The 101,688-nt window shown below is 42.1% G+C and overlaps 12 protein-coding genes across 20 annotated transcripts in view; 8 read left to right on the top strand and 4 right to left on the bottom strand.

The window, feature by feature from the left end:
- lck (LCK proto-oncogene, Src family tyrosine kinase) overlaps positions 1–2,527 on the top strand; it is a 17,598-nt gene extending 15,071 nt beyond the window's left edge. Inside the window, exons 12-13 of the mRNA XM_019878300.1 lie at positions 1,935–2,066; positions 2,157–2,527. Of these exons, the coding sequence (XP_019733859.1) occupies positions 1,935–2,066; positions 2,157–2,353 (329 nt within the window). The 3' untranslated portion in view covers positions 2,354–2,527. The remainder of the gene's footprint in view (positions 1–1,934; positions 2,067–2,156) is intronic.
- A 1,109-nt stretch (positions 2,528–3,636) lies between these two features.
- Positions 3,637–11,315, top strand: LOC109520795 (probable histone deacetylase 1-B). 2 transcript variants are annotated; one of them, XM_019878289.1, is made up of 14 exons: positions 3,637–3,792; positions 5,084–5,196; positions 5,686–5,803; positions 5,892–5,966; positions 6,054–6,192; positions 6,798–6,939; positions 7,014–7,106; positions 7,176–7,284; positions 7,352–7,492; positions 7,740–7,848; positions 8,333–8,463; positions 8,590–8,760; positions 10,679–10,730; positions 10,803–11,315. In XM_019878289.1, exons 1-14 carry the CDS (start codon positions 3,744–3,746, stop codon positions 10,828–10,830), a joined length of 1,470 nt encoding a protein of 489 aa, XP_019733848.1. In that variant the 5' UTR covers positions 3,637–3,743; the 3' UTR covers positions 10,831–11,315. The 2 variants fall into 2 exon arrangements, with proteins under 2 accessions (XP_019733848.1, XP_019733850.1); XM_019878291.1 differs by having other exon boundaries at positions 8,590–8,742.
- A 299-nt stretch (positions 11,316–11,614) lies between these two features.
- Positions 11,615–17,337, bottom strand: tmem54a (transmembrane protein 54a). The gene is made up of 6 exons (XM_019878292.1): positions 17,160–17,337; positions 14,900–15,096; positions 13,418–13,477; positions 12,724–12,918; positions 12,513–12,650; positions 11,615–11,918 (listed from the first exon to the last, which is right to left on the bottom strand). The coding sequence occupies exons 1-6, from the start codon at positions 17,170–17,172 to the stop codon at positions 11,784–11,786; spliced, it is 738 nt and encodes a 245-aa protein (XP_019733851.1). The 5' UTR covers positions 17,173–17,337; the 3' UTR covers positions 11,615–11,783.
- A 1,681-nt stretch (positions 17,338–19,018) lies between these two features.
- On the top strand, positions 19,019–22,010 carry LOC109520786 (tubulin beta-4B chain-like). The gene is made up of 5 exons (XM_019878270.1): positions 19,019–19,184; positions 19,896–20,004; positions 20,092–20,202; positions 20,773–21,017; positions 21,089–22,010. Exons 1-5 carry the CDS (start codon positions 19,128–19,130, stop codon positions 21,896–21,898), a joined length of 1,332 nt encoding a protein of 443 aa, XP_019733829.1. The 5' UTR covers positions 19,019–19,127; the 3' UTR covers positions 21,899–22,010.
- A 986-nt stretch (positions 22,011–22,996) lies between these two features.
- zpcx (zona pellucida protein C) lies at positions 22,997–27,918 on the top strand. The gene is made up of 9 exons (XM_019878271.1): positions 22,997–23,444; positions 23,517–23,626; positions 24,405–24,478; positions 24,550–24,721; positions 24,804–24,903; positions 24,986–25,071; positions 26,930–27,015; positions 27,079–27,691; positions 27,855–27,918. Exons 1-9 carry the CDS (start codon positions 23,073–23,075, stop codon positions 27,874–27,876), a joined length of 1,635 nt encoding a protein of 544 aa, XP_019733830.1. The 5' UTR covers positions 22,997–23,072; the 3' UTR covers positions 27,877–27,918.
- A 1,365-nt stretch (positions 27,919–29,283) lies between these two features.
- Positions 29,284–41,108, top strand: pabpc4 (poly(A) binding protein, cytoplasmic 4 (inducible form)). 4 transcript variants are annotated; one of them, XR_002169238.1, is made up of 16 exons: positions 29,285–29,837; positions 33,749–33,942; positions 34,876–34,991; positions 35,841–35,980; positions 37,238–37,332; positions 37,408–37,545; positions 37,635–37,730; positions 37,804–38,073; positions 39,066–39,153; positions 39,256–39,351; positions 39,939–40,069; positions 40,167–40,257; positions 40,345–40,475; positions 40,563–40,680; positions 40,771–40,812; positions 40,849–41,108. XR_002169238.1 is itself a non-coding variant. In XM_019878309.1 (15 exons), the coding sequence occupies exons 1-14, from the start codon at positions 29,645–29,647 to the stop codon at positions 40,662–40,664; spliced, it is 1,881 nt and encodes a 626-aa protein (XP_019733868.1). In that variant the 5' UTR covers positions 29,284–29,644; the 3' UTR covers positions 40,665–40,680; positions 40,776–41,108. The 4 variants fall into 4 exon arrangements, 2 of the variants coding, with proteins under 2 accessions (XP_019733868.1, XP_019733867.1); XM_019878309.1 differs by having other exon boundaries at positions 29,284–29,837; positions 40,776–41,108; XM_019878308.1 differs by having other exon boundaries at positions 40,771–41,105.
- A 1,420-nt stretch (positions 41,109–42,528) lies between these two features.
- ppie (peptidylprolyl isomerase E (cyclophilin E)) lies at positions 42,529–48,302 on the top strand. The gene is made up of 10 exons (XM_019878314.1): positions 42,529–42,635; positions 42,944–43,042; positions 43,144–43,187; positions 43,410–43,436; positions 43,536–43,617; positions 43,704–43,804; positions 43,877–44,000; positions 46,126–46,311; positions 46,432–46,574; positions 48,100–48,302. The coding sequence occupies exons 1-10, from the start codon at positions 42,605–42,607 to the stop codon at positions 48,166–48,168; spliced, it is 906 nt and encodes a 301-aa protein (XP_019733873.1). The 5' UTR covers positions 42,529–42,604; the 3' UTR covers positions 48,169–48,302.
- A 631-nt stretch (positions 48,303–48,933) lies between these two features.
- gjb10 (gap junction protein beta 10) lies at positions 48,934–51,814 on the top strand. Of its 2 annotated transcripts, none has more exons than XM_019878304.1 (2): positions 48,934–49,139; positions 49,653–51,814. In XM_019878304.1, the coding sequence occupies exon 2, from the start codon at positions 49,685–49,687 to the stop codon at positions 50,468–50,470; it is 786 nt and encodes a 261-aa protein (XP_019733863.1). In that variant the 5' UTR covers positions 48,934–49,139; positions 49,653–49,684; the 3' UTR covers positions 50,471–51,814. The 2 variants fall into 2 exon arrangements, with proteins under 2 accessions (XP_019733863.1, XP_019733864.1); XM_019878305.1 differs by having other exon boundaries at positions 49,656–51,814.
- Positions 51,815–55,160: 3,346 nt separating this feature from the next.
- gjb3 (gap junction protein beta 3) lies at positions 55,161–58,370 on the top strand. 3 transcript variants are annotated; one of them, XM_019878311.1, is made up of 2 exons: positions 55,161–55,416; positions 56,598–58,370. In XM_019878311.1, exon 2 carries the CDS (start codon positions 56,679–56,681, stop codon positions 57,540–57,542), a length of 864 nt encoding a protein of 287 aa, XP_019733870.1. In that variant the 5' UTR covers positions 55,161–55,416; positions 56,598–56,678; the 3' UTR covers positions 57,543–58,370. The 3 variants fall into 3 exon arrangements, with proteins under 3 accessions (XP_019733870.1, XP_019733871.1, XP_019733869.1); XM_019878312.1 differs by having other exon boundaries at positions 56,623–58,370; XM_019878310.1 differs by having other exon boundaries at positions 55,168–55,416; positions 56,619–58,370.
- Positions 58,371–59,122: 752 nt separating this feature from the next.
- Positions 59,123–65,814, bottom strand: hmgcl (3-hydroxy-3-methylglutaryl-CoA lyase). The gene is made up of 10 exons (XM_019878307.1): positions 65,603–65,814; positions 65,128–65,298; positions 63,747–63,830; positions 63,543–63,650; positions 63,314–63,409; positions 63,079–63,227; positions 62,949–63,012; positions 62,634–62,822; positions 60,382–60,507; positions 59,123–59,751 (listed from the first exon to the last, which is right to left on the bottom strand). Exons 2-10 carry the CDS (start codon positions 65,215–65,217, stop codon positions 59,650–59,652), a joined length of 1,008 nt encoding a protein of 335 aa, XP_019733866.1. The 5' UTR covers positions 65,218–65,298; positions 65,603–65,814; the 3' UTR covers positions 59,123–59,649.
- A 1,665-nt stretch (positions 65,815–67,479) lies between these two features.
- Positions 67,480–72,064, bottom strand: zbtb8a (zinc finger and BTB domain containing 8A). Its single transcript, XM_019878294.1, has 4 exons — positions 71,614–72,064; positions 69,196–70,106; positions 68,939–69,108; positions 67,480–68,084 (listed from the first exon to the last, which is right to left on the bottom strand). Exons 1-4 carry the CDS (start codon positions 71,676–71,678, stop codon positions 67,770–67,772), a joined length of 1,461 nt encoding a protein of 486 aa, XP_019733853.1. The 5' UTR covers positions 71,679–72,064; the 3' UTR covers positions 67,480–67,769.
- Positions 72,065–72,167: 103 nt separating this feature from the next.
- Positions 72,168–78,067, bottom strand: gale (UDP-galactose-4-epimerase). Of its 2 annotated transcripts, none has more exons than XM_019878295.1 (11): positions 77,979–78,067; positions 76,364–76,487; positions 76,169–76,284; positions 75,745–75,858; positions 75,389–75,565; positions 75,187–75,300; positions 75,039–75,105; positions 73,625–73,710; positions 72,924–73,001; positions 72,721–72,835; positions 72,168–72,630 (listed from the first exon to the last, which is right to left on the bottom strand). In XM_019878295.1, the coding sequence occupies exons 1-11, from the start codon at positions 77,994–77,996 to the stop codon at positions 72,569–72,571; spliced, it is 1,071 nt and encodes a 356-aa protein (XP_019733854.1). In that variant the 5' UTR covers positions 77,997–78,067; the 3' UTR covers positions 72,168–72,568. The 2 variants fall into 2 exon arrangements, with proteins under 2 accessions (XP_019733854.1, XP_019733855.1); XM_019878296.1 differs by lacking the exon at positions 77,979–78,067 and adding an exon at positions 77,538–77,662.
- Between the last annotated feature and the right edge of the window lie 23,621 nt (positions 78,068–101,688).

A 101,688-nucleotide genomic window follows, 5' to 3' on the forward strand; every position in this document is an offset into this window, starting at 1 on the left:
TTGAGGACTGGGTGGGGATGGTTAGTCACGCCCCTATGGTGAAGAGGCTCATTGATTTCTAAATTCCCTTTCGTTGGGTCTTGATTAGGCCTATTGTTTGGGCTAAGGCTGAATAGCTACTTTCAGTTAGCCTGATCAGCATGTCTATGTCCCTTACTGGTCAACAAGTTATTGTAAATAGGAGACAGGTTAAATCTGATACCTCCTTCACGGTTCAGAGAGGGTGAAAATTTTTTAACAAAAATGGGGGTAAAAGAAGCGATTTTTGTTAAAAAATTTTCACCCTCTCTGAACCGTGAAGGAGGTATCAGATTTAACCTGTCTCCTATTTACAATAACTTGTTGACCAGTAAGGGACATAGACATGCTGATCAGGCTAACTGAAAGTAGCTATTCAGCCTTAGCCCAAACAATAGGCCTAATCAAGACCCAATGATAGGGAGTTTAGAAACCAATGGGCCTCTTCACCATAGGGGCGTGACTAACCATCCCCACCCAGTCCTCAAACAGGCCACGCTCAGCTTTTTAGCGCAGAGCAACTTCCCGGAGTCTTCACGGAGACTTCAGGGTTGTCTACCGCTGACGAAGCTTCTGTGAGAGAAGCGAAACGTCCTTTTTTGCTTTTTTTTGTTTTTTTTTGTTTTTTACCCACAGGTACAGATGACGACTGACAGAACCCTTTCTACGATGGAACTTTCCTGTACGACTGAGAGCCTCCACAAGCATCTTGTAGATAAGTAAGCATTCTAAAAGGCCTCGTTGGGTTAACATATTTCATTATATTCACCCTCATATGCACCTTGTAACCTGATAACATGATAAGCTGTCCACTGTAGTAACCGCTGTCCCTGAAAGAGTTAATGTTGTGAAACTTGAAGAAAATTTAACATGCAATACAATTCTAGTGCATACATGTAAGGCATACCAGTAGATCTTTCATACACCGTAGATACAGTAGTCAATACATTTTGCCGGTAGCTCATTCATCATTTGCCAGTGGCCAGGCCACCCATCCGTCATCATCAGTCCGTCATTATTTAAAGCCGGACCAAGATTGTCAACATCAGTCACAAAACAGAACTTTTTTTTTATCTGCACATGTAAGTCAATTCCCCGTGGAATTATGGGAAAAATACAGAACGGAAATCATGCACTGCAGACATCTTTTAAAATAAATTAAAATTGCTAATAAACAATGTTTACTTAATTTTCCAACTTATTGGTATAATTTAAGGCTCAAGGCTAAAAACATTGCATGTTTTTTTTTTTGTTTTTTTTTTTACTTGCGCATGCGCAAGTCAGTACCCCGCAGCATTATGGGAAAACATGTTTTTAGTATTTAGCCTAGTTTTATCAATTATTTGCAACGTAAAAAAGGGGCAGGCTTAGAGAATGGGAACTAAGAATTAGCAGCCAACACAACCATAGTTCACCAAATTGACAGGCGATGTTCAAAGTTTGTTTTCTGTCGGAGGACAGGGAGCCACTCCTTTGCTCCGTTCAAAGCAATCCTGGTGTAGTAGCCCCCTGCAAACGAATACATGCAAAATGCGCGGCACGTGTTTCCGTCACTCGTCAGCGAAAAGGGAGCTCCTCAGTTAAGGTGCTGATCGGGTAGTGACGATTCCAGTGACGGACGAAAATACACTTCCATTGGCGCTTAATCCAGCAACTTTTTTGAAATTTTTGTCATTCACCAGAAAAACGTGAGTCCATCAGTCCTGATGGAATGCCACACTCTAGTATGTTATGTTATCATTCAGCGTTATAGAGATATATGTCATGGTCGATATTAATTTTCCCAACAATTGTACATACTGCAGCATAATTAGACTTTTTACTTATATTACTATTTGACTTTACACCAACATGAAGCATCACAACCTTCCTACCGTGGCAGCAGCTCAAATGGTCTTTTCCATTTGTGTTCACAGGAGCAAAGTTTCCCATCAAGTGGACTGCCCCAGAAGCTATAAACTTTGGAACATTTTCCATCAAGTCTGATGTATGGTCCTTTGGGATCCTCCTAACAGAAGTAATCACATATGGCCGCATACCATACCCCGGTAACCATTTATTTGCATTTTCTTTACAATATTTACACAAATTCCTTCACAATAACCACACGGGTAATTGACTGTTCTATCAATGTTCAGGTATGTCCAACCCTGAAGTGATCCAGAACCTGGAGCAGGGCTACAGGATGCCAAAGCCAGAAAAGTGTTCAGATGGACTTTATAATATTATGTGTCTCTGCTGGAGAGAGAACCCGGAAACTAGACCCACCTTCGAGTACCTGAGGAGTGTTTTGGAGGACTTCTTTATTGCCACAGAACGTCAGTATCAGGAGTAGCCTTAACTGCACCAAGTCACATTCCGACTGTAAAGGCCTGGTTGATGTCTGCCTGATGCAATGCTTCAGCTCTATTTTTCATCACAGTTGTCAAGGGGACATTTTACCGTTGTTGTCCTCATAAATGTGTTACTTTTATTGTCTTTATTGTATAATAAAAGAATCGTTGAATGATTTGACTTTTTTAATGAGCAGCAGGTTTACAGACACACACATCTCAGTCCCTATTTTCGTGCACAGAGCAATTTTAGCTAGCGCAAAGTTCAGTCAAAGTTTTCATATGTGGATCAAATCCACCAAAACCACGTTACACCACCTGCACCACAACTTAGACCTGGTTTTACCTGGTCTAAAGTCTAATCTACTTTCTGTCACCAAAATGTCATGTGCACCAGGTCTGTGCAATGGAAATTAGAAGTTCCCAGCCTTGGTGAACTAAACATACCTGGGCACGAAAATACACAACTTTTTACAGAGCAGACGTCCGCCTGTCCTGATTATAAAAATAGGGTCCTCCTTTATATGCAATTCATTAAACTGTTAAACTGAAAGCTATCACTTACTTTAAACATGAACTGACAAGATTTTAATTTGTAAATCATGTTAAGAGCCCCAATCAGAATAAACATAAACGTCAACTTAAATTCTATTTATGTTCCTATAGCTGTCACAGTTCCAATCTCATCACAGGTTACGTTTGAAAACATTACCGTTACATATACATCCCGAAAACAAACAATTCTTCGAGTACAAAGCTAGAGTTGTTTTGGAAAAGATATTGGCTGCTGCTGCAACAAAACATTGCGCAGGACCATTTTTTTAATGAATCTTTATTCGAACAAGTCATAGTACAATTCTCAATAAACAGAAAACAAAATGAACATGTTATTAATACATACACATTGCGCAGGACCATGATCCTGAAGAGGCAGCCAGTATGACGCTAATTTAAGACACAGCAGAGCCGCGGCTTACGCACTGTGCACCGTATGTGTTGATATAACTACCTTTCAGAAAACTACCTACAGAAAAAAATAAATAATAAATCTTGTACTGCTGGTGTCATGTAAATTAATCTATCTTTGAAATCTTAAACACCTATCTTGGTTTTAGCGGGTTTGAAATGTAAAGTTGAAGAATGTCAAACATCTTGATATTTTTTGTATTTATTTTGTTTAGACACACTGGCATGCAAAATTTCGGGCGACTTTCTGGATGCAAAAAGCAAAGAATAAGAAGAATGGAGACTCTGAAGGAAATTGTCGGCCCCTTTTGGAGGCAAGGAGCATTTACATGCCATCCGTTTGACCGCTTAACAAGTCGTCCGTCCTCCTCTTGTCGCCGTAGTCTCCCGCGGGTGAGCAGTTAAAGCAAACCAAAAAGGACTAAAATGGCGCTTAGTCAAGGAACAAAGAAAAAAGTTTGCTACTATTACGACGGTAAGTTCCATCGTGTCCGAGTGCTTGGAATCGAGTGCCGAGAGATTCACGCAATGGGCAGTTTATCGCCATCAAATGTTTGTTTAAATTTCCTCACTTGCTCATCGCGCACGCTAACTACATAGCTAGCTTAAAGCTGTAGAGCTGCTTTCATTGTCATACTGAGGCACACGAGACAACGCTTGACCCAGTCGTGTTAATTTAGTGTTCGTAAACGCCATGCCATAAAATGCGTTATTGGCGTATTTTGAGCACATTTTAGCCATTCTGCATGTGCTCATTTGTTGCTTGAGCTAACAATGGCGATATGAGCGCTTCATTGTCAACATAACGCGTAGCTAGCATCAGCGGAGCTCGTTTCGCGGAAAGGGAACACATTTCAATCAAATGTTACATGCACACGAATGTTACTCTCCGCGTCGGTTCCGAAACCCATATGTTTCTTTCAGTCAAAGCTATTGTTTTCACCTGTAAGCGTGTGCAAAATCAGACCGCCGTGCGTACATTTCGGGGCAGTTTTAAAATGCTAAAAAAAAAAAAAGCGTCACTTGGGGTTATTGTCAGAAAACTACGAGCAATCGTTCTTAAAATTCACATGCTCATATGTTCTTACGCCCACTCCAACCTCTGGAAATATCAAAACAATCGCCTCAGTGTTTTGGAATTTATGAGCATTAAGCTTTTTCCTCCTCATATGCGTTCACTGTAGAGAAAAACCTTAACGAGGCTTAATGTTAGAAAACTACTACCAATCGCCACCAAAATTCACGTTGACATCTCTGCCTATGCTCACATCGATATCAGAAAACATAAAAACAAACGCACTTGATTTGAGATTTTATGGACTGTTTTCCTCTCCATTGGCGCACACTCAAACCTTAATGATAATAAAATCCAAAATATGGAGGTGATTGTTTTGATATTTTCATGGATTGGTGTGGGCATAGATAGAAATGTGCACATGGCTGTAGTTTTCTAACATTAAGCCTCGTCAAGCTTTTTCTCAGTTGTGAATGTATTTGGGTAATGAAAAAGCTTAAAGCCCGTAAATCCCAAATACTTTGGCGATTGGTTTGATATTTTCAGAGGTTGAAGTGGTCTTAGGTAGAGATGTACATTTAAATTATGGTGGCGATTGGCTGTGGTTTAAAAAAAATACACTCAGTAACCATTTTAGATTGTCCCTGGAGTTCATCCTCATTCACTAAAGCTTTGCACAGGAATGTCCTGTGATGCGGTTTAGGTGTACGCTTCCTTTGAATGATTTTCACAGTACTTGCTCTCATTTCAGGTGATGTTGGAAATTATTACTATGGACAGGGTCATCCCATGAAGCCCCACCGCATCCGCATGACACACAACTTGCTGCTCAACTATGGCCTCTACAGAAAGATGGAGATATATGTAGGTTTTAGGGCTGAACGATTTGGAAAAATTGCCTAATTACAATTAGAGCTGTGAACTGACTAAACACTTTGACTTGCAGGCTTTTAAGCGTTCACTACAACGTCACAAAATTCTTCCAAATGTGACATAAAAAGTCATAAATCATCTTAAAACAATGTGAACAAATTTGTGGCTTTATCTCTAACTTTTCATGTTTGATGAAATCATTGTGAAAAGGTGGATTGCACTTAAGCACTAAACTTATCTACACCCTGTGTATATGCAGTCTATTAAAAAAAAAACAAGTCTACTGAACAACCAAAAGGAAGCTTTTACCCCCCTCCAAATTGCAGCCTTTGCGATTTGACATCATGCTGCATGGCGATGTCATCTTGAATTCGATTAATGGTTCAGCCCTAGTAGGTGTTAAATACAGAACAGTAATTGTGCTGATTAATTATGGGGGCTTCAGAGTCTTGTTTTATGTTTCTCTTATGTTGCTTGCAGCGTCCACACAAAGCCAGCGGCGAGGAGATGACCAAGTATCACAGTGATGATTACATCAAATTCTTGCGCTCCATCCGTCCAGACAACATGTCAGAGTACAGCAAACAGATGCAGCGGTGTAAGTTGAAGCACTCAGTCTTTGCAGCATTCCTTTAGGCTCACATGCAGAATATTTCTCACTGTTTGCCTTTCTGTTACCCCTCCAGTCAATGTAGGAGAAGATTGTCCAGTATTTGATGGCTTGTTTGAGTTTTGCCAGCTCTCAGGAGGCGGCTCTGTTGGTAAGATTGTGCCGGACTTCTGTCATTACAACTTGTTAACTTTGATTAAATCAGGGTGCTAATTCGTACATCCGCTCTCCGCTTCAGCCGGTGCTGTCAAGTTGAACAAACAGCAGACAGACATAGCGATCAACTGGGCAGGCGGTCTGCATCACGCCAAGAAGTCTGAGGCCTCTGGGTTTTGCTACGTCAATGATATTGTCCTGGCTATACTGGAGTTACTCAAGTAAGCACACAAACTTGGCACCAAGCCGTAAGTGACTAAATATTAGCTTTCTAAATCAATAGGTAAAATGAAAATAAGACTGAGATTACACTACCTTTTTTTGGATAGCCAATTAGATTGTTAATCATACAATGAGGACCACTTGCATTTTGCATTCAATACAATGGCTCAATCTAATGTTCTCTCTTTTAAAAGGTAATAATGTTCAGTGTGAGTGACGCTGACTTTGCTTTTTAAAAAAAGAGTATTTTTTTTTTTTATTATTGTGGTTTTAGTTTGGCAGTAGTTTCGCACTGTATTGCCATACGAGAGCTATGTATTTTAGTTAATTCAATTAGTTACATGACTCAGAAATATTAGAAACATCTCTGTGTGATACCGTACATTTCTACACTACTGCAAACTACAGCTATAGTTTTAAGCATCTTGTTAAATGCTTACCTCTCTGTCAGTGAATCATACTGTGCAAGTGTTCATCATGTGTCTGGTGTCCAGCAGATGTCGGGAGTGAACACAGTCCTGTTAAAATGATCTTTTTCTGATCTTAAAAACAGTGTCACAGAATCTGAGGAACAGTAATCTACAACACTGCTTTTGTGTTTTAGGTACCACCAGAGAGTTCTCTACATAGACATCGACATCCATCATGGAGATGGTGTGGAGGAGGCATTCTACACCACAGACCGTGTCATGACTGTGTCATTCCACAAGTATGGAGAGTACTTCCCTGGCACTGGTGACCTGAGAGTATGTATTTGACAAGCAACACTCTCTGTCAAAATAACTAAATATTGAAGTGACGCTCAATTGGTCCTCTGCAGGACATTGGTGCTGGGAAGGGCAAATATTATGCTGTGAATTACCCTCTGAGAGATGGGATTGATGACGAGTCTTATGAAGCCATATTCAAGCCTGTGAGTAGATGAAACAGCCATGTCTGATTGAAAGAAGCATTTTGAAGTGGATGTTCTTGTCTTGTGTAGATCATGGCCAAGGTAATGGAGATGTACCAGCCCAGTGCTGTGGTTCTGCAGTGTGGCGCAGATTCTCTGTCAGGCGATAGACTCGGCTGCTTTAACCTCACCATTAAAGGTAGCGAGACATGGCCTACTTGGCTGCAAGCACAAATTTCTCTAACAGCCTTATGATGTTCCCACAGGACATGCCAAGTGTGTGGAGTACATGAAAAGCTTCAACCTGCCTCTCCTCATGCTGGGAGGAGGCGGCTACACCATCCGAAATGTCGCACGCTGTTGGACTTATGAAACCGCTGTCGCTCTCGATACGTCAATCCCGAATGGTACGTACTCATTCAAGAGGTGTTGTCATACCGTATACCATCCAGTGCAAATCAAACACCGGGCTGTTGATTATCATTCAAGAATGAATTAATTTTAACTTGTGCTGCTGTTGATTTAAATACTGCCTCACTTTCTATCTACTGGTGTGCTACTATTAGCATCCGGTAGATGAAAATAATTTGTTGTGATTTTTTTCTCCTCCCGTTTTCATTTCACCTTGCTTTTTTTCCATTCGAACCCTCTCAGAACTCCCATACAATGACTACTTTGAGTACTTTGGGCCAGACTTCAAGCTGCACATCAGCCCCTCCAACATGACTAACCAGAACACCAATGATTACCTGGAGAAGATAAAGTAAGTCTACTGAAGCAGTGCTTCCCAAACAGTGTGCCACAATTGTGCCTAACTAACCAATTTTGCTAAATTTGTCCCCAAATTTATCTCCCCACAAATGTATCCTTTTAAATCTATATGTTGTGTGCCAGTAGTGTTTTTTGACAAGCAAAACAATTAATGTTCTTCTACTGGATAGCAGACGATTGTATCCATTTTTTTTTTCTTTTGGTGACCTTTTTATGGAAGAGGTTAGGGGTGACCTGTGAGATTTGTTTGGGGGTTTTATCCGGGTACTCCTGTTTTCTCTCACACTCCAAAAACATGCATGAGAGCTTAACTCATTCACTCCCAAAGACGTACGTATTTAGATGTCTTTTCAGACGCCACACATTTAATCCCACACATTTATTTGTTTGATCCCACACATTTATTTGTTTGAACCTGAAGGCGAGAGGTTAGTGAATTTTATTTATAAAGCTGTGACATGGGTTGTGTCCTCCAGGCAGCGTTTATTTGAGAACCTACGCATGCTGCCCCACGCTCCAGGGGTACAGATGCAGGCCATCCCTGAAGACGCCGTACAGGAGGATAGTGGAGACGAGGAAGAGGAGGATCCCAACAAACGCATCTCCAGTATGAATCTGTTGGCATTTACTGATCAAAAACATGAGATCAACGGATCAATCAATCAAATCTGAACATGAAAATCCATTCAAGAGCCAGAGCTTTAATGTAACCCCCCGTCCTTTGTGTATTCAGTCCGTGCTCATGACAAGAGGATAGCGTGTGAGGAAGAGTTCTCTGACTCGGAGGATGAAGGTGAAGGAGGTCGCAGAAACACAGCCAACTTCAAGAAGGCCAAGCGAGCCAAGACCGAAGGAGAGAAAGAGAGTGAAGAAAAGGAGAAGAAAGGTGAGGAGGAAACAAAAGGTATTTACTCATTTTTTTGTTTCCATTCTCATCTCACCCAGCGTACCAGTGCTGTGTATCACTTGACGCTTCAGTTTGTTAGCCATCTGTCCGAATCTTCATTGGGATGCCTCTTCCGAAAACTGACTGCCACTAAAACGAATGAAATTAAACTTTTTAAGGACTCCCTTGGCAGCCGTGTTCTTCTGTTTGCTGAGATGTTCACTCTTTTAATGTGTCATTGTCAGACGTGCAATATTGTAATTGAACTAGTACTCATGAGCGGTATGTTGTGCATTCAAATTGCCGAATTTACCAAGTGAGACAGTGATTTTGCATTGCAGTAATAATGTACAGTGGAACTTCAAGTTTTGAACTTAATTGTTTCCTTGAGCCGTTTTTTAACTTTAAACGTTCATACATAATTCCATTGAAATAAATGGAAATTCAATTAATCCGTCCCAGCCAATAAAATGAAGTTACATTTACTTAAAAAAAAAAAAAATTAACCAGTGTTTGGATAAAAATAAATATAATGAAATATAAATTAGTGAAAACACATTATTAAAAAATAAGTATTTATTGCTCTTTACCAGTGGATGGGGGGGGGGGAAAGGGGGAGAGGACTTTGCTACTCCATTGAAAAAGACTCTTCTTTCATAACATGGAGTAAATCTGATTCAAGTGTTTCTCATGTGCGTTTTTTCTAAATCATTGATTGATTTTTGCCATACCAGCTTGGAGAAATTTGTCTTATTCTGTAAAGTGAGGTGTCACGTTGTCATGTAATAGATTAATTCACTATACATTTTCTTTTGATTCTTTTTATATTTTTTTTGTTTAATTTGCTTCGCTCATGCTATCGCGAGCGAGTGTTTTCTCATTTGTCTGTCTAAGAAAAACTAAAACGACCACCACAGATACATAGTCTAGTTACAAAAGGCGAGAGAATCTTTCTGCTCATGCATGGCAAGCGCTTCCAATTACAGTCCCCCTAGTAGTTCCCCTTTTCTGAGGAGTCATCTGATTGTTTTGCGTTTTGTTTACATGTTTGGCAACGGTTCAGCGTGTCTGTCCACACGGGACCAGCTTCCGCATTTATTCAACACGGCACTCTCTGGCGTCTGTGTTTCGGGGAATGTGTCATACGTAGGAAGAACCTTTGCCTCGCGACAGCACGCAGGGTCAGATATTTGATGTGATTAATTTAAGAGAAGCTATATTTCGATAAATAACACACTGTAAATAGTATATTACTATTTTTTTTTTAAATGAATGAAAGTGGAATGATTTTCAGATTTATCCCAGGCGATGTCTCATTCAACCACGATTAGATTTGTGATTGGATGATCAAGTATGCCCGCGACCCGACCTCGGATAAGCGGTAGAAAATGGATGGATGGATGATCAAGTATGCAAAGGTGGAACTTCCGCCTACGTATTCAACAACTTTCCGGTTCCGCCTTAAGCCGTGGAGGGATACAACAAGTTTACAACCATGTGTTATGCATGTTGCCAATGAATGGTTACGCAGGGCGAAGAAAAAACACAACATAGACTCATCCACTCTTCAATGCCAAGACCGTTCGTACATCGAAAATAGCACGTAAATGGAGGTCATTTCTCCACAAAACAAATTGTGTGTGTGTGTGTGTGTGTGTGTGGCTTGAATTGTACGTAAAAAGGGATGTTCATAACTTGAGGTTCCTCTGTATTTTATATTTCTTAATTAGTGGGCTACACCTGAAGGTACCAGTTTTATGTTTGAGCGTTTCCAGATGTCTACAGTTTGTATTTGAGAGTTTTAAAGTGGATTTGGCATGTTTAAAAAAAAAAAAAAAAGCTGTCAGAACCAGTCATCACTGCTGACATGTAAATGGTTGTTGGTTTTCGGGTTGCGATGGTGATTAATTATTGTTATTTTTTTTACTCCTGACAGAAGTCAAAGATGAGGAGAAGGCACCAGATGAGGAGAAAATGGACACATCAAAGTGAGAAAACACGTGTTGACACACATCCTGTCCAGGACGTCGTTCTAATCATGTCGCATGCTGCTCCTTTAGGCCAAAAGAGGAGTCGAAGACACCTTAAGGTCCTCCCCACCTAATGATGCCAGCGCTGGGAAGAAAAGATCTTAAAGCAACATTGTCTTTTTATACTTTGTGGTTGGAGGGAGGGGTGGGTTGCTTCCATGGAATAGGTTATAAACTGGGACAGGATTTTTTTTTTTTTTTTCTTGGACACTTTTCCAATATTATTGTGAGCTGAAATCAGAAAATTTGTTTTGTCAATGCATCTTCACCCAAACCTTTAATGTACCAACACTTGCATTTCCTGCGTCAGACAACTGTTTAAAAATGACTTGGTTTTATATCTCATGAATTTAACTTATTTAAATCATAGATATTTGGACTCTTTACCCCTTCCTTTTAAAAAACAACAAAAAAAAACATGTCTTTCAGTCCCAATTGTGTCCTGTGCCTTTGAGAGTATAGTTATTGCATGTTTGTATAATAGAACCTTTTCTATAATACTTCTGTCTCAGTAGTCTTCCCTGCTAAAATTTTCAGGAATTATTTGTGTACCTGTGCTTTTTTTTTCATTGCATATTTGAAAATTTCTGAAGTATTATTTAGCTGTGTACTGTAATTTGAAACACTGCAAAGATATCAGAAGTTTGGAAATGGAAAAATGGCAGATTGAGTGGTAATCCAGTGAAATCAATGCCATTTGTACTCTAAATGAGAACCTGCTTCAAATTGGCGAATCCTTTCTAATCGTTTTAATGAGATATTTGACTGATTCAAATAAAATTTATATAGAGACAATGTAGTATTTTTCTATAAAAAGTCAAATGAACAAGAAAGCTGACCACCCAGGTTTACCATTTTTAATACACAATTTGATCATAACACAAAATAACAGTATTTTATCAAGTAAAAAAAGCTTACATACGTAGGAAAAATATGAGACAAATGTCTATCACGCCAAATGTTGGTTCATCTTAGGCATCGCTTCTTCCCATTTTATTTGAATGGATGTGCTCAGAGCCAGTGGCTCTGCTCTGCTGCCGCACCGCTGCCCAGCAGCTCATCTTGCTCCACAGCCTCAGAATCAAGCTCGGTCGGCTGCTGCCTTGGAGGCGATTGGGGGACTGCGGCGGCCCTCTGGATGCGGACCTGGAACCGCACAACACTTGTAAAGCACTCGGGAGAACACTTGAAGATCATCTTGCAAGACTTGAACATGTCACCTTGGAACCCAGTGAGTGAGTGACAGTGAATTTCAGGTGACAAAACCGATGGATGTCTTAACCCAGTGAATGACTAATCTGGCTCGAGTTGGTATCATGGCATTTATGGAATATCACCATTAATATTTAATGGTGTGGTGTGGATGAATACCATATTCAAATGTGGTCAGTTTGTCCTATAAGTAATGTTAAATGTTGCTGGTTGTGTGCCTTGCTAAAGAGCAGTGCTCTCTCCCTTTGTTGCTTGTCTGAAATTGTACCACACACCCTCACCAAATAATCCTGAATGCAAATTACTAATTAATGTGGTTTTAATACGTAAGTATGTAACCAGTACAGCTCAGCCTCTTTTGTTATAAAATGTTTTAATATGAACATCTTAGCCTTAGTATGTTCCATTTAAGAAAATTATTTCTCTGACTTTATTATTAAAGTCGAGGTAAGAAGAGCTCAATCTCGATAATGTTCTAGGTGTAATCTGGAATGCCTGCATCAATCCCGAAAATTAAGAACAAATTACCCTCTTTGCGATGGTGGGCCTCCGCCTGCACGGACAGAGGTACAGGAATGACGTACAGGCAGCGAAGCAGCGGAAAGAGAACACCATTTCCACCACAGACATCAGGATAAGCGGCACCCACAATATGATTGTGGTGCTCTGATGGAGGAAAAACAAGATTGGGTAGAACTTTTCGGCGGACACTGTCTTTAACTTCTGTGTTTGTCCTCACATAGATGCGGGTGGGGTCAAAGGGGCATTCGTAGGTGACACTGGAAGATCCGACACCGTGTTTGAGGAGAATGCAGTGTGTCAGCAGGCTTCGTCCTTTGTGAACGATGGCGGTGACCACGGACGTTATCAGGCCCAAAGTGGAGGCAACAGCCAAGAGACCTGCTATGAAGCTGAATACCAGTAGGACCCACTTCTGCAGAGACATCACAGAATAACTCTCAGGTAGGCTTAAAAATAAGAGCCGCAAGTTAGGTGATATTTTTGAATTCCAAGACGCCGACATTGAGTCGTGGTGGGACCTCCAAAGCAGTAATAGTTAGCTCAACTTTGTGTCACTTTGAAGAGATTTGCCACCGAGGCACTAAATTGTCAAGTTTTACAGTGCATTGTGTCATATACCTTCATGACTGGAATGACTGCATCATCAATGGGTGACTTAGTTGAGACTTCTTTTCACTGTTTACTATGGATGCAAGTTTCAATTGATTGTGTTAATTCGCAGAAGCCTATTTGTTAAAGCAAAAAATATTTTCAGAGAGCATCCGGAATTGTTTTGGATTTGTCTTCAGCGGTCCCACTGAAGTTGTGTGTACTTCTTTGAGCGGTCTATTTGTCACCCTCACCGAACAGAGAAGACAAGTTATGATAGAAGCATGCAAAGACTGTGCAAAAGTAAAGCAAACAGTTCTCACCAAAATCTTGCTTTTCTTGTTTTTGGACAAGACAATTGCAATTATTCCACCAATAATTCCCTGAGGAGCAGAAGACATACATGAGCAACACTTAATTTGACAAATTCATCAAGTGAAACTGATTTGAAATGAAGGTTTTAAATGTTGTTCAAACGGTTTGCCTTGTGGCTCATCTATACGACAAAAATGAAGCATATCCACACTCTCCTCCAAAAGTATTGGAATGCCATTTCCTTTAGTTTTGCTGTTCATGTAAAACATTTTGGTTCAACATCAAAATAGGAATTTAACATAGGAGATAAGCTACCAAAACATTTCAGCTTTTATTTCCAGGTACTAACATCTGGATCTGATACATCTTAAAAGACATCATCGTTTGAATTCAACATTTTAGTTTTAAGGCAAGCAAAAGTATTGGAACAGGCAAAAATTGCATCAAGCCTGTGACCCGTTGACTTCACCAAATGCTGCATTCTGCTTCTGTGTGCTTTTCCAGCATTTCTGAAAAATCCACCATTTTATCCATCTCATGCGGCGGCTATTTTGCCGTGAATAATTTTCTCAAAGATGTGTAGTAACAAACCAGATGAGAACCCCAAAGGAGTTCTACGATTTGGTGATGCGAAAGGGCTGAGAGCACTGTTGTTCTGAAGAGTTGTCAGATATCATTCGATTGGGGTCAACGGAATGGACACACAGGCACAAAGTTTCTTGCTATTTATTATTTGAATAACCACTGTGACAGGACACACCTAACAAACTAAACACACCTGTCAATCACAAGTGCCAATACTTTTGTTTATGTAAAAAAAATGCATGCATTGAAACCAAAAGGGCCATATATTTTAGGCTATATATCAGACCCAGAAGTAACTACAGTCAAACCTCAGTTTTCGAAACTCTCTGTTCTCGACCAAATCGGTTTTCGACCAAAAGTTTCGAGTTTTTTATGCCTCGGATGACGTCCGAATTTCGGTTCTCGAACAAATTGAGCACACTTGAATGCGTCACTTGACTCCTCTCAACTTCCTTACACGAGGAAGCGTCACTTTCTCGGGTAGACGAGGAAGTGACACTTCCTCGTTTAGCGTTCCATGGTGAACAGACGTGTTCAATAGAGATTTTTTTTTTTTAAAGTGTGTGGTTTCGGTTTTCGAACTAATCGGTTTTCGAACAGCCTTCTGGAACGGATTATGGTCGAAAACCGAGGTATGACTGTACCTGTAAATAAAAGCTGACATTATGTCGTCTCATAATTGTCTTGTAATGCCAAACCCAAATGTTTTATGTCTACAGTGCAAATACTGCAATTGTTCCACTGATGCAACCCTCTTATGCACATCAATGAATTCAAACGATACTCACACATTCATGAATGAAAAAAAAAAAAAAAAAAAAAACACATAAATATAATTCCAAACATAAATTTGGCTGCTATACATTGGTGAGTCCTTCATGCTTGTCGAAGTGAATTAATTTTACCATTAAGCCTGCCACAATGGCAATGACATTAGTGATGGCGTACACCAAGATGCGGGCCTCGGCGTGCACGCTGATGTGCCTGAGAACCGCACCGTGCACCAGAGCGCCAAGCAGGAAATTGACATGGCCCACCAGCACCAGTGCCAAGCCCATCTTCATCAGGGTTTTGTTGTCTTTGAGGTTAGCACAGCACACCCCTACACAAGAAGAAATATGTTAACTTCCAGCACTGGTGGGAACTAATTACAAATACTGTAGGACTGTACATAAGTAGATTTTTCATGTATTTGTTCAGTACTTCAGCATTTTTGTTTCTGATTACTTTACTTTGACTCCTGTTTAAAAATATGTAAAAAAAAAAAAAAAAAGAAAAAGAAAAGAAAAAAGTGAATGTTCGACACCTTGTGTAAATAGGCTTGTTACTTTTGCATCCTCCGCGGATGACGATAACGGTAAAATCAACTGTGGTTGAATTGAGAATTTTGGGGCCTTATTAGGCCGTGGGAGAGGGGGGCAGCAAGACGAAAGAACGGGAACCATCCAGTTTCGAGCGTTACCAACCACAGCAACGGTATTCAGAGAAGCAAGACAATCTCTGTTCATTGACGTTGTCAGCTCGCTACAATTATCATTCGTAACAGATGCGTTGTGACAGCCTAAAAACCACCAGCTTCTGGTGTTCAAAAATCCTCCATGTGAGAAAAAAATATATGAAAAATAAGGGTGTGTGTGTGTGTGTGTGTGTGTGTGTGTGTGTGTGTAGATATTTTTTTATGTTCTCGTTAACCAATTTAGTTTTAGCAAAACTATGAGAACATGTTTTGATAGCATAAAAGCTGAGCTGTTCTTGCTGAGTGGTGTTGCTTCGCATTGCTCGCTTTACAACAAGACTATCCCCTTCTTATAAGCGCTCTGTAGATTAAGCTTTTTAAATCAATCGTGAAAAACAATGTTATTTTCTCTTGAGCACCCTACAGGATGGGCTCTGTAAAACCCCACTATCTCAACAAAGTTAACAAAAGGTTTGGATGGGGTGTAACATATATCTTCCCCGAGGGTTGAGTGCTGTTAGTTTCTTGCTAGACCAACTTGATGTTTTGGGTCATAATATTAGTTTGTTCACTGCCATTCACATGTACACATGAACTGATGATGAAAACATTTCAGTCTGTTTACTGTGTACAATCACTTTAAATATATACGCCTGCTCTCCGTTGAGATCCAATACAAGAGATGAATCCAACATTCCAATTCAAGTTTTGACGTTATCGAAGAGGGTTAGAACTGCTTTGAATAACACTCACCAATGCTTACCACACTTATCGGCATCACCTCTCAGCACAATGCTGCAGCAACGTTTGACCAATAACACAATAAACATTTTGTGAAATGATGTGAAATTAATGTGTCTGATAGTGTCAAGCAGTTAAGACTAAGCATGATTATCTTAATAAAGGCTGAATTATCTTTTTTATCCCCACAATGTACTGTATTTTGTACGAGAGTAACGGTTCACCTGTGCTAATGCAATAGTAATAAATAATTACTACCCGCCCAAAAAAATGTTGGTGAAAAGCTCTTCGGAACCATCAATATAAAACAACCGATTGAAATCACGAAGGATGGCGGTACGTGAGCTTGCCCCCCGTAACTTCGAGACATCAATTGCCTTCTCCTAGCTGACTTTGAGCAAGAAGCAGATCACATTGCACATATAGACAAACAACCCTTCACACACTCACGCCAATCTTCAATGAACCAAATAAACTTGTTTTTGGAATGTGGGAGGAAACCTGAGGAACTGGAGAAATCCTACAAACTCCATACAGGAGCGCCAAAGCCAACATTCAAACTCAGAACCTCGACTTCGCGGCTGCATTGCTAACCGCTACCTACTATTTTAAATGAAGTGTACAATGAGAAGTCAGTATGAACACCGATCTGAGACAAAAAAATGCACTTCTAAAGAATTATGTATTTAACATTTGTATGAAGTTTATATTTGACCGTCTGCAATTGTTGCTTATATGGGGGTCGTTTTCACATTTGAGGCCTTGCAATTCCCACAAATATTAAAATCTGGCATTTTGATAATACAACACAAAAGTAATTGAGGTAGCTGCTTGGTATACAACAATTACAACTGTTTAACTGGACCTAAACGCGCCTTCTCAACGACGAAAGAAAAGAACCACACCTTAACAGAATGCCACTGTCATCTCAAACTAAAACACGCAGGAAAAAGTCCAAGTAAACATACCACAGTTCACCATGATTGACGTCCTCTTCTCTTATAGTATGTAAGAATGAACACACGGTGTGCCGCTATCATTTCTGACAGCGTTTATTAAAAAACTCGCATTATGGTTTACGGATTGTCTTGCTCAACTGTCGCTCGCCTGCGCCTACGATTCCTTCAACTTCCTCACCTGAATTTAAGCCACGCCTCTCTGCACCACATTACTTCTCTTTTAAACATCATTATTATTGTTGCGACATCACGTTTGGCGAAAAATACGTGGTATTTACTAAGCAGATAAGATATTTTGAAAGGGCGTGTACTGTATTTTATTGGGCTCGTGCATATTAACCTTAGGCACAGGAGCGCGCTTTGAAAACTAGCACGCGCGTTGTGGATAAGGCAAAATAGTAGAGCCAATATTTTTTTTCCACAAAACGTAGTGCATCGTGGCGTAATCAGCCTACGACGTACAGCAGCACGCATAGGCCCCTAATGTATCATTAGCACTGACGTCATGTTTTTTATAATGCATCATTAGCACTGACGTCGTGTTTTTTTAACATCAACAATCATGTTTTTATTACCGTGTTGACTTCCAAGAAGCGGCAAAATATTAGAAATATTTTTAGCGTAACACCGCTACACAAACTAGCGCAGCAGTCATCAACCTTGATGTTGATTACTATTGCGGTCGTTCCAACAATTCTTAATTTGATGCCTCGGTGACTGTCAAACTGAGCATCATGAGCTTAAAGCTCAGTATATTGTGCAGATGTACCAAACATGACCATTGAGTGCTTGTCACTGTTTTCGGAATGATATTTAGTCCGTTGTTAAATTATTGAGTGGGTGAGAACATTTAATACAGCCTACAGAAAAATGCAGTCAAAGTTCAAATGGCCACTCAAACATTCATAGGTCATCCAGCAAATTGATTTTTATATTAACAACAAACAGATTGTGTTCATTAAATAAATGTGTTGTGCCGGTGCACCTAATACTGTGGTCAAAGAATGTTTTTCAGTTTTAGGAACGATATCCTCTGTTGATAATTGATGAACTGCTGAGTCAGGAATGTGTATCCACTTACACTCCTCAACTGCAAACTTAAATCAGAGATGGTTTTGTATGTCCCCAAACGTATTTTTAACAAAAGGTATTTACTTTTTTCCTAGCAAATCGGGATTTTCGGATATTTTCATTTATTTAGTTTGACCTAGTTTGCGCAATAACATATTTTACCAATCATTATCATTTGTGACGTTTCAGAAACAAAACATCTGGTCCTGAACCTAACCTACCCCTTAATTCTTGAATGCAGTATTACAAAATCTAATACTATATAACATATTGACATCATACGTATATTTTTTTATTATTATCATTATGGGCACCTTTTTGTGCTACAGAAAAAACGAGAGCAAAAAAAAAAAAAAAATCAAAACTTGCATCTGATTTAAAAATGTAGTAAAAATGTAGGTATTATAGTCAAAATGCATACTCACATATCTACATTTCATACAGCTGATCTAATTCTTTATTGTGATGAAAAAAATGTGTCATTGATTCAATACATTAGTACGTCATATGTGATGTCTGATTGATGTTGTTATAAAAACGGACGTTGTCTTACGTACGATGACTAATTGAATGCTGTAATGATTAATGTTGTCATGTGTGAGCCTCTGTATTTATTACTTGCGAGAAAAACATGGTGGAAATGCACAGCTTTAATTCGCCGAAGTGCCTTCTTACAATAGGTCGACGTGCAAGCGTCACCTGCGTGCACGCTCATACGTGCCCGCGTGCGGTGACCGTGCACCTCTGTGACAGAGTCAAGTGGGTCCGTGTGTGGCGACGGCTCTGCTCGGGGTATAGGGCAGTTCTGCCATAGTCGGGAAAAAAAACAGATACCGCAACACTAGAAGAGTTGACCATCAACGTTCCAAAGTGTCCGACGTTGTATATATTGTTTTTGTTTCAACAATGAGGGAAATCGTTCACATCCAGGCGGGCCAGTGTGGTAACCAGATTGGTGCCAAGGTAATTATTCAAAATTATGTATAACTATCAGAATGCACCTAAATATATTTTTAACGGTTTATGGATAAAAAATATTTTTTAAAATTAAAATAAAATCTAATTACTAACTTTCTTTTGTGCAAGTGCGTTTTCTTTGGACAAGATCCATATGATTTACATATTGAATTTGTTAACCTTATGTAAAGCAACAAATTATATATTCATCAAGAGTGGGTGGAAGCTTTTTTCCCACCATTTTCACTCAATCCATTTTCTTTTACACAATTTATTAGGCTCACTTTGGCTAAGTGGCAGCGTACATCCTGAATGGGTTGCCAGCCAAATCAAGGCACAAAGAATATTTGCCCACATATTTTCACTTCTTGGCAAATTAAATCTTCAATTAATTGAACATTCATGATTTTGGAATGTAGAATCATAAATCTAGTCCAAGAGTCAAACCCTGAACCTCAGAACTATTAGATAGACCTGCTTTTTCTTCTATTATTGGTAGGCTAACCACTTGGCCCCATGTCACACCATGTAGGTTTAATTACGAGATGTCCATATATAAAAGTAAGTATCGGCAAGAGTCGTGCCATGTTTAGCTCTGTAGAGCAAGAAAGTTGTTCACATGGCAAGGAGGTTCTGGTTCCAATGGTATCAATGACAAATTGTTAATCTGTGCTTTTGTTAATGGAGTAATCTTGTGATCCAACGTTGTTTCTGCAGTTCTGGGAAGTGATCAGTGACGAGCATGGTGTTGACCCGACAGGAACATACCATGGAGACAGTGACCTGCAGCTGGACAGGATAAATGTTTATTATAATGAGGCAACAGGTTCTGACATGATTGTTTAATACGTTCGGACATGAATTTTCCCACTGGCTTGACAATATCATACCATTATTATTCTTCTCCACGTAGGAGGTAAATATGTGCCACGTGCTGTTCTTGTGGACTTGGAACCAGGTACAATGGATTCTGTGAGATCCGGACCCTTTGGACAGATATTCAGACCTGACAATTTTGTGTTTGGTGAGTGATTTAAAATGAGCTCCTGTATCACTAGACAAATGGTTATGGTCACGCATCAGATCTTGATGTTCAAAAATGTCAGCGTATCATGTTATTTCAATCATGTATTCTATTTACCACTGCAAGCAAGAGTGGCCTCGGTTAGATTTGACAAAAGAATTGTGTTCCATGCATGCGATGTAAATTAGTCCTACTTAATCTGAACATGTGATTGTAGTTATTGAAGGTGTACATTGAAAAAGGTTTTCTTGAATTTGCTCAGTTTTATTTTGTCAAGTGGTTGCATGAATTAAAATCATCTGGATCCAATGAAATACAATTGAGTGAATTCAACACACCATTTTTTTTCAGTGTAGTGGGTCATTCACCTGACTACAAAGCAGGCAGCGTGATTAGTTTCCCTCTCAGTGACGATGTGAGTGAGTGAATGTAGTCAACCGTGCGCCCAAAGTCAACTGGGCCAGGCTGCTGCTCCCTGCAACACTGAACAGGATAAGCAGTAACTATAGAAAATGGATGAATGGATGATTTGGACTGTTAAATTGACAAAGGTCACTCTTTCCTCCAAAGGTCAAAGCGGTGCTGGTAACAACTGGGCAAAAGGTCACTACACTGAGGGAGCTGAGGTGGTCGACTCGGTTCTGGATGTGGTACGCAAAGAATCGGAGAACTGTGACTGCCTGCAAGGGTACCAGCTGACACATGCTCTAGGGGGTGGAACTGGATCGGGCATGGGAACCCTGCTCATCAGCAAAATTCGTGAAGAATACCCCGATAGGATCATGAACACGTTTAGTGTGGTGCCTTCCCCCAAGGTTAGCCGTCCTTGTAATATAAAGTTTATTTTGGCTAACGATGCTAAATATGTGCACTTTTTTTCCATCAGGTGTCAGACACTGTGGTCGAACCCTACAACGCCACTCTCTCCATCCACCAGCTTGTTGAGAACACAGATGAAACCTACTGCATTGACAATGAAGCTCTCTATGACATCTGCTTCCGCACACTGAAACTGACCACGCCCACTTACGGAGACCTTAACCACCTAGTGTCCTCCACCATGAGCGGAGTCACGACCTGTCTGCGCTTCCCAGGCCAGCTCAATGCTGACCTCCGTAAACTGGCTGTCAACATGGTACCGTTCCCTCGATTGCATTTCTTCATGCCAGGCTTTGCTCCGCTGACCAGCAGGGGGAGCCAACAGTATCGAGCACTCACGGTACCCGAGCTCACCCAGCAAGCGTTCGATGCCAAGAATATGATGGCGGCGTGCGACCCGCGTCAAGGCCGCTACCTAACAGTTGCCACTGTGTTCCGTGGACGAATGTCTATGAAGGAAGTGGATGAGCAGATGCTCAACGTCCAGAACAAGAACAGCAGTTACTTTGTCGAATGGATCCCCAACAACGTCAAAACCGCCGTCTGTGACATTCCTCCCCGCGGCCTCAAGATGGCCGTCACCTTCATAGGCAACACCACAGCCATCCAGGAGATGTTCAAGCGTATCTCTGAACAGTTCACAGCCATGCTGCGCCGTAAGGCCTTTCTGCACTGGTACACGGGTGAGGGTATGGATGAGATGGAGTTCACTGAAGCTGAGAGCAACATGAATGATTTGGTGTCCGAGTACCAGCAGTACCAGGACGCTACTGCTGAGGATGAAGGGGAAGGTGAGGAGGAGGCTGAAGATGACTAAAGCTTGAAGATAACAATGTCAGTGCATTCATTGGCAAATGAATAAACCAGCGTTTGCTGGTCTCCGGTGTGACCGGGGATATTTTGTAGATCTTTGAATAAAAAAAAGTTCAGCCTTGTCATGTTAAATTATGCTCAAGTCTTTATGTTCAGTCTTCTGCATAAACCACCAATGTTTTTAGTTTATATGTCGGGCTGCCTGGTGGTCGACTGCTTAGAGCAGGGGTGTCAAACTCAGGTCCTGGAGGGCCGCTGTCCTGCATGTTTTCCAAGTCTCCCTGTTGCAGCACACCTGATTCAAATGATCAGATCATCAGCAAGCTCTGCGGAAGCCTGACATTGAACCTGTTCATTTGATTCAGGTGTGTTGCAGCAGGGAGACTTGGAAAACATGCAGGGCAGCGGCCCTCCAGGACCTGATTTTGACATCTATGGCTTAGCGCGTCGGCGTCCCAGTGCAGAGGTGCAGCGTTCGATTCCTGTGTGGCGTTCCCCATGCTGTGGGTTTTCTCCGGGTACTGCAGGTTCCTCCCACATTCCAAAAACCTGCATGGCAGGCTAATGGACCACTCGAAATTTTCCCGAGGTGTGCGCGAATTGTCTATGTGCCCTGCGATTGTCTGGTTCAGGGTGTCCCCCGCCTACTTTCCGACGCAAGCTGGGATAGGCTCAAGCACGTCCAATGACCCTTGAGGGGAAGCAGATCAGAAAATGGATGGATGTCTATGTCAAGTTGCCACAATGTGTTTGGAAAAAAAGTATTCCCAATGGGATTAATTGTACCAATTATATAGGTCATTGCTTTTGGCAAAAGATTTCGGTTATTGTAGAAAGTCCTGTTGTGCACAAGTAGATGCACAGTGATGATTCAGGTGCAGAACTACTGGATATTAACATTTAAATTCAGATTTTATTAGCTTGAGAGAATAAGCAATATAGAATTAGCCATGCAGTTAACATTTGCAATGACATCTTATCCATAACAAGCATTTAATTGCAAACCTTTTCTCCAGTTACCACAAGTGTGTGGTAAGTGAACACCAATTGTCATCTTGAATGCGCCACTACAGCTTCATTAGTTTGACTGGTAGCAGCTGTCACCTCACCGCTGAGACAATAAGTGGCACGCGGCTCCACGCAATGGTTAGAGTGGTTGATCCACTTTGAGCTTAGCCATGGGTGTGCTGGAGGTACTTTGGTGTGTATTTGTTGGCCGTATCTTGCTGGTTCCTTTGACAGAAGCTGCCTTTATCCCAAGCATTCTTCCTTTTCCGTATGAAATGGCCAGTGATTTCAATGTCATCTTCAACCCCTGGGGCGCACGACTCCCTGAATTTGGCATGTTGGCTGATGTCTCTTCTGTCATGAAGGCCGTTCAGGTTTACTGTGATGAGCGTGAGCTAATTCTACTTGTCAACAAGAGACTGGCTGATGTCACCCTCCACCGAGATGAAATTCAGTTGGGTGATGGCTGTTACAGTAACAGTGAACTACCAAGCCAGCTGATGTTCACGTACAGCTACGATCAATGTGGAACGAGTCATGACGTGAGTTGACCGAAAGTCTGATTGATTGAATTATAATTTGAATGAGCTGTTGAGTGAAATATTGTGTCACAGGTGGAGAACGGCTTGGATGTGTTCTCCAACTTTCTTCATTTTAGTCCCAGGAAAGTCTTGAACACGAGGCTCACACCCTCTACTGTGCACTTTTCCTGTATTCCAGATAGGTACAGTATCCATGTAAAACTTGAGTGGACATTTGGTGTGTGTGTGTGTGTGTGAGAGAATTTGGAATTTTACCAAGTGAGTTACTACATGAGCACAGCCAATTAGTAGATGGAGTTTTCTATGTTAAAGTTCAATTTCTTACCAGATGGTGCTCAGATCATGCTAAAATCTGCTTCCAGCCTTTCAGATGCATAGTAATTGTATAAATCGGGTAGTGAAATTTCTGGCTGTGCCCCAGAGTCTGTAAGGTTAATTGACTTCAATGTGTGATTGTGACAAACTTGTTTGTTGCGTATGTGCTGTGTGATTGCCTGCCAACCAGACTGAAGTGTAACCTACAATGTGACTAAAGTCTTTTTGGATGAGCTCCAGCTTGCTGCTGTGAATTGGGAATTTCTCCATTGCGAGACTAATAAAGGATTTCTTATCCTGTCTGCGCCCCTTATGCGAGAGAAAGCTTTAGAAAATGGATGCTTGAATAGATGTTTTAATTGGATGAGATGCTGTCAAGTTGGGTTGGGCATGTTAGTACAATAGGTCAGAGAAAAAGCTTTTTTTATTTTTTTTTAGGGGCGGGTGATTAATGCAGTATGTGATTTGTTAGGTTTTCTCAATCTCACATGCTCAATTATGTGGATCTGGTCTTTTTTTTTTTCTTTTTCCTTTTACGTATGGATTCTCATCAAATGTAACCATGCTTTTGGAGAAGTGGAAAGCAGCCAGCAGCTGTATACAAAATAGTCTTCTTGCAGGCAATAAATGATAAATGTCTTCCAGGTTAAAAGAACCAATGTTGCCCGACCACACACTTGCTGATAAAAGCCGACGGTTCAGCATACAAGCAATGGATGGTGAGTGCAGTACAGATGGAAATAACAATTGTAATCGGTGTTGAATACTTCAGCACGTGTTTGTCCTGCAGCGTCATGGACAAGTGCAGCGGAGTCTAACGTCTATATGCGAGGCCAAATCATCAATGTTCAGGTGTCTGCTAAAATCGGTCCTCAACAGCAGCTCTTCATCCAGTCGTGCTTCATCTCTGCATTTCCTGAGTTTCACACCAAACCCCGGCATGCAATCATAATGAATAAAGGGTGAGCAGCCATTTAACTGTTTCGTTGCAACTTGCACATTATCATCAGGAATATTTTGAATTGATGCTAATACTCCTTGCAGCTGCACAGCCCCATTTGGTTCTCCTTACACAGTCAAGTTCCTCGAATCAGACTATTCAGAAGTGAAGTTTGCTCTAAATTCCACCTATTTGATTTCAGAGGTGAGTTGTATTAAAATATCTCAGTTTCTGTTCTTTAGTGTGTGTGTATTTAATTTTTTTCCCCTCCCTCACCCTCTTGAAGATGTACATCCACTGTAGTGTGCTCATCACAGACATTGGGATAACAAGTGGCTCTAAATCCTGCAACTATGACTTGGTCAACTCAAGGTATTGGAATTATTGTATCGCGTGGCAGTGGCCTCTGTTCTAAATGATGCATGCATTCATTAGTTGCTTTAAAAAAAATATGTATATATAAAAAACAAACAGATTACACAAGTCAGCTAAAATCAGTTGTCTGAGAGAATTTGGAATTTTACCAAGTGAGTTACTACATGAGCACAGCCAATTAGTAGATGGAGTTTTCTATGTTAAAGTTCAATTTCTTACCAGATGGTGCTCAGATCATGCTAAAATCTGCTTCCAGCCTTTCAGATGCATAGTAATTGTATAAATCGGGTAGTGAAATTTCTGGCTGTGCCCCAGAGTCTGTAAGGTTAATTGACTTCAATGTGTGATTGTGACAAACTTGTTTGTTGCGTATGTGCTGTGTGATTGCCTGCCAACCAGACTGAAGTGTAACCTACAATGTGACTAAAGTCTTTTTGGATGAGCTCCAGCTTGCTGCTGTGAATTGGGAATTTCTCCATTGCGAGACTAATAAAGGATTTCTTATCCTGTCTGCGCCCCTTATGCGAGAGAAAGCTTTAGAAAATGGATGCTTGAATAGATGTTTTAATTGGATGAGATGCTGTCAAGTTGGGTTGGGCATGTTAGTACAATAGGTCAGAGAAAAAGCTTTTTTTATTTTTTTTTAGGGGCGGGTGATTAATGCAGTATGTGATTTGTTAGGTTTTCTCAATCTCACATGCTCAATTATGTGGATCTGGTCTTTTTTTTTTTCTTTTTCCTTTTACGTATGGATTCTCATCAAATGTAACCATGCTTTTGGAGAAGTGGAAAGCAGCCAGCAGCTGTATACAAAATAGTCTTCTTGCAGGCAATAAATGATAAATGTCTTCCAGGTTAAAAGAACCAATGTTGCCCGACCACACACTTGCTGATAAAAGCCGACGGTTCAGCATACAAGCAATGGATGGTGAGTGCAGTACAGATGGAAATAACAATTGTAATCGGTGTTGAATACTTCAGCACGTGTTTGTCCTGCAGCGTCATGGACAAGTGCAGCGGAGTCTAACGTCTATATGCGAGGCCAAATCATCAATGTTCAGGTGTCTGCTAAAATCGGTCCTCAACAGCAGCTCTTCATCCAGTCGTGCTTCATCTCTGCATTTCCTGAGTTTCACACCAAACCCCGGCATGCAATCATAATGAATAAAGGGTGAGCAGCCATTTAACTGTTTCGTTGCAACTTGCACATTATCATCAGGAATATTTTGAATTGATGCTAATACTCCTTGCAGCTGCACAGCCCCATTTGGTTCTCCTTACACAGTCAAGTTCCTCGAATCAGACTATTCAGAAGTGAAGTTTGCTCTAAATTCCACCTATTTGATTTCAGAGGTGAGTTGTATTAAAATATCTCAGTTTCTGTTCTTTAGTGTGTGTGTATTTAATTTTTTTCCCCTCCCTCACCCTCTTGAAGATGTACATCCACTGTAGTGTGCTCATCACAGACATTGGGATAACAAGTGGCTCTAAATCCTGCAACTATGACTTGGTCAACTCAAGGTATTGGAATTATTGTATCGCGTGGCAGTGGCCTCTGTTCTAAATGATGCATGCATTCATTAGTTGCTTTAAAAAAAATATGTATATATAAAAAACAAACAGATTACACAAGTCAGCTAAAATCAGTTGTCTCCAACTGCACTGCATTAATGTTAAAAAGTGCAGTGCAATGTGGAAATGGCAATTCTCGGTCAGGCCTCCACACAAATAATTATTTGAAATAAATGCCTGGTACTCTGTATTTGGGTAAATAAACTCCCCTGCTACAAATTTGGGATAGGTGATACTTGCGCAACCCCTCCCCCCCTCCATGTTTTTTAATTTTTATTTTCAGATGGGAGGAGCTAAGTGGCAATGTGGAGGTGTGTCATTGCTGTAACGCGAAGTGTAAAGGCCTGTCTGTCAAGCATCTTTCTGAAGGTCTGTTTATTGAGTAAAAGAAACATGCCAAATAATCATACTAAATCAAACTTTTCTCTACAGATGCTAGGGCGCTTGTCAGCACTGGTCCATTAATCATGGTGCAAAGACCAGCACCCACTATTCCAAAACCAACCTTTAACTACATGCAGTCCGATGCTGCAGCACCAGATGACGAGAGTGTGATTGACACTTCGCTCTCAAGTGAATTCCAGTGGCCCTCTCCACCAAGCGCTGTGGTGGTTGTGAAGCAAGACCCTGTCTCCAGCCTGACACTTGTGCTACCAGCGCAGAATGAACAAAGCGACCCTGTAAATGACGAAGCATTAAATGAGCTCCAGATTCCCATCCTGAAACTAGAGACTAACCTAAACGATACCAACGGTCAAAGTGCAGACTTGGCCCCGGACAGGCCTCTGCACATCGAAGTGCGAGATGAACTGTGGGGTGACGACAAAGCTGTGGAAAGCCAAGACCGGACAAACTCTGCCCAGCCGATACGCCACTCAAAAATTCAGCTGTCCAAAAGTGCTGATGGCTCCCAAACTCTAAGTTATGAGGAAGCGGTGTTAGCACAAGACGGAGGTGCTTTTAGATCACTTGGAATAGATGCACCTGGGTGTAAACACAGGCAAGCACGCAGGGGACCACGTTCTATTTTTCTGGATTTGTTGAGGTAATTGAGCTTGTTGCAAAGGCCAGACTTGCTTACCCCATTTTCAACACTCTCATATGCAACCACCCCCCACAATACTGGATATATGTGCAGAATCTAATTAGATCTTTGTATGTTGTAGCTTGTTAATTGTGGTTTAATTTTTGTTTTCCTTCATTTCCAGGCAAATGGATAAAAAGGAGTAATTACAACTCTGCAGGCCTATTAAAATATATATTTACCATTCATTCCTTGTAGCCTTTGTTCATTTGTCCACATAATCTAATTTGTGGTTGAAGTAACCCCATCAGTATTGCTCTTGCGTTTTTCACTAACGTGATCCTATTACTTTTTCAAGGACGTAGTTTCTCTAATTACTGGATTGGTTTTTTTTTTTGATCTACTTGATAAACTGTAATATACAATAACATGAATTTGGTGGCAAGGCTCATCCCACAGCAGCATTTAAATACTTAGGTTTCTGTACACTGTAATTTGTGGCAAGTGTTCCTTTTAATATGGTGTGCCAGGTAACCTGCAAGGACCACACTTTGAGAGTCCTTTGAATCCTATAAAACGGCTCATGCAGTTTGATTTTAGTATAAGTGCAGTTTAAAGCATTTAAAATGCTCATGCGAACATTTTTAAATATTTGGAAAGACATTATGTACCACTTGTGTGGGAATTGGGAGGTTTTTTTAAAAAACTTTACAATGAGTTCAAATCAATTATTTAGACTTGAGTACTTAGGGCTTCTGTCACTCACTTGTGGTTAAAGTCCAGTAAATATGCAGGACAATCAATGTTCTAGTTGTACTGTCCCGTCAAATCCCCCTGAAAAATAAGTGGAAGTATTTAAGCTCGTTTTTTTTTTTTTTCTTGAGAAATGTATATCGGGTATGCTTTTTTTTTTTTTTTTTAATGCACTGTCTTCTGTCTGGCAGTGTGCCCCTAGTGCCTTCAGATGTCGCTGTTGGGAACTAGGCCATGTGCCTAGCTGCCTAGCATCATAAATAACCAGTGCCTTGATGCGGTGTAAGCCTGTCGGGGACTGTGTTGGGCGTCATCTTCGCTGCCTTGTTTGGTGTGAAAAAGTATAACCATCCGCGGATACTTTTATTTGCTGCTTTGGGGGAAAAAATGCGTGTTTACAGTAAAAGACAAATCTCATGGGATTAAAATTAAAGAATTAGTTTTTTTTCCCCCTCAAAGATAACAATTTGTGACTTTGCTAACTTTTGTACATAATCACCTACAACGAAGCCTGTTTGTACTCTACTATATATGTATTATTGTTGCTATTTGCTGACCTAACTATGCAGGTTTCCCAACGATGACTGAGAAAGCAGTGGAGAACAGCTGTTAGAAGGGAAGGATTACAAAACTCAGGTCACATGTACATTTAAGGCTTTGATCAATATTGCAACAGATTGCATATTTATTTAGTAACGATATAAAGGATCAATGAGGAGTCGCGTCCCACAAGTCTATGGTTGGGACGCACTTTCTGCAGACTACGCATGCGCAGAGGCGTGTTTTCCCCCTCCTACCCCAAGTTTGACCCTGCAGCCATTTCCTCCACACACTGCGCACCGTGTATAAAGTACCCACGCTACCCCCATGCAGTCTCTTTCCACGGCCACAAAACCACCGTGAGTGTCTAACTCACTGTTCTTGAAAAACTTTGAAAAATACATAAAAAATATAAAAATTATAAAAAACTTCATAAAAAGAAACGAAGTGTTTAGATTAAGAAAATAGTTAAATAGTTTTAAAAAAAATTGCAAAATTAAAAAAGTGACCTCCGGTCTTAAAAATAAAAACATTTTTTGGTCGATCTTTGAAGTTTTTTTATTTTTTTAAATTTTGTTTGGAAGCGGTTCCTTGCTAGCTGGGTGAACGCGCACATTTTGGATCACTCGCTCCTCATAGCAACGTTTTGAAAGGAAGTTCACTGAATTAGACGCTCAGGATATGAACACTGCGACGGGGAGTTATCCGATGGCTTCTCTTTACGTTGGCGACTTGCACCCCGACATCACGGAGGCGATGTTGTACGAGAAATTCAGCCCAGCCGGACCGGTGCTGTCCATTCGGGTCTGCCGAGACATGATCACCCGGCGGTCCTTGGGGTACGCTTATGTCAACTTCTCCCAGCCTGCGGACGGTAAGAAAGCCGCTATTTGCTGTTTGCATCACTCGCGTGATGACACTAACGCGTGGCTTAAATGTCAACCCGTTAAGATAAATTTCCCATTCATAGGACATTAGCCAGAAAAGCAATTTTATTCAAATTGTAAAGCTCGTTTAGAACTGACCAGTTCGTACAGACCCACAAGCGTCTCCTCATTTATATACATGGGGTCAGTTATGACCCGAAGGCGATCGCCTTTGATGCTTTAAACACTTAAACTGGGCCACCACATTGTTTGTGTGATACGCTAGTGTGCTCTGTTCATAGATGGAGACTTTCATTCACAGCGCTTTCGTAAAGATTTATGACTCCATGTGGCCAAGATGTGGTCAAGTTGACCAAGATTCGCAGAGTCATCCTTGTTCCTCATATGTGTCTTTTATTATATTGACAGTCATGATTTAAGGATTGAGCAGTAATGTCAGGTGGTTGGTTACATTGTGTGTGGGTGGGTAGTAAAGTGGGGGCAGCAGTTAAGAGTCTTTGTATCAGGCTTCATTGGAACACCTGTTCCAACATATCTGGGCTCCAGTCGGTAACCGAAAGGCGGTGGAGTGATCACAACTGGCTCACTTCCAGAAGTTTTGGTGTCTGAAACTGTAAGATGAGCCTCTGATGAGACGACACCATTTGTTGTCAGGCGTGTACTGTGTACGCGGCGGGGGTGGGAGCTGTTGGGCAATTCCACGTAGTCCCGGCACGTGTCTTGAGTGACATGTTTGCTGCTTTTATGGACAACCGGCATTTGACTTGTTGACAAAGACTGTGTCGAATGGTTTTAGTGGAAGGTGAAAGAAACCACATTGTTGAGGATGGATTCTTGAGATCAAGGCTCATGAGACCTGGTGTTCCAAACATTACAATTGAATACAAAGGCGTGCCAAAAAAGATATACTTCAAATCCTGACTACAAGTTGTCCCCTTCAAAGATTATTCCTCGCCTTTTCTTCCACTCCTTCATTCACTCCGAGAGGTGTTCTTTCAAGATCCTCTGCAACGTCATCATCACAGCCATTTTGATGTCCTCTACATCTTCAAAACGGGTCTCCTTGACAACCCCCTTGAGCTTTAAACCACATTGTGTGAGTGTGGAGGTTGCTCAGCACAGCGATGTTCTCCCCTCGTGATCAGGCATGTTGTCCTTACACAACCGTCACCTTTTCTCGCGCACTGAATGAAGCAATTACCATAAGTGCTCTTTATAGAACTGCTGGTTGATCAACTGCCCCACATCGAAGGGGACGACACGTAGTTTGTAGTTTGGGTTTAAAATATATATTTTCCCTATAACCAGTCCTGAATCTTTTCTACCACACTTTGGATGTCTCTCCCCATCAATGGTGGAGAATTCTCCACACGCACACCATGCCAGCACATACCTTTGAGGACCCCTCTCTCTAAATATAGAACATCTCTCCGAGCTGCAAAAACCTGCCGGCGCTTTAATGAGTTCTTCGAAATGACGAGACAAAATGAGAGCGAACGTATTCTTTTTACTGTGGTTATACTAAAGGATATTTTCCTGTTTAAAGCCAAGATTGAAGTGTCCAGGCCAGGCACGTTTGACAGCTATCACACACTTCTGAACATACGGTTTGTGAAGTACAATTGCGAGCCAAACTGCTGATGCCAGCAGACGCAAGGCAGCTCTGTTTTGTTTACCAGACTTTTTTTTTTTTTTTTTTTGCAGAGCAGCCTGGCCTCTGTGTGTGTTAATGTGGAGTGACGGAACAAAAGCATGTTAGGCCTATATAACCACAAGGACTTTGGAGCCCTGTCCTATGTTAAGAGACAGATTATGAATCGAATCTCAGTGTACTCCAGACAGTAGAAAGTGATTTCGGCTTGCGTAACAAAAGGTGGTGTTTAATGCAAACAGATGTCATCTTCACACCGCGGCTTGCGGCTGCTGGTGTTATCAGAGGCCCAGTGTACTGTGCCACTGTGAGGCCAACTGCACGTGTTGAGCCAGAGAAGAGGCCCATGTGTTCCCAGCTTGACCATACAGCAGTATGTCCCTGACAAGCCCCCCCCCCGACCTCCACCCAAATCCTCCTTACACACACTTTTCCCTGCTGCTCATAGATTGTGTGTCAAAATGCGTGTCCAATGCGCAATTGTAACAGCATTCTGCATCCTGGTAACTGTACAGCAATGGTCGAATTATATTATAGACACTATTTCATAACAGGCAATGTGGGAGGCTTGATCATCAAAAAAAATAAAATAAATAAAATAAAATAGTCAGTTAGTTTAAGGGATGGTGTTGACTACGTTTCCTTGATCAACAATGGACAAATTCAACAATCAGTTGATCGACTAGTCTGTATTTGTATTTATTTTTAAATATGGATGTTCCTATTGATTGTTGGAGTTGCAGAATTTCCTTTTCGACATTCTAATCTTGACAAGGATCCAGATGCGGAGCGCATCTCTCCTTGACTGCCTGTCTGTGTGCAATCTGGTTTTCTGTATGGTGTGCCACAATAACATAATGCAGTGTAAACTAAATGGTAAATTAAATGTTCAGATGAAATGACTGTTCAAGACTAACATATTATGTGTTTTAGATTTCTTGTGTTCTGACAAATTCTTTGGGTTCGGAAAACTTTACTTTTTACTCTGAATAATATTTTTCAGAGCACAAGTAATGTAAACCAATCACTTAAATAATATGTATTTGCTTAACAATAAATGCATTTGTGTCCCAACATAATGGCTCAGAAACGCAAGGAACTATCACACAGCTTAGCTTTTTTTTTTGTCTTTTTATTGTCAGCTAAATGTGTTCACATTAATACACTAATTACATAAAACAGATGCATGCACTATTATGCATATATGATTTAAGTTAAATATTTAGAATTTTTGCATTTTTACTTCAATGACATCAATCAGTTTGAACATTTATTTTCTAAATGAACCTAACTACAGGTACAGTACAGTACTGTAAAAGAAAAAATGAGTCTATATCAATGGTGACCTCTACTGTTTACTTTGAAGTAATACACTCAATTTTTGTCTCAAGTGCTTCTGATTCTGATACTCAAAACTTTGTGCACATAGTGCCACCCCAAAAAGTATTTGGCTCTCCAAATACCACACTCATGAGCAACAATAAAATACAGTTGCATAATAGGCCCAAGTGTTCATAAAAAATGAGGCAGTTTTTTATTCTTAAATAGAATATTTAACCATTTCATGCAACCTGTAACCTGATAAACATGATAAGCTGTCCACTGTAGTAACCGCCGTCCCCAAAGGGGTTAATATTATTGCAAAATGCAGCACCATCAAAATGTACTTGAATAAAGAGTCAAATAAAATTCCTGCACATTAAAGTAAAATTGTAGATCAATAAACACAACATTCTTAAAGATTAAAAGTGAATATATTGAACCTAAAACGTACATACAACGGAACTGCACTTTGGCAGTACTGTATTACCAGCAGTAGTGACAGGGTGCATACCATTACTGGTGCCATACTTTCAGAATCACTGTACATCAGTCTCGGTGTCAGAGGCAAAGTGGAAGTCAAGATGCTCTCTGCCTTTTGGCGTCACCAAATCGCGGAAAGCCTTTGTGATACTCAAATGCTTTGTGGCAACGTATCTGTGGGAGCGATTCTATTTGAGGATGGTACATCTATCAATGAAGAAAAGGGACAGATTTTGTTGCGAAATTAATACAGTATGAGGTGAAGGCTAGCATTCCAGAAGGTATCTCTGTAAATTATACCAGTAAGCCAAACACTAAAATACTAACAGTAGCACAAACCAGTGTTTCTATGTAAACAAGCACCCATATTCCGTGTGTGTGTGTGTGTGTGTGTGTGTGTGTGTGTGTGTGTGTGTGTGTGTGCGCCCCTCCCCCACAAACCAGCCGAGCGAGCCTTGGACACCATGAACTTTGATGTGGTGAAAGGAAAGCCAATCAGAATCATGTGGTCCCAAAGAGATCCCTCCCTCAGGAAGTCTGGAGTGGGCAACGTCTTTATCAAGAACCTTGACAAGTCCATCGATAACAAAGCGCTGTATGACACCTTTTCTGCCTTTGGAAACATCCTGTCCTGCAAGGTAAATTTTCCATGTGTAAAAATACAGTACATTTAGAGAGATGCAACTGCAGGTGTATGTACAGAAGGTATGCCATGACAGCAGGTTTGATATTGTCAATGTTTGTTGTAGTATACTAGAATGATGTGACTACCCGCTAAATAAAGCAAGAGAACCCCCAGAAATATCTCTTAGTATGATGCAGTGCCACAACTCCATCCATCTATCCAATTTCCGATCCACTTTATCCTCACAAGGGTCGCGGGGGGTGCTGGAGCCCATCCCAGCTGTCTTCAGGCAGTAGTAGGCGGGAGACACCCTGAACTGCTTGCCAGCCAATCGCAGGGCACACACAGACTAACAACCATCCACGCTCACACTCACACCTAGGGACTATTTAGAGTGTTCCATTAATCTGCCATGCATATTTTTGGAATGTGGGAGGGAACCGGCGTGCCCGGAGAAAACCAACGCAGGCCCAGGGAGAAGAGCCGGAATCGAACCCTGCACCTCTGCACCGTGAAGCCGCACGCGCTAACCACTCAAACACCGGGCCGCCCAGTGTCACAACTACGATTAGAAAATATTTTGACATTACATGTATGCATTCCCAGGTTAATGAAACACTCTAAATTGTCCCTAGGTGTGAATGTGGTTGTTTGTCTCTGTGTGCCCTGCGAATGACTGGTAACCAGTTCAGGGCGTACCCCACATCCTGCCCAAGACCGCTTGGATAAGCTCCAGCACGCCCCGCAACTCTTGTGAGGATAAGCGGATCAAAAAAATTGATGGATGGATGCATTTCTGCAGAAGCATACAAGTAAAGTTCTCATAAGGATGGATCAATGAAGTACTTTGTTTTGTAACTGTCAACACAAAAGTGCTAACAAAGCGGAGAAGTGTTTCTCACTTTGTCAAGCACGACACCATGTATCTCTCTTGACTGTCTTCTAGGTGGTGTGTGATGAAAATGGCTCCAAGGGCTACGCCTTTGTCCACTTTGAGACCCAGGATGCTGCTGACCGCGCCATTGAGAAAATGAACGGCATGCTTTTGAATGACCGCAAGGTGTGAGTGTCTCATCCTTTTATCGCTTATCAATTTGTATGTCATAAAAGGTTCATGTAACGTCAATGAATGTCGTGCGTCAGCCCGGTTTGTTCCGTGTGCAGTTTGCAAGCCTTAACTGTTCTGTTGTGCACCCGTGTGTGGCAAATGGACTGTTTTTTTTTCCAGTTGGTGACGAAGTGATATGACTAATAAACTCATCTCTTTGCTTCCGCCAGCGTGAAGGATAACCTGCGAATTGATCAATAACCGACTAAAATGCTGATCTTTTCTACCAGAAACAGTTTCTTGCAGCCTTCTTAGTGCACTCGCTGGTTACCCGTCTGAGTGTGTTTGTGTGTATGACCACGCTTGTGTGTTTTAGTGATGGATCGAATGCAGGAATGCAATACTGGATGGCAGAATGGGAGAGGTCAACATAGCAAGGTATATATGAGAACATTCGGTCCTCCCCAGCTTCCCTTTGTACTGTGAGACCCTGTTCCTCCAACCCTCTCCATCCACTTCTTCCTCATCATCATCATCATCCTCCTCATATTGGACCAAGGTGGTACTGAATGGGTAGTCGCTGTCAAGCATGTCAACATACCTGCCTGCCTCCCGTGGTATTAACAGTACTGCAATGTATTTTGTCATGTTTGCCCCTGCAGCGAGGATGTGATATAGCTGTGTTTTGTGAATGGTGACTATTCTGTGGTTGGTATGGTCACTTCCTGATCTTCAGCTGGTTTCGATGTATATATAAAAAAAATAAATAAATAAAAGGATGGCTATAAATTGTTTGAAATTTCCCAGATCACTCAGGGCTGTTTTAAAAGAGTGTGTATCCGTTGCTCTTTCTCCTACTTCAGGTTTGTCGGTCGCTTCAAATCTCGCAAGGAACGTGAGGCCGAGCTCGGGGCCAAAGCCAAGGAGTTCACAAATGTCTACATCAAGAACTTTGGTGACGATATGGATGATGAGCATCTGAAGGAGCTTTTTGACAAATATGGTAAGATGCGTAGAGTTGATTTCTTATCATTTGGCACTGCCCGCTTCGTACCTCCATTCATCCGTAAAAGGTCAATGGAATGCAAAGCTCCTTATGAATGAACATGGTTTTCTTTGGGCCTGTTGATCAGGGCCTTTTTATTGTGGGGGGGGAAAGAAAAAATTAAACCTTTCATCTCAGCAAAGTGGTGATTGTCAATCCCATCATTGGTGGAAAATGTAACAATTTTCAGGATCTATTTTGTACGTAAGCAATAGTAATAAATGACACCCCTGGTCCTTGCTCAAAATCTTTTTTGTTTTAAATTCAATTCAAACGTGTTTGATGGAGATGAGCTGAGGATTCTCAGTTTGTTACACACCAAACTCATCCAAGTTTTATGGACTCGTCTCCAAGCACTGGGCCACAGTCATACTGGAAACCGGACCTTCAGCAAATGGTTCCCACAAAGTTGGAAACACAACTGTCCAAAAATGTCGTACGACACTGACGCATACACATTCTGGCAGTGTCTATGGATCTAGCAGTAATATATAAAATATCTGCATATTTTGTTTAACAATAAAACTGAACTATATTTATAATTTCACAAGTACATGTGACTAGAACGCAAAGCACTGAGTCTCTGTTGCTGTTAGCAACGAGCGATTGCTCATTGCCAACAACAGCCTCTCAAAATAGCCACACGCTTTTTTATTCAGCTCTTTAATGCTTCTGTGTGGCCATTCGCTTCTTTCATGACAATCTTGCCATGTTGCTATGGTTCAATTAAAAGGAAAAACGGTATATTAATTTGTATGTGGAGTCTCAAAAATGCAACACAGAGTCTCAGTTTTTCCAATTTGTCGGTCAGTGTAAGATATTTTAATTGCTTTGTGTGCTGCAAAGATTTGCAGACAGTAATATTTTTGTGATGGTCTCCTTCAGTTGCTTTCGGTGTGCAGTGAGCCTAAGTAACTCGCAATTTCGCCGGTTATCCGCTGATATGAATGATGAATGAGTGAAGCAATTTCTGGTCAAATGCGAGGCAGTGGGAGCGTTTTAGCCACGGCCCCCAAAAAATAAGCAAAAGTGAATTGGTGAAAAACGATTTATTGAGGCAGCTGCACAATTAAGTACAACATAGGTCTCAGTACATCAGTTAACTTCAAACATGAAAAATGTATTTCAAAAAAAAAATCTTTGAATGAATTTTACAGGGTATCCCTTCATCTGGTCAGTGTACCGCTTTACACTAATTGTGCATTAATTTTGCAGGGAAAACACTCAGTGTGAAAGTGATGACAGACCCTACTGGCAAATCCAGAGGCTTTGGATTTGTTAGTTATGAGAAGCATGAGGATGCTAACAAGGTATTTTGGCCTCATGGAAATGTGTGAAATGTGTTTATTCATCATGACCTGTGATGGTGATAATTTAATCCTTAGGCTGTGGAGGACATGAATGGCACGGATCTCAACGGCAAGACCGTGTTTGTGGGGCGAGCTCAGAAGAAAATGGAGCGACAGGCAGAGCTAAAGCGCAAGTTTGAGATGCTGAAACAGGAGAGAATCAGCCGCTATCAGGTTGGCAGGACTCCGTGACACACTCAGCATGAGTAAGTTAAAGATTCTTAGAAACTACTCTGCTGATGACTGCTATTCTTGGGAATTAGGGAGTTAATCTTTACATCAAGAATCTAGATGACACCATCGATGATGAAAAACTTCGTAAGGAGTTTTCCCCTTTCGGGTCCATTACAAGTGCCAAGGTGAGATATTCCAAAGAGATGAGATGTGATTGCTCTGTAGTTGGAGTAAAGGTTAACCACACTATCTTGTCAGGTGATGCTGGAGGAGGGCCGCTCCAAGGGCTTTGGCTTTGTTTGCTTCTCTTCCCCCGAGGAGGCCACCAAAGCAGTAACTGAGATGAACGGACGCATCGTCGGCTCCAAACCGCTCTATGTGGCTCTTGCTCAGCGCAAAGAAGAGCGTAAAGCCCATCTCACCAACCAGTACATGCAACGCATCGCAGGCATGAGGGCAATGCCGGCCAACGCCATCATTAATCAGTTTCAACCCACCAGTGGCTACTTCATGCCAACCGTGCCACAGGTACGAGCATCAAAACGGAAACCAGGTCGGGGTTTAGGAGGCCGTGTTTTTCTCCACCAAAGCAGCACATGATTCAAGTTTCATCTCTAGCTTCTTAACTACCAAGTTCACCGGTCAACATGTTATTTAGAACACGTGTGTTATAGTGGTACATTACTTTTCAACCTGTGACAAACCATACCATCTCCTACTTAACTCATTCAGTCCCAGCCATTTTCACTGGAGCAACCCCCTCAATCCCAGCGTTTTACTGGATTTTGACTGATCTTGCAAGGCCCATAGAATATTTGGTTCTAATGCTATATAAAAATGGAGCTGACCAAAATAAAGTTTGGACTCTCTTCTTTCAGCAGAAAAAAATTTGTTTCTTTTTCCATTTTTCAGCAATCGGCATTACAAAATGGCTAAGTTTCATGAAAATGGTGATTCCTGGGCAAAAAAACGGAGAAAAAGAGCTTTTTGTAAAAGCATGCATTTCAAGCACATCAGCCACCACTGCCACCTACTGGTCGCTTTTTTACATGATTTACAATGCAAACGGCTTATTCTCATTCACAGATCGGATCAGACCCTCCTCCTCTCTATGACACAATAAAAAGACTTAGACGACAAGTAGTCTTTGGTAGGCGGGGCCTAATTTTAAAAAGACGTACAAGTACGTCTTGTGGAATGAAAGTTAAAATGATTTGCAACGCATTTACTACCAACAGTGTTGCAATTCATTTCAGGAAAGAAGAATGGCTTTTCTCACCAGGCTTCTTTTAAGCATCAAGCTGACACAATTAGTAACTGACTTACAGTATAAGAAAATGACAACGGCACAGGGTGCCAATGGTGTACTCGTCAGGAATATGAATGGACAACATGCTATGCTACAAAGCTGTTGGAGGTTTAACATGTGATGTTGAATAAATGCAGATAGTCTTGAAAACCAAGATATAGTTTCAGATTTTATGGGAGTCTGCTTTTTTTCATTTTCTTCTACCGATCAGGCCCAGAATAGAACTACTTACTACGCACCCAATCAGATGGCCCAAATGCGACCAAATCCTCGCTGGCAACAAGGTGGTAGGGGTCAAGGTGGGCATGTAGCATCACGGAGCACTTTAACTGGGCTTCAATCAACATTTGTAGCTATGAGTATGGTGGTGTCATTGTCATTGTTGGTATTTGTGCTCCCAGGTGGTTTCCAGGGGATGCCCAGCTCACTGCGGCAACCAGGTCCACGTGCTAACCTGAGACACATGTCTCCAAACAGCAACACCCAAGGCCCAAGAGGTAAGTAGCCAAGTAGAAGCAAATAACGGGTTAGCGCAATCACCTGTCTAACTATGTGTGCCAAAGAAGCCGAATCTAACATGAGATGTATCACAAAAGTATAACCCATCCTGTGTAGCATTGCTTTTAAAACTTGGGGACGGCACGCCTCCAAAACTGTTCTTGGAGAGGCAAGCACCAATTATCACAGTGCGTGAATAAGGCAGAAAAGGGTTTTGTCAGGGAATACAGCATGACTCCTTCTTGTGACTGGCTTCAAGTTAGGCCTCATATTCTTCAGAAGCTTTCAAATTGTATTGTGAAATAGATGCAAAATTCTGTTGGCATTTCAAAAAAAGTTAACACTATTTAAAATGTTCTCCGCACTGTCTCTCATTTTGCCTGCATTACGCTGGTACCGCAACACGTCTCATCTCAAGTTCTGTAAATCACATTGATCTGGTGGGTCAACCTCCATGCCTATTTGAACAGTCAAGTTTGTGACCGTTTTTGCATGTGCAAGCCTTTTGTAAACCAGTTCATCGGGTACAGTAATGGATGGCTGGGATATTCATTTTGCACTTTTTTCTTTCTTTCTTTTTGTGCAGGTTCCGGCCAGAACATTGGTCCTCGTCCCTCAATGGTAGTGCCAGGTCCCCGGACCATGCCGCCGTACAAATACGCTACGGGTGTGCGCAACCCAAATCCCCAGGTGGTGCAACCTATTGCCTTACAGCAGGTATGATCAGAGCAGAAATCATTGTCTCATTAAAACTAGACTGTGGATATGTGTCAGGTGTCTGCAATTGTCTTTGTCTGTAATTTGTCCCCTGCAGACTCAGCCAGCTGTGCATGTTCAGGGTCAGGAACCGCTGACGGCTTCCATGCTGGCTTCTGCACCACCGCAGGAGCAAAAGCAAATGCTCGGTAACAATCTGTAGCCTCGAAACATCAAAGTTTCCACATTCTTTATGTTGATGATTCTCGTCCGCGCGGTTTCATTGTTGTGAATAGGGGAACGTCTATTCCCACTGATTCAGGCCATGCACGCCAACCTTGCGGGAAAGATCACAGGCATGCTGCTTGAGATCGACAACTCGGAACTGCTACATATGCTGGAATCTCATGAGTCATTGCGTTCAAAGGTGCGTCACTTCCAGTATTACTTTCATGTTTGTTTTTTTCATCCGAAAGGTTGCGCTCTATGATTGCTGTTGTTTTTCCTGAGACAGGTAGAAGAAGCTGTTGCGGTGCTGCAGGCCCACCAAGCAAAGAAAGATGCCACTCAGAAAGTAGGCGGCATGACGAACACCGGTGCTGCTACCACATCCTGAATGGTTAATTCAGTCGGTATGTACAACACTTTGTGATAATATTCACACTGACTGTTTGTACTGTACATTCCAAAGTATTGACAAATTTGGTCACTGTGTCTTGCAGAGCAGTTTGAGCTGTGGAGAGCCATGCTATAATGAAACCAGACAAGTTGAGAACAGTTCTGAAGAAAAAAAAAAAAAGGAAAAAAAGCTAAATCTAAATTGAAAATATACTTAGTATTTAAAGAGAAACTGACAGGTAATTATTTTCTAAATCTAATAAACTGCACACCAAACAGTATGCACTCATGAAGACCTCAAGAAACAACTTCCAAAAAGGAAAATGACCCTTGAACTTTTTCTTCATTTGAAAGTGTTTGATTTGAAATGGTGGGTTTCTACATCCCATTAATTATCATGGGTTTGTGGTATTCTCAATAAAAGGATGATTTATCATTTTAACAATGCTTGTTTATTTGATGTTGTGGAGTGTTTCTTCTAATTCAAATGTGCTGTAAAGGGACTTCATGCAACAAGAATACACTGGACTCACGATTTGCAGGGGTAAGGGACTGGACTGGCATGCAAATTAGCAAAATTTGTTTTGACGGCCATTGAAATGCATTGGGGGAAAAAAGTTAAACATAACAAATTCTTCGATAAAAATGCTGATAAATATGCAATATTCCTTTCCCATATGAAACATGGAAAATTGGTGGCATTTTTTTTTTTAATTTTGAAAAAAAAAAAAAATCTGTGAATATGCGAATCAGCTTTGTTGTAATGTTAGAATCAGCTGATGCCTTTGTCATCTTGGCTGGGGATTTCAATCATGCAAAACCCAAGAGCGTGCTTCCACAACTCCATCGTCAGGTCAACTTTCCCACAAGAGGTACCGGTACCACTATTCTGGACAACGTTTACACGACCAATAGAGGAGCCGACAAAGCCCTCCCCCTTTCCCACCTTAATGCCCCGGACCACACCACTGTTATGCTAATGTCAGCACACAGGCCGCTGGTTAAAGTCATCAAACCAGCTAGAAAGCAGGTACGGGTGTGGCCTGAGGGGTCTACAGAGACACTCGAAGACTCTTTCTCCACCACAGACTGGAGTGTGATCAAACAGGCAGCTACCACCACCAACAGCATCACTGACCTCCACGAGTATACCAAGACCGTCAAGTCCTACGCGAGGGAGTGCATGGACGATGCCACAGTCACCAGAAACATCACCATCTGGGCCAAGCCATGGCTGACAGGTGAGGTCCGCAGGCTCCTGAGTGCCAGGAACACTGCCTTCAGAGCTGGGGACTTGGTGGGTTCAGGGACTGCCAGGGCCAACCTGTCAACTTGACTTATTCATAATAACATGATTAAAGTGAATTTACGCAAACTTGTTTCAGAAGTGTGTATCAAACTGATTGCCTTTTTGCTCTAATCAGTAGCCAAGAAGTAGCTCTCTCCCCAAGGTTGGTGACCCCCCCCCCCAGCCCTCTATAGAATATTAATTCATCCATCCATCAATTTTATTAATCAATTCATTCATCCCTCATCTGCATAACGTATCTAGTGAACTGAAACATATCCCAGCTGCCTTTGTTGGCAGGAGGCAGAGCACACCCAGGAATTGTCACCATCAATTCGCAGGACTCTCAGAATAAAAACACGCACACGGCAGTGAAAAACGACGTCAATCAGATAGTTAGTTAGTTAGTTAGTTTTAGTTAACAAATGTTTGTTGAGAGATACGGATTAATTTGAGCAACCCAGAATGACAAGACAGTATTGTCGATAAAAGAGTAGATGGCTTGATACGGCCGGCATGTGGCGCACTTGCAGTACAATGACGTTCCGTAACGTTGTTGGATGACGTAGGACCTACGCAGAAGCGGAGGCGTGTTTTAGTTTTATTCCACCAATCAGAGCGGGGGTTAAAGTTGAACGTCCCCCTCCAATATGGCGGCAAGCAAACGAGTTTTATATGTTGGTGAGTTCTTGATTCATGTCGGTGACATAGTTCAATAATCAAATTTATTCAGACGACCTCAACACTGAAAAAAAAACCTTAAACAAAAAGCGTATATGGTGTGTGCAAATTATGGAAACAGGTTACGCGGTACGATAACAAAAACTATTTGAGCTACCGGGATCAACACGTACGAAGTGTTCGGAGCTTTTCATTTGAAAATGGTGTTCTTAGTTCACTGATAAATTATTAATTTGAAATCAAGGGAGTTCAACGGAACACTGGGGTAAATTTATTTGTGTACATATTTTGCTGCGTCTTTGTTTTAGGTGGGCTAGCAGAGGAAGTGGACGAGAAAGTGTTGCATGCTGCTTTTATCCCCTTTGGAGACATCACAGATATCCAAATACCATTAGACTATGAGACAGGTACAGCTAATAATCATTCCACCCTGATTATCCGTACATTATCTGGTTCCACTCAATAGTTTATTGTATACATGTTCATGAATCCTTTGCTCAATTTTCAGAAAAGCACAGGGGATTTGCATTTGTTGAGTTTGAGCTGGCAGAGGTATGTCTGAGGTTACACTTGTCTACAAACTGTGCTGTCTGAATACAGTCATGTCTTAAAAACGTGAATGTGCATTTTGATGTGTGATCTGAAACATTTTACTATCCACAAAGACATTATAACTTCATCGAGTTCACTCATGTTTTAACAGTTGATGAATGTTTTGTAGTTCTAAGTGAACGTTCATAATAAGCATCGTGTATGTCCCACTTGATCGTGCAGGATGCTGCTGCAGCTATTGATAACATGGTGAGTGCATTGCATCGTTGCAGACATTTTCAGTCAGCATTGTGTGGAAAATATAGGTCACCATGTTACAATATTCTGTTGTTTTCATACTTGTTTTAGAATGAATCTGAGCTTTTCGGTCGGACTGTCCGTGTCAATATCGCCAAGCCAATGAGAATCAAAGAAGGATCCTCTCGACCAGGTGAGTACATAGTAATTGACTGGTTTATTTTCCCGAAATGTGGCTCAGGTCGCTTGATTCTGATCTTGTCTCTTCTCTTGCTTTAGTGTGGTCGGATGACGACTGGCTGAAGAAGTTCTCAGGCAAGACTATAGAAGATGCTGAGGTGGAAGTGGCAGGAGAAGGAGTCAAAAGTGCTGCCCAAGAGGTTGCGTGTACACTCTACTGTGTGGAATTGTGCAACATCAGATTGGAAGCCTGTTATCATTTGTCTCTGCAGGCCGAACCCCCTGCTAAAAAGGGCAGAATTAATCCGCAGGTCTACATGGAAATCAAGATTGGCAACAAACCTGCAGGGAGACTTCGCTTTCTCCTTCGGGCCGACATTGTTCCCATGACAGCGGGTCTGTATGTTGCAATGCACTGGGCTTTCAGCACAGTAGATTATAGCCCTGTTCACACGGCACACATTTGGTCCGACGCAGCTCCGAAATATTTTGTTGCGATGTATTTTACACCGGAGCAAATTTTGTGGAGCGTTCACACGTGCAAAGCCGCTGAGCGTGACAACTCCGGCGCAGCGTCGAAGCAGCGAACTTGCGGTCACACGTGCACTTTCTGCTCCGGACCAAAACGACAGGAATGCGGAAGTAAAACAGGTTCGGGTCGGGCTTCTCTCTCGCGGACTTTTATTTATTTTTCTTTTAATAAATATTATGGTGGACACTATTCTGTCCTTGTTCAGAATAGATCCACTTGTCGGCAGTCGTGGAATAAAGACGTGTTTACAGTCAATCGTGTGTGCTCCTGATGACTGCCACAATATATGTTTTAAAAAATGTATACTAAAACAATGTGCGGATACTAAACTAAGGAATACTTGTTTTAAAACAAACAATTTGGATAAAACAGAGAATGCGCTGTAATTTAATTGCTATTTAACTGCTAAACAGGAGCGCAGCCGGCCAGACCAGTGCGCATGTATGTTAATTTCGTTTAAACAATCCTGTAGAAATAATTTCAGATATCTTTACCTATTTATTTCATTTGAATTATTCTATTTAAAGCCTAGTAAGCCGCAGGATTTCTCTGCGTAATCAAGCAAATGCACATCGAGATTTCTCTTTGCCTGTCCTCTTATTCTGTATTTCAGCGTTATTTCGTTGTGCAAATGCATTGATAATGTTCATAAAAATATGTAGATTACTTTAACCGTAAGAAATCTTGTGTTTTTTTCTCCCAAAAATACTCACAAATAAAATATGAAATGTCGGGTTTGCTTCAGGCTCGGGCCTGCAAATCGGGCTCGGTTGACGTCACTGCTTTCTCGATTCTCGTCTTGATCGTGAGCGCTGTCTTCACCGCTTAAATCGCCGACACTTTTACCGGGAACGGGGGTGCACGGCCGGGCTTCGTCTGTGTCGCTGGCCCCCTCGTCACTGTCGACCGGGGTCGGATTCCGTGCGTCTGGTCTCGAGCGTAGCGAGGCCACTCCCCCGCAAGCGAGCATTTGCTCTGGAGCAAATTTACGCCAGTTGCGTTCACACGCGCACATTTGCTTCGGTGCTGCTTCGCAAACGAGCATTTGCTTCGGAGCAAATTTTTAAACCACCTCCCTGAGGTGGATCAAATTTAATGCGCACTAGGCTGTTGAGCGGCGCTACGTCGAAGTAAATTTGCACGTGTGAACGCTCCACTGGCGTAGAGTCGGTGCAGCGTCGGAGTAAATCTTGCCGTGTGAACAGGGCTAATATCCATTCCGGGAGACAATTCGTTTCTTCTCGAAAAAAAAAAGTAAAATAAAATAAACTCTTTCCATCAGAAATGATGAAATATGAACTGATCCATTCCAGCATCTATCTGACACCATGTTAAAACTGGTCTCTACTCTGAAAGCAATATTAAGCCTTTAGATCATGGCTCTGGTACTGGTCTTCATGATATTTGGCACTGGGCTGCACAGAGAGACTGAATCAAAATGTTTTATTAATCACCAGCGGCTGAAAAAAAAGTTTTATTTTGAAAATCATTTGCACCCGCCCGTGCCCATGTATATGTGAAGCCGTATGTTCTAATATTTTCAGACTGATTAGCACATCCCCACACATCTCCACATCATTTCTTATGAGGACCTATCACAATTTTCAGACATGATGCTAACATAATGGACCGATTGTACACTACTGCACAGTTGACGGATTGGCTGTATTAGCCAGTCACTCCTGCAAAAAAGTATATATTTTTTTTCCTTTCTCTGCTCTGTCTATCTAAAGCAGCAGTTTCAGGTTCATCAATACGCTGAAATATTGTGTCACATCTTGCATGACTTTGGTTCAACTAAGTTTTGTGTGCCTGTAGAGGTTGTTTTTTTTTCTGAAAATGAGTGATCAAATTAGAAACTGTACAACCTTAGGTTCATTACCTTAGAGATTCCATTCTCACCTTGGACATCATGTTCCGTGAGCACATTGATGAGTTGAAATGCTGTGTCATGGATGCAAATTGACATAGACTTGATTTATTTTACAGAAAATTTCCGCTGCTTATGCACACATGAAAAAGGATTTGGTTACAAAGGGAGCAGCTTTCATCGCATCATTCCCCAGTTCATGTGCCAAGGAGGTGACTTCACCAACCACAACGGCACAGGTGGCAAGTCCATATATGGCCGGAAGTTCGATGATGAAAACTTTGTCCTCAAACACACCGCTCCAGGTGAGGGGCTCGCCTTAGAATGTGTTGTCTCATTATTAATATTCACTTGAAGCTTCATGGTTTCTGTTCACTGGCACATTCCCCGGAAGAGTGACTTCACTTTGTCTCTGGTAAACACAGGGCAGCTCTCTATGGCCAACTCTGGTACCAACACCAACGGCTCCCAGTTCTTCATCACCACTGACAAAACAGACTGGCTGGATGGCAAACATGTGGTGTTCGGAGAGCTGGTGGAGGGGATGGACGTGCTTCGTGCAATGGAGGTGAGGGCCAGATGACAACAGCTTGCATTTATTTCACTTTGTGATGCTGGATGGTCTATGAGACAAATAGGGATGGCAAAGGACATCCAGTGAAACTCCTCTAGAACGAAACCTGCATGGGCGAAAATACCCCCTTATGTGAAAAAATCTTCATGCATTAACACAATTCCCATTCTCCTGCCCCCCATACGACGAAAAACCCCCTGTTGCGTTATACGAAATCATTTTGTCTGCTCCAGCCTCGCGAAGACATTCACTACAACGAAGTCTTATCCAACAGCGACCTCTACTGCTTCGTTCGAAAAAAGGCAACAGCAACCACCACACTGGTTTACATAGTGAACGATGTTTATTTCGGTCACAGCTGCGAGTTTCCTGGGCTCAACATACTCATAGCTGCTCTGCTATTGGCTTACCGAGCATCATCCTGGCCTCCGATTGGCCAAGAGGCCACATAGACCTCACTGTCTATGTGTGTAGATACTGAAGCTAGATCCGTAGCATCCGATTAGCTGCTCAGAGTAAATTGCTTATGGCTCGACGGACATTTACTTTACTTTTTATCATGCTAAAAACACCCACGGGACGCTTCGTAGTCCTCGATGGCCATAGTTAGCTCTCGAAGGCGAAAAACCTTACGCTAACTGGAGCGCTTCTCTCTCATTAGCGCTCCAGTGGCTCGACGGACATTCAAATAAACGACTCATTAGCGCTCCAGTTAGCGTAAGGTTTTTAGTCTTCGAGAGCTAACTATGGCCATCGAGGACTACGAAGCGCCCCGTGGCTGGCTTAAAAGTTCATTGCATGCCAGGAAGTATTTGTTATTGTTAGATTCAGACGAGGATGGACGTTGCATTGCTAAAATGGCTACAAAACGGACCTTTTGATGTCAAGCAGCTAAGACAAGAAGAGCTCTGATGCTGGAAGAGAGGGTAAAAGTGATCAAAATGAAAGACGGAGCAAGCAAAATAAAAGACATTTTCCAAGAAATTGATGTAAGTGAAAGTGAATGCTGATCATAAATTTCGCAATTTCTTTCCCTTTTTTTCTTTCTACACTGACAATATGAAGTGTCAAATAAGTGTGTGCTCATACTTATGTACTATTGGAATAAAAATAGAGTACACAAACGTTTGTGTGTGCGTGTACACATACGTTTGTGTGTGTGGGTGTGTGTGTGCTTACATCTGAGATCAAATTTGCTACAGTGAAAAACCCCCTGTTGTGAAAAATTTCTTGCTGCAACCATGATTTCGTTGTAGAGGAGTTTCACTGTACTGGTACACATCCTCTTCCTGGGGGCTGGCCGGGATGCTTGGATGGGATGGCGGTGGGATAAAAAGCTTTCAGTAAATTTTCATCTGAATCATATTTAGATGAAACACTCAAATTTGAGATGATGGGCATATGCGAAACACTAATACTGTTGACATTGGTGTTTTTTGTGCTGCCTTGTTATAAAACAGCAATCACAATTTCACATGCATTCTTGGTTGACAAAAATTCTACCATTTTTGTTGTGCAGGCTCAGGGAACAAAAGACGGCAAGGCAAAGCAAAAAGTCATCATCTCAGACTGTGGAGAATGTGTGTAAATGAAACCGAACTTCATGTGCCTGTTGGACTTTGTGTGTGATAAGTGCCAACCTTTACACCTTGAGTCCAAATCTTTTGCAATGTAAATATTTCAAACTGTTTTTTTTTAAATAAAGAAACTGCAACAGTCAGACTCGGTGGTCCATCTTGATGAAGATATTCAGTGAGGAGAAATATCTCTCTCTCTCTCTCTCTCTCCCTCTCTCTCTCTCTCTCTCTCTCTCTCTCTCTCTCTCTCTCGCTCTCCTCGCTGCTACAGTATTTTTTCTTCTTACTGTATTTTCTTACTCCACCTATGTCGAGAGAGAGAGAGAGAGAGAGAGAGAGAGAGAGAGAGAGAGAGAGAGAGAGAGAGATCGTTTAAGGGCTAGAAAAAAATAAACCAACTTTCCCCACTAGGTAGTGCAAATGCATTGCAATTGGGCAATTGTGGTTTACTCTAAAAGCATCTGCTAGCCAATTGAATGCATGAAAAAAAAGATCAATTTTGAGGTAAAATTACTGCAACTATTATTCCTGCTTTTTATTTGTTGATTTGAAGAGGGTACCTCTTTTGTATTTCATAAATTACTCTGACAGCCGACATTTATTCCATAAGAAAGTGTGTGAAAGTAATCGTAATGCTATGAATAAATACATAAATAAAATGTTGAGAGCGATCTTTGTAGGAAATCCCCTGAAACCTCTTGTTGCCCGGCCAACACCCCAACCACCATTATGCGCACTGCTGCAGAGTGCAGACATAGGTGGAGTTAAGAAAAGAAGAAGAAAAAAGAGAGAAAAGCAGACGCATGTCGTCGCTTCGACCAACAGTGGTGGAATGGCTTTGCCACACCTGAGCAGGCAAGTTACATTTTGCAAGGACATGGCAGAGGAACAGCTCCACCCTCCCCTCGTCGGTCCTGTTGACAACTGCTCAGATTGCCCCGTCGGCAAGCTTCATCCAAGTTCTGCTCCTCCGTCTTGCACTGTAAGTACCCTACTCAAATTCAAGATTAAAACCAGGCCGATTTAGGTTTGTCGTCCTTTCTGTTAAACGCCTTGACCAAGTGCGGACGTTCGAAAGCGGGTAATTTGCCTAAGATTTGGCTTGCCTTCAAACGCACCTAACTGGTTCCGTGAACGCAACGTGACTGATTTGCCATAGAAGTAGACGAAAGGGTTTCCACTCGAGAAATATTCAACCACCGTTACAGTCAGCTCTCGGTAATCCTGTTATTTTCGCCCATTTTAAACTTAGTTAAAATAATAAATAACTAACTTAAAATAGTTGTGACATGAGATCACAACTTGGCGGATCTTTTTCAGCCGTACACCTCTGATTGGCACGGACATACTGAAGTTGAAATGTACAGCCATAATATTAACATACATGAATCTTGAACACAAAGTGTGAAAATGTTGCTTTCCTAGTCGTGCCCCACTAACATGTGACCTGCGACCTGTTTTGTTCCCTTATCCTATGATTTTCCACTTTCATCAACAGGAAGAAAGAAGCAACGAAAGTGATTCACCATGAACTGGGGCTTCCTCCAGGGCCTCCTGAGCGGGGTGAACAAGTACTCCACTGCTTTCGGGCGAGTGTGGCTATCCATCGTGTTTGTCTTCAGGGTGCTGGTGTTCGTGGTAGCGGCCGAAAAGGTTTGGGGTGACGAGCAGAAGGATTTCAAATGCAACACCGCTCAGCCGGGTTGCCACAACGTCTGCTATGACCACTTCTTCCCCGTGTCCCACGTGAGGCTGTGGGCCCTGCAGCTCATCTTCGTCACCTGCCCCTCGTTCCTGGTGGTGATGCATGTGGCCTACCGGGAGGACCGCGAACGCAAGAACCGCCTCAAGTACGGCGAGAACTGCCGCCGCCTCTACCAGAACACGGGCAAGAAGCGCGGCGGTCTGTGGTGGACCTACGTCCTGACTCTGGTCTTTAAAGTCGGCGTGGACACCACCTTTGTCTACCTCCTTTACCATATCTACGAGGGCTACGACTTCCCCTCGCTCATCAAGTGCGAACAGAAGCCGTGCCCCAACACGGTGGACTGCTTCATCGCCCGGCCCACTGAGAAACGAATCTTCACAATCTTCATGGTGGTCACCAGCCTGGCCTGCATCTTTCTCTCTGTTTTGGAGATTGTCTACTTGGTGGGCAAACGCTGCCGCGAGATCTTCAGCGGTGTCTATCATCACTCTCACCACATGGTGCCCACCAGTGGCAGCAATTTGATGGAATCAAACGCTCTCAAGTTGCCCAAAAAGAACACGCCGGTCACACCTGCTCCGGCGTACAGCGTGGCCGTATCTTGAAATTATGTTTTATGTTGTTTTTTCTTTCAGGTAAAGACTTGACAAGGCAGGCACTTTTTTTAATGACATGAGAAAATGATCTTTACTGACTTCTCATTGTCTGGAAATTTGAGGTTCTTGCCCCATAACGGCCCGTCAAAGTAGTCTTTTTTTTGTGACATTTTGAGAGACAAAGCGAGAAAGTCACTTTTATGTGAAGCGGGCTTTTGGACCATACATGAGTCATTCTGTGATTTGGAGAGTGTGGTCTCACACAGATACACACACACACACACACACACACACACATGGTTTCTGTGTAAGATTTTCCTCTCTGAGCAGTGCCAAACCTCCAAATGTTTTCATTCAAATTATACAGTCTTTTCAAATCGCACATACACTGCATCGACAAAACTCTTGAGACTCTCCTCTTCATCCAGTTAATTACAGACTGGGCCAGACTCTTTAGTACCCTCTGAAACTGCATTTTTTGAAATGAATTAAGAATTTATGTTCTTCAAACACTGTGGGAGCAAATAAAAACCACCTGATTTTAGGAGAACTTGAAAGCCCTGAACTGGGGATGAGCATTTGACGACATTTTCTGGATCAGCTCGGGGGAAAATGAACAATCATCTAACACGCAGGTGAATGGGCAGAACGTTGGATGAGGAGTTGTGACGTTTGGGGTTTGAATCTAGTTTCCCCTGTTTTTGCGCGGGTCTTCTCCGTCTTCCTCCCAAATTCCCAAAACACGTTTGACTCTAAAGGCCATCGTTGTGAATGTGAGCGTGAATGCTTGTTTATGTACATAGTTTGTGCTGTGTGTGTAGCCTACATCTATCCCAGTCTGCTGGGGTTGACTCCACATCTTTGAATGTTCTGAACTCCTGCTTCCATGCCAGTGTTGTCGTACTCAACTTCGCAAAGCTGATCTAGTGTACGAGTGTAACGAGTTGAGACCAAATCAAATGCTGTTTGCAACCAAGTAGGGCACTCAGTTTTGCTTAAGTTGCGATAATTGATCGCTAAAAATCGCTTCCACACCGTTTTCCTAACGATCATTGAATTGACTGTTATGTAAAACCATGACAGTAACTGCCATCACATAGAGACTATGAGCCAAGCATAATTCCCAAACGAGTGGAATCTGGAACATCTTCAATCCACTTTTTACTTGCGGTGTGGTCACGTCCCAATACTTTTGTCCACAATGCGTGTGTCGATATCAGCGCGTGTCCATTTGCTTCCATTGTTTTACACTGTGCATGTAATTTATCACCACTGTAAAAGATTCAAGTTGATTGTTTTTACACTGTTAAGATGTTCAGGATGTATATTTGCATTAAATAGACTTGTTTTCCACTTCTTGAGTCCTATCTTGCGTTGTTTCTAAAAAAAAAAAAGATGTTTCGTCCGCCATGTTGCAACACCCTCGTTATTTAGCTTGATTGGTACTGTGAGAAGGGGAAAAAGAAGGAGGAGCCTTGTGCTCCTTGGTTTGAGTCATCCCCGGTGACGCGCAGGCCCACCCAGCGAAGGAATTCTTTGCCCGTGCTGACAGTCGATTGATTATTCTTTGTATTTGCCCTGCGAAGTTTGTCTAGGCTGAGTGCAAAAGTAAAGCTTATATCATCAAAAATGCTCACGTTTTACTCCATATGCGGATTTGAACGTGTTAATGTAGCGCTGTGGAGATCTTGCGTTTGCTCGATGTTTCACGTGTGGCCTCTTCATGTCAAAATACAAGCTTGCTCCAGTACATGTTTGTCCTTGTTTACTCTCCGAAAAAAAAACACATCTGTGTGGCTCCCTAACGTGCTGTAAATCATGGGAATTTTCGGGCTATCTCTCTTCCTGGTGCTAGCTTTTTTTTTCCATCCTGCCTTTATATTCCCTTACTCCGACAGCTCAGCGTTGTGACGTTGTTGTGTGGGTTGATCTTGTCGAAACACGCTGGAAGATGTTGAGTAAATCAATGCATTCCTCCAGGTGTGTCCCGACAAACTGACTAGACCTGTTTTTCAGTTGTAGCCAAAAAGCAAGTGTTTCACCCTTCCCCCCTTTCTAGGTAAAATATTCCGTTTTACTAAAGCGAGTGTATTCACATCATGCGCGCACAAACATCACAAGTCACTTTGGAAATCTGGTGATCTTCTGTGAGTTTTAGCTCACAGCTGCCAGACCTCTGAGAGGTTTCTGTTTTGATATTTCAGAATTCCTCATTTCGCTGACAGCACCCACATTGTTTACTTGCCCTGAAATTTTTCAACGCATTGAGCCGCCAAACAATTTACAAAGCCTCAAAGTTTTTTTATGAGTATAGGAAGTGTGTGCCACATTTTCTCAGAGGTCGGAGAAGGATGTAAAAATATTTTCAGTGTTGGCGTGCTCATCAAGGCTTCCTGGTGACATTGTACCAGTTTCCGTATTGAATCATTGTGTGTTAGCAGATGGAAAGTGCTCCCTCATCCTTGAATTTATGGGCTTGGTTGAGAGTGTTTGGCTCTTAGACAATCCTTGCTGGCGCTTGATTGGACTTGAAGGGGATTTGATATGAATAGTCAACTAATGAAGTGGTTTTTTTGCTAACATTAATACTGGAATATTATGATAAACATGTCTGCTGAAAACAAACTCCAGTGTACAAGTGTTGACCTGCTTGCTAAATCCAGCTGCAATTATGACGTAGATGGCTCGGAATCTACACAGACAAGACAACACTTGCTGGCTTTTGTTTATTTATCAATCCTTTTACAGTTTAAAAGTATTTGGACAATGGAAGAGCGATTAAGATTTTGCCTTTGTAGACTTGAGAGGTTTCACAAAAAATTAGGCGCCATATCTCTGAGGTTCCAGTCAACGGCTGTTTCAATCCAAAAAGGGCCAACTTCCTCTTAAATTTCATGCATGTGTCCTTGAGGATTGTTCAAACTTGTGTTGCGGGAAAATTATTTAATTTTCCAGGAGGTTCTACTGAGTGAGTTTTGGGCCTTTGTATTGGGGACTTGTAAATGAAATACATTTTTACCAGGATACATCCATCCATTTTTCAATCCACTTATCCTGTCAAGTATCGCGGGGCATGTCGGATCTTACCCCAGCTGTCCTCGGGCAGTAGGTGGGGTACACCCTGAACTGGTTGCCAGCCAATCGCAGGGCACACAAAGACGAACAACCATCTGCGCTCACACTCACACCAAGGGACAATTTCGAGTGTTCCATTAACCTGCAATGCATGTTTTTTGCAATATGGGAGGAAACTGGAGTACCCGGAAAAAACCCTAAACAGTCACGGGGAGAACATGCAAACTCCACACAGGAAGGCCAGAGTCAGAATCGAACCCTGCACCTCTGCATCGTGAGCACAATGTGCTGCACAATGCACGAACCACTGGACCACCAGGCCACCCTACGAGTCTACATATATGAGCAAAATTCAGTCTGTTTTCAGGACTGTTTGACCCCCCCCCCCCCAAAATAATAATAAACAATGCAATTCCAAGAGGGCCCGAATAATGGCTTTGGTTCACATATCGCTGGTGTCGGGTGGAATTCTTGTACCTCCAAATTGAGCACTTTTCAGGAGACCCCCAAAACGATTTTCAGCCATTAACGTGAATCATGAAAGAGCGCAACAATTTTCAAGACTTAAGATTCTTAAAAAAAAAACAAAAAACTGTCAAATAAATAAATAACACCCACACATGTAGAAATTTAGATTGATTTTTTTTTTAAAATATGAAATTTTCCAAATTATGTCATAGGAGGCTGGGGCCTGACTCTATCAATATACAGGCTGATTGAAAATTAAAGCCCTATTTTAACGCTTTCATGCATCCTGTAACGTGATAACATGATAAGCTGCCCACTGTTGCAACTGCTGTCCATCAACTGGTTAAAATACTCATTATTTATTTTATGGTATCGTTTTTGTGTTTGTTCTTTCATGCAGGAATTTTTACAAATTTTTAGAATTTTACCAAGACCACACCTAACAATTGCGAGGCTTCAAACAGTAAATGTCCTCGAGGAAATAAGTCACAGCGCTGAGAGTGTCAGCGTATCATCGGTTGCAACAGAGAGACTGGAAGAGTCACAGAAAGGTATCGAAGCGGACAGCCTTGGAAATTTCCATCCAACACCTATAGTAAATTTTGTCGTTCTATTCTTGAAGTGTTGAAACATCAAACAGTTGGACATGTGCGTTCAAAAAATGTATAGAAGATCATATTAGGTTCGCTCGCAGTGTTAATATTGCATTCATTTTCATCCTTTAACCCAGAAGCAAAATACCTCTAGGCTTTTGTGAGTGGTGTAGTTGTCTAAGTATTGTGATAATATCATATCGTGACTAAGGTACTGCGTGACGCCAACCCCCAGTGAATGATGACGCGCAGCCAGACTCAGGGGAGAAACACAATAGCAACCTGCCTTTCATGCTTGATCTTCTCCGTTCAGGTGAAAAAAAATGTATTCGGTGGAGGGTGTGTCTGTCTCAGTATGAAGCAAGTGGAAACAAGTCAGGACAAAAGAAGTCTTTGGTTCCTGGTTGCACAGAGAGCAAACAACACATGATTACAAAAAACATGACAATCACATAAAGAACAAGCAAACCTTAATCTGAGAAGACGCGGGTGGAAAAGGTGCTTAAGTGTCAACAGCGTAATAAAACATGAAATAATATTTTTACTCAGAGGTGTGCTGTGTAATGTTAACAGTAGTGTGAATGAGGAGCGCGAGCCAGGCGGAGTTGGCAGGAACATCTGGGTTCGCTCCAGTCCGTCTTCTTTTTCGACTTTCGAAACCACACCCACAGGCGCATTTCTCAAGCCTGCGCTCCTCTACCTGTGCGCACTGACACTCTTGTGTTTCACGGCTAAAAAGGATCGTCAAATAATCGACAAATGTGTTGGCCACACGTTTGATCGACCGTCTTCGCCACAAATGGACTAAGACGTCTTTTGGTAAGACGAGAATTCGCTTTCAGCCTCCCCTGGTGCGTTTGCGGCCGCTTTGTAAATTCGCGTTTTTCTGAACAAATGGAAACGTTCTCGAAACAACAATTCACGGTGTTGTAGCTTTACACGATTTTATACTTGTTAGAGCAGTTATTCGACTTGTTTTAAACTAGAATTGATACCATGAAATCGAGAGAGAGGCTCGAGTGTAATTAAGCGTCGTTTTGGATGATTTTTTAATGTTTTGGCGACATTATAACGTTACGAATTTGTAATTCACACTTCAAATCGATACTATGTTCGGCCTGTCTGTGTATAAGTTAAAATTTACTTTCCATGTAAACACTTTTGAGTGAATTTAAGTCAAGTCCTTAAAAAAACCGTGAAAAAGGGTGCCTCAAGTTAAAGGCCTGAAAGTGACAAACGTTTCTCATAGATTACGTTGAAGATTTTAGTGTACTGTACAAAAAAAAAAAAAAAATAGCACACAGGTTCAAAAACTTCTCCTTCATTGAATCTTGTGTTGTCACAAAGAATACAGCACATTTCATTTATTTGCATCATTTCAAACACATTGACACATTACATTACCTGACACATTATTCTTTGTCAAATAAGGACATTAAGTTCAAGGATGGGTTTCAAGGATGGCCTCTTCATGTTGTTGTGGGGACAGTCTAAAATGCTTAACGTAAGCCCAATTAGTGGTGCTTTATGTCAAAAAACTGTGATCAATCATCACTAAAATTCAACCTCTGAAAATATCACAATGATTGCCCCAATTTTTGTTTTTTTTTGGGGGGGGGGCATTAAGCCTTTTGCTCTCCATAGGTGCTCACCATAAAGAAAAAGTTTCATGTTGCTTTAAAAAACTGCAATTAATCGACACCCAAATTAATGTGGACATCTATACTTATGCCGACTTCAACCTCTCAAATGATCAGAACGATCGGCTCAATATTTGAGATTTTTTGAAGGGTCAGAATTTCCCTCATAAAATTGGCCATAAAAATCCAAAATATCTGAGCAATTGTCATATTTGCAGTGGTTGAAGTGGGCATAACTCGGGTGACATTTGGTCAGTTTTCGGACATTACTCTTTTTCACCTGAAGCGCTTTAGACTGTCCCTCATGGGGTTGCATGATGTGACTGAGTTCAAATGTTGATCAGTTAATTATTCTAAAAGGTCCTCTCCTTGCCCCTTAAGACAGAAGCCTGTAAAGAATAAGAACTCCATCGAAGACACATCTGACCAACTGCACAAGTCATGGACTGGAAGACATTCCAAGCCCTCCTGAGTGGGGTGAACAAATATTCCACAGCCTTTGGGCGCATCTGGCTCTCTGTGGTGTTTGTGTTTAGAGTGATGGTGTATGTGGTGGCGGCTGAACGGGTGTGGGGCGATGAGCAAAAGGACTTTGACTGCAACACCAAGCAGCCAGGATGCTCCAACGTCTGCTATGATCACTTCTTCCCTATCTCGCATATCCGCCTGTGGGCGCTGCAGCTGATTTTCATCACCTGCCCGTCCTTCATGGTGGTCATGCACGTGGCCTACCGTGATGACCGCGAACGCAAGCACAGAGCCAAGCACGGCGAGAACGCCAAGTTGTACAACAACACGGGCAAGAAGCACGGCGGCCTGTGGTGGACCTACCTGATCAGCCTCTTTGTCAAGACGGCCATTGAGATCGCCTTCCTCTACATCCTCCACCACGTCTACGACAGCTTCTACCTGCCCAGGCTGGTCAAGTGTGAGGTGTCACCTTGCCCCAACATAGTGGACTGCTACATCGGTCATCCCACCGAGAAGAAAGTGTTCACCTACTTCATGGTGGGCGCTTCTGCGCTCTGCATCGTCCTCAACATCTGTGAGATCATTTACCTGATCTCCAAGAGAATTGTGCGAATTGCCAACAAGATCAATCGGCGCAAAAATAACCTCCCCGTGACCCAGGACGACTACATGGATGACATATTCAACAACTGCGTCCAGCCTCCGTCTAAGGTGGACCTGAAGGATAAGCCTCCATCCTTCAACTCTGCAAACAAGCCAGAGTACAGATTGTCCACATTGAAGCTTGAGGACAAGATTCGGGCCTCTGCTCCAAATTTGTCGACTCCTTGCTGAGAGACAAACCAAAAGAGACTGAAAACTATCAGTTGTGCTTGGGCTATGACTCACTTGCAGGCTTAAAAACACATTTAGAGCTATGGCCAAACCATAGTGTGTGTCAGCCCCTGTAACTTGAGCCATTGAGCACTGGACTATGCCGTGGGCCCCCGCGTCCACACTTTTCGACTCTTTCTGAGCATGTGAACTTGGATTTCCATGTCAACCTCCACAATATGTACCTCTCATCTTTGCCAGATTGATTTCTCTTTGATATGTGGGATTCGTTTGGAATACAATAAAGGTTGTAGGCCTTTTCAAAGTCATCCCACCACACATTATTCCCTCCACTTATTGGGAGTGGACAGTAGAGAGACACCTGAAGAGGTTGGAACGTGCCATGCCATTCATTCCTCTGTACATTTCATCCAGCTTTTCATTGCAATTCTGATGTGCTGGTAACGCCTGCAAGCAGAGCTCAAGTCACTGGAGAGTGGTAATGATTCTGGAATGTGGGCACACCACTATGGCTGACAACTGTAACTGAAAGTAAGTTAACTGGCTCGAAACTCGTTTTTCACATTTTTTTGGTGGGGTGAGTGTCTGGAATTATGATGGTGATAACAGGCACATTCATGTCTTTCTTACACACAGTCTCTCATTTTGCATTTGTTTGGGCTTTTTAGTCAACAACCTCACTGACCACTGTTGATTTAAATCAGCCGAAAGGACTGCTGCTGTTCGTGATGTGTTGGCTAATGCTACATACAATGCCCCAAGAATGTATGATATGTAATTTTGACAAGTTGTTTATTTTTATACATAATAAATTTATTGACCATATGACTTTAGTCTACCTAATGTACTGTGTTTGTGTGTGTGTGTGCTCGTGCGTCCGAACCAAAGCATGACTTAGCTTTGTTCAAATGACGAATCGCCTCAATGCAACCCTTGCAATAATATTATATGGTGTAAACTAAAACCTCTGGATCGATCGATGGAGTAGAAGTCAAGGACTTCCGTCTCTCATGTGCTAGCTCCGATATTTGTTAGCCCGCTCCGATGCACGGCATCTGCATTAAGACAAAGTCATGTCAAACAATAAAATAAAAATGTCCCTATGGCGTTTAAGTATACCTAAGATAGTTGGCCAACTATAATGGATGCAATCCAAGAGTGTACTAGCTTGTATGAATAACAAAAGTTCATGTAACTATCAACGATGGGGCGTCTTCCACAAAAAAATCAATTATGGCGGCACTGTTTGAGTCAGGGGCAGGGATGTAAACAAACAACAATGAACATTACAATGTACACGAAAACATTGTACAATCCTAAATGTTGGTGGCATCCAGTAAGAATCTCAGCATGCCTGTCAGACAGGTTCCTGTGAGGTGCGGCATAGGGGAAAGCGCAATGACTGAATTACTTCCTGAACAAACGGCAAGGGACTGGATCAGTACCAAAAACAAACACACAAATAAACAAAACATGGTTACGGTTATCTTAAAATCATATCATATCCGAATCCTGAAATATTCTAAATGATCTTGATTTCTATTAATGTTTATAACACATCAAAAACATACTGAGACGAGTTTCAATGGATCAAGAAGCGTTTATTTATACCATTCACGAGTTAAATTTGTACATGTGGACAACGTTTTTGAAAATAAATATCAACATGTTACAGTTTCAATTCTGCCAAAAATTCCTAATCGTACATTTGTTTCAAAAGCCATCTGAAATAATTCAGATTTATGGGTTTCACCAACAGCGAGTTGATCCATCACACTCACATTTTGACGAGAGGATTTTGCTCAAGTGTCTATGAAGTCACATTATTCATATTCTCATTGAAAACACAACGGAGGAAGGCATTGTCACTTTCCATAGTATGACTAGACTGGCTCTATTTTTAAGGCACTATTTGAGCAATGCCTTCACACAGAGGGAATCTAAGGAACCGGGTGATTATTTCTAACACATCACCATCATACAAACTTTGAAGGGATATTCTTATGACTGGTGGATGACGTGTCAGACAAAATTCTGGGAGGCAGCAACAGAACACTTGGTTTTCGGATTTGTGTGTGCTGATGAAAGTCCTCGCGATTGAATTTGACTACAGTTTGCAGGTTGCCTGTGCCACTTTAGAACTGGTCTTCCTGTTAAGGCTTCTACAAATGAAAGCTCCCGCATCCATCAGCTTGGTGAGGTCCACTCCCTGGGAAGAAGAGATCATTTTATTACGGGAATAAACAGGGCTAGAAGGGCTTTCGAAGTGACAATTAAGATGAATGATGATCCGATTAAAAAGAAAAAAAATACAGGAGGTTTCAAATCATTTGACATAGTTTGAAATGAATTAATGATTATCCAAATTAAATAATCATCATGCTGTCAGCAAAATTTAACAAATAGTTTTTATATAGTTTTGCTCCACCTGTAACACGGAACAATTCTATTTTTTTGCCTTACTCTTTGAATGTTTTCATACAATGTCCGAATCTGCTTCCTAGCCGGTGAATCTTTTTTTATGGAATCTCCTCAAGAATTCATGTTGCACTCTCTTGCTCGACTACATTCAAGCATATTCGAACACACAACGCTTTTCCATTGCTACCAAATGGTTTCCTTCACCTGCAAAAAAAGTCAAACATTTAACCCTTTCGGGGACAGCGGTTACTACAGTGGACAGCTTATCATGTTATCAGGTTACAGGGTGCATGAAAGGGTTAACAAGCCTTAAAGTTAAGTTTTCCGCAAAACGTTGTTTGTCTTTTCACATCGCGTTAAAATTGTAGATAATTTGAATGAGCCAAAAATTTGACACTGTAAACAGACAACTACTCACAGTCTGAATCCCAAGTCCATGAAGCATGTAGACCAGATCTTCTGTCGCAACATTGCCAGAAGCACCCTGTGCGTAAGGGCAGCCACCTAGTCCGGAGACAGAAGAGTCCACCACACTCACTCCCATCTACAGGCAAATGAGATTCGTGTCAGGCAACACCAATGAGAAACATACGAAGTGGTCACAACATTAGGTACATCTGTGTGTCAGTGATACATTTATGAGCACCGTGAACAGTACAATGTTCCCCACAATGTTGCAGTTTGGCAGTTCTTCATTTGCAGTCCTGCTATTCCGTAGACTTTTCAGCAATGATTTATGGGTTTTTACAGTATATCAGAATCCAGAGTTGTGCGGCTTCAGTGTAGTAGCACATTATACCACAACATACCAGTCTACTGGAAGAGACGCAGCATGATGAGCGCAAGAAGGTTTGGAGATGCTGATTTTCTTTCCAACCGCCTCGCACTCGGCTGTGAACTGCTCCAGCAAGAGTAGAACATCGCAGCTGGAGGAAGCCAACAGAACCACCGAGCAACTTTTCAACCAGCTCAATGACTTCAACCCCTGATATAGGAGAGCCCACCTCAGTGTCCACAGACTCTGCTTCCTGATTGGAAGGTGTGTCGAAGGAACTGAGGAGGTTTTTGAAGTACTCTCCCCGCTGATTCACAACGTCCTGACTCAAGGTCAGCAGCGCCTTAACCTCCACGATACATAGTGTGGATGGATGGTCGTCGGATGGAAGACCTGAATTTCCTTGAAGTCTTTCCCCACGGCCACACTGAACTCTTCCCACGCTGAGGTTTTTGACTCAGTGACCACCAAAGATGCATTCTCTTTGACCTGCCAATCCACACAGACCAAAAAGGCCAGATAGAACTGCTCCTTTAGATTGACGGCATCTCTCACTGATGGTGTCCACCAACGTGTTTGGGGATTTCCGCAACAACAGGCGCCGACAGCACTCTGGGCACAGCTTTGGTCGGCCGCCTCAACACTGGAGAAACACAGCCCGTAAGGACTCGATGTCCACATGATCCAAGTTCTGCGAGAGCTGGGTGATGAAACTCAGCTTCTGACAGTGGACTCTACCAGATATTCTTCTGCCAGCATTTTCCCCCACCAGTGGAGCCAACATACCGCCATGATCGGTTTGACAGCTATCTTCAACCATGAGTCCGAGATGCAAGCCTTATGACACGACCGCAAAGTCGATCATCAAATTGTGGCTGAGGGTGCTCCGGGATACAAAGTTCGAGATACACAATCTGTGATAAGGAGAGCCGTCAAATAAGAAAACACCGCGTGGGTTCCGGTCTGGGAAATTAGGGGGGCGTTTGTCCCAATAGCATCCTAACAGGTATCACTGTCATTTCCCCAGTGACCACTGAAGTTTGAAAGCAGAATGAGGGAGCCTCCAGTGGAAATGCCCATCAGCACCTCCTCCAAACACTCCAAAAATAGTGGGTACTCTTGAGCTGCTGTTTGGTACATAGGCACAAATGACAGTCAGGACCCGTCCCCACGATCGCAGATGGAGGGAGTCTCCCCTCTCGTCAACTGGGTAAAACCCCAACGTACAGGCACTGAGTCGGCAGGCACAATAACTATGCTCACACCTGCTCGGCGTATCTTACCCGGGCCGACTCCAGAGTGGAACGGGAGTCTTACCCGTCTCAAGAGGACTAGTACCTGAGCCCACGCCGTTTGTCGAGTCAAGCCCAAGCCACATTTCTCAGCCTCACACACTAGTTCAGACTCTTTCACTGCCAGAGAGATGACATTCCTTGTCTCTAAAACCAAGTTCTGTCGCCACGGATGAGACTGTCAAGGTGCCTGCCTTTGGCCGAAACCCAGCTAACATTGCACCCGACCTCCTTGGCTCCTCAAACAGGAGTTGAGCCCAAAGGAGGCACCCGTGTTTCTTCTTCAGGTTGTGAGTCTTTAAATATATAATGTTGAATTCTCTTTGGTTTTATTCAATGCATTTTTTTTAATTCCAGACTCAAGATCCATTTGAATAAGACAAACACATGTAAGAATTAAACAGTTGCACATTTAAAAAGACACGCATACCAGTGTTTCCACATGTTTGACTGGTAGCAGATTTCACTAAATCCAATATTTGTGCATGAAATGTGCTGGCGTCAGTTTGAGGGTAAATTTCAATTGGGAGTGACGAACGAACCGCTTGAAGCAACCCGCTTATTAGGAGAACCGTGTGACTCGGAGAATGAGGAACAACAAACCTGCAAGGCTACAAGAATATTTGCGAGGGCCTGCCCGTACGTGTCGTGACAGTGCACCGCCAGAGCATTGACTGGCACCTCGCGGCTCACCACTGCCAGCATTTCCTGCATGCTGCCTGGCGTGCCCACTCCAATGGTGTCGCCAAGGGAAATCTCATAGCAGCCCATGGAATACAGACGCTTTGCTACCTGCAGAGACACCAGTATGTTATACAGCGACACCGTGTCTGCCACCCTTATTATGACAATACATAAACATGGATTTGAATTTTAAGGCTTGTCAAGCATGGTTAATGGATTTAAGCTAGAACTCACATGTGCAACTTTTTCGGGACGAACCTTGCCTTCATACGGGCAGCCGAGAACACAAGACACATAGCTGTAGGGACAACAAAAGGATGTGCATTCATTGATAAATCTACCGATTTTTTTTTGGTCATCTTACCCTCTTACGGGCACGCCGGCCTCTGTAGCCGCCTTCACGACCTCGTCAAAACGACGTAAACTTTCATCCACTGAGCAGTTTATATTTTTTTTACTGAACTGTTCAGACGCAGCACCAAATATGGCGACCTCAGATGCTCCGGCCTTCACCTGTCATGGAGTCAGAGTCGGGAAACACCATTGTAAGCTCTAAGTATGGCAATGGAAGCCGTGGGGAAGATGTGCTTGATACCCACAGCAGCCTGGAAGCCCTTGAGGTTGGGGGTGAGAACCGGGTAAGACACTCCAGGTTTCCTATAGATCCCCTTCAACACCTCCACCTGGTCTGCCATCTATAACAGGGAACAGTAACACTGACAACAATGTGTGCAAATGCTCACGGGTGGGAGTGCCGTTCCAGTGCTGCGATGTGCATGTGCAGGCATGACAACAATTTACATGTGAACTATGGGAGAGGAAACTTACTTGTGGAACCCACTTCGGTGATACAAAGCTTGTGGCTTCTACTACTGACAGCCCTGACTCTGACAACATGTCTATCAAATGGATTTTGGTCTCTGTTGGAACGATAGTCTGACAAAGAAAACAGTAAATGTGTTATTTTTCAAACCCTGAAAAACATTTGAAAGTGACACACAAAACCATGATAGAAACAACATAATACTCTACCTTTTCATTCTGAAGGCCATCTCTGGGTCCCACCTCCACTATTTTTACCCTCTCCGGGAGGGTTTGACCTGCTCTCATGCCAGCCTACAGATAAAAAGAGCCTGTCTGGGTCATTGCATGTGAAAATCAAGACTTTTGCCTTCACCTCTCATAATGGCTTCACATTTTTGGTTGGAAATGGAAGAAAAAACCTGAACAGAAAACATTTTCATTCTCAACCAAGCTCTTCCTTCTAAAGCTACAGTAAAGTTGCAGCTAATTGAGATTGTTTGTCATCATTAAAGATCTATATCTTTGAAACCACACTACCGAGGAAAGCTGATCATGGGGGCATTTTAAAGCTCTTTTGTAGTTGTACCAAACAAACACAAATGTTTTTTTTCTATTTACTCAAGCATAATTCAAACAGCATATGTAGGCAAAATATAAAGATATCTTCACATTTTTCTCAAAAGAATATTGTGTTTTATTATGCGAATGAGCTTTGTTTTAAATTGTGTGAAGGACACTAAAAGTTTTTGAGAAAAAAATGTGTACATTGTGTTTCCCAATCTCCCATTTTACATTGGAAAAATGTCACAACACACTGCAAAACAAAATATTTATATTCCCGTTTCAATGAACTAACAAATCTAATTATTAAATGTAATATCTAAGCTGGCTTAATGAAACACAAATATAATATTTGCAGAAAGCCATGATTTATTTTGTGGTACGAACCACAACAGGTACAGGTTTATTGCACCTTTTGCCATTCAATGCATCCATCCATCCATTCATTTTCCAATCCGTTTGTCCTTGCGAGGGTCGCGGGGGTGCTGGAGCCGATCCCAGCTGTCTTCCAGCAGTAGGCGGGGGACACCCTGAACTGGTTGCCAGCCAATTGCATGGCACACATAAACGCACAACCATCTGCACTCACAATCACACCGAGGGACAATTTACACACTTGTGTAAATGATAATCCGTGTGCAATATCATGAACGCAAAGACAAATATTATTGGAGCATTTTTGGGACCATGCAAGTAGGTAACGTTGGTAACCATGACGAAATTATGCCAGTCTTGGATGATAGAACATTTAGAAATGTACATTATTTGCAATTTATAAACACAAACTGTATTCTCACACAATTTTGAGACAAGAGTTTTTTTTTTTATTTCAGGCAAGCGATTTTATATAGTGTATACTTTCAGATGTTGGACAGTTCTGAGTTCTATGTCAAAATTAACATTCTCAGGTGGTACTTTCTTTGACGGAATGTTCCTTTCTTTTCAGAGTAGGGAAACGAGGATAATAAATATCCAAAGAGGCCGTTTAACCCTTCGACAGCCTCTACAACCTGCTGGGCGATAACATCCACATTGAAAATGCTCTAACCTTCACTGCGGAGCTGAACGGCAAGTACTGGTGTCCGATTGTTGCGGAGCTAAAAGCGCTTCTATTTACAAGCCGCCACACCGCCGCCATGTTGGTCCGGTCTCTGTCGTCGGTTAACACTTCTTCTGCGGAAATTCTTGCTTGCCTTGACGGGCAGCGCCTGGGCGCTCTCTAGCGGCCACAAAAATGTTGATGGGTGTTTTACGAGTTGGTTTCATTAAACCAGGTTAGTCCCTGCTAAATCCGAGCAACCAAATGCACGGCTCGCCACTCCTTTGTTTTGTTGTTTTTTTAATTTTACATGTGTGGCTTCATTGGTAGTAATTCATTAATTTAACTTGGAAAAACACATCAGAGCTGAAAATACACTTTCTGTATTGACACTTGTATGGCAACATTTCCAGTACACGGGTACGTCCACGATGGCTCCAACGAGACGTAACGGGTGTAATTTACTGCTGGACAATAGGCACACCTTGCTGTTTGGATTCTGAACCGAGAAACCAGGGAAAGATCTGAGGGTGATTTCCCCAGACCACAGATGTTGCCCAACTCCTGAGGAAGAATCACGTCCCGAACTGTGAGCCCCTTTTGTAATTAAGGTCTAAACAAATAAACTTTACTTGATGTGACTTAATAATGATTCATACAATGAAAACATATTTTATATCCATCCATCCATTTGCTGAACCGCTTATCCTCACGAGTGTTGAGGGAGTGCTGGAGCCTATCCTGGCCGTCTTGTGGCAACATATTTTACATATGAAACTATAAATTGTTAATTTAACAGAAAAAACAGAGGTGGGACTTGATGGATTTTAGGATGAAATTTGCAGCCATGGCGAAGTCTACAAAAATATCTTTAATGTGTCCAATAGTTTAAAAAAAAACAAGAAACTTTTAATTGGCTTACCATCATAGTGCATATTATAAGGTAGCATTGCAATGACACGTGAAAATTCCATCTCATTGAGTTCCTCATTAAATAGTCCTCTGTACTATTTCAGGTTCAATCAATCTCTCTTTTCAAAAGTAAAAAAAAAGAAAAAACATTTCCATTATGAAAAAAAATTGTACATAACACTAAGAGTTTATCATTGAAACACCACAAAAGAAACACCCAGGACGCATGCTTTAGATACTGCATATACATATACTTAAGGAGCTTGTCACAAAAGTAAAACGATCTCTCAAATAATTGATCAGCCAGTTGTGTTAGAGTCAAAGAATAATACAGCATATCAGAGTAACTTCATGAGTAAACACACACACGCACGCACACACACACCGCTGGATTTGCAAACTGACAAGTGGCAGCCACCTTGGTGGATTTTTCAAGCCCGGCAAGCCAAATCCACTCAGAAAGTGGGTCGGGAGACCAAGACCCTGAACCGGAATTTGAGAGAGACAATTGTTTGATTCAGAATTAAAGTCAGTTTTAAATGGCTAGAAATACACCCCCGCCTGACGAACCTGTAAGCATTTCTTTCAAAAGAAGACATTTCCGCCTGGCTTACGCGAGTCACTTTTATGACGTCAGCTCAGGCCTTTGCTGATTGGTTCCTTCAAACTGTCTGTTTGCCCTGCCTCAAAAATGCGCTTGATGAGAATACTACTGTTTCTGCATTTTCAGGTTAAAAATTATGGAATGAGTACTTCAAACGCCTCAAAAAATCTCCAAAACAAATAAATTCGGGGAAAAAAAACTATTGATGACTAAAATACATGAGTTTTTCTATTGCCCACACGGCTCTTCTCATGAATAATGTTCAATTTGTGCTATTTGCGTCATGTCTTTTTTTTTTTATTTTATTTTAGGGCAAGTTACATAGTTTGAAACATCACGGCAATTTTATGGAGTCCACTTGGAGCACAACTTGGAATTTTGGCCCGTTTAAGCTTATTTGTGGATATTTGTAGCTGAAACCTGTCAGCTAATCAAAAAGGCAATTCCCTGAGTAGCAAACAAAATTTAACAATTGTAGCTATGAAAATTTGTACAACATCAGAGCTGATGGAAAAATGTAGCTTTTGTGGGTGGCTATTGAAGTTCCGGGTAGGTTTCAGCATATTCCTTGAAACTCACAGGAACTGTTAAAGCAACTGGGAAGTCATCACTCATTGAGTTCAAAAAGTTGTGACGTTTTGGAGATACACTATGTTGAGAAATAGTAAAGTTGTATTGTTTTACTCAAATGTTAAGTTGCCCTTTGACCAGATTTTCAATAGGTAATGTAACACAAAAGATATTCTACCCAATTTCAGCCCCCACACGCGTGCGCGCGCGCGCACGCACACACACACACACGCACACACACACACACACACACACACACACACACACACACACACGCGCGCACACACGCGCACACGCACACACACCACACAAAAGCTCAATTTTTCTGGAACCCTCCATGCAATTTTCACAATTCTTACCACATTGCACTCGGGTCGAAGTGAATTCTGACAGATTGCTATTTTGGGGAAATCTTGTCTCATTGCTAACTGGATCACACCTTGGTAGCCTACATTCTCAGGCATGACTTTAACATGTTCACCCGCAGCCAATATTTACACATGCGCACGTGCACGCACACAGACATGCACACATCACACACGCACACACACACTTTGGTCCAATTTCACTGCAGCTCCTCATCACTATCATCCACTTGTTGAATGATCAGGTCAGCCCCGGAGTCTTCGGCCAAGTCGTCGTCATCGGTTGCCATCCAGGCCCGATTACTCTGCTCCTCCTCGCCGTCCACACCCAATAAGAGAGCCGGCTCCTCATTGCTTCCCTCTAGACTTTCCATGGGCATAGTATCGCGGCCCACTTCATGGACGCACAGAGGGCACATACGGTAACGCCTTGTGCCCTCACACACCACTTGGCCAGAGTCTTCCGTCACCGGACACTTACACCTCCTGCACACCAGCTTCCTGGCTTGATGAATCTGACAAGTAGCACAGATCACAGACAATTGTCATTTGGTTTGGTACAAACTACATACAGTATACATCATATGCAATTTTTTTTCAGACCAATAGCAGTACGAGTATTCACACATACACTTTGAGTACGCACCGATATGGAGTACTGATACCGAGTACTTTGGATGTATAAAATTTCATTCTGACGCAAATGATGATTCTCAGATTTATAAAACTGCTGCAGTACAGCGCCAACTACTGCCAAGGAGGACTTACACGATGTCAGATTTATTTATTTTTTTCCTTTAAGTATTGTTAGCTGGTCTCGGCAGCTTCCATGAGTACCCGCTACCCTAAAATAAGTCCGGTATCGGCCCAATACCAATAACTGGTATCGGTATTCGCCCAACCCTAACAGAAATGTTGTGACACAACCCTCAATTAATTATATGTCAGGCTGAGTTCTTTCCGTGAATCACACGCATTGCATGCAACGCGCATTGGATAATCTTCAGCTTGCAAAATGTGTGGGGAAGGCCCTTTTCTTTCCTCGCATGATTGTGTCCCCGTGTGCAAAGAAAATCTGCAAGTCTGCTGTGGAATTCTTCTATCAGAGTCCTGATATCTACTCCGTCAAACACCTTCAGCATAAACCAAAACAGACATGGAACTCCTGACCTGACCTATTTGGATGAATAGACAATCATTCCCACAGACCCAAAATCTCACTGTAAGTCTTCCTAATTACATGAATAATTATAACATAAAAAGCTATTTTAGCTGCAAAAGTGGGACGGACTTCTTACTGGTGGTAATGGTGAGGTTTCCAAATGCCTTTTGCAAGAAGCAAAACAATAATCCTGAAGTTAAGGCATACCGTCTCAAAGTGGCTGCGGAGATGTTCCAGGCGAGTAAATCGCTTCGTGCAGGCCTGACACGGATACGGTCTCTCGCCAGTGTGACAGCGCAAATGACGCTTTAGGTCTGCCTTCCTTTTCACCGTGTGTGTACAGAAAGGGCATTTGAAGCGCATTGTGGCATTGGATTCTGTAAAGCAGACGGAGAAGCCGTTGGAATCGACATTTTTAACCACATCGGTTTCAGTCTCATTTCTCCCCAAACGTCTTTGCTTACCATTGTCATTGAAGTTTGCAACAACACCCACAATTGGTGGAAGATTGGCGTAAAGCTCATCAGCCTTCTCCGCCTTTATTGTGCTGCCCTCCTGGATGTCTGGGTCTTCATGCTGGTTAGACTGGGTGCTGTTGGTCGCCTTTCGCTTATTTGCACCTTTGGCACGCCGCCGCTCTGACACTGGCAAAGTATACAAAGGGTCCTGGGGGTCCTCTAACTCTGTGTTGAGCTCATTGGCAGGACTACTTGGCTCAGTCTTCAAGGCAGAACCTGAAATGTCCTGCTCCAAATCTTTGCCCATGTAGCTTGACTGGGATCTGGAGCTGTCCCTGGTCCAAAGTGCAGGTGGTGGACTGTCAGAACGTGGTTCTGGAGGCTGCTGCTGCTGTTGTTGTTGCTGCTGCTGCTGCTGTTGCGGCTGCTGCTCTAAAGTCTCCTCACCAACCCCACTGGTAAAGCTGCAGGTCTCTGACAAGCTGTGACAACGATCGCTGTCTTCATCTTTCACGCTAATGTCCAAAGAGGATTTGATGAAATTCTTACAGTAGTTGATAACATTGTTCATCTGCAGGTAACTAGCTGCAGACATCACCTCAATCACATTTTGACCGGAGAGGTCCAGCTGACCCGAATAGATGAAATCCAGGATGACTGTGAAGATCTCGGGGCTGAAAGAGTCAAAGGTGGCATTAGCAGACTCCGACATGCCATCGAGGCCCTGGGTCAAGAGCATGCGGAAGTAGCCGCTGCTGGCGCACAGGACGTTGCGGTGGGCCCTGAAGAGGTGGCCCTCTACCAGCACACTGAAGTCACAAAAGAGCTCTTGACGTCTCTGTTGGTTGAGCTGCTTTAGCAGGTTGGTTTGGTGAGCCACCGTGATGTCGGCCGCGTTGAACCATCTCTGAGGTTGTCTGCAAGATGCAACAATGCATGACAGGTTCAACCTCATCACTTAAAGTAGCATCAAGCACTTGAGTTAATGCGCATGTTAACACAGATTATTTGCAATTGACAGAGGGGAAAACGACAGACAATTGAGGCATCGTATCGGGTCTCATGACTGTCATGTTCACCTTGAACTTAGTTACATCTGCATGACTTAATGAAAGAGAGAGATAAAACAAGAGCTGTATAAAACAATATGCCAAAAGGATCGGGATTTTGAAGCCAGTTTGATTGCCTAACATTACACTATTTAGGATGATGCTACAGGATGAAATAATATTCATCCATCCATCCATTTTCCCAATCGCTTTATCCTCACAAGGGTCGCGGGAGATGCTGGAGCCTATCCCAGCCACAAATCCTGACATGTGCAGTCAACTCCAAGGTCGACTGAGACATTAACTGATTTTTAAATCAACTTTTAAATCAACGACTCTATAAAGTGCCAATCAAAGCTCAGGATCATGATCTAAAAACAGTACTTGCAATGATTCTCATGTTTTTTTTTTTTTTGCTAGAGTGCACGACTACACTTAATAGTGTTTAAACATACTGTACCATCCTTCCCAATGCTGTGGTCTGCGCTTGTACAACACTGAAGACGCTCCGCCTACTCGATTACACTCTGGACTTCCATTGGCTAAATCATCCATCAATCAAAATGTGTCATCTACTGGGCTACACCCGACACCAGTCAGGAAGCTTCGGGTGACAAATCCCTGTAATCACCCTTAATGGAGGCTCGTCGCACGTCGAATACGTGATGTTACAAACACACTCGGGAACGGAGAGAGGGAATGCAACGTTGTGGAGAGCCACGAACTTTAAATACACTGAACCACATTCATACCCTTTATTTTTTAAACAGTAACCTAGTTTCCCATCCTCATGTCGACTACGACACACATTCATTTAATTATTCGATCCAGCCTAACTGGCTCGGTTCGCATTGCCCGCTTGAACCCACCCGCTCAAATTATACCACTGTGCCCCAAATATTTAATAAAGGAATGTGATGTAAACAATAAACACATATGAAATTAGAGCAAATTCAGGCGTATGGAGCTGCAAAGCGTCGTAAGAGTGCTGTAGTCCTGTGAGGGTAAAGCGGGCAGCGACGCACCAGAGCAGCCCACTGTGTCCTGGAGCGACGCCCACTTCAGGCTCCGACCAGCACACAATGGAAAATAAACCTCCGAACACAACCTACCGTTGGCTTCTATTTGTATAGAATTATTTGGGTGGGAAATCCGCCTACGGGTTATACGTTAAAAACGCCCGTTTTATTTAAGTGGAACCCCCGCCCCATCCCACCCCCACACACTTCTTGCCGGAGGTCCGGAGCACAGCGAGCAGCGGGGAGGATTTGCCTCGCTTACCCGAACGCAACGACTCTCTCCCGGCGCGCGCATTCGACAGAACCCGCTTACGCCCCTCACCATGATACCCGTGATAAAACCCTTCGATACTTACTGGTGGTTGGATTCACCCGACGCCCGATAGAGCTTGTTTTCCCCCTCGTCGGTCACAAGATCCATTTTTTGGCTTCCCTACAGGCTTTTCTTAGGCCTTTTTCTCTCGATCAGGGTCCACAGTCAGCCACTTCCTGCTCAGCCCTAAAGACCGAAACCCGGCGAGAGAGACTGGAGCGCTGTGCTGACGTGGGTGTTTTATTAACTGGGTGCCCGAGGGTTCAAGGAGCCATTTAAAGACCCAGCGTCAAGCAAAACAGAAGCTTTTGCTTGCACAATGTCGCATTTGGGTTAACAATTCAAATTTAAAAGTCAAAATAGCAGGTCTCCCACATTTGCCGTAGTGACCCGTGAAAGTCAAAGGGTTGATATTCGGAGGGAAAAAAAACCAATCTTGTTCATTTTGGCAAGCAATGTTTTTTTTTCTTTCAGTGTTCATTTGGGGAGCCTTGTAAACGACACAAAATATGCGAGACGAAGGTCTATCATCGAATGAGTATGGCTTGGAGAACAATAAAGAAAAAGAAAATACACAATTTGGATGCAACAGACACTGATAAAATGTGTATTTCTCAACAATGCTTTGTGATGTGTCAAACTGATGGGATTCCATCACTTTGCAAATACAGCAGTACTTCACAATTATTGAGATATGGCAGAATAATTTTAAGACCAGTATGAATGTGCATTCAATCACACAGATATACCGTTATAATGTTGCGTTTAATTATACATTTTGACTGATGGACTGAAATATTTTCAACTAGCTCATAGTAAGGTGTGTAGAGTTCATTTTAAACACCCATTTCAGTCATCACATGATTGAATTCCCTTTTCAATAGGTTAAAATATTATTAAGCATAAAGTATTCCTATTCCCCTCAATTATGAAAAAAATAACTGTGCTTTGGCCCTTTGATATAGCAGAAGTTAAAAAAAAAAACTGGAACGGTGTCGTCAATCTCCCTCTTTGGAATATCCGATGGGGTTCATGGACTGCCAGCGCCAAAGATCCTCACCTACATGCAAATGAATTATAATATCAGCTTCGTGTATGACACATTTGTCTCTTTTTTTTTTTCCAAGAAGGAAGTTGCGGGAAAAATTACACATTCTTTCCAATTCAAATTCAGACTTCCAGCCAAGCTCCTTCTCAGCCAGGGCAGGGTCAGCATAACAGCATGCTGCATCTCCGTCTCGACGAGGGGCAATCTTGTAGGAAATCTACAGAGATATAAGATGGCACCTTCAATTCACAGAATAGTGTCGTGTTCCTGTTCCAAGTTTATTTCACTTGATCTATGTGACTCACCTCCTTCCCGGATGCCTTCTTCATCGCATTTACCATCTGGAGCACAGAGTAACCTACTCCCGTTCCGAGGTTGTAAACCTGTTGGCGGAGAAAATAAAATAAAATAAAAATTCTTTCATTGTATCAATGTTATGTTTCCCAACCTTCATTGGCCCAAGACTCATGAACACCAACGAACAAAATTACCCCAAAAAGTGGCTCTGTCATCTCGCGGCAGATGTGTCACTGGCACAGGTTGTTGAACAGACACATTGTTTGTAATATAAATTCATATCTAATTTTTTGGGGATCAATTAAATGAAATTTGATAATTTCCATCACCTCATTTGATGACATTTCAAGGAACAATTTTCTAGAGTCACGACATTAATGCATATCATACACACCATTAAATGAACATGTTCCATCAAATGAGATCCAATACAAAGCCTGTGTCAAATACTCACTTCCAGCAAGGTAATAAGAATGAACAGATTTGCTTTACGTGGTGAGAGAGGTTTCTGTCAACCACTTGGTAATGTGCATTACCACCACCTGCAGGATTCGAGTGGAAAAAGACTGACTGTCAGCCATCCATGTCAGTCAAAACTGTGGATTGATGTTGTTTTTTTTTTTTTGTTTTTTTTTCTAAGTAAAAAGATTTTGATATGGCACCAATATTTAATCTCAGTAAAAACCTGCATTTCTTCCTGTTTTGTTACCTTGCACCCACAGTTGTCTTTCAGCTTCTTCAGCGCGGCTATGTGTCCCTTTGCTAAATCGACAACGTGAATATAATCTCTCACACCTTGAAAGAGAAAACACATTAGATGTAAGAGTGACAACATATTTCTTTCAGAGAGGGTAAACACATGCGGATAATCAAGGACAAATTCAAGCATTTCCCCCTCTTTCTTATCAACGTTAGGCCCAGTTGTCAAAAACTGTGACTGATTATCCCATTGTGTGGGTTGGTTTAAGAGTGATTTTTGCTCAGAAAACAGGCAAGGCCAAAAATTGCAAACGTTAAACCAGTTCCATATTAGCAATATAGTAAAATATAAGATGGACAGTTGACAGCAAGTTCGATCGAGCCACAGACCCCGCAGCTCTGAAGCCTGCGCTGTCGATTTCAAATGGAGAAGCAACTGGTTGTGTTTAGTATTTGCCTAATACAGTGGTTCTTAATGTTGTTCGAGGTACTGAACCCAACCGGTTCATATGCATCCTTCATTTGCGGAAAAAAAAAAAAGTATGATTATTATTTTTTTTTTTGGGATAAATTCAACTCAATTCAACTGTATTTATCGAGCACTTTCAAACAGCCGTCGCTGCATGCAAAGTGCTGTATATGGAGCAATTAACATATACAACAAACAGTAAAGCAAATTGGTTACAAATTCAAGACATAAACAACGCATTTATTAAAAAGAGAAAAAATGTAAACACAATTAGTATAATTATAAAGTACAAGTTTTTTAATTGTGCACAAATGAACCAGCCAGTGATGGCCAAGCGGGCGTGTCATAACTAATTGAGATGTTGAGTTGGGCGTGTCTTAACCTCCATGGCAGAGGCTCTGTCGAACCCCCGAGACTGATTCACCGAACCCCTAGGGTTCAATCTAACCCAGGTTAAGAACCACTGGCCGAATACATCTAACAAGTAATTCCCTTCAGCGGAAATGACAAGAGTAGTTCACCGCTGCAATGCAGTTACCAGATAAGCTAACAGTTAGCCTCCGTTATTCTATTTTTAAATTTTTATTTATTTATTTTTTTATACCAAGTACATTTCTTCCAGTGGCGGCTCGTCAATAGAGGGCACAACGGCGCCGCTCTATTTTTTTTCAAATTGTTACCAAAAATACTGCAAATTATAGGTGAATCTGTTTTTAGATGAGTGGGATAATTCAAAAGTTGCTTCTCATGCAACCTTGGCGGACCGCACGCTGTGGCAAGTTCGGACAGACCTAGTAACTCTCACTTGACTGTCTTCTGTAACAAGATTTTTTTTTTTGTTCCTGGTCATGTGAGGAATAGTTACTCATTTTTTAAAAATCCAATAATGTTGTTAAAAACTGGTATGTGTCACCTGACTTACAGTAAACTAGATCAAATATTTGAGATTTGATACCTGTTCCATCCAGTGTGTCATAGTCATTTCCAAATACACTGAGGCACTTCCTTCTCCCAACAGCAACCTTTTATGAAGACATATTATGAAGACATGAAGTGACGCATCATCATCTGCAACTAAATTGCAAGTCAAAGCATTCATGTACCTGGGCGATGTATGGTAGTAAATTGTTGGGGATACCCTGAGGGTCCTCTCCAATGAGGCCAGAGGAATGAGCACCGATGGGGTTGAAATAACGCAGCAATATAGAATTCCACCTCTGCTCATGTAGTACACACAGCATCACCATCAGAAAAAGTATGTTCTTCAATGCGTGTGTTAGTGCCGCTCTACCTCCAGCCCAGTACCTTGTCGGCCTTGCAGTGGTCCTTGATCATCTCCTCAATGAAGTACTTGGTCCTGCCATAAGGGTTGGTACAGTTGCCGACAGGGTGCTGCTCGGTGATGGGCAAAAGCACAGGGTCTCCGTACACAGTGGCCGAGCTGCTGAACACCAGATTGTGCACCCCGTGTGCTTGCATCACCTGCAGTGCATACGGTTGCACATTATTATGGCACACAGGCAGCACTACAGATGCTTGGCGGGCAGACAGTTAATCAAGCCACAAACAAGGCTAGAATAACACACACATGTCCTCTGACAACAAACATTTGGACAAACTGTGATCAAGTCGCGTTGCACATTCAGTTGGGTGAAACTGACCTCAATTAGGTTCATGGAGGCTGTAAGGTTGACCTTGTAGTAACGTAATGGCTGCTGCACCGACTCTCCAACAGCCTTCAGGCCAGCAAAGTGTATCACGGCGCTGAACGAATGCTGTGACACACATGAGATTTAAAATATTCACGCCAAATTGTCTTCACGGTGTAACTTAGCAAAAGAACTTAAAGGGAGGCGCAGCGACTTGTGAAAAAGTTATGTAGGTCTGACTGAATGAGAAAATGACAGAGGTGAAAACAGGTTTCGTAACAATGGAAGCTAATAAAGATGGTTTGCGTGCGAAGATAACACGCAAAGGAAACCCAGTCGTGGTGTACAGCGAAGAAACATTTTGTAATGAAGAGTATCTATCCTAAGTTGTACATTTCATATACTTGAATGAAGCATATTGGATTGACGCGCTTACCTTTTTGAAGACTTCTTCCAGGGAAGCTCTGTCCAGAAGGTCGAGTTCATGAAACTCAATGCTGGTGTTCAGAAGCTTCTCTATTCTACGTAAACACTCTGGCACACCTCCTCCTCCTTCATCCATAACATATGCGTTGTGAACAGATAAAAACCATAGCTGGCTAAAAACACACACACACCTATTGCAGCTTACCTCTCACAGCATTGCTGAAATTATCAACCACAATGGGCTGGTAGCCTGCTTCAATAAGCTCCACTATGCAGTGACTCCCAATGTAGCCTGCACCGCCTGTGACCAGCACCTTTTCCGCCATTCTCTGCACATCAAATACAGTATGTAGGAATAGTTAGGACTGTATTACTGTCAATGTTTCATGTTCTGTTTGCATTATTCTTATTTTAGGTCGAGATCCCTTTTTCACACGAATCTATGGGAAAACGCATAGAGCCTTATGTACAAAAGCCCATTGAGGACATGGCCAGCAAAAAAAAAGAGAGGTCTGTCAGTGCTCCTGTGTGCGCCCCAAGAGATAGCAATAATTATGGTACATTGAGATTAATTCTGTTATCGAACCCAACTGTGAGATCAATATTGTGACATTTTATATATATATATCCTCGTCTCACCCTTCGGGTGGTGTCCCCCCCACGCAAATCCGTTTGTAAAGTGTTGTGCTCATGCACTACGTTCACGCGCATCCTGTGCATGTCCTGGAGGCTCATCCCTCGTCCATAAAACCTAGAGACGCCCCTGCGTTACAGGGACCATTGTGACTAGGCTTCACTTATGTGGTCTGTCTTGTCATTTTCTGCAGGGTAATGAGTTTTGTTCGGCTCGGAGACAAGAAGAGGGGAAAACACTGGCGTATTCATTCACCACCTCGGGAAGTGTGCGTCGAGTAGGGGGCGATATCAAGGCTTGTTTCAATCATAGTAGGATTCAGAAAAGATGACGTTTCGTCATCGCTCCCACGGCTGTGCCACGTGACTACATCAGAAAGCAGTTCAGATTTTGCCGCGAGACATGAATATAAAATTCTCGCATTCTGTACAAAATGTGGGCTTTTAACAGCGAATTGTCCGTTCATTGTTTGGATAAGTTTACATAGTTTCGATCCTAGAGTTTGGTTAGAGCTTATGGAGAGCAAGAGTTAATGAGTGAGATAGAGAGAGCGAGATTGATAATTCACTGTATTATTACTTTGTCAAATCTTATTTTAAATACGCGTCACCATAGTCACCATATACCCACTAAATCTAAGTAATATAGCCTGACAAATTACAGGCAAAACTCAAAGATAGCTACCAACGTCTTTGACAATGACAAAGACATGTATGTAGGGCTATTTTGGAGTGGAAATACTCACTTAGATTATTTTCCGATGGTCGTGAAACGAAATAAAACGGCAGAATGGACAAGATACAAATGCGGTTTCCCTGCAGAAATCTACTTCCTTTTCAATCGTGTACTGGAATGAAGTATACGATTGAAACGTGATTTCCGATATACAAAGCTTCAAAGTAAAAAAGAGAACGATTGAACATCACAACATTATGAAAATAAACTCATGCAATTGTTAAATAAAACTTAAAATCATAATAATGGAATGTTTCAAATACTAGCCACTATTGATAACATCGCAATATACTCCATACATACTATAAAATGAGTTTTATTTTGAAAGGCTCAGCGTCAACCCTTGAGCTTTTTTTACGTTATGATTAAAATGGCACTGACGCCAGCTCACCAGTAGACGAAGCCCAGCCCTCACCTTGTCACACAGAAGAGTGATTGTAAACCAGTTTACCTGAGAGTGAGATGACATGGCAGCGGACAGAAGTGCCACGTTTCACGTGTCCCACCCACGCCACCATTCGTTAGGTACATAATCTTAATCACTGTAAAAATAAATAAATAAATACATACATAAACAAATAAATATTAACAACATCTAAAATATACCAATTATTCTAACTATTCAATCATTGCATTTTACTCCATGTTATTATAAAGATTTATCTATGTTATCTGAGAGACAGTGTTTTCCGAATTTAACTAAAGAGTGAAACGTGAATAATGATTTGTCTACATAAGACACCACATAAAAGAACACTAGGAAACAAATTAATATTAGTATTTTATTGCAAAATTCTGTTATTTACTCCACCTCGATTTCCAGGATCTCAAAACTATTTGGGAGTTAATAAGATCTCTTATGTGCCTTTGGTGTCCTCATCAGAATCACTCAGTCATCATAAAAATGTACAGTATCAGAATAATGAAACTCTGAGCAGGCTTGTCTGATGTCAGTGAGACATTTCAAAGCATTAGGCCTCAAACGTAAAAAGCAAATTTCCCAAACAGATTCCTAGCTCTGGGATGACCTGAAATAATGACAATACAATAATCCATCCATCCATCCATTTTCTGGAGGCAGGTGTGCTTAAGCCTATCTCAGCTGTCTTCAGGCAGTAGGCGGGGTACACCCTGAAGTGGTTGCCAGCCAATCGCAGGGTCCACAAACAAACATTCATGCTCACACTAACACCTCAGGACAGTTTCGAGCATTCCACTAACCTGCCATGGATGTTTTTGGAATGTGGCAGAAAACCGGAGTTCCAGCAGACATTCAAACAATACAATACAATACATCCTGACTTATATCGCGCTTTCACAACAGCTGCAGCTGTAACAAAGCACTTTACAGTTTTTTCCCTCTAGCCATTAACTCTAACTAAACAGTAACCCAAATCTATAGTGGCTCTTTGCAATTTGGCACACCCCTGTGGAACAGCATTCCCGCAATAATTATCGTAGCTCCAACTCTGTACTTATTTGAACCATTGTCACTGATCTATATTCCACAGCATCAGAAACTTTAAAGCGCTCAAGGACATCTGTGCAATTGCACACTAAAAGATGTTCTACACATACTGCTACTGGTCACTTTAAAATGGTACAACAATTATCTGCGCTTTCACAACAGCAGCAGCTGTAACAAAGCGCTTCACAGTTTCTTCCCTCTAGCCATTAACTCTAACTAAACAGTAACCCAAATCTATAGTGGCTCTTTGCAATTTGGCACACCCCTGTGGAACAGCATTCCCGCAATAATTATCGTAGCTCCAACTCTGTACTTATTTGAACCATTGTGTCACTGATATATTCCACAGCATCAGAAACTTTAAAGCGCTCAAGGACATCTGTGCAATTGCACACTAAAAGATGTTCTACACATACTGCTACTGGTCACTTTAAAATGGTACAACGATTATCTGCACCAACTGCACAACTGTCATAGTATTGTATTCTACCACTGATCACTTTAGCTCTGCCTGGTACTTTACACATTGTCTCACAGGTGTCATTGGGTGATGCTACTGCACAACGGCACCCTTACATTATGGAATGTCTTTCCATACTTATTTGTCATGTCCTTGCTTATCGTAGTTGCTTGTTATTGATAATGCTAGTGGAGCCTGTACTACCGGAGACAAATTCCTTGTGTGGTCTACATACTTGGACAATAAAGATGATTCTGATTCTGACAACATAAAACATCGTTATGGCTACTGACAATGATAGACCTCTGGGGTCACCACTGAATGCTTGTGTTCAGAACATCTTGCACACAATGGAAGCATAGAGAATCAGAGAGATCAAGCATGTAACAAAATGAAACTTTATAACATGACAACATTGTATTTGTCGATCCTAACAAATGCAAAGAGAAGTAGGCCACGGACAGTGCCCTGAGGGAACCCATGTTCAGCGTAGCACGAAGACGAAAACACATTGTTAAAAAAAAAAAAAATCACGGGCACACATTGAGATCACCTGGAAAGACAAGATTCCAACCAATTTATTACCAGTCCTGAGAATACCAAAGTAGTTTACGAGCTTGTACAAAAAGAAAAAAGAAAAAAAAGGCATGTGACGTAGACCGATGCATTTCTAATAGTCTAACAGCTCTTACTAATATTTATGGTGAAGTTTCAAAATCACTTTATTGACTCTTAGACATCTGACTTACAAAAATTGCCAGTTAAAGTCTATTCCCTTTTTCACTGCAACCGTTTTACAAAGATTGTATTACTTGATTAACTGCATCAATGTTGGGAATTTCACCCTGTTTGGGCTTTTTTTTAATCACTCGTGATTTGTTTATTTTGTTTTTTGCCATTTTCATATGTATTTACAGAATTGGAAAGGATTTAAAACATACACTGAAAAAATGATGTGTTGAATTGACAATTTTATTTCATGAAGTGGTTGCACGAAATAAAATCATCTGAATCCAGATATGTTTAAGTCTACTACACATCCACTTAAAAATGTATTTGAATCCAGATTATTCTACAAAGTACTGTACCATGCACAGCCACTTGACAAAATAAAATGGAGTAAATTTGACACATTTTTTTCAGTGTGCATGTGTTTTTTGTATCAATGTTATCGTTTAGATTTTTATTATTGCCTTCATTTTAATTCAAAGGGAAAAAATGCACATGATGGAATAAAGTACATACAATGCCAATAGTGACACCTTGCAATGCCTTTGTTTATGTCCCTAACAAGAAGGAACATTCTCACAATCAATGTCTGAGATGTGAAGACCAATACAATTTCCTGCTTATCTACAATCATCTATCTGATATCATGGTAAAAACGTCCCCTGAAAAACTCTCCCAAACGTAATCACAATGAAAAATTACCAACAGTCAAGGAAGACCCAAATAATCTCTTTGTCCATCAATCGTCGACAACGATGTATGGTGACGAGTCGCTGATGGTGTAGCCAAACATTTGCCTGAATTGTGCGAGGGCAGCATGGGATCGGTTCCCACTCAGTGACGGTGTGGATGTGGGTGTGAATGATTGTTTGTATCTATATGTGCTCTGTGACTGATTGGGAACCAGTTCAGGGTGTACTGCACCTGTTGCCCCAAATCGGCGGAGAGATAGGCTCCAGCAACCCCCACAACCCTGTTCAGGAGAAGCGGTGTTGAAAAATGGATGGATGGATGGATGGTGATAGGCAGAACAATTGAGTGATCTTCCACTAGATGGCAGAAAGCACAATTAACCAGTGTATCCTCCTGTGGCCATTCATACAACAAGATACTGTAATAGCTTTGTGTTCAACTCCACAGGCCCAGATTTCCCACATATATATCTTTTGTGACATTTTGATTTGGTGGTGTGCTGATGTTTCGAGTGTAAAATATTTGTCTTGACTCAGTCAAGGTTGGGAAAAATAGAGCAGACAACAGGAGCCAACAGGAAAGAAAAAAGATGTTGATCTTTAAGTCCAAAGTTTGCTTACCTTTCCACTGCATCTTGTGACAACATATTGACTCTTATTGCTGGCATATTGACTCCACCCTTAAATCACAACCGTGTGTTAATTGGATGCAATCACATTTAAAAGCATACGGTGCTTTGATTCACTGATGGGGGAGAGAGGGAGAAGGTAATGGAAAGAACGAGCGAGGGTGTGACCATCCGCGGGGTCCCCATCTGATTCTCTTCATCTCTCTCCACCAGAGTGCCAGTTAATCCTCCCCTCACCGCCACCCCCCGACTCCCACCAGGATGGAGCAGCCCCCACTGAAAAGCGAGCCGCATTAACGCCAAGAACTTTCCTCTCGTGCTTGTCTGTTGGTCAAAGCTGATTGGAGATTACAGGCCTGTAGCGACACCGCAGCTCTCCATCTTATCTCAAATCTCTCGCAAACCCTTTCTTCTCTCCATCATTCTTAATCCAGACTCTGCAAAATTACAATGTCAACCACTTTCACTTGCTGCTGCCCTTCTGCCCTTTTCACCGCTCCTTCCGAGACTTAATGACATGAAAGATGAATCGAAGGCGGAGGAGATGGGGTGGTGGGGGGTGGGGGTGGGGATGATGCCTCCCCCTCCACAATGATGTCATGGGGGCATTTGTCCTACTGGTGTGGAGGCTTCCCTTCCTCTGCTAATTACCTTGTACAAACTCCAATCTGATACGGCGGATATGAGGCCCAAACACAATTATTGTGGGCTAACAAAGAGATATTGAGATTCAGGGAAGGGGAGCGAGGCTACAAGTAAGATGGTATGGTCAGCATGTGTACACACACACACACACACACACACACACACACACACACACACACACACACACACACACACACACACACACACACACACGCATCAATACAACCACTTGTCCTTCTCCTCCATTCCCTCAGATAGGCTAATGTTATTACTGTGGTAATTATGCTCATTAGTGCCAGCAGCTGTAGAGAGCCCACTGCTTGCTGTTCAAACCCCACCCCGACCATTTCTGCTGTGTTTTGTCTCCCCTTTTTGCGCTCTTCACATCTCATTTGGAGACATGCTAGGTTGCAGCTATAGTCAGCAGCAGCAGCAACAACAGCAACAACAACAACAACAACAAAAAAGGTGGGGTGGGATGGGGGGCATTATATATGTATATATATATATATATATATATATATATATAGTTTCTGATATTTTCTCGCCCTGTCAGATTTGTTGCACACGAGCACAAGATGGCGCTGTTCAGTCAAATAACTGCCTAACGCGGTGATTATTTTTCCCCCCCATCACGACCCCCCCCAACCACCACAACCCCCTTTTCACCCTCTAATCTGTGCTCTTGTTTCCATTCGTTTCATAAGTAATTGGGATTTCCCCCTGCACCCCTCAAAAAATAAATATTCCTCTGACGCTATCAATAAAATAAGGGAATTGTGGTATAAGTCAAGCAGCCTGTCAGTTTATTTTTTTACGAGTAATAATTGAGCAGTCAACACTAAGGCATAATCCACTTTATATATATTTGTAGAGAAATTACGAGAGCAACAAGGCGTTTTTATTCAAAACACAATCTATATTCAAAACTCAGCTAGATTGCGTTTTGTTTTATTGCCAGGGGCTGATGTAGCCACTAGGTTAGCCTGTATGCAGCTAAGTCAGACATCAGGCGCTAAATGTCATGCATAGCCGACTTTTATTGGCTGATAAGGCCTCTTGTACCCTTCTCCTTTTCCTGGAAGCTATTGTTAAAGGTGGCTGTTAATGCGGCTGACCAGATGGGCTCCTTCTCCCCTGCAGGTCTGAGTAAGGGTGTTTACCATCCGCTGGGCTGTGGATAACAGGTGAGACCACTGCAGAACTCTTAGCTAATCAGAGCAAACCAGATGTCAGCGATCTGCATGTTAACCTTTATTTGGCATTTAGGGGCCGTGTGGGCGTAGATTTGATAATAATCATCATGAATCTTCTGTTCGAATAAACTGAATTAGGTTGCCATGTGCCTTGTTGCGAAACATTTTCCAAACATGTCCACTAATTTTGTGTGTGGCAAAATGTTTACGGAATTACCAAAGCAAACATTGAACATTCCTTTCATTTCCCGGTGCAGGCCATGTGGAATTACTATAATTTGGTATCATGGCAACAGTAAAGGTAAAGCCCTGGGAAATGCAGAGCGTGGTCTTTTAAAGCTTTGAATCAATCTACCTTCATGGATGGCCTGAGTCAAGCATGCATGTATGGATTAGGTTGGCTGGAGCACCTGTCCCTGTTCTGTCAACAGCAGATCAGGTTCCTTGCCACACATTCACCTGGCTGACACAACTTCCTGTCACTGACAATGTGCTGGCCTGCATGAATACACAACATGAACGCTGCTTTCAAAATGAATTTAATGGAGCGTTACCTTAAAGGTATTTGGGTTAAAGACCATGTGCAGTGAATTCAGAGGGCGTTTATAACGTTGGAAGATCATTTCTGAAAAAACATTTTGGCTGTATAGTCAGTTGTGGAGATATAGCATGTCACTATTTTTCACCATTTTAGGTTTTTGGACCCCAGCGATACACTGAAGTATCCAGCACGAGTTGCGATTCAAATGACCAAGATCGTTATCAGCCTTGCGCAAACCTTGCTGATGGTACTCAACTCCCTTTCTCGATCTCTCATCAGTTGTCTTATGACCTGCCAACGTGCCTCCAAAAGCTGTGTTCTGTCCGCAGTGTTTTCCACAGGCAGATAAGCAGACGTGGAAGTAGTAGACCATCCATTTGGGCTTGGTGGCACAACATATCTTGGAGGCGGAGGTTATACTGCGGTCATTATGGATGAGTGAAGATGTGTTATTGTGTAACTCAGTTTGAAGTCCTCCACATGTCCGGGAATTCGGCACATTCTGCTAGGAAGGGGAGTTAGGGGTATCTGCCTATTGTAAAAGTCTCTTTCTGTGGCCATAGCGCAGCTCGTATAGAACCACTTGTAAAATATTGTTGTATTGTATGTGTGCTCTGTCGACACTATTCTGGCCTAAGTCTCCGGTCAGAAAAACTGCAGCGAATCCGAAGTTTTCGTTTGAGATTCTTTCATAAACTCCGCAAGTAGTGGTGGTGATGTGATGGTGTGGTGATGATGATGATGATGATGATGATGTGTAGTGATAATGGTGTGGTTTGTTGTGTGTGGTGGGTTTCTATATCAAACATATTTACATTGCATTGTTATACTGACTATGTTAATTCTGCACAACACAAGATGAGATAGAAATTCTGAGGATTGGCGTCTCACTACTGCCGCTCCCTTTACGAATTGAGCCGCTCCCTTTATTCTGGGGGCCGTAGTGACATCGACGAAATGCACCAAGTTACAGCGGGGACATTTGCACAGATAAGGTATTTTCTTTAAACCACAAATCTTATTACGATGGCTTTTGACACTAACCTGAATGCATTTACAATTGAGGAGGATTCGTTCACTGTTAGGCAGTTTTCACATGAAAATGATGAAAGAACATACGTTGTGCTCAATTGTTGTTTTGTATGAGCTATGATCCATCCATCCATTATCTGAGCCGCTTATCCTCACGAGAGTTGCGGGCATGCTGGAGCCTATCCCAGCTGACTCCGGGCAGTAGGCGGGGTACATCCTGAACTGGTTGCCAGCCAATTGCAGGGCACACAGAGACAAACAACCATTCAACATTCACAATCACACCTAGAGACAGTTTTCGAGGGCTCAATTAATCTACCGTGCATATTTTTTGGAATGTGGGAGGAAACCGGAGTACCCGGAGAAAACCCAGATGAACACGAGTAGAATATGCAAACTCTGCACACAAAGCCCGGGGCCCGGAATCGAACCCTAGACCTCTGCACTGTGAGGCAGACATGCTAACCATGCGTGCCACCCCGTATCCCTAGTGCACAAAGGAAAGTCTATCAAGGTGTGCCAAGATGAGAACTGAGCTAAGTCCTCTTGTCCACTCTAAAAAAGTAGAAAAAGGATAAATGCTGTACTCCAAACGGCGGAAGTTGCAATTGTCAAAAGAGGGGTCTAATTCAATATTTTCTTCCATTTTTTTTATAATTGTTGGTCACGTGAACCAACAATTTATTATATTAGGGCTGTCTCTACTGAATAATTTTGGAATCGATTATTCTATCGATCATTCCATTGATCATTGAAATCGTCTGATAAATTTTAATTTGCATTTTAGTGTGACGTCACCCCGCCTAAAGTCTAACATACTCTCCCAGCCTTCTCTGGCAAGCATTCATGTTTTTCTGGAAGGATTATTCCTGCATCTTCCGCAGGTCCGTCGTGACAGCGATTTTGATGTTGGCCACGTCTTCAAAACAAATCCCCTTGATGAACGCTTTGAGCTAGAGAAAGTGGAAAAGAAAAATCAGGAATGATGGTATGTATGCTCAGGGCATTGTGAGCAGCTGGCTTGTAATGGTGAAACAGCCATGAGTGGTCTGACCAAAATTCTCGCTTCTTCTCGCACACTGAAAAAATTGAACACCACAGCATCTAGGTTTGAAATCTCAATCTTCTGACAGACTTTGTTTGCAGAGTGGCCTGGTAAAGCGAGACTGACAGCTTGTTTCCCTCCAGCACTGGGATGCAAATCTCTCTAAGCTCTGCTCCGGTGTAATGATGACGTTCGAAAGTGACTTTGTTTCCTCCAGATAAGCCATTTCCTTCTGGTATCTAATCAGATCGTTTGTAGGATGCGTTTTTTTGGAGGGATCTTCTCGAGGAGAACTGGGACATTGGAGCAACTGATGGGAATTTAATAAAAACATAACATTTGCAATAGGGATAATGCCTCCTCTGTGATTTTTACATTTGGGCGATGGAACCTTCAGAGTCAAGGTTGCAAATTAAACATTGGGAGGCCTAATTATTTCATGGAATTCAACCGGTGCCACCTTGAACTTATGTATACACTGACGTTTAACCATTAACTGGAGTTCAAACAAACACGCTGGGCCTGCATGTCAGTGCACCGTTTCCCTGTATGAAAATTGTGTTTGAAGATTGAGCTATATAATTTCATAAACGTAACATGTGTACATGTCTCCTTACAAACGATTTTGCTTATTTTGTATTCTCCTGATGAATTTAACTCGATGTTTAAAGGAAGACATAAATAAATTTACTGTATTAAGAATCTAAGCAAAGTCCTATTAAGGGTCAGTTGAGTAAAATCTGTGAAAAATCAACATATGTATAGAGCATGCTAAAAAAACAACTAGAGCTATAACAAAGTACTGCACATAAATTCGAGCATAAAACACAATACATTTAATGACAAGAATGATATAAATGAGTACATGAATACATGAAAGCATGATTATTTACATATATAGATATGTTACCTGGCCCTGTGTGAAAAAAGACTTGCCCCCTAAATCCAATGACTGGTTCAGCCACCCTCAGCAACAACTGAAATCAAGCAATGAGTCTTTCACATTTCTGTGGAGAGTTTTTTAGCCCACTCTTTCTTACAGATTTGATTAAAGTCAGGAACAACCCAGCATTTCAATCAGGTTCAAGTCCAGCCGTTGACTGGAGCGAGTGCGTGGGATGTGATGAGTGGCAATTTTGGCCGGGAAATGACTGGCCATTCAGGAATATCCCAAAATTCCTGATGGCCAACATGCCCCGGGTTGTCCTTCAGCAGAACCCATGTGCACCTCAGCTTGATGTCACAGATGGATGACCCAACATTCCCCGTCAGGATTTTCTGGAGAAGAGAAGGAACCTTGGTTCTATCAATCACAGCAAGTCATCCAGGTCCTGAATTACTAAGCAGCCCCAGATCATCACACTATCACCACCATGTTTGACTGTTGGTACCATGTCCTTTTTCTGAAATGCTGTGTTACATATATGACAAGTATTGCCTGGGAACGCAGCCATGAATGTCATTTTTGCCTAGTTTCTTCCATAATTTTGAGTCATAAACACTGACCTCAAAGCACTGCACACACATCTGATCATCAGTTAGCTGACCGCTTGCACACTTAGACTTACAGACTTTGGCGCCTTCACAGCAATATGTGAGAATTCCTTCTGGCTTGTGAAAAATTTGTTTATAGACCACAGGGATGCAATGCTCCATATTATAAAAGGCCCAGTAGGATCAGCTGATATTTGCGAGAGATGATGTGACCTAAGCAAGTGGAGGTACACCACTGCCACGTCACATATAGAAAAGTGACCAGTATGCTACCTCATCTCTTCTTAAGCTAGCCCATGTGTTTAATTTCCCCATGGAATACTTGTTTTATCACGCTTGTGTGTGTGTGGCGTGTGTGTGTGAGTTTGTTTGTGGTCGCCATGGTGTTAATGTGTGTGACTGTATGTGTGTTCCATCAAGGCATATCTGTTTTATAAGGCTTAATGAGTGTGTGTGTGTGTGTGTGTGTGTGTGTGTGTGTGTGTGTGTGTGTGTGTGTGTGTGTGTGTGTGTGTGTGTGGGTGTGTGAAAACTTTAGATTAAAAATCAGCATTCTCACATATATATGTGTGTGTGTGTGTGTGTGTGTGTGTGTGTGTGTGAAATCTATGAAATACAGTTATCCCTCGGTTACCTTCCAAAAAGAACCAGTGATAAGTGAAATCCATGAAGTAGTGAACTTTATTTTTTTACATTTATTATACAATACTTAACTACATATACAATTAAATCAAAGACCAAAACCTGTTTTCAGGCCCAATTACAAAAAAACAAATGTTTTCAACAAATAACTATAATAGTTTTTGGAAATGCTGTACTCTCGACACGGGGCGCCGCCGATGCGTGCTGATTAAAATGGTTAAAAGCATGAAGAAAACTGCACTAAAAAAATCCGTGAAACAGCGAAGCCGCGTAAAATGAACCGCATTAGGGCGAGGGATCACTGCACATTCGAATTTTGGTAAGTAAGAAAAAAGGTCTTCATCCTTCTTGTTATCGCCCTCAAGCTGTAACATTGCTTCAGATTGTTGAAATATAAATATGATGGTTATACACAAGACACTATAAAGTATACAGTGCACTATTTTTTATTATACTATTAGGGGTGTAACAAAAAAATGATTTGAATTAGGTTCTGATTTCAAAGATGCGAGTGCATCCACTCGAACAGAACTTGAATCGTCCATTATTGGAGAGTTATATCTTTGAAGGAAATGCCATATTTACAGTGTTGACAACTTCATTCATATGTATGCAAGTGACAGCAAGAAAGTCGTTGAGTTGTATCCACACAGACATGTGAGAAGAGAACTGGGACTGAAGTGAACCTTGAAGACATTTATGTAAGTTTTGTTTGGGACATTCTATCAGCAGGAAACGTTTTCAGAATACACACAAATTCAAGTACGAGGATGTATCAATTCATCAAAGGTGTATGTACGCACAGTTCGTAAATGAGTTCCAATGAGATCAAGTCCACAGAGATTGCACGCTCGCGCAGACAGGAAAACAGAAGAGTGCGCCGATATTCTTCACTAAATTTGTTGCACCAAAAGTTGGAAGATGTGCTGTGAGCATGTCAAAGGACAACACCCTCGCTACATCAGAATACAAAACATGAAGTGCTCAAACAGGCGGAGTCAGGTTTGCATGAAAATCAGAATACCTCCGCATGTCTGCATGTGCCGTCTATGAAAATAGATCACGAAATGTAAAAAAAAATGTTAAATTACTGAGAATGTTGCACCAGTGTGCTGACTCTCGGGTACTTTGGGGGAAAAAAAAAAGAAACATGGAAATGCCAAGGAGAAGGACATCTGCAATCACGTGAAGTACTGTCCAAGATGTGTTCTCAAGAACATTCTGAGCTTTCGAAAGGGCCCGAGTGGAAAGTATTAAGACCTCTTCCTCTCTGGAGCTTGTGTGTGTTGACTATTGGTCAGCTGAAGAAATTGGAAAATGTTTTTTTTTTTTTCCCCCTCACCAGGACAGCACTGCTAAGAGGGCAGCTCAGAAGCTGGGGGACAACTACTTCTGCATTTACGGATTCCCACCGAGCCTCCACTCCAACTTGAAAAGAGAGCTGACTGATGGGCTCTCGATGTTGTCGGGAGTTGTCAAGTCTTCCCTTTTACCCTGGCATCTTGGAAAATGGCAGCATAGAGAAGTTTAACTATGCCCTGGGCAACATGTTGAGAGCTTTGCCTCGAAGCTCCAAGCTGAAATGGCCTCAGATGATCCAGACCAGGACCTTTGTAATTAATTGCACCGCGCTTGAGAAAACTGGGTGCGCGGCTTTTATCTCATGTTTGGGCACACAAGGCGCAAGTCAATAGCCCGTGGCATTATGGGAAAAACAATAAAATCATATAATTATGAATCAACAGTGTTTACTGGCTTAATTCAAAGTTTTTTTACTCGTGCATGCAGAAGTCAATACCTCGTGGTAGTGTGGGGGAAAAAAAAAATGCTACGTTTGTAGCCTTTAGCCGACAAGTACATTCAAACGTATTTGCAAGTACTGTACGTTCGAATTTACTTTAGACGTTTTAACTGAATCGAAATTGGGGTTTGTAGGAATTTCAGAAGTTGTCGCTCTACTTGGCTGGTTGCAGTATTTCACCTTTATGAGGAAACTAGAAATGAAGCAACTAGATGAGGCTGTGATGATGATGATGATAATGACAATAATAATAATAATAATAATAATAATAATAATAATAATAATAATAATAATCCAGTTTATCTACAGTAGATATACACATGTACATACATTTATACATTTCATAGATTATATATCATTACAATTCAACAACATATTATTGGACACATTATTTTGCAATACATTATTTCAATGTACTATTAAGCAGGGAAATTATACATTTCGATATTACAGTATTTAACATTATTATAAAAATGATAATAATTGGGATAAATACAGGTTTCCTCCTCTGGGTTACTTCTAATAGATGTCTGGTACGCTCTTCAGTTGAGTAACGCTCCTGGCCACCGGATGGGAAAACATGTACTGTACAGAATTTTCAAACATGAGTACAGCCTTTACAAGTTAAGGTTTATGTGATTGTCCAGAACTTAGGCCATTACATTTTCCCACAGATCAGATCTTTATTTTTGGAAGCAGATTTACAAAATGGCAAACTAAAGCCTGTGCCTACGGACCCTCCAAAATTAAGGAGAAATGGGGATGTATTGTTCCTTGGAGTCACTACCCAAGGCTTGTGCACAGGTTAAATGATCATCCATTCCATGTGGGTTTAAATAAAAGTTTGAATGCATTTCACATCACGACAACAAAGTCTACTGGTTTCTTATCAGGACGTTCCTGAATGCACCTTGACGAATAACCACCATCTGAACACTTTTCTGTCAACGCTGCAGCTGCTTTAGAGTTGCTGTCTTTTCCTTTATCCGTTTGATAATCAAATGATTAGCTCGCAACCGTGATGCAACTCACAAAAAGATTGCTGGTCGGTGATGGATGGGCAAAGAGATAGACTCAGACTATCAGCTGGGGGCGGGGGGGTGTCTTTGACACTTTGGATCTTGTCATCCATGCAACCCGACTCACTTTGCCTCTGTCCAGCCCCCCAGTTCCAGCCCACTTTCCCGCACCAGCTGCCTCTGACCCTCATCATAGCCTCGCCTCTGCTCGCCATGTGCTGTGAGTCAAAGGGGTCCCCACCTATTGCTCATCAGAATGGAAGCGCACCATCTCTGGGGCTTGTGCACTAAATCACAATCAATCGTTGGGCAGACAGAGATGGATTGGGGCGTCCACGACCCCGTACCTTTGCGAGAGGCCCCTGCCATGCAAGGGGTGGCTGTCACTGACAAATAATAGGAGTGGATTTAAAGGGAGTGGGTATAGGTCAAGTCCGCTGCCCCTGGAAGGAAGTTATGACAAAGCAATGGAGGGGAATTCTTTTCTCTTTAGGAACAACACCACTCACAAGGCGTGTGACAGACAGACGTGTGCTAGAGTTTGACACAATGACTTCTTGAAAGAATAAAATTGTCATCCATCTTGAAAAAAAAAAGAAAGGGTACATGCTTTTAAATACTTTTGTGTGAACTGCAGATATTTATGAGGCCTTTAACCTCGAGCATAACCCAAAAGATTCTACACATTCGGTTGTTTTGTTTTAGAATAAAATTAATTCTACCTAGCTATTGAAGGCACATTCGATAGGTGGGTTGAGAGGTAGCAAGCTAGGTCGGTATGAAGTAGGTAGATATTAAGGTTGGAAGTAAGAGATTTTTTCATGTGTTTGGAAAGATTTCTTTTTTTTTTAATTGTCCAATAAAACCGAGGTTGAACTTTTAGTTTTGAATTCCAAAAATTGCTCATCACCAGAAGAACGTCATACCTCCAGTGACACAAGGTGGTGGCAGCCTTGGGGCCGTTTTTCTTCAGCTGGAACGGTGGCCTTATTGAAGGTAAAAGGAGTTGGGTACAGTTTGAAATTATGACCGGCATAAAACCTTGAGGCTTCTGACAGAAAGCAAAATATAAGGTACTACAATACCTGTCAGGAAACGCCTCCTTGAACATCCATCCATCCATCCATTTTCCGATCTGCTTTATCCTCACAAGAGTCGCGGGGGTGCTGGAGCCTATCCCAGCTGTCTTCGGGCAGTAGGCGGGGGACACCCTGAACCGGTTGCCAGCCAATCGCAGGGCACAGAGAGACGAACAACCATCCGTGCTCACACTGACACCTATGACAAATTTAGAATGTTCCATTAACTCGCCATGCATGTTTTTGGAATGTGGGAGGAAACCAGAGTACCCGGTGAAAACCCACGCAGGCACGGGGAGAACATGCAAACTCCACACAGGAAGGCCAGAGCCAGAATCGAACGCTGCACCTCTGCACTGTGAGGCTGATACGCTAACCAGTCAACCATCGGGCCATTCCTTGAACATCTGAAAATTATTTTTGGTTACTTTGAGGTAATGCACTTCCTGCCATTTAACATGAATTCAAGTGTGATTGGTTAATTCAAAACACAGCCACATCCCAGTCAAACGAGGGTGTGCACACTTGTGCACCCACATAAACTCACTTCTTTATTTTTTGCTTCCCCACTTGAAAAGGTTTTTTTTTTTTGTTGTTGTTTTTTAATTCTGTTAAGTAGGTGGCCCGGTAGTCCAGTGGTTAGCACGTCGACTTCACAGTGCAGAGGTGCCGGGTTCAATTCCAGCTCCGGCCTCCCTGTGTGGAGTTTGCATGTTCTCCCCGGGCCTGCGTGGGTTTTCTCCGGGTAGTTCGGTTTCTTCCCACATTCCAAAAACATGCATGGCAGGCCGATTGATCACTCTAAATTGTCCCTAGGTGTGAGTGTGGGCGTGCATGGTTGTTCGTCTGATTGTGCCCTGCGATTGGCTGGCAACCAATTCGGGGTGTCCCCCGCCTATTGCCAGGAGACAGCTGGGATAGGCTCCGGCACCCCCGGGACCCTGGTGAGGATAAAGCGGTTCGGAAGATGAATGAATGAAAATGAATTCTGTTCAGTTGTACCGACGATAGGTCACATGAATGGTGGAAAAGGTTTTGAAACGCTTGACCCTGGTCTCATTCTTTACATCACAAAAACCTGGCATTTGAACAGGGGTGTGTAGACTTTTCACCTCCACTGTATATCTGGGTGTCTATTCTACAGTCATAAAAATGATGTCACTTCAAAGGATTTGAACTCGTGGCCCGCTCATGTGTTTGTACATATTTCATCATGACAAAAGGCTTCCTTCCTTTCACGAGCAACAAGTCTGCCGTTGACATATCTCCACTATCCAATAACACTATCTTGACAATCTGCCTTTTCCAGTCATCTGAAGGGGGAATAGTTCTTGTCTTTTTCCACCACAGACCAAGTGATTGCACCATCGCATGCACCGACGGATGCAAAAGTCTCCACCTTGTCTCAACATGATGATGATGATGATTGGCGAGCGATCTTATTGTGTCGTTGCCGCCACGGCTCAAGAAGGATCCTTGACACGTAGATGTGTTTTGTGGAAGTCCCTCTAAGATACAATTTCCATTCAGATAAGGTGTACACACAAATAAAGAAAGGACATCGGCGGGTTCTTCATTTGATTAACTAATCATAGTCTTTGTAATTCCTCTCGGAGACCCTGAAGGGCAGTGACGGGCCGCACACCTTGATTAGCCGGCATGCTCGTGATTGCATGTGTTGCTGCGTTGCAAATCAGTTCAAGTTACTCAACCCCACGCGCGGCACTATGCACATCGGTGGCGATTAAACAGGCAATTAAGACGGAAAGAGCGAGAGACCTTTTTTTTTTTTTGTCTGTTTAATCCCTTTCACTTCAGTGTGTGCGCGGCCAGCCACAATGCACTCCCTGATCAGCAATAACGGAATAGAGCAACAATTGGGGTGGGAGGTGAGTCGGGTCTTTAAGACTCCCTGGAGAGGGCATTGAGGTTGTTTGTGATTAGCTCAGATTTAAAGGTGCATTCTGTTCTTATTGCCTCTTGCCGGATCAGGGAATGTCGGAAAAAAATGAAGCACATACACACAACTATCGGGGCACATTTGCTGTCGAGTTATCATGATGCGTAAGACTTCAAATTGTCCCAAAAAAGCAAAATAAACACTCATTAAGCTGGAAAAGTGATTGAACCCGCTGCCCACTGCTCCTCATGTAGTTCCACCTCATGCGTATCATCTGAAAGCTGCATTGAAACTCAACACAGCCCCTCTCGATGACTGATCTCTTTTGATAGAGCTCATTATGCAAACTGCTCCCAACTCCTGCCGCATAATTAGCGCTTAATTAATTTGAGTGAAATCTTTCATCTGTCTGTGTCCGGCCCGCTCCTTCCTTCCATTTACAACATGATATTAATTTTAAGGGGGGGATGGGTGCAGCCTATTTGATGAAAAGGCTGATATAATTAATCAAGTACTATATCTTTTCCTTTCATTTTTGAAGGAATAGCAGTGCGCAAGTGTGATGAGCAGAGTCTGATTAACCCTATTATTCTCCCCTAATTAGGGCGATCATTTAATCATCAAGGAAACAGCACAATTATACGGAAAAGCATATTAGCCTGTCTAATGAGGAGTGTTCACTTTCTGGGAGGGCCGTGTTGGAAAATCGTACATCCCATAAACAGAGATCAAATAAACATATCGTGGGCTTGTGTGATGGTCAGAGTACTTAGAGACTTGAGCTGCAGAGACAGTGTACAATCCTCCCTCGCCGTATCACACTTTTTGCAGATTCCCTATATCACAGATTTATGGTTAGCATGTCTGCCTCACACTGCAGATGTACTCCAGCCTGTCTGCGTGGGTTTTCTCCGGGCACTCCGGTTTCCAACCCACATTCCACAAACATGCATGGCAGGTTAATGGAACATTCTAAATTGTCTCTAGGTGTGAGTGCAACTGCGAATGGTTGTTCGCCTATGTGTGCCCTGCGATTGGCTGGCAACCGGTTCAGGGTGTCTCCCCCACCTACTGCGACCCTTGTGAGGGTGAGCGGATTAGAAAATGGATGGATGGATAGATATGTGTGTGTGTGTGTGTGTGTGTGTGTGTGTGTGTGTGTGTGTGTGTGTGTGTGTGTGTGTATGTATATATATATATATAAAACTGCACAGCCACAGTAAAGTTAACATTGTTAGCTAATTTGATATACCTTATCACCACGGTCACCAGTGCACTTGCAATCGCTTTATTGGGCGAAGTTAATAAATTCAGCAAAGCACACATACACATGACATGCGACCTGCTGTTTGCTACAACCGGTGTTGAGTCACTCAACATAGAGTGGCTTAAGGTAGCCAGTTCACAGCAGAGGTGGGGGGGGGGGCTCCAGTCACATGACTTGGCCTGAGTCAGATTCAAGTTTACAATTTTAGGACTTTTAAGAAACGTGCTTGGCTAAAATTTGGAAAAGACTCAACTTGACTTGAACAACATGACTCGACAAGTCATACTGTTAACATTTCAACATCTGAATCGTCAATTTAGTGTGTCTTTTGTTTTTGAAAAGAACAGTTATTTTTTTTTGTGTCATGTGCCACAAATCTGGCAACCCAGTATGCTATGAGAAGGAGGCTGAGGCTGTCCCATTCAGGAAGTGTCATGGAGGGAGCGCCAAAGATGATTGCAGTTGGATTCAATGCTTTTCTCTTTGATTAAATTGGGGAAAAGACAACGGTAACACACAGGGTTTGCAGCTCAAAGTCACAACATCTCTGACGTCTACCTTCATTTGTCAGACACAGGTGAGCTAAGTCGGTTAGCTCACAGTTTAGCTAAATTAGATCCAACCAAACATTAACTAAACTTCAAGTTTATTAGCATTTACTTGAATAGACAATAATTTGAAATACAATAAACGGATAACTATACTATTAAAACAAAATGTGATCATGATTTTATTTAAGAAATGTACAGGGACTGCACCTTGAATGACATTCCTTGTTGCTGCATGTCCACCATATTAGGTGTGGCAAATCCAAACGTAAACTAGGCCAAGTAAACTTCATAAAGCAGCTATTTACCAACTGCACAAAGTTAATGTTTCTTGTTGTTGTCACACACACACACACACACACACACACACACACACACACACACACACACACACACACTCTTAGATTTTATTTTTGGGGGTGGGGGGGACTATGATCAGTGAAAAAGCATTTTATTATTATTCCAATATATCACAAGTGTCACACTCATCCTGCATGTTTTCGATGTTCCCTTCGTCTAAACACGCCTAATTCAAATGATCAGCTCATCAACACCTGTGCAATATGACTCACCAAGATCGTATGACTTGACCGGCTTGCTTGATATTTGGTGCCGACTGGACTTGACTTCGAGTTCAGCACCATGGACAGCAATCAGACAGCATCGCCCAGATCTCGTGAAAGCACTTTCAAAGGGAAACAGAAGGGATACAGTATACATTCTAGAGAAATTGCGACCACATTGAAATAAATAAGTGGAAGTGAAGAGCGGATAAGTGAGGGCTCCGGCCCATTAGTGAGCCACAGTCTAGCCTTCATGCTCCCACGACAGAAACTTTCATCAAGATAATGGTGACCTCATATTTGCAATCTACGAATATTGCAGAAGTCATTATCAATATCATGACCATCTTCACAGAGCCTTTTTTTTTCGTTGTCATATGAAAAATGTAGGTCAAATACCTGGCAGAGCCCTCTCTTTTGATACAGTGCTTCTTCTTTGTATCTGCGTGTATGCGAGTGCGGTTGAATGTGTGTGCACAAGTCTCTCCATGTATGGACTTCAATTTACGGCTCTTCACCCCCATTGTGCAGCTGCGCCTCTGAGAACTCTTGTGGAGTAATTGAATGAGCTGTGCCGGGGGTGGGTTGGAGGGGGGGAGGAAACCTGTGGCAGCAAATGCGGAGCCTGCTGGCCTTATTATCTGTAATATGGCCTCCGAGCACCCTGCGCCTCCTCGTCTGCTCATGAATACAGAAATGAATGTGATGGACGTCAGAGGTGAAAGCAAGGAGGGGGGTAGAAAGCGGCCGAAGCGGCTTTAATCAGCTCCCAGATAGAACAATCACTTTATCCACCTCGGCAGCTCAGAGGTGAATTAGTGTTTAACATTCCATGGCATGCTTTCTGGCAGGGGACCCCACCCCAAACAACCAATGGACTGTGGAGATTATTGAGAGACACGCTGATGTTTCTGATGAGGAAATTAGAGCTAAACGTGCCCCTGGGAGTCCAGCTACTGATATGCAAGACTTTTTTTTTTTTTTTTAACAATAGCATCTCTGGAAGAGAAGCAAATGTGACATTTAGATGCATTAGCTGTCCCTTTAAAGTTCTTGCTCATACTGTGTCTGTCCATGCTGAACTCATCTTCAGCAACACTTAGCTTAGATTTGTCACGGATGTGAACACAAAGCCTCAGCTCACATGCTGTGTATGCTGCTAAGTGTTACGTGTTCATCGTTGGCTTCACCGACCAAACATTAGATACCGAAGAGCTACATTTAAAAATGGTTTATTATTGGGGCCTTTAATGTGAAGTGGTGTAGTTAAAAAAAAAATTCCCACATTTGTACACACAGTGAAAAACAAAACATTGTTCTACGAATACCTCAATGACAATGATGGCTTCTATCAATTCAAAATATGTACAATTACATGAAACTGAAAAGAATTTGATGACATTTGGATACAGCTCTTGCGTGTACTGAATGTTGTGGCCAATGAGTGGATTTTAAGGACCAGGCTAAAGAGCATGATTGTCAAAACAACACTGCACACACCTCACAACACTATAGTCTGGTTTTTTTTTTTTTTGGTCCTTCACCATTTTTCGGACTATTTTATAGTTGAGTGTGTGAAGCTCTTAAATGAGAAACCAATGAAAGGACTCTTTAAGAGGTACACACAAATACACCATCTAATTACAAGTTGTGTCAGAAAACTTCCACTTTGTGTTGAATAGGACACTAAAAATCTTGTATTTACAAACATTACCATTCTTAGGAAGTAGAGAAGTTTGAGCAGTTTTAGCAGTGAAGAACTGCACTGTAGTAAACAAGGAGGCTAAAATATGATCAAAGTCTCTCCTTTGTCATTTTATAATCAACTACAGTTCGACACCACAGGAAAATACATTCACCATGACAACAAAATCAAACTGGGTAGGATTTTCTTGTAGTGGATCTCAAACAAGCTTGCGTGAATATACCCGGTGAAGAAAAATTTCATCATGACCTTAGGAAAGGAAACAGAATAAAACATAGCCGACAGAGGTTATAATTATTTTCTTTCCAAACAACGAAGGACACTATGCTGATAAGGACTGTTCATACATGGGGGAAAAAAAACAGATACTAGAAAGATATTTTTGTGTAATCCCATTTGAAGAAGAACCAGCCTGTGCACAAAAAGTGGATTCCAAACAAGACATTTAGAAATAGACACAAAATAAAGAGGAGGCAAACTTTTATTGCCTTTGCAAGCCACAAAAGCAGTCATGGGCATAACTTTTGTTCTGTTTTTGACACCTGCTCATACGCTCTCAGCGCGAGCACAGAGGCTGAGAGTGAGGCTGTGCCGTGTCCACAGCCAGCCTTATTAAATCTGGGTCTCTCGCTGGCTCTCTCCATGGAAAGGAGCAGCAAGAACAAGACCTCGGCTAATCCATTACAATAATTGATTGACAGTGCATTGAAGACGGCCATGTAGGGAGCACCAATTAGAGCCCTGTCCTATTGCACTTTCAATTTGGCTTGCCGATCGTTCATTTGGAGGCGTCTGCGGTGAGGATAAGGCCCGTCAATGTAAAAATGACATCCTGGAAATGTTTGACAAACTGTGGGGAAATTCGATTGAAGCGGCCACAACATTACGACCGCATGCCTGATCTAATCAAAAGCCTCATCAAACATGAATATGACACGATTACTACCTTAATGACATGTTCTGTGATGGTGTAGATTGCAGTGGTGTAACACCTCACGACATCATAGGGAGCATTTGGAATAGTTTGACCCCCTCATGTAACCAGATATGGCATTTTGAAATGTATAGTATGGGCCTTATAATTCCTCAAGGGGGAATTCAACAGTCACTAAAGTGGTACACTCTCGCCTGACTTCAGGGCAAGCAGCATGATTCAACAAAGTTTCTCCAGCGAAACAGAAATGACTGAGTTCTTTAAGTTTGGATCCCAAGACGGAAGAGAGTGTGAGCTCTCATCTCCTGTCTCTCACACTTGTTTTCATTCTGGATTCAGATTTAAATTTCCAGAGCCACATTAAATCTGGAACTTCTTATTGCTTTTTACCATTAATAAAATCAACACGGTCCGAGGAATGATAATGCACCGGGAGTTAGAGATAGTAGTACATGCTATTATATTCAGCAGATGAGATGAACAATCTATTCACAGGATTTCTAATAAACTGTCCGTCATCTGCAGATCATTCAGAATACAGCTGCAAGAGTCCTGACAAAAACCAAGAAATACAAGCCTCTAACACCAGTTCTAAAATCTTCACACTGGCTACCCTGTTAAGTCAGAGAATTGAATTCAAAATCTCTCTGCTGGTTTGTAACACTCTCTCTTGATTAGCACCGAAATGCTTCTCAGACTTGCTTGTGCCATATGAACCAACAAGAATTTTGACAAGATCTGGGGCTTCTGCTGGAGCCAACCCAAAAGTCAGAACTAAATATGGTGAAGCAGAGAGGTAAAGATGAGAAAATGCAAAACTTAGAGTTAAATGAGGACCACCCCCCCCCCCCCCCCAAAAACACACCACCAAACCTACATAAAAGACTCCCACATATCAATAAAATCTCCCTCCTGTCTTCTCAAACTCTTCGGAAGCAAAATATAATGAATTACAACTTTAGACAGTTGAGTAGAGGTAGACGGCAGACAGTGCAAGTGCAGGTGGCGAATAAACACATTGTCTATTCAGCTTTAGCCTTTACTATAACAATGTTCGAGTGGTCTTTTTTAAAACAGCACCTGACTCAATTCAGAGGCCAGCTTCACTGGAGGCTTTTCAAATATTTACCCAGCACATGATTAAAACGAAGCTTTAACATCTAAAACGCATATCTACGATCGCAGTAATTAAAGTGAACGCAGCGAGTGGAAAAAAAAAGAGCGGGGGGATGACAACAGGCTAGAAGAGGCCTCCTGGCTGCAGCTGTATGCTAATGGGGCGCCGATGCTTCCCGTACAAGCCCGGGCAGCACGCGCCACCAAGCAAACGCTGCACATGCGCAGTAGAACGCAGCTGAGGCCTCTGCAGCGGCCCACGCGCTGACTTCCGAGGAAATTAGCATGGCAGAAAGAGGAACTCCTTAAAATACCATCAAGGTCTCAACAAAGCGAGTAAGGCTATGATATGAAAAGAGTTGCTATTATCAACAGAAATGACCGGAGTGGGTATTGACAAAGGGAAAGTGAGAAAAGTTGTAAAAATAAAAAAGTACAAACAAACAATTAAATAAAAACACATGTAATAATGTTTTAGAAATGGGAAATAACTACATAAAAACAAAACCAAACTCGAAGTGCTAAATTTGAAAACGAATTAACTCAAAAAACAGCGGTATGTACCTGTAGTCAAGTGATATAAACACACACACACACTCACACACGCACGCACGTACGCACACACACACAAACACGCCCGCACACACAGACGCACACACGGGCCCATTGAGAGGAAGGCGCACAGGACCGAGGCTCAGCTCCGATTGTGTAATTATTTGACTTGGTCATACTGCAGCTTTATGCAAATGAGGGGAACAATGTATGACGATGGAGTTTAATTCCTCCCTGGTTTGCTGACTGAAAGGGGAAAAGAATGCTCTCTCGGCCAAGTGGCGCACCGCAGCCTACATTAAATCTTACAGGGGGGAAAAATAAAAAACGAAACAACGTGTAAATAAAAAAAACAAAACTATATAAAACAATATAGTAAAACTATATAAAAACAAAACTATATATATATATTTTACCACTTTTTTTTCACATCAACTGCCATACATCCAAATACAAACTTAATAAAATGAAATCTTTTCAGTTTATATTTTTATATCTGGAATATTTTTTCCTCGACATGGTTGCATAAAGCACAATTGAATAAAACTATATAAAGCGAACGTTGCTTTTTTTAATCACATTTTGGAGGATTCAAGTTTAAATTTGGGCAACATATTTCTTCTTTTCTTTTGTTACTTGTATGTGGCGCACTGATGATTCCACGGAGCACGCGTCACACTGTGAACCAAATTGCTGAGTGCACAACGTGCCTTGAACAGGAACAAAAAAAGGGGGGGGGGGAATAGGCAATGCTATTTAAAGATGGGCAGACGTGGCTATTGTGCGCAAAGACCAGAGGGTCTTCTTATTACTTATGTATGCAGCGAGATGTCTGATTTATAGCTGGGGTTAAACTACCGAGAAAGACACGTGCCTAAAAAAAAAAAAAAAAAGGGGCTCCGCCACCCACCCCCTCCCCCTACCTCCGTGTAGTGTTGACTGATAAAGAAAAAGGCCCATAAAAGTAGTTTGCAGATAGGGCTGCGCGTTAACGGGTGTTGTAGTGCGTAAAAGTATCCGCATGTAACAAGCAGGAATGTGTTTTCGGATAGTCTCAATGTATTTTGATTCTATTTTGGAGATTTCCTTCAGCAACTGCCCCCC

This window comes from Hippocampus comes, unplaced genomic scaffold, assembly GCF_001891065.2.
Source record: "Hippocampus comes isolate QL1 unplaced genomic scaffold, H_comes_QL1_v1.1 scaffold470, whole genome shotgun sequence".
Taxonomy (NCBI): Eukaryota; Metazoa; Chordata; class Actinopteri; order Syngnathiformes; family Syngnathidae; genus Hippocampus; species Hippocampus comes.

Bases quoted from the DNA above. Each gene is read 5' to 3' on its own strand.
- LOC109520795 (XM_019878289.1), top strand. From the start codon at position 3,744: ATGGCGCTTAGTCAAGGAACAAAGAAAAAAGTTTGCTACTATTACGAC. The intron at 5,804-5,891 runs GTAAGTTGAAGC...TTACCCCTCCAG, and splicing joins CAGCAAACAGATGCAGCGGT to TCAATGTAGGAGAAGATTGT. The intron at 8,464-8,589 runs GTATGAATCTGT...TTGTGTATTCAG, and splicing joins TCCCAACAAACGCATCTCCA to TCCGTGCTCATGACAAGAGG.
- tmem54a (XM_019878292.1), bottom strand. The intron at 12,919-13,417 runs GTGAGAACTGTT...ATGTCTCTGCAG, and splicing joins ACAAGAAAAGCAAGATTTTG to AAGTGGGTCCTACTGGTATT. The intron at 12,651-12,723 runs GTGAGGACAAAC...TTCCTCCATCAG, and splicing joins TTGACCCCACCCGCATCTAT to AGCACCACAATCATATTGTG.
- LOC109520786 (XM_019878270.1), top strand. From the start codon at position 19,128: ATGAGGGAAATCGTTCACATCCAGGCGGGCCAGTGTGGTAACCAGATT. The intron at 19,185-19,895 runs GTAATTATTCAA...TTGTTTCTGCAG, and splicing joins GTAACCAGATTGGTGCCAAG to TTCTGGGAAGTGATCAGTGA. The intron at 20,203-20,772 runs GTGAGTGATTTA...TTTCCTCCAAAG, and splicing joins ACCTGACAATTTTGTGTTTG to GTCAAAGCGGTGCTGGTAAC.
- zpcx (XM_019878271.1), top strand. From the start codon at position 23,073: ATGGGTGTGCTGGAGGTACTTTGGTGTGTATTTGTTGGCCGTATCTTG. The intron at 27,016-27,078 runs GTCTGTTTATTG...TTTTCTCTACAG, and splicing joins TGTCAAGCATCTTTCTGAAG to ATGCTAGGGCGCTTGTCAGC. The intron at 27,692-27,854 runs GTAATTGAGCTT...CTTCATTTCCAG, and splicing joins ATTTTTCTGGATTTGTTGAG to GCAAATGGATAAAAAGGAGT.
- pabpc4 (XM_019878309.1), top strand. From the start codon at position 29,645: ATGAACACTGCGACGGGGAGTTATCCGATGGCTTCTCTTTACGTTGGC. The intron at 33,943-34,875 runs GTAAATTTTCCA...ACTGTCTTCTAG, and splicing joins GAAACATCCTGTCCTGCAAG to GTGGTGTGTGATGAAAATGG. The intron at 37,546-37,634 runs GTTGGCAGGACT...CTTGGGAATTAG, and splicing joins AGAGAATCAGCCGCTATCAG to GGAGTTAATCTTTACATCAA.
- ppie (XM_019878314.1), top strand. From the start codon at position 42,605: ATGGCGGCAAGCAAACGAGTTTTATATGTTG. The intron at 43,437-43,535 runs GTGAGTGCATTG...TACTTGTTTTAG, and splicing joins CTGCAGCTATTGATAACATG to AATGAATCTGAGCTTTTCGG. The intron at 44,001-46,125 runs GTCTGTATGTTG...TTTATTTTACAG, and splicing joins CATTGTTCCCATGACAGCGG to AAAATTTCCGCTGCTTATGC.
- gjb10 (XM_019878304.1), top strand. From the start codon at position 49,685: ATGAACTGGGGCTTCCTCCAGGGCCTCCTGAGCGGGGTGAACAAGTAC.
- gjb3 (XM_019878311.1), top strand. From the start codon at position 56,679: ATGGACTGGAAGACATTCCAAGCCCTCCTGAGTGGGGTGAACAAATAT.
- hmgcl (XM_019878307.1), bottom strand. From the start codon at position 65,217: ATGGCGGCGGTGTGGCGGCTTGTAAATAGAAGCGCTTTTAGCTCCGCA. The intron at 62,823-62,948 runs GTGAGTTCTAGC...GTGTCTCTGCAG, and splicing joins GTCCCGAAAAAGTTGCACAT to GTAGCAAAGCGTCTGTATTC. The intron at 59,752-60,381 runs GTGAGTAGTTGT...TCTTCTTCCCAG, and splicing joins ATGGACTTGGGATTCAGACT to GGAGTGGACCTCACCAAGCT.
- zbtb8a (XM_019878294.1), bottom strand. From the start codon at position 71,678: ATGGATCTTGTGACCGACGAGGGGGAAAACAAGCTCTATCGGGCGTCG. The intron at 69,109-69,195 runs GTAAGCAAAGAC...TCTGCTTTACAG, and splicing joins TGCAAACTTCAATGACAATG to AATCCAATGCCACAATGCGC. The intron at 68,085-68,938 runs GTATGCCTTAAC...GCTACTTGTCAG, and splicing joins TCCGCAGCCACTTTGAGACG to ATTCATCAAGCCAGGAAGCT.
- gale (XM_019878295.1), bottom strand. The intron at 76,285-76,363 runs GTAAGCTGCAAT...TTATGGATGAAG, and splicing joins TTTCAGCAATGCTGTGAGAG to GAGGAGGAGGTGTGCCAGAG. The intron at 75,106-75,186 runs GTACATGAATGC...TCTTCATAAAAG, and splicing joins TACTACCATACATCGCCCAG to GTTGCTGTTGGGAGAAGGAA.